The 104,744-nt window shown below is 45.5% G+C and overlaps 2 protein-coding genes across 4 annotated transcripts; both read left to right on the top strand.

The window, feature by feature from the left end:
- Nucleotides 1-31,488: 31,488 nt before the first annotated feature.
- Nucleotides 31,489-50,507, top strand: GOSR2 (golgi SNAP receptor complex member 2). Of its 3 annotated transcripts, XR_005069972.1 has the most exons (7): nt 31,489-31,593; nt 39,584-39,648; nt 41,089-41,197; nt 42,025-42,157; nt 44,474-44,614; nt 47,745-49,144; nt 49,184-50,504. XR_005069972.1 is itself a non-coding variant. In XM_037069846.1 (6 exons), exons 1-6 carry the CDS (start codon nt 31,565-31,567, stop codon nt 47,904-47,906), a joined length of 639 nt encoding a protein of 212 aa, XP_036925741.1. In that variant the 5' UTR covers nt 31,489-31,564; the 3' UTR covers nt 47,907-50,507. The 3 variants fall into 3 exon arrangements, 1 of the variants encoding a protein (XP_036925741.1); XR_005069973.1 differs by lacking the exon at nt 44,474-44,614; XM_037069846.1 differs by having other exon boundaries at nt 47,745-50,507.
- A 12,888-nt stretch (nt 50,508-63,395) lies between these two features.
- On the top strand, nt 63,396-103,918 carry GDPD1 (glycerophosphodiester phosphodiesterase domain containing 1). The gene is made up of 10 exons (XM_037070169.1): nt 63,396-63,664; nt 76,870-76,912; nt 86,815-86,950; nt 88,999-89,044; nt 94,541-94,659; nt 95,161-95,250; nt 97,536-97,669; nt 100,314-100,373; nt 102,222-102,273; nt 102,626-103,918. Exons 1-10 carry the CDS (start codon nt 63,523-63,525, stop codon nt 102,782-102,784), a joined length of 981 nt encoding a protein of 326 aa, XP_036926064.1. The 5' UTR covers nt 63,396-63,522; the 3' UTR covers nt 102,785-103,918.
- Nucleotides 103,919-104,744: the final 826 nt, after the last annotated feature.

Genomic DNA, 104,744 nt, shown 5'->3' with positions numbered 1-104,744 from the left:
AGCAAACCCTGACGATTATTTCTTGCTTTCCAGAGTTTTCTTTCTCAACAACCATGAACTTCAAATGCTTTTTGTCTTAGCACATTTGAGAATCACAATGGGAGCTGTCATATATTGAGTACCCGTTCTGTCCATCCATGCCATCGACAATTGTTTAGGGAGCTCCAACTGAGCGCCAGGCACCACCGTGGGGCTGGGGTGCAGCAGTGAGCAGAGACCATGTCCCTGCCTCTTGGGGCTGATGCTCTAGTGGGGGAGAGAGACAATAAACCAATAAACGACGTCTCAGCTGTCTGTGCCCTTTTTGTTTCAATTGGTCGTGACCACCTGGCTCATTGGACACAACAGCCCCAACTGGAACGTTAGGGAGGTGGCGTCGTGAGATGGGAAGGCTCGTGAACACCAGCCGCCAGCACTGGTGTCAGGATTGGAGCACAGAGCTGCCGGCCTCCAGAGCATGTGTTCCTTCCTCTCTCACCGCGGCCCCCACTCAGATGTGGATATGTCAGGGATGGGTCACCCCCTTTTATGAATTCTGGGTAAACTGAGGCCTGGGGGAAGCAAGGAACCCCTCCGAAGTTACATGCCAAGTCAGATCACGCTGGAGCCTGGGTCTCTTCCCAGAGAGGGTCAGTATTCCCAGAGTCCTTGTTTCACGGCCAGCAATGCAGATTAGGGTGGGGGCAAGATAAAGCAAAGCCAGTACCTCTGGGACTTACAATGTGGTAGGAGAAATGAGAGGCATGGGTGTACAGTGTTTTGGGTCATTTATGTGTCCGCCCAAGAGTCCCTCCTCTGGCCACACTGCCTTCCCGGATGCTTTGGAAAATGCATGTCCTCAACCAGCCACACTCCTGCCTGATGGGGCAGGAGGCCCCTTTTTGAGCAAAGGGAAGCAGAGGGGGCTTGTCCTTGCCCCACCCCCACCCCCAGCCCTGCTGGGATCCACAAGGGTCCCAGGGAGGGAGGCAGAGGGAGGTCCACAGTCCAACCCTGAGGGCGCCGACAGCTCCACCTGCATTCCTGTCCTAACGAGTTCTTCCTGCCAGTGTCCCAGCCTGGGGCTGGGACAGAATGCCCACACGCACCTCGGGCTCCACTGTGCCAAGGGCTTTCTCACCTGTCTGCTCACTTGAGCCTCACAGGGAGGGCATCCTTCCTCCCTCTTTACAGATAGGGAAACTGAGGCACACAAAGGTCAAGTGATTCACTGAAGGCCGCATAGCTAGGAGATCAACCCAGGTCTTTGCCTCCAAATCCATGTTCTTTGTATCCCATGTTACCTTCAGCCTGCCCCACCCCCAGCTGAGCCTCTCCCTGCTCCTCTGCGTAAACCGGCTCCGAACAAACCCTCTGGCCTCTTCACCCCCATCGGCTCAGAGCTCCACTCTTCCTGGAAACCAGGGCTTTCCGAGACGATTGCCAGGCGGGTACTTTACCCGTGGTGCACCCCCCTTAAAAATGTTGAGCCACATTTGCTCACTCTGTGTGTGTGTATTTATTTTAATGAGCCATTTGTGAGAACATTGCAGACTCTGAGACACTTAAATATTTTCTCATATATCTCCCGAGAATGAGAACATTCTCCAGCCCTGGCTGGTGCAGCTCAGCAGATGGAGCGCCAGCGTCAAACCGAAGGGTTGGTGGTTTGATTCCCAGTCACGGCACCTGGGCAGTGTCCCCAGATGGGGGTGTGTGAGAGGCAGCTGACCGATACTCCTCTCACACACTGATGTTTCTCTCTGTCCCTTCCTCTTTCTATAAAATAAATAAGTAAATAAATAAATAAAACATTTAAAAAAACATTCTCCAAAAGAGCCACAAGGCCATCAGCACATCCAAGAAATTTGACACTGACACGGTACTAACCACTGCACAGTCCACGCTAAGACTTCCCCAATTGTCCCTCAAAATGTCCTTTGTATGTTTTTCCTGATTCAGGATCCACCCAAGAATCGGGCAGTGACTGCATTGTGTTGTCACGTCTCTCTAGCCCCCTGTAGTCTCAAAGAGTCCCCCTGCCTGCTTTGTTCTCATGACATTGACTTTTGAATCATTCAGACCAGATGTCTTGCAAAATGGTTCTCAGTGGAGATTTGTCTGATTGGTGCTTTATGAGTGGAGTCAGGTTCCGGTTAGATTAGATTTGGGCAGGCGGTCTACGTGGGTTCCGTGTGTCCTCCGTGTGTGCTGTCAGGAGCCATGGGGTGTCAGTTCGTCAGCCTTACCAGGGGATTCGGGGTTTCATCACCTGGTTAATGTGGTTTCCGACAGACTTCTCCGAAGCAAAGTTGCCTTTCTTCCTTTGTGATTCATGTGATTGATGACTCACCCATGGGGCGATGCTCTGAGACTGTGGGAATATCCTGTGGCCCAACATTTCACCCAATAGTTTCAGCCTCCATTGGGAATCCTTGCCCAAATCGACTGCAAGTGGTGATTCCCTGATTCTGTCATTCCTATTTTTATTTGGCCATAAAGAAGGGATTTCCCTTCTCCCTTACCCCCAGGGCATTCCTTTCCATCTTCACAATCCCACTGCAGGATAAGAGTTCTTAGTCCACTTCACAGATGAGGAAACAGGCTTGGGGAGCTTGAACCATTTGCCAAGTGAGTGGCAGAGCTGACGTCCCAGCTAGGGCCTTACTCATGCCTGAGCTCACATGCCCTGCCCTCTGGAATCTTCTCAAGCCCCGGGTTTCTTCTCTGGTGACTCAGCTCTGAGCAGGGAGTTTGAAGCAGAGCCATCTTCCAGCAGATTGCTGCAGCGGTGGTGGGAGACGTTTAGACCAGGGGAGCGGGTGAGGGGAAGGAGATGCCTCTCTCGAAAGCCTGAGGCAGCTTGCTGCTGTCTCCCTGGACCACCTCCGTCCCACCCTAGAGGCTCAGCAGTGCCGCAGCCTCCCTCTTTGCTACCCCTGATGACCCCCTGTCCCCACCAGCCCTGCTCTGGCCCTTGCCGGCTTCCCAGCTCTGCAGAGCGTGACTGAGGTGGCCCCAAGCCTCGGAGCTCCTGAGATGGGCCCAAGGTCAATTATTCTGTCTCTGCCAATGCCTAGAGATACATGGAATGATCCCATATGTCCAGTTTCCCGCAGGGAAAATATGGTCACTGCCTGGGTATCCAGCACAGCCTGCCAAGCCCTACTCCAGAAGGAAGTCTGTCAAAGACGAGAGGAATGATCTGTGATTGGTGTGGGGACATTCTGGAGAGAGAGCCATGGGGCAGGATCCTCTGCTAACCCTCCAACCCTTTTCTATCACTTCTCACATCTCTCACCTGGTGTGCCTTCTTGTAACCAATCACTCAGCAAACTAAGTGCCCACCTAGAGTGTGCCAGGTATGTGCCAGAGTGCCATGGTGACAAGACTTAGGCTTGGCCTTCAGGGAAGTCACAGACAAGGAAAAGGGATTACTGGGTGATGAGCCCTGTGAGGGGCACCTCACTGCACAGGAACCCTAGTCTTGTTTCCCCGGATCATCCCGGTTAACCACTACGACCACCCTAGGATTACATAAAACCATGAACCCATATTTTAGGCAAGAAAACTGAAGCTCAGAGAGGTCCCCTTGGCGTGCCCAAGGTCCCACAATAAGCAATAGGGCCGGCTGGAAATGAAACAGCCCCTTCGCGCCTCTGGTCCCACCGTGTAGCGTGTAGCGCATGACTTGTGCAAAGGCCTGGGGACCAGGGAGGAGGCGGCATCAGGGAATTGCAAGGATTTGTTGTGGCTGGTGGTATCTTCCTCCTTTTTACTCCGTCCTCCTCCTTCTTGCTTTCCTCTCCGCCCCCCCTCCTTTTCTCTCCTCCCTGCATACCTGCAGTGTCGAAGCTGACAGCCCCTTGGGTTCTTATCCCCTTGACTCCCATCTTTCCTTGAGTCCCCAGGGCCTGTGGGGCCCACATTCCTCCCTGGCTCTCTCGAGCCCATTAGAGTGTTTACGCGCTGGAGCCCTGGAGGAGTCCCTGACTCTCCCCGCCCCGCCTCCACCACAGACAGTGGACAGTCGGGAGGTGGAAACTGGTCGGAGTCATAGGAGAACCTGACCCAGCATCCGAATTCCTGCCCCCCTGTCCAAACAAGTCCAGGGCGGCCACCAGTAGCCCCCCGGGTGCCCGCACCCCTTCCCACGCAGCCCCTCCTGTGGCTGACAGGCCCTAATCTCAGCTGTCTTCATGCAGCCAGCCCTCCGAGCCTGGGGTCACCTGATGCCGACACATTTTAATTCAGAAGCTGATTTCTGCTTGTTGGCAACATGTCATTTCTGAAATTGCTTTCTCTGCCCAGAGGCAGGAGATGTCAGAGCCGTGCAGGTGTTACAGCAGGGCTGCCCCCCCTCCAAGTTCGGGAAGGATTAAGGGGCTTGGGGGGGCACACATTAGATCCTCAAGCTCAGCTTCTCATGTTTCCGCAAGGGCTGGGGGCCAGGGATGGGGGACGCTGGGAAGAGCCTCAGCTTTCCTCCCCTGACCAAAGACAGAGGCCCAGAGTAGGGTAAATGAAGTTGCTGCTGCCCCCAGTACTGACAATCTCAACCGTAGGTTGTTTGGAGAGCGTCCTGTACAGGTGCCAGGCGCCCCTCAAAGTACCTCTGTATTTGAATCTCCTGACACCCCTCGCAGTTGGCATTATCCCTGTTTTATGGCTGAAAATAGAGGCTCAGAGAGGTTAGAACACTTACCTGAGGTCACACAGCAAGGATGTGGCAGAACTGGGACTCAACGCCATGAGAACAACAGCCAGACTGGGATTTAAAGGTTCCGGGAGAGATGGGCCACGGAGCTGGGGAGGACTTGGGGGCTGGCTTCGCCTCTGCTTGCTTCATGGCTCGGCCTAAACATCTTCAGCGAAATTGGCCCACTCCCCTAACTTTCCCACTCCTGCAACCCGTCAAATTTTTATTTGCTCCTTTTACATTTTTTTAGCATTTTGCATGTACCTTGATTAGCAATTATCTCAATGTTGGCATCTTTATTGAATAGATGAGTGGAAAGACGAATGAATGAATGAATTTCTGAATCTTTCTCTCCATCCTGTTTCCCCTTCCGCGCTGCCTGCCCTCCCCAGCCGTGTCCTACCCTAGCACGCTTCCTGTGTCAGCAGGCACCGCGTCCCTCCCCGACGTGTTGGCTCCTCGCTGGCCGAGCTCCCTGCCCTTTTCTCTCCTCCCTCTCCTTCCCCTCACTCCCTCTTGCCTCATCTTCCCAATTCCCAGAGTTCCCGGCTACCACCAAGAAGAAAGTAATGCAGAAGGTTGAACTTGAAGCTTCCTTGAGCTGAGGACTGTTTTCTACAGCCCCAGGCAGGAATGAGCTACGGCAGCTGGAAAGCAGCCTCCTGGTCCCTAGTTAAGATGGTGAAGAGCTTGTAGCTCTTCAAAGGACCTACAGCAGGTCCTGTGTGTACTTGACCCTTGGCCAGAGCTAGGGAAATGGCTGGATTGGCCAGTGTGGGGAGAACTGTCTGGACCCAACTCATGCCTCTGCCGCATTGGTAGTGAGCAGTCACTTTAATCAAATGTCTTCCTCGTCTATCGTTTCCTCTTAGTGCTGGCATAAAACAATACCGGCTGGAAGGGGTAAAACTAGGGAAGACGTCAACAGTCCATTGAACTGCAGACCTGACAGGCCCCTTCCCATTCTACAGATGAGGAAATGGAGGCCCTGCGTGAGTGGCAGCAGCAGCAGCGGTGGTGACGTCCTGCCCACAACACGGGGTCAGGAGTGGGCGGGCACCAGGGGCTTCAGTGTGGCGATGCTCTGTTCCCCGACACTCGGCTCTTTGCTTTGTGATCATTTATTGGGGGCAACTATTTCTGTCCCAGTTAAAAAAATTAAATTAAAAAATATTAAATCAGGATCCATTTCACAGAGGATGGCCAAAGGTCCAAGAAGGAGGGACAGGTGGTCCTTAAAAGTCATATAAACTGAGTCCCCAGGCAAGCCCTGTCTTGGGAGCTGGAGCCAAGTGGGCAAGTTACCTGTCTTCTCTGAGCCTCATGCACAAAAGCAAGGAAGGAAACGAACTACCACAACCAACAAAATCCTCTCCACAGATGTCCCTTGATTGGTAGCTAGCTGGATAGACAGACAGATTACATACGTCCTACTGTGTGCCAGGCTCTGTGCCAGGCCCTGGGGATGAAGCAGTTAACAAGGCAGGCACAAGCTCCTAAAGGACAGAGGACAGATAAACAAGTCATCACAACTGGGGGTGATGAAACCGACATCCCTGGTCGCCCCAGGCAGCTGAACCCAGTGGCCGGGAAACAGGTGGGAGGGCAGGGAGACTTCTAGCTGTATGCCTGGTCGCTGCTGTTGGATCGGAACCATGTGAATGCCTTACTCACCCCTCAAAATAAATGAAATAAAAAGTAGAATCGGTATAAAGTGTGATGAGCGTTCACAAAGGGTACGACGTACAGAGGGCTTATTGAATGCTGCAGGGGTGTGGGGGCAGAGCTGGCCTAGAGGAAGTGAGAGAGCCCTCCCCGCCCCCCAGGAGTGACAGCCCAGCTTCAGCCCGAACCGAAATGAGGCCTTGGGCAGGGGAGGAGTCAGAAGGGGAGGGGTGCAGGTGTCAGGGGGAGGTTAGAGCGTGAGGCGATAAAACCAGCCTTGCAGCGTCTTTGGGAGGGTTAGAGGCACCCTCTAAGAAAGTGCCTGGCACCCAGGATGTGCTCAATGTACGGTCATCACGGCTGCCATTACCCTCCCATTGCTGCCATGGACAGGGGCTGCCACTGACTCTATAACACATTCCCAGGCCTCTGGAAGTCCCTCGGTGTCAGGAGCTCCCTGCACGACTGCAACATCTTATCGTTTACACGGATCCAGCGCAAGGTACAGGAAGGCGGAGAGAAGGCCTAAGCTGAGCGGGCCCTTTTTCGGGGGCAAATGTTGATTCTTCTAGAATCAGCACGCCCCCCCACCCCAACTCCAAGACATAGGACTAAAACAACCCTGGACTTCTGATGTAGGGGACAACTTCCCCGGGTGTTTTCATCACATGTCACAGACCAAGAATCTTTCCCTACGCCGGGAAGGGACAGAACCCCCTCCAGTGTATGACATGGCACCGGAAACCAGCATTGTGACCACTGGTGATGCCCTGATGCATCCTCCTCGCAGTCACCCCACCAGGAACGAGGAACTGGATGCGCTCAGTACCACCGTCTTACCGATGAGGCATGCAAAGGTCAAGTGATCTTCATGAGATCATTTTGTGAGGTCACATGGTCAGGCTTTGATCCCAGGTGGCCTCCCAGCCACTACTGGGCCCAAAGCAGAGCTCCCATGCCTCAGATTTTCTCTGCTCGCCTGCTCAGCCCTCCCCTGCAACAGGAAGCAAACCATTTCCTTCAACTCAGCAGCCGACTAAGCACGACTAAAACCTTATTTGTGTCCTAGACTTAGGATGCACGGTGACATCAATACAATTTTGGAAATCTGATTTCCAGGGAGGCCAGATGGTCAGGGGTTGACTGTATCTAGATGCAGGATGGGGTGGGGTGCACAGCTCACTTAGAGGTGTTGCACTTGGAATCGGGCCCTCTGGGATGTGACATGTCGCCTTAGCCCAATAGGAAGTGCTTCCCTCCGGAGGGGACTCAGCAGGTCTCCCACGTGGTTGACCAGGGCCAGAGAGGAAGAGCCCCGATCCCAGGATGGCTGTGGGCTGGCCAGCTGGTGACCGTGCTCCCTCACTCCTTCTTGGAAGAAATCAGAAGTCACACCTTAACCTATAGCTTCACCATTACCTCGGCAGGGCCCAAGCCAACCGTCGGTGGTCATAGCCTCCAGCCACTGGTTGGTTGGTTAAATGGACCTCTGACCAGTGACTCCTAAAGGCTAATCAAGTCCTCTGACCTCTGTGTTTCTGGACCCCTTGCTCCCCGGCACTCATCTGGCCCTCATCGTCCATGCCTGAGAGGTGGTTTTGAGCTCATGGTCTTTCCTCCCTTCCAAATCCCGCAGGCGGGGGCTCCAGGCAGCCCCAACATGAGAGTTGCCTCTCACTGACCCCCCGAGTGAGGTCTTTAACTCTTGACCTTTGGAGAGCAGAGGAAGGCCTCTGCGGGCAGCAGACCCTGAGCTTTGCAGCCGGGATGAGCATTCTTTGTTGCTGAGCCCTTCTGTGCTGTACTTTGTATACCATCTGTAAAATGAGGGTAGTAATACTCACACCCACATCATGAGGATTACATTTGTTAATACAAGAGCTTGGATCAGTGCCTGGCACTTTGCAGCTCTACACAAGCATTAGCTGCTCTTAGTGTTATTTTCATCGCCGTTACTGGGACACTCTGCCCCGGGCTCCTGGGCAGCCCCTTTCACACCACCCCAAGCCCTGCCTCCTTCCGGGGTCTGCTCTGTCTCTTTGTCCCCCATTCCTCCTCCTCTCTCCCTTTCCCTCCCTGCTGTTCTGTGGCTTCTGCAGCTCTCTGCTGGCTGATAATGCTGCTGTCACTTCAGATTTGAGGCCATTATGTTCCTTCAGCTCAGCTTCAAATTTCTGTGGTTCCCTAGGTCAGCCTAAAGTGCCCCATGAGGGGCAAGGGCTGCCCTGCTGAAGGCAGCTTTGGGAGGGGGAAGGCGGGCCTGTGAGCTCCCCAGGTGGGTTCTCCTGGACTCCTGCCCATCGGAGGGGCTTGGAGGAGCAGTCCCACCATGGGCTGCTCAGGAGACCAGGGAGCTGGAGGTCTCGGAATCTTGGACTCATTGCCCCACAGTAGACTTCCATCCCAGTGTCCTATGACTGAGGGAGTCACACTGGGGATCGTGTCTCGGGCACTCACCACTCTGAGAGGAGTCCGTGTCATGGAATTCTGCAACAGAAAAGCTCTTGGTAAAACCACTGGGCCCAGTCCTTGGGTGGAGGTCCAGAGCCTTTGGCCACAGATGTGGCCTCCTCGGCATGGCCTCGGCCTGGCCTCGGCCTTAGAAGCCCTTCTCAGACCTCGCTACCGGCCCGCCTTCCTCTGGCTCAAGCTCCAAGGACCTCACCAGATGCAGGAGTCCCCCTCAGGAACCTTGGGCAAGGCTCGCAGGAAGAGACAAAAGCAGGAGCAGGGGAGTGGGAGGAGGTCAAGTGCTAGGAGGGAAGGAAGACAAACCAACAACCACTTCCACGAGCATTTTCAGCGGCCCAGCCACGTGCCAGGACTTGGCAGGTCTCGTCTTTACTCCCACAACAGCCCCCCAGTGGGCTCTCCAATCACCGCTTAGAGGTGAGGAGGCTGAGGCCCGGAGAATGAAGTGCCTTGCCCAAGGTCATACAGCAAAGAAGGGCAAAAGTGGGGTTTGAAGTCAGGTTGTTCTGTTTCCTTGCACAGCATCTGACGGGAAGAGAGGCCCCCAGCAAAGTCTCAGGGGCTCTCCCTGGCTCGCCCCAGCCCCTAACAGACCTGGGCACAGGCCCCTGACCTTTTGTGTCTGGGTCTTCTCTGCCCTGTGACACAGCTGTTGTGTGTTAATAATCACATCTAACCCTTGTATAAGGCATTTCTGTGCACGAGGTATCTTCCGAGGCTTTTATGCTTTTGTCGAGGCGTGCAGTAGCCAACAAGGTAAGCCGGGTGTGACTCTGCTTCCCCTTTTGCAGGTAAGGGAGCCGAGGCCCAGGAACTCAAGGTGAGGTCTTCAGGGCCCAGAGGTGCAGAGTGGGGACACTGGGCTCTGATTCCTCTAATGGACGAGAATCATCACGCGCCCCTGCCCTCCGCAACACTCCCAGCAGCGTCACCCCAGGAGCTGAGAGGCTTCCACTGGGTGCCCAAGAGGCTCCATCTGAGCCCCTGTGACCTTCTGCTGTCCCAGTCCATCCGTTCAGTGAGCAGGATGTCACTTTGCTTGTAGAGAACACCAGGGGGAGGATTACCATGAAATACTTCCCGTCCTACCTGGCCCAATGGCCTTCCAGACAGAAATGTCCTCACACACGGCCCAGCCGAGCCCTGCCACTGGGTCACTTCCGTCTCAGTGCTCAACTCACAGGGCCAGAGGCCCACCCTCTGCAGGGGCTCCAGGGACCCCAGAGCTTTCTCAGGTCCAAAAGAAGTGGTCCCTGTTTCTAGTAAAAGTTAACGCTGGCCCCAGAGTTTCCAACTCCTTCCCTTTCCACTTCTCGGTGGCTGGGCATGTCACACACTCCTGCTGGTAAACCTTGGCTGGCGACCCACAGGTGAGCTCCTCAGCCGTTCCCACCGTCCGGCTCACATCTCCAGGCCCTGGTGGGACTCTAGGCGCCCCACGCCCCAGGCAGCTGACCCACTTCACCTCTCCCCGCATGAGGTCACGTCTTCCTGCCTCTCTGCCTTTCCTCCTGCCCGTCCTGCTGAGAATCACTCACCTCCCTTTGTTCGCCTCATTCACTGCTACCCCACCCTTAAAAACTCAGCTATAGAAACTTTCCAACACTTCCCAGAGTGAATCTCTTCCTCTGAGCTCCCACCATCAGATGTTTTTTTTCCTCGACATTGGCACTGACCACCATGCATTGTGGGCGACTGTGCACCCATCTCTCTCTCTCTCTCTCTCTCTCTCTCTCTCCTACTGGGCTGCAAGCTCCTTCTGAGCGAGGTCTTGTTCTAATCCACCCCAGTTCCTGAAAAGTTTCTTCCTCTTCTTCCTTCCTTCTTTTCTGCTTCCCTTCATCCCTCCTCCCCTCTCTCCCTCAGTGAAGAACTACCTGAATTTTCATAAGAAATACTTGACAGTGAGGAGCAGGTTGCTGCGTTCCGATCTGTCATCGCAATCCAGCATCGTGTCATCTTGATTCTCAGAATTTCCATGTGGCCGGTGCAGTTTCAGCTTTTGGTCCTTCCTGAACCCCAGATCCGTTTGAGCTATCCTTGTTCAGACACATTCATTCCCCCTCCCACCAGACAATTACCGGGGCTCTGCTAGCCTGGTCTAGTCCAGACCATTGGGTTGAAGGGTGTCTGCTCATGGGACTGTGTATGGGAAGTGCTGGGGAGGCCAGGGTCCCCTTGACTGGGGCACACCATTATCTCCATGTCATTTCGGGATGTTCTCAGCATGAGGAGAGGTGAAAACAGCATCAGATTCTGAGTTGAGGTTGGAAGCCTGAAGAAACCAAACCAGAGAGGCCCTGGCTTCTCGGGCAGAGAGGAAAAAAAGAAGCAAGGAGCCGAACTAATTCTCCTGGGCAAGGGCTGACCCTTAGGAGAGCTGAGCTGGCCACACAGTGTTGCGGGTCCCCAGTGGGGCCAGCGAGTGGACGTCATGTTTCCAGGGTCTCTGCGGGGTAGAGGGGTCTTGATGGCAAGACACACACAATGAAGACTGGCGCAGCCGACTGGCACAGCTAGCTCCTTGCCACCACCTGCTTGTTGTACTCAGTACCCGAGTCCCCACCTGGGCCCTGGTTTGTCCTGGTGACTCAAGACTGTGATACTCACCTACATCATGGCCAATGCAATAGCTCCCAAGATTTGGAAAGTGATTCAAATGGCCACCATGCCCTCTTAGGTGCCACCCTTATATCATCTCTACTACCAATTAACAAAACACTCTCTGAACACCCAGCAAGTCCCAGACGCTACTGAGTTACAATGATGAAGTTATTGACCTTGATTGCTAAGCCCCCTAGCTTATTTAACCTCAATACTTCAGGTATAAAGACAAGAATAGGAGATGCAGCCCTCATCCTCAAGGGGCTTACAACCTCACGGGCCAAGCCACACAGCGACGTGATTGACTGAGTTCCTTTCCTTCCAAGAGCGGACTCCCTGACCTTGAGTGCTTGCCAGGCCTCCTATAATTCCAGCGTAGGTTCTACACATAGGGTCACCGGGTGATGTGCAGGAGTCACTTCAGTCCCCTCGAGACAGGTGCCAGGAAACCTACCAATTGGATAATTAGGCTTGCCCCGACCCCTCACCCCTTCAGGGGGCAGATGCGGACCTGGGCTTCCCTCTCCACTGTGGCAGGCGGAAGTGTCGGGGCGCCGTCGGGGTCCCCTGGTGGAATGTGGCCGTGGTGGGCGCTGAAACGGAGGGCTCGCCTGATAGATCTGAGGCTGCCGCCTGCCACCGGGTCCCCACAGGGCAGCCCACTGGCCTCCCTCCTGTGGAATGACAGCCCCCCCCCCCCCGCCTGGTGTTTAATCTTTAATGCAGCCCCAGCTGCCCTCAGGCAGGACCCATCAACCCACCCGCTCTGATAAAAGCGATAATTAGCTCTTTTTCAACTTTTCACTTCTCCCCCCTCCACTCTGATGTGTGAGCGTTGGGAGAATTCCAGCTAATGGGGCTGCCCCCTCAGCCAATTCCCGGCTGATGCAGGCCGGAATGCACACAGGGTCATTAGCTGGGCCTCCGGGCAGGGGCCAGCGCTTGAGCCGTGCTCTCCTGCCTGCTCTGGGTGCCCCAGCCACCCAGGAGAGGGCCTGGCCTCAGCAGAGCAGACCTGCCCAGACCTGCTGGATCCCACCTTCCTCAGTGGCAGCCCCTTCCTGCACCTCAGCAGAGCGCACTAGAAGGTGGCCTTAGGCTCCCATGGGGCCAGGCTAAGAGGACACAGGGCCATCCGTCCCCAGGCATCCCCCTGCTTCCAGGGCAGGGAGCCCAGCTGGGTTCAGCCATGGGTCAGTGCTGAGACTGCTGGCTGGGATCCCCTCAACCCCGCCCCCCAGTGACTTATAATAACTAACTTGTGCATGGTGACTGTCCCTTCCAGATAGTTCAGCTCAGAGGTTGCTGCAGCCCAGGGCTTAACCACGCAGGCTTGGGAACTGCACTCAGAAGCATGGGGCAATTCTGGCTTAGCTCCTCTTCCCTTCTCCTCTGACCAGCTCCAGCCAACACCCACAAACTGGTCAGTCACCTAGTGCCAAAGACCACTAGCACCTAGAATTATGGGGCCTCCAGCACTAGTACAGCAGGGTCCCCAGCAGCCAGACTGCCCGGGACTACCAAGTCAAGAGCCACTGCCTCCAAGAGGCATAAACAGGGCCACCTTCTCCTGGTGCTGTTTTTGCTTGGAACCATCTAGCCCCACAGGACACAGGCTCTGAGGACCCCAGAAGATCCCTTCCAGGACTACCATGGACTGGAACTTTGAAGTCATCATGAGCCAGTAAGTTGAGCCACAGAGTCACTGATGGCTAGTTCATCCTTGGACTCGTATTGGATGACGGGCTTTCCTTGTATAGGCTCTCGTGTATTTTCCTTTACTGATTCTACTCGGCCATGAAATGTCATAGAGACTCTTGGGCCACTTCTTCCACGGCCTGAACCAAAGTGTTCCTCACTACCTGGGTCCTGGATTTGCACTGGAAACTTTCCGAAGAGAAAAGCAAAAAGGGATGTGTGTCATACGAATGGGTATCAAACGCCCAGTGTCTGTCCCTTGGTGGGGCCTCTTCAGCCAGGGAGGCAGTGCCTGGCCTCCTAATGCGGTCTCCTCTTTTTCTAGAAAGCACTTTGGGTAGTAGGATCAAGGACTCCCTGGAGGAAGCAGCACTAATACCCAAGAGATAGAGCAGAGCATTATCAAGAATGGGCCACTGGGGCCAGGGCCTTCCCGAGTCACACCCTCCCCATTCCACCCACCCAAGGGCCCACATTTCCGTGTGCACTTCAGCCTTGGCCACCACTGCGATCTGGCTGAGATGCCCCAGGAAAAACGTCGGGAAAGGCTTTTCTCTCCCCCCTCCCCCACCTTCCCCTCTCCAACAAACGCACGGCTCAGAATATCCCGAATGCCCACAGAAAAAGTTCCGAGCTCTTAACAACTGAAATCTTAGTAATATTGATTTTTAAAAGGTATACATTTTAAATAATTTCCATGGAGCATCTTGGCCTGCCACCCCAAGGGTTTCCACTGCTAAGTTCAAGAGTCCCCTAGGTAGTGGGCTACTTCCCCGTGGTCTGTGTCCATGGCTGTTCTCCTAAGACTGGCCTCTTCTGTGGCCCCCCAGGGTCTCCGGCCACCCGACTGTGTGTGGGGAGGGCACAGTGAGACCTGTGGGGGAGACAGGGCTAGAGGAGAGTTAGAGACTAGAGCCAGAAGAAAGTAGGCCACAGGGAGAGATGAGCAAACAAAATAAAGTCACGGGGGCTCTTGCCGTGTGGAACCTCAAAATTCAGAGCGGACCCTTGTCTACCGGAGCCAGCCTCCGCTGAGTCAGACAGGTGTGTGACCGACTGACAGGTGTGTGTTCCGACCGCAGTAGCAGCAGCACCTGGCACGCCTCAGACATTGCAACCTTCGTGCTGGTGAGAACAAAAATGCAGCAGCGGCTTTGGGAACCTCTTTGGCCATCCCTCAAAGTGTTAAGTGTGGAGTTACCGTATGACTCAGCAATTACATATTTGTCCAAGAGAATTGAAACACGTTCATATAAAGACGGGTACAGGAACATTCATAGTGGCAGTATTCCTGATAGTGGAAGGGTGGGAATAAACCAAAGCCCACCGAGTGGTGAATGGACGAGCAGATGTGCTCCATGCCCACGGTGGAATATTACTTGGCCGTCAAAAGGAATGGAGCACTGATGCAGGCTACCACTCGGAGGAGCACTGAAAACATCGCGCGGAGCAGACGAAGCCAGCCTCCAGGTACCACATATATGATTCCGTTTATAGGAAATGCCTAGAGTAGAAAAGTTCACAGTGACAAGAAATTGAGCAGTGGTGGCCCAGGACTAGGGGGAGAAGGGAGGGAGCGATTGCTAATGGCCGTGGGTATTTGCAGGGAGGTGGCAAGAATGCTCTGGGATTAGAGAGTGACGATGTTTCACAATTCCGTGAATACACCGAAAACCGCTGAGCTGTACGCTTCTGAAGAATGAACTTTGTTGCGTGTGAATTCTGTCCCAATAGAGCTGTTGTTTAAAAAAATCCTAGCAAACTCTTAGGGAAGTTGATCATCTCAGTCAATTCTCCCACACCGGACGGAGGCAGGAAGGTGGTCTAGCAGAGCAGTTAAGGGCACGGGCTTTTCCGCCTGACTATGAGAGAGTGAGTCTAGCTCTACCCTCTACTAGTTCAGAGAGACCTTGAACAAGTCCCTCAACCTTCATGAGACTCAGAGCGCTCATCTGTAAAATGGACGCAACGGTCCGCACGTTGCACACGTGGCTCAGGGCCTGGATGGGCGGGCATTGTGCTGTTAGAGATGCTTCCTCCGCAGCCTCCTCTATCCTTTTCCACGCCCTAAGTCCCCTGAAGAGCAGTCAGCCTTAGAGGGTTAAAATGGTGAAGGAGAAGGAGAAGCACTCACGGGAGAGTCTGGCATCTGCTTCTCTCTCAGCTCGCTCCTGGGTGTTCAGCCTCGTAGGAGGCAACCAGGTGGGGAGATTAGCAACTCGCTGATCTCTGTCAGCACTTTTGCAGCAGGTTTTTGTTTGTTTGCTTTTTCATTTTGACCCAGGAAAGTGGTCCAGCCTGGAGATTTTATTAGTTCACTCATTATTGAACACCATCTACTGGCCAAGCTCTGTACTCCAGGATAGAGTGGGAACCAAGACTGTCCAGTGCCTGGCCCTCAGGGGCTTCTATTCTAGTAGGGGGAGGTAGGTACAAAAAAGTCACCATGTAAGTAGTGTATTTTCAATCAGCTGTAATACAATGAAAATAAGTCAAATAAAGATGTGAGGGATACACACACACACACACACACACCTCCCTTATATCTACATATAGCTGTTCAAGAAAGGGTTCTCTGAAAAACTGGCTTCTGAGCTAAGATAGGAGGAGGGCATTTGAGGGAGAGGAAACTAAAGTGGGAACAAGTGTGACACGTTTAAAGAACAGCAAGAAGGTCAGGGCGGCTGGAGCTGGGACAGCAGGGGGGATGACCAAGGGGAGACCCCAAGGTAGGCGGGAGCCCTATTACACAGAGAAAGTCGTCTGCATTAGAGACCCAAAATTTTTGTACCTAGTGCAGCCAGCTGCTTCGGGAAGGGTCTCTGGACTTCCTGTGAGGGAGGGCCGTAGGGGAACGCAGGATTCCACGGGAAACATCTAGCATGCTAACGCATACGGAGTGAGGGTTGAGTCACTTGCAACAAGGCTCTTGGTTCCCTCCACAATGCCCGGCTGTCGTGCTCTGTCCCTGGGCCGGATGCAGCAGGATTTTTACCGCTGAGATTCCTCCTGGTGTCTGCAATGGACGCAGCTGGACGGGCGGCCATCCTCCCCAAACGCTGCCTCCATAAGCATCTTCCTTGTCGTCAGGCCGTGTGCAGCACACGAGGTTAGGTGCATCCACTGAGATGACAATCAGACCCTTTGCTTTAGATCAAGCTCAGTCTCAGCTCTGTGAAGTGTTTGTGCAGAGACGAAGGCTCAGAGAGGCCTACTTGCACAAACCCCATCAGGAATGGGTGAGGGGAAGGTGTCTGTGCTGGGGAAGGGCCATGTGCTAGCACAGACATTTTCTTCATAGTTCAGAGTAACTCAGTGGACACCTAGATAGCATGGGCATAAGAGTGAGAGGCAGAGAAAACTCTGTGGCAGGAAGTTTTCACTTGGCCAAGTTTTAACAACAAACAAGGAGCCATTTGTGGCCAGGCAGTAGGTCTAGAGGGAAAAACAAACAGACAGAGCAGGGAGCTGAGAAAGCCAGGGTGAGTGTCCCACCCTGGGATGGGGGAAGAAACACAAAACCCTGGGATCTGGTTGCCAACAGACACTGTGAGTAGCCTGGTCCCACTCCTTCGAGGTAAAAGAACCCCAGTTCTAATGAGATACCCATTCTCCTCAGGGAAGGGGTCTTTGTCTCCAGGTGAGGGGCAAATCCTGGTGTGATCAACCCTTTTCCCCTTTCAGAGATTAATTTGAACATGGGCAGATGATGCAGTGCTAGTCGGTGAGAGCTGAAGCCAAGTTCTTTTGGGGCTTCCGGAAAAGTTCTCTCTGTCTTTAAGAGTTGCAAGAGGAAACTATTCCTCTTACGCTTCAGTTATTACACTGTAAACAACTGAATACTAAACTTGACGGTACTGGCCTTCAGTGCCCAGCTCTGTGGCTGACCCTTCAACACCATGAGGTGAGCTGGCAGGCAGAAAGAAAAAACCTGAGTTCTCAGCAATGCATTGAGTCCCTGAATTGACCAATACTGGAGCCCCCTGCTCCCTGTGGCCTTCTGCTATGTGAGCTAAGTTTTTCTTCCTTTTTAACCCCTTTTAGGCAGGGCACTTCCATCCTAACTGATTCTGTCTCCCTTACTGGGAAACAAGTTGAAGGTAGGAATCATGGCTTCCTCGCCTCTAGGTCTCCAGCACCCAACACTAAGCTTAGCTTATTGTGGGTGCTCAACAGATGGATGGCTGGATGGATGGAGCTCACCATCTCTCACAGCAACTTTGCCCCAGTATCTGCTCTTATATTCTTATTTTTATCTTCAGTCAAAGTCAGAATGGACTAAAGAGGCATAAAAGTCCCAGACTCAGAAGACTCGCATGAAACTTTCACATGAATATGGGCCTGAGCTCTGCCTGGGGCTGCAGGAAAACGGGGACCCGCCCAGCAAAGACCCCAGAAAGGCCCCGCTTTCCCCGGGGTTTCCTGCAGAGCTCTGCTGCTCCCTTAGTCAGGAGGTGCTCCTGTCTCCTGGGGCTCCCCTACCTGGGCCTCCGTCTTTCAAAACAGAGAGCAGGAGCGGCCCACCCCCATCACACAAGAACCAGCTCTGGGATCTTGGAGCAGCTCTCCACGTGTCCCAAAGCCTCCATTTCTACACTGGATAAAGGGGAACCACAGCGGCCCTAGTTGAGGTGACCTTCTTAGGCAGCTTGCATCACAGAGTCTAAAGGTCCCACATGAAGGTGATGCTTAGAATAACCCACCCCCAGCCCAAGTGGGCAGCAGCAGGAAGACAGAATCTTGTTCTTCTGCTGAGTCACAAACTGGTCCCTTGTGTACACGTTGCACACAGAGAATAAGCTCTGGTACAGGGGACATCCGTGGCAGTGGAAAAGGAGGAAATCTATGGTGTGAAGTATTAACCCATGACCTTGACCTCTTGGGCAATGAACACTGACACTGGGAATAAACATTACTCCCCATGTCCCACTGTGCCTTGTAGCCCAGGACAGCCCCGTGGGATGTCAAGCAGACAGACAAGTCCATAACTGGTTACTTCTCCCCAAGGCCCCTGGACTATGTGCGCATGGGGGAGGGGAGGAGGGTTGTGTGCCTGTGAGCGTGTGCCCAGCCCTGCAGACTTCGGTCCTCCAAGGGATCTGCCCCAGCATGAAGGAAAGACCCCGCCCAGCAATGACGAAGTGACTAGGACATCTTTCCACAGCATCTGGGAGGAACAGGCAGGTCCGGATGTGGGCCGTTGACCTTCTCCCTTCCTCCGAGAGAGGAAGCTCCTCCTGCGGCCACCTTTGTGCTGACCGTGGGTGGTTACGAATGTGTTCCCTGACTGTCATCTCTTCCTGAGCAGTGAGGAGCGGCTGGCCCGGCTGGCCCAGCCCCCGCCCCCGGGAAAGGGCTGCACACCCTGCTTTCTGAGCAGCACTGACGGGCGGGCGGGGTGCAGGCCAGGAGCAGAGGCCAAGGCCTTCCCCGGGCTCCTCTGCAGCTTGGCTCCCTCCCCTCTCCCGTGAGAAAATAGACACTGGGTCAGAAAGGACTTCCCTGAAGTAACGGGACAGGGTCTGCCAAAGGCCTGAACTGGGACCAGCAGATGGACGGTGAGCATCTCTGGGCAGGCAAGCTGGTCAGTAAATTTCTTTTAACAAAAACAACCTGTAGCATGTAGCATGTGCCCTTCGTAATGATTACCTTATTCAAATCCCACAACAACCCTCTGCGGAAGGTGCTCTCATTGTGTCCATTTTACAGATGAGGAGGCTGAGGCACAGAGAAGTGAAGCTACTGGCCTGAGGTTGCCCGTCTAGGAAGTGGCAGAGCCCAGATTTGAACTCAAGCTGCAGAGCTGATGCTCCTAATACAAAACCCTAACTACCAAAATGAAAGTATTGCATGAGTGTGCACTAGGAGTCATCGTAGGGTCCTGTCACTTGAGAGACCAGCCGATAACTGTGCTGTAGCTACACTGCCATAAGAGCTCTTAGGGTGATCAAGGCTACATTGAGGGAGGGCAGGAGACAGAAGCAGGAATTCCATCAGAGAGCATCATCCACTATGTGTTGTGCCAAATACCTTCCAGTGTATGATTTTATTTAATCCTTGCAAAAATCTTATAAGGGAAATGTAGGTCAGAGAAGTCAAGTCATTTACCCAAAAATGCACAGCCAGCCACTGGCCCAACCGAGGTCTTTCTGAGAGCAAGGCCAGATAGCTTTCCACTACAGCAGGGGCATATGAGGGGCACTTGCCAGTTAAAGACACAAAGCTAAGAGAATTCAAGTAACCCGCCAAGGTCAACAGGAGGCGGAGGGCTGAGGCGGGATTTGAACACAGGTCTTTCTGATGTCCAGATGAGCAAGGCTTCCCGGTCATTTTTGCCTCGTTCTCAGGACTTCAGCCCCAGGTGGGCAGCCCTGGGAGGGAAGTAGAAGAGGGAAGTCCGTGCTCTTGTCCACCTGGCAGCAAGAGCCTGACCGTGGCTGGCTATGAGCACTTAGGGCACTTGAGGTCAGCTGACCCTTGCTGCTTCGGAAGGGCGAGCCAGGTGCAGGTGTTCGATTCGGTGGGGAGGACAGCTGGTTCTCCACTCTTATCTGAGGGACCCTTCCACTCTGCAGCCCCAGCTCTTGGCACAAACAAGGCTTTGGAGACTCCTATTGTAACCCAGATCTCCTGATTTTAAAAAAGAAAAGGTAGTGAAGATAGCGTCTCAAATTGTATGCTATTTTCTTAAAAGCAGGCCCCACCAATTTCTCTCTTGCCCTGGGCCCCTTAACCACAGCCCCAGTGGGGAGAGGGGGGTGTAGAGGAGTGCAGTCCCAGCACTGTGGGTGAGCAGGCTTGTGGGGGCATCCCAGCCTGGCTTGCAGACCCCCTAATCCCCCACCAATGGAATGTGCTTGATTCTAGGAGGCTAAGGTTTTGCAGAAGTCCCCTGTAAAAAGCCCAATGTTCAGACAGGCCTGTGGCCCTGCTGTTTGATGGTTCTTGATGGATGAGCCTCCGACCCTCCTGCCGAGCCTCCTTGTCCCCCCTGCTTGTGCACCCCCCTCACTCTGTGAGGTCTGGCTTGTGCAAGGAAGCCTGTCAGTGTTGGGACACGTTAGCCCATGGCCTGCAGCAGCATGGAGGCCTCTGAGGGGTGCCTGCCGTCTGGCCCTCTCCTCACAGGGCTCCTCTAGCCCCATGCCTCAGGCTCTTGAGCGCTTCCCTTTCAAAGCTGCAAAATTATCACCATTAATGCAGCTTGTCTCCTGAAGGCCCGAAAGTGGGGCAAGGAGGCCCTGGCAGTGGATCTGGGTATTGGGGGCTGGCTCAGTGGGTGTTGAGTGGGACTCTTGCCTGTGGGAGGCAGGGGCTCTTAGGACCACCCTGGGACTGTGGTAGGGTGTTGAGTGGGACTCTTGCCTGTGGGAGGCAGGGGCTCTTAGGACCACCCTGGGACTGTGGTACGTTCCTCTGTGAACCTCTGTGGAGATGTGGCCCCTGCCCAGTCCCGCTGAAGGAACCATATTGGAGCTGGGAGCAGGGGGAGTAGCAGGTGAAGTTCCCAGGGTCAGCCCTCACCTTCTGAGAACGCGTGCCTCCTTATATTCTCTGCCCTCGGCACCTGGCTTGCCCCACTCTTGTCCTGGTCTCATTTTCCTTCGAGAGAAAGCCTGCCTCCATCGCCCACATACCCCACTCTGAGAGTCGGGATCCGGGGGACCTAGAGGAGTCCACAGGGGAGGTCAGTTCAGTCTGGAGACTTGGGGACCCACTTTGCACATCAGCACGTGCCAGTAGGGGATCTCAGGCTGGGAGGGGTGAGTGGATAGAGGAAGTACTATCTGAGTCAGCTCTCCACCTTCAGGACCCTGCGGTCTCACAGGGGAGCCGCACGGTATAGTCTGGACCGGCCTTGTCCCATGGAAACAGAGCACACCTGCAAATGCGAGGCCCGTGTTTAATGTTAAAGTTCTAAAAGTCAGCTTAAAAACGGGAAAGAAATAGGTGCAACTCATTTTAATAACATTATCATTTCAACGTTGAGTCAATGTAAAAAAGTGTTGAGATATTTTATGTATTTTTAATCACGTTTCTGGAAGCCAGTGTATATCTTATACTTACAGCCCAGGCCGATTTGCACTGGTCACACTTCGAGCACTCACCAGCTAACAGGGCCCGTGGTGAGCCTGTAGGACAGCAGAGCCTGAGACCATGCAGCTTGGGTCAAGGGGACAGCACCTTCATTTCAAAGAGATTTAAAAAAAAAACAGACAGGATATGCCAAGGCACAGCAGGTTTGGGATCCTTGGAGAGGCTCAGGGACTCCTCCTTGGAGACTTTTCAGTCTGGAGGGGCTTCTTCACCCCCTCGCAGGCTGAAGGCAATCAGAATGCAGGGATGGCACTTGAAGTCTTGCTTCTGGTCTGTGCTTCCAGAATCCCTGTACGCAGGGCATTGCTGTGTGTGGCACCCAAGAGGCAGGGTGAGGCAGGGAGCTGAGCACTGGGCTNCAGGCTTGCGGGGGCATCCCAGCCTGGCTTGCAGACCCCCTAATCCCCCACCAATGGAATGTGCTTGATTCTAGGAGGCTAAGGTTTTGCAGAAGTCCCCTGTAAAAAGCCCAATGTTCAGACAGGCCTGTGGCCCTGCTGTTTGATGGTTCTTGATGGATGAGCCTCCGACCCTCCTGCCGAGCCTCCTTGTCCCCCCTGCTTGTGCACCCCCCTCACTCTGTGAGGTCTGGCTTGTGCAAGGAAGCCTGTCAGTGTTGGGACACGTTAGCCCATGGCCTGCAGCAGCATGGAGGCCTCTGAGGGGTGCCTGCCGTCTGGCCCTCTCCTCACAGGGCTCCTCTAGCCCCATGCCTCAGGCTCTTGAGCGCTTCCCTTTCAAAGCTGCAAAATTATCACCATTAATGCAGCTTGTCTCCTGAAGGCCCGAAAGTGGGGCAAGGAGGCCCTGGCAGTGGATCTGGGTATTGGGGGCTGGCTCAGTGGGTGTTGAGTGGGACTCTTGCCTGTGGGAGGCAGGGGCTCTTAGGACCACCCTGGGACTGTGGTACGTTCCTCTGTGAACCTCTGTGGAGATGTGGCCCCTTCCCAGTCCTGCTGAAGGAACCATATTGGAGCTGGGAGCAGGGGGAGCAGCAGGTGAAGTTCCCAGGGTCAGCCCTCACCTTCTGAGAACGCGTGCCTCCTTGTATTCTGTGCCCTCGGCACCTGGCTTGCCGAACTCTTGTCCTGGTCCCATTTTCCTTCCAGAGAAAGCCTGCCTCCATTGCCCACATACCCCACTCTGAGAGTCGGGGTCCGGGGGACCTCAGAGGAGTCCACAGGGGAGGTTGGTTCAGTCTGGAGACTTGGGGACCCACTTTGCACATCAGCACGTGCCAGTAGGGGATCTCAGTCAGGCTGGGAGGGGTGAGTGGGTGGAGGAAGTACTATCCGAGTCAGCTCTCCACCTTCAGGACCCTGCGGTCTCACAGGGGAGCCGCAGGGTATAGTCTGGACCAGCCTTGTCCCATGGAAACAGAGCACACCTGCAAATGCGAGGCCCGTGTTTAATGTTAAAGTTCTAAAAGTCAGCTTAAAAACGGCCCTAGCTGGTGTAGCTCAGTGGATTGAGCGCGGGCCTGCAAATCACACGATCGCAGTTCGATTCCCAGTCGGGGCACATGCCTGGGTTGCAGGCCAGTTCCCAGTTCCCAGCAGGGGACAAATGAGAGGCAACCATACATTGATATTTCTGTCTCTCTCTCATCTTCTCTACCCTCTAAGATAAATAAATAAAATCTTTAAAAAAAAAGTCAGCTTAAAAACGGGAAAGAAATAGGTGCAATTCACTTTAATGACATTATCATTTCAACATGAGTCAATGTAAAAAAGTGTTGAGATATTTTATGTATTTTTAATCATGTTTCTGGAAGCCAGTGTATATCTTATACTTACAGCCCAGGCCGATTTGCACTGGTCAGTCACACTTCGAGCACTCACCAGCTAACAGGGCCCGTGGTGAGCCTGTTGGACAGCAGAGCCTGAGACCATGCAGCTTGGGTCAAGGGGACAGCACCTTCATTTCAAAGAGATTAAAAAAAAAAACAGACAGGATATGCCAAGGCACAGCAGGTTTGGGAGACCTGGAGAGGCTCAGGGACTCCTCCTTGGAGACTTTTCAGTCTGGAGGGGCTTCTGCACCCCCTCGCAGGTTGAAGGCAATCAGAATGCAGGAATGGCACTTGAAGTCTTGCCTCTGGTCTGTGCTTCCAGAATCCCTGTACGCAGGGCATTGCTGTGTGTGGCACCCAAGAGGCAGGGTGAGGCAGGGAGCTGAGCACTGGGCTGGGAGTCAGGCATGTTGTTCCAACCCCAGCTGGGCTTCGAACTCTGTGTGATGTGGGCAGGTCACATCCCCTCCTTGCACCTCAGTTTCTTCCTGGGGAAATGAGCAGGCTGGTTGGTTCTCAGTTCCTTGGTAATCAAGGGCGTGGAGAGAACTTACTCAGCATCCCTGCCTCCCACTGCACACCTGAAGCTTTGAGGACTCATTGAATGGTGGAGGTGAGGGGGATGATACAGGGACTCCTGTGGGCTTGGTGAAAGCTCTATGGGGCACTAGAATAGAGGGAAGGGCTTCTACGTTGGCACTCTTTGCCAGGCCCCATAATGTTGCCACTTGCCAAAAACACCTCCCCCCCCCATACACACTGGCCTTCCACTCCTCCAGTCAATTTATGGATGTCAATTTATATATGGAGTTCTCCAGTAAGGCAGATCCACAGAGTACCACTACTTCAGGGCCTCACGTGCCAGGGCAAGATACCTCTTTCTGACCTGTAGAGGGATTGGCTCCTGAGGACATCCCCGTAGGCCCACTGCCTCTCCAGACTAGGTCAGGTGAACAGATTCACTGGAAGACACAGGTCTTTGCCTTCAGGAAGCTTGTGATCTAAGCTGGATGAGATGGATTGCACATGCAAAGTCAACATGCACAGGAGGTGAACGCTGAGGCACAGGGAATGGCGAAGACAAGAGAGTAGAGAGGATTCCACAGGATGGGTGGTCAGGAGTCCAGCCAGAGGAGGGGTTGGGATCTGAGCCAACTTGGAAGAGGGGACAGATCACTTCAAGGAGCCAGCACAAGCCCACAGGTATGAGAATACACAGTATGTTTGGACTACCAGAGTAGGATTGTAACTTGAGCCCATGGTTGGCCAAGCAAGAAGAGGCTGTAGGTTTGGGGGCGGGAGGTGGGCCTGTCCAAGAAAGCTGAGTTCCATGCTGCGGAGGCAATAGCAAATATTATGGTTCCTGAGTGGGAGACATGCATAAAGTGGTCTGTTAAGCAGGTGAATTTGGAGGCAATATGCCTGGAGAGGCAAGGGGACCAGGAAGCCAAAACTGAAGGCATGAAACTTACACAGGAGGTCTCCGGACAATCACTGTGACAATAACTGACACTGAAATCCTGGGCAAAGCCCTTCATTCCCCTTCTTATTCAATCCTCCTTCAACATGGTGAAGTACATAGAGTGGGTATTATTGTCCCCATCTAAGAGATAAAGAAACTGAGGCTCAGGAATTAATTGATTTGGCCAAAAGGACCAAACTGGAAAATCAAACTCAGTCTTTATGTATGAAATCCTGAACTCTGTCTACTAATCCATGCCTCAGTGGTCCAGGTTAATGGGGGCCCAAAAGAAGAAGGTGCAGACAACCAACGGAGGCTCCCTGGAGGCGGGGTGAAATATATTTAGAGTAAAGTAGAACTCACTTGACCAAACATCCCTCAGAAGTTTTCACACTTTAATCCTGATCTGGTGCATCTGATCCAACGGATGCTGAAATGCCAGGCTGGGAGTTAGCACGCCCTGAGTTCAGGTCTCAGCCACTTACCCACTGTGTAACTTGGGCACTTTTACTTAACTTCTCTGAGCCTCAGTTTTCTCATCTATAAATGAAGATACCTGCATACAAGGGGCTTGTAAGGAATGAATAAGATCATTGGAATTAAGAGCCGAAAGAGACCAATTCTCAATCAGTCCCTCAAGAGTAAATTAAGCCAACCCATTGCTGCATGTGCTAACCTGCAAGCCCCCAGAAGGACTAACCAGACCACCTCTACCCCTTGCAACTGCCCCAGCCTCCTGTTAACTCTGTCTTCCTCAGACCTCCTCTCCTCCAAGTATGCCCACACACCCACTCTGATCCACGCGGCATGCGGCCCCAAGGTGCAGGGGCTCAGAGACATTTCTGCAGCCTGGCAAAGGACTTCCTAGAATCTGTGCCGCGCCCTCTGAGTGCCTAATGACCCTGGGAATCACTTAGCAAGAGGGAGAACCAGACCTCTGCCCTGGCGCTGCTCACAGCTGATGGGGTTAGATGGGGTTAATTGGGAATTCTCCTTCCCTGCTCAGCTGCTGGTGGGGGTCCAACTCCCCGATGACCTGGGGACACATTAGTCAGTGATAAGTGGGGCTTTCCAGCCCCTTTTATCATGTTTACAATACACTGGCTCTTTTTGGACGAAACCCTGCTCCCCCACCTTGCTCCTGGCTGTTATAGCTACATGAGACAATTTGCTGATGGACTCTCCGTGGAGGACAGCTTCCTGGGAGACTCCTCCCCACCTCCTGCAGCACCCGGGGCAACATCCCCTCCACCTGGTGGGTCCCGGCAGGGGCCACAGATGCTTGTTTTTCTCAGCTCATTGCAGCCCCTGAGTTCAGAAATGTCATCCTTTCTGTCTGCTCAGCTTTAATCGAAGGGGTTGGGGAGCAAACCCAGAGGCAGTTGGATTATGTTTCTTTGGCTTTGGTGGGATGACTAGGGTTTTGTTGCTGTTCAAAGTGGAAGCCGTCAGAGGTATCTTACTGATCTGTGGCAAGGCCTGTTTGGGTCTACAGGAAGGAGGATACAGAAGCTGCCTGCAGGGCGCCATGTGACTGCAGCTTGGACCTACGTCCCCTCTTCCATGGTCAGCTCCAGAAAGCAAGTTTGTCTCTCTGAAGCTTGGTGTGTCTGTCTGGGAAGCCAGGATGGGGAAGCCTGCCCTGCCTCCCACCAGGTGGTTATGAGCCCAGAATGAGAAACGGTTATGAAAGTGTTTTTAAAAAAAGGCATTTTGTTTCAGCACTCTGCACTGATTTCAAGTGACGACTCTTTCTGCAAGAACAGCTCCGCTGATCAGGCAGTCTGTAATTGCCTGAAAACGAACTTTCAAATAATTCTGGGCTTCTGGAATGGCAGGGAGGTAGGGGACCTAGGAGAGTGAGTTCTTTAAGTGGAGTCCATTTCAAGTCAACAGATACTCAACAAGCACCTAGAGTCACTGAGTTGGATGCCAGGGAAATGCAAAAATGAAAGATATACCTCCTGCCCTCAGCTTAGTGGACGGAGAATTGAGATACCTGTGGCAAATGCTGAGAGGGAGCACCAGGTGCCAGAGGAGCATGGGGGAGGAATTCTAACCCAGGCTGGGTATCAGGGGTGCACCCCAAAGGAGGTAAAACCAGACATCCAAAGCCTGAGAGTTAATCAGGCTTGAGCAGAGGGGAGGTGCTTGAGGGGGCACAGTGAACAGTGCATGCAAAGGCCTTGTGATAAGAGCCGCAATGACTCTAGTTAGGATGGGGGAAATGACCAGGGATTCGGCCAGTAAGGAAGCTTTGACTGCCAAGTGTGTGTCTGAGGCACCAGGGAGCTATCAAAAGGCTTATGACATCAAATCTCTTTGTGAGAAAGATCTTCTGGGCAATTTCAAAGAGGATTATTGGAATGGGAAGGGAGTGGTTGAGGAGTGACAAGCACCTTTCAACAGGCTCTCACAGTTTCGTAGAGGCAGTGAGACAAACTCGTAGCTGGCACCAATTATTCCAAGTGGCGCTTGAGCATTGGCTCGGGTGGGACACACAACAGGTGCAAGGGGATTGGTCAGGAGGGAAGAGGAACAGAAGGTATGTGGGAGGGGGTGGAGCCCAGGGCTGGGGGAGTAAAGGGGCCACTCACAGTTTGGTAGAAAGGGTAATAGAATTGTCTATTCAATTTGATCGAGATGGCCAGAGAGACACAACAGATTAATGTAGTTTCAGAGATACGAATGGTTTCATCAAATTGGACAGACCAAAAACATTCTTCAAACAGATATGTTCCAAGTTTATCAGACTATAAAGGGAACAAACAGGCTAACAATGGATTGATTTGTCAAATTCTGGAGCAGTAGAACTGTGGGACGACTCTTGAAGTTCAAATACAAGGACAGAGCATGAAGTCATCATAGTGATTTCCCAGAGATGGTCTTGATTCCATTATTATAGGCTCAAAACCTTCCAGACAGTCCCCAACGCCACAAGATGGAGACAAAGTATTTTTCCTGTCTGCAGTGTGACTTTGCTTCGTGATTCCAGCTTGTCTTTCTCTACAGCAGGACCCCTCTGCTCCAGACAAGAGGAACCCCACGGACTGCCTCTTGGGCTACCTACACCTTCCCAACTTAACTTCTCTGCTTGCCAGGAATGCCCTGTGTCTGCCTCTCCATATGTCTTAACGCTTCTTGTATTTTAAGGTCCAGCTGAAATCCCATCTCTTCTGGAAAGTCTTCCCTTATTATCCAAATTCAAAGGGATCTCTTCCTTTTCTGCATTCCAACAGAAATTAATTGTCTTTAATACTCATTACACATTCACACCTTCTCTTGCATTGTTACCCCTTCATAAGCCCTGAACCCCCCTCTCCTCAATTAGATGATAAACATTTTGAGGTTGGGAATCTATTGCTGCATAACAAACCACCCCCAAATTCAGTGGCTTAAAATATTTACTAAATCTCTTGATTTTGCGACGTAGCAATTCAGGCAGAAGTTTAGCTGAGCAACACTTCTGTTTCATATAGAGTCTGCAGAGGTCAGCTGGTGGGATTTAGCAGGTGGATAGACTAGTACAGAGGGTATAAGGTGTCTTCACTTACATTTCTGGAGTCTTGGCTGGAAGACTGGGCTCTCAGCTGAGCATATTGACTGTAGCACCTGCAGACATGGCCTGTCTGGTATGAGGGCCTCAGAGTAGTTGGACTTCTTCCAGGATGACTCAGGGCTACCAGAAGTACTCCAAGAGGCTGGGTAGAAGCTGCAAAACTTCCTGTGACCTTGGAAATCCCACAGTTTCACTTTTGCCACATTCTATTGGTCAGGCAAGTCACTAAGACTAGCTCAGATTCAACAGGAGTGGAATTAGATTACCTCTTAATGGGAGCAGTAGCAAAGAATCTGAGACCATCTTTATTCTATCATCCAATACTGTCCTGAGACCTAGGCAAGCAGAGTCCCTGGCCCAGGTCCTGGGCCTCAGGGGAGCCCACACTGTGAAATGTTACCTTTGAATTTTTCTAAGTTCCCTTTCAGTGGTTGGGATTGTCCTGGTCTGTTTCTCCTCTTCAGGATACTCTCCAACCCTGCACCTCATGCGTACATTGACCAGGTGCTCTGAAAAGCATTCATGGCTCATGCCTGTGGGTTGTCTAGGATAAGCTGGCAAGCAACTTGTTTCTATTGGCCAGCATAGTATTTCTTTTATGGCACTGCACAAGACCAGGCCACTGGAATGGTGCTTGCTGATCTGGAGGTGATTCCCATTCGCACTGGATACAGGATGAATTCAGAGCCCTGGGCTACTGACAATCCACTCCTGACCTCTGGGGTTGAGCCACCTGTGTGGGTCTAAGCCATGGCTCTTGCCAGCCTGTGTCTGACCACAGGGCTGCCTCCAGCCTGCAGTGTACCAGAACAGTGGGATGGCAGTATCCTTTGCCCTGTGTGGGACTCCCCATTACCAACTGGTCAGGGTGGTTAGTCCACCCCCTCCACAGGCTTTGCGCTACATGCCAGGAAGTCCTCCAGAGGGGAGCGTGCCTATCTCATCTCCACTCAAGACCCTTGCTTTTCAGTGCCAACTTGTTTTTACAATCAATGTCCTTTCTTTCTTTTGATCAATGTAGTGACCTGAGGAGCTACTAGGTCAGTCTTAAGCCGGTTCAGGTGAGGGCCAGATATTTCTTGCATGTAATATTTTGCTCCACCCATTGGACCTTAGCCTATGGTTTCACTCCTTCCCCTCTGCCAGCTGGTTTCAGTGCATGGAAGGCAAGAATGGAGTCAACACCGAAAGAGATCATGTTCTAGGAATGCAGTGATTAACACCCAAGAATTCAAGAGAAGACATGGTCAAAAGATGTATTATTATACATTTGCACTACAGAAATGTTTTTAATTTTAATTTTATGTATTGATTTATTTTAGAGAAAGAGAAATATAAATTTGTTGTTCCACTCGTTTATGCATATATTGGTTGATTGTTATATGTGCCCTGACTAGGGATCAAACCTGCAACCTTGGTGTATCAGGATGATGCTCTCACCAACTGAGCTACCTGGGCAGGGCCTGTACTACAAAATTCTCAACAGTGAGTTATTATTCATATTTCACTGCATACTCTAGGCAAAACTTGCCATTACCTCTGTCCTGCTCTCATCACATAATATTCTAATTATCTGTGTAGATGTTTCCCTCCCAGTATATTAAAGAACTTCTATGGCAGGTAGGTGTCTTACTCATCTCTGTAACACAACCCTTGCATTGCATTGTATGAGCTCAGGGAGTATATGCAGGATGATTCATGAGAAGAGACCACTGAGGAGCCTAGAGAACAGTTCTGGTAGAAGAAAGGAGAGGCTGGAGGGCAAGTCACTCATAGAAAATGCCAGCAAGGTAAATCAGTTGGTTGATCCAGTGGTTTAGCCTTAAAAGAAGAATTGGGATAGAAGTTAGAAGTGCAGCAAGATGGAGGGATGGAGTTCTCCTCTCTTCAGAGGAAGGACTAAACACATACAAAGTCCTAACAGGCCAAGTGGCGGCGGGGAGGTCCTCTGGACTCCAGTTCTTCATCTGCCTTTCCCACGTCACAGGGATGTTGTGAGGGCCAAGGAAGAATGAGATATGGGCATAAACATTCTTCAAAGAAATTTAAAATTTTTATTTTAAATTTAGCTTCCAACTACCCATAGAGTAAAAAAAATCTACAAATAAGAATCTAAGCATAACATTTATGATTCCCCCAATCTGGCCCCAGTAATTCTAATTACTGCCCCAAACACCCAAAACACAGCCACAGGAGATTCATATTCTTTTCCCCATTTGCTTTTGTTCAAGTTATTTCCTCAGCTTCAAATGCCTCCCCTTCATCTCCACCAAGCCAGTACAATAAACATTTACTGAGTATTAGTGTGTGCAAGACACTATTAAAATTCTACTGATCTTTGAAGGCCTATTCATGTTATTTAAAAGTCCCTGAACACCTGCTCTTCTCCAGGGAAATGGTTCTTTGTATCAATTGTAGCACTTACTGTACCTGATAATATAGCTCAAGGGTGTGACTAGTCCTCTCAACAGAAAATGAAAGATGAGAGATTTGAAGGCTGGGTCTCACTAGTATTCCTACACCTAATATCCAGGCCTTGTAATAGTATGTGCTCATTAATAAATAAATATTAGAATAAATGGAAAAATAATGTTAGGGAAAGAATGTACATGGATAGACAGTCTCTCGAGACACAAAAGTGGGTGGGATCCAGGATACAGGAAAATAGTAGCACCGACTTGTCAAAGGAAGAGGAACGTCCCCTCCCTTGGGAGGAACCACCGATAAGCCTAGTGGGATGGAAACGGGTTAGGCCTACGTGGCGAGGCCAAAGTGTCCAAACCCTTCAAGTTCTATTTCCAATGCCACCTCCTACATTAATTCTTCCTTGAATTTACTGCCAGAGCCAATCCCAGCTCAGTTCAATGTATTTGGACTTTCCGCCTTGTAGACATCTATTTGTGTACATAATTTATATCCTTTCCTAGACTTCGACTTCTTTGAGGGCAGGAAAAACCTGATTTTCTCCTACAGCGTACAAGACACAGTAACCATTCATTCAATATGGGTTCACTGGATGGATAAATAGTGTGGAAGTGGGGTAAATGGGCGGTCAAGTGAGCAGACAAATTTGAGATAGCAGAAGCTTGTGCCAGAAACTCCGGTGAAGAGCTAACTCTCCAGATCCACAATTAAATGGTTTCATTCGAAACCTAGCAGAACCTCTCCCTACCCTTCAGAAGGGAAGAGCAGATACCCACCCATTCGCTTTCAACCTTGGTCTGAGGACCTCACGTCAGTACCCTGAGACTGCCCCTGTCAGTGCCTGACTCGGTGCTGAACACAGTCTCCCGCGAAATCCATACCTCCTCGTCCCCTATTTAAGGCCGAGCCTCTGACTACATTTAACCTTTTCTCCTGGCCTCTTTTCTCGTTCCCCTTCCTTTTCTTGTAACCACCACCACCAGTAAGGCATGCGGGGGACAGCTCTGGCCGGTTAAGTAGAGAGGGTCCTAAAACCGGAAGCCGAAAGCCGGAAGGAGCGCTGTGAGGACGTGTTCGGAGGAAGCTGGGGCCGGACCCTGCAGGGCCCGCGACATGGAACAGCTGTACCAGCAAACTCACAAGTGAGGGCCGCGTCGGGGCACGGGTGGTGGGGCGAAGCTAGGCTGGGAGAGGCCGGCCTCTCAGGCTGGGGCCTGGGGCTTCAACCTTGGTGGAGGCCGAGTTCTTCCGCCGGAACTCCGCTGGGAGCAGTTCAGAAGTACTCTGTTGTAGGCGGGATGCCCAGCTCGGTGGCGAACGCAAAGTCTGGCCTGGGACCTGAGACATTATGTTAGATGGCTCCTGGGATCTCCGAGGCCGTGGCTACCTGCTGGGTAGACTAGGTGAAGTCGCACCTACAGGTTATACTTTGTCTCGCACCTGCCAACTTAGACCTCGGGGTTGGTAGAGCTCATGGAGAGACACTGGGCCCACAGAGGAGTTTGCCGTTTAGTTGGAGAGTTAGGCAAAGTACGAAAAAAGAGCTAAAGTGTAGAAGGGTAGCGTTGAGGGTAAAATAAGTAGTACAAACTGGATCAGTTTAAGCAATTTAGAAGGATCCATCACTGGGCTGATGTCAGAATAAGTTTCATTATAGCTCGCAGTTCCTGAACGATGTCGGTCTCCAGTCTTGATTGACACTAATCTTGATGCTACATTGTAATGTCTGTCTTATTCTGATTTACTTTATGCTAAAGACCATATTTTTATGGTACAAAGAATTTGCTGTATAAGCACTACTTGTTATTCCTATCTAGTTACAGATTACCATTAAGATCAAATTTTGATTTAGCTTCCCAATTTAAGTTCCTTGGTAGTATCCTTTATTAATATTGTCCTGCATTTTTGGAATTTGCTGAGATATGTAGTTGATTATGTTAATAGGGACCATTCCTATCTTGTTATTTTAGAAAGAAGTTATGTGATTTATTTCGTTTTTATTGTGGTAAAATATACATAACATAAAACTACAATAATCATTTCTATGTGTACGAATCAGTGACATTAAGTACATTCACAGTGTTGTGTAACCAGCTATTCATTTCCAGAACTTTTTCATCAGCTCAAACAAACCCGGTGTTCCCCTTAGACAGCACTCTCCCATTCCTCCTTCCCCAAGCTCCTGGTTACCTCTGTTCTAATTTCTGTCTCTGAATCTACCTGTTCTAGGTATCTCATATAAGTGGAATCATACAGTATATGTCCTTTTGTGTTTGGCTTATTTCACTTAACATATTTTCTTTCTGTCTGCCCTTCCTCACCTGAGGACTATTTTTTTCCCCCATTGCTTTTAGAGAGAAAGGGAGGGAGAGAAACACTGACCAGTTGCCTCCTGTATGTGCTCAGACCAGGGATCATGTGCATTTGGACTGGAGATCACACCCACATCCTAGGCATGTGCCTTGACCAGAAATCGAACCCACAACCCTTGTGTAATGGGATAATGCTCCAACCAACTGAGCCACACCAGACAAGGCTCACTTAACATGTTTTCAAAGTTCAGTTCATCTTTGTTGTAGCCTATATCATAATATCACCCCTTTTTATGGTTGAATAATATTCCTGCGTTTGTACACAACCCATACTTTGTTATCTGTTCATCTGCCGATGGATGCTTGGGTTGTTTCTTCCTCTTGGCTATTATGAATAATGCTAATATGAACATTGGTGTAAACTTGTTTGAGTCCCTGTTTTCATTTTATTTGGAGTATGTATCTATAGCAGTCCTATTTTAACAACTTTCATATTTATGCTATAGTTCTGTTGTGATGAAAATAAAACCACATACCTTGGGTCTGCAAATGAAATAAAATAGGGACTTGCCTCCTTAATGAATTCACAACAAAAGAAATGCTTTAGAGCATTAGGAGTAAGGATGGTGATCCTCTTACTCTTTCATTTCCCGAGAGTTTTGGTTTCTTTTTACTTTAGTGATTGTTTGGTTTGAGTGGGTAAAAATACATAGCCTACTTTGTAATGGTATTAAAATGACAGAATTTGCTCTTATACTGGAGAACCTTATTTTATATAAAAATTATAAGGGACTTAAACAGTTAGACCCATGAGTAACGAGATTGTGGAGTGTGGATGAAGTACTTACCTCTGCAGGTCTTCCAACAATCTACCATTATACTTTATGACAGAGCCCACCAATTTCTCAGAGATAGTAAATACTTACTATCAACGGCGAGATAGTAAATATTTCACACTTTGCAAGCCATAGAGTCTCTGAGGCAGCTACTCAACCCTGCTGTTACAGCATGAAAGCAGACATAAACAATATATAAACAAATGGATGTGGCGGTATTCCAATGAAATTTTATTTACAAAATCACGCAGTGGGCCAGATTTGGCAAATCACCGATAAGTCCCCTACAGTGCAGTCACTCATCCATTCAGTACTGCTGTGTGTTCAGCACCATTCTCAGTTCTGGCAGTGCAGCCCTGCCTCGAGGGGTTTCCCGTTTTTCATGCTGCGGTATATTCTAATCTGCCTTTCTCCTCAAGTACTAAACCGGTGGTAGTTCTGGCTCTAGGTCTCTGCCTTATTTTTCCTCATCTATAAAATGATAAGTTTTGGGCTGGTTAAACTGTAAGGCTCCTTTCAGCTCCATAACACTGGTGATTGAGTGTCTTTAAAAGGAAACATGCAGAGTCCTGCAAGCATCAGAAATTAACTTCTGCAGTTGCAGAAATTTATGATCGTAGCTGAACTGACGCAACAGTAACAACATATTGATTGTACTGGAACTTTGAACCCAAATTGTGGTTATCTCTTGCCATGTTCTTGAAAGTACACTGGAATTAGATAAACATTTTTGAGTTATGTATCTTAAAAACTCCTGAACTGCCTGAACAATGAATGGAAAAGAAAACGAAAAGCAAAATATACATTTTATACTTAATGTGTTAGGATGAACTTTAAAGAGGAGCCAATGGCCAGGCTTCTGTTTTTTGATATCCCAGTGTTGGAAGGGTGCCCCATTTGTCCCTCTGTAGCCCTAGAAATTCTGATTCAGAAATGTTCTTATATGACAGGTTTGGAATACAAGAAGCTCTATTTTTTTCTCTATCTATGAGTCTGCCTCTGTTTTGTTTGCTGCCTTATTTTGTTCATTATATTCCACATATGGGTGAAATCACATGGTACATGCTGCTGTAAAGGCTGAGGCTTCCCTTTTTTACAGCCAGGTAGTGTTGCATTGTGTAAATGTACCACACGTTGGTTGGTTGGTTTTCATCCACTCATCTTTTGATGGGCAGTTGGGCTGCTTTCATATCTTGGTGATTGTAAATAATGCCGCAGTGAACCCTGGGGTGCGCACATTCTTTCGAATTAGTATTTCAGGTATCTTTGGGTGTGTTCCCAGAAGTGGAGTCAGTGGGTCCTAAGGCAGTTCCAGTTCTGATGTTTTGAGGTAACTCCATACTGCTCTCCACAGTGGTTACACCAGTCTGCATTCCTACAGACAGTGCACAAGGGTTCCTTTTCTCTACATCCTCAGCCAACACTTACTGTTTGTTGGTTTATTGGTGATAGCCATTCTGACAGGTATGAAGTGACATCTCATTGTGGTTTTAGTCTGCATTTCTCTCATGATTAGTGACGTTGAGCATCTTTTCGTATGTTTATTGGCCATTTGTATGTCCTGAGAAGTGTCTATTTGGTCCTTTGCCCATTTTTAAATTGGATTTTGTGTGTGTGTGTGTGTGTGAGTTTAGGAAGCTCTATTTTTTTAGCAAGTTCTTCCAGTGATTTTGATGAGCAGCTGGGTTTAAGAACTTTTCCTTATGTCAAGACCAGTTTTTCTTTTTTTTACTTTTTATTTTGCCCTCTGATGAGAGGCTAAATACTGTATAGTAGAAGTAAAGTGGGTGAAGTAAAAATGACCAGATGGTTTTACTACTTTTAAGTAAAGTTAGTACAACAGACTCTTACGATGCTGCATAGGTTACATAGCATTTTCATGTTGCATTGGGATCTACCACCCTGAAAGGAATTGTGGTTATTAGTATCCCTATTTTACAGTTGAGGGAACTGAAGCATAAAAGAGTTAATATGACTTGTTCAGTGTCCTTCAGCCAGTGCATAGTGGAACTAGAACTTCAACCAGATCTTTTCTCCCCATTTATTTATTTATTTATTTATTTTTAGAGAGGAAGGAAAGGAGAGAGGGAGAGAAATATCAATGTATGGTTACCTCTTGTGAGTCCCCTGCTGGGAACAGGCCTGCAACCCAGGCATGTGCCCTGACTGGGAATCGAACCTCGATCCTCTGCTTCGCAGGCCTGTGCTCAATCCACTGAGCTACACCAGCCAGGGCCAGGTCTTTTAACTCTAAAACCTTGTTTCTTTCTTGTGGTAGTCAGAGATAGCATGGATAGACTTTACAAAGAAATTCTGTTTAAAATGCTTCCGGTATTTTTCACTGACCCTTTTTTAAAAATCAGCAATAGTGACCCTTGCTTACCTGCTCCTGTGTCTCTGCTTAGTTATGTTATCACCCAAGCCCACCACAGACCCTGTGCTAGACAGGGTGAGGGCTCTGGTTCCTGGTGTCCACAGTTCTGGTGTCCATCAGTGTAGCATCTGTTCCTTACTGGCTTCGAGTGTGTTGTCTGAACCCCCAGTTCAGTTTAAAACAGATTTTCCACTTGGCACATAGTAGTTCCCACCATGCCATGCATACTTGCTTTGTTGTTTTGCTCTCAGGCGTGAAATGCAGAGATTGGAATCGATTTATTGGCTTTTTTTTTTTTTAGTTCGTTAGAAGCAAAAAGATTGGATGAGAAAAAAATCAGTTGTGTTTCCCCACTACTTTAAAAAAAATTTATTTACTTTTAGAAAGAGGGAGAGAAACATCAATGTGTAGTTGCCTCTCACATGCCCCCAACTGGGGACCTGGCCCACAACCCAGGCATATGCCCTGCCTGGGAATCCAACCGGCAACTTTTTGATTCGCAGGCTGGCATTCAATCTACTCAGCTACACCAGCCAGGGCTCCCTGCAGCCTCTTCAAGGTTATCCTTTTTAGCTTAGGAAATGGTAAAAGTCAGCTGAAGAGTGTTACAGGGTTTTGTGGGTGTTGGCCTCATCTCTGCCACTGTCCCATAGAATTTAAGAATTGAAAGGGACTGGGGAGATCTCTCATTCCACCTCACTCTGGTCACCCTTTGTGTTTAAACCTGCAGGGGCTCTTTCTTTCCTTTTCTTGACGATGTAGTTCATAATTCTTTTCGGGTTTTTTTTCTTGTGTTACCCTGAAATCTGTCATCTTGAAATGTGTCCCTTTAGTCCCAGTCCTCCCTTACCTCGAAGCAACAGAGAGCAAGCCTATTCCGCTTCCTGTAGGTCAGCTCTAGATGGTCTGAACAGCAGCAGCTGCTCCATCTTTCTTTTATTTTCTCTTTTCCAAGAAGCTTATCGTCACTAGCTATTTTGACCATTTCCCTTCATGACTTGATTTCTAAAGGCTTCCCCACTCATGCCTTTCAGCTGCCATTGGGGGAAACGGTTAATTGATAGGATGTCTTTATCAGATGGCTCCCAGAATTGAATGTCATTCTATAGTGTCTGTTTGACTTAAAAAAAAAACAAAAACAACTTAAAGTCAGAATACTTTTTAATCCCTATTTTAGTCTAAATGGAAAACGTTAATGTTTGTTTTGTTGTACATTATGCTAACCCCTTATCCTGGCACAAAGTCATGTGCAAATTTCATAAACATAAGTTGACTCCTTTTCAATGTTGAATGAAACAGAACCAAAGGCAGTGCTGTGGTAGAACACTGGAAATCAGTCCCTCGGTCTGATTGTCACCTGATGTCACCAAACCATGTTCACCATAAGATATCGTGAGAAATGATCAAATGCCTCTTGAAATCGACATAAACTTACTGTGGTGTCCTCAGTGTATTGCTCCTTTCCCGCTGTAGGCACACCTGTGGTTTTATTTCCCACTCGTGACTGTATATACCACTGACTTGTTGAGTGAGTGAGTGAGTGAATGAATGAATGAATGAATGGCTGAGCGAGAAAATAAATGATCCTTGTTAAACCATTGACTCTTAACATCTGGGAAAAGACTCTTAGAGTTATTTTATCTATGAAATATTTCAGACATAAAAATAGAGGCTAATGTGACATGTTAGGACTCATTTAATACATGTGCTCCAGGTCAGAGATTTAAAGACAAAAGAGCTGAATCCCACACCCATTCTCTCCCCTTTCGAGGCCACATTCCTAGAAGTAGAATGCTGGGCTAGAGGATATACACGTATTTGACTCTATCAGGTATTGTCAAAAGGCTGTTAAAAGTGTTTCTTCCAGTTTATAGTCCTACCAGCCATGTATGAGAGTTCTAGTTTCCCCATGTCCTTATCAGCAGTGTTCAGACTTTAAAATATTTGCTAATCTAATGGGTGACATATGATATCACATTGTTCCTGTTCCTGTCAGTGATGCACCAATTTTCAGATTTGCTCTATTAGGCTACCATTGGAAATTTCCCTCACTGCCCACATCCAGGCCTTCCATAAAGCCCCAATTCTCTCTCCAACTGGCATGACCATCCAGTCCCCTGTAGGTATTTCCACTGTTAACCCTGATCCAGCTGTTCATCACTTCAACCTGAATTCCTGCATTTGCCTCCATGTCTCCACGTGCCCCATTCAAAAATGTCCGGGCTTACTTTACTGAAGTATCAGTCTGGTCTCTCAGACTCTTGTAGTAGATTTCTAGTTGCCTCTAGTAGTGATTCCCAGGGCATGTGGGTCTTGCCCCCGAGCACTCTGGGGGTAATTAGAAGGCTGGCCTGGCTTCTGGTGCCATGGGTCCTGTTCAGAGGTTACAGGGAAGCCCTGGAAAAGACCAAAGAAAACCAGATTTGGGTTCCTGGCTTGTGTTGGTACACTTGGGGTCACAGTTTGTGGTACTCGTGGTGAAAGATGATTGCTGACCTTTCCCCCAAGATTTGGGGATGGTACAAGAGCTCAGCAGGCCCTTCAATAGACTGTAAGCACCAGGGGATGGTTGTTGGGGGTGGCGTAAGTGATTCCAAGGACTGATCCCAGGGACACTGGGAAGGGTTCTTGAGGGTGACCTTGGCCAAGCCTTGGGAAGCCCCCAGAGAGTGCTCTGGAGCCTGATGTCGGGGACCATGCCAGATGCCCAAGGCACAGTGTTCTTTCCAAACGAGATGGCAGTTGCTTTGTATTGGCAGGGAAAGATGAAAGAAAAGATCCCTTTCTTTGAGTACCTTCTTCTGATGGTCCACTAATCACCTCACCCCTCTCTCCCTTCTGACCCCGACTCTTCCAAGCAGACAAGCCTGCTTGTGCTTCACATGTCTTGCCTTGCCTGCCTCTTTGCATATCATTTTCTTCATATCTTCCTTCACCAAATCATACCTCCCTTCAAAATGATGTTCAGAACTCCCATCACCTGCAAAACCTCTCCGATTTAACTCTTTCTTGGCCCCAGTCCTTTCGTTCACTTGTCTTTGCTTGGCACTGCTGTGCTTGGCTCCTGAGCTCTTTACTTGTTTGCATATGCCTGTGTTAGTTTCCTCTTAAGTCTTTTTGGGACTTTTCTTGTCCATTTGGCCTGTCGTTCCTAATTATATTGTTTCTCAAGGACAAGGATTCCATCTCTCTCGCCCTTTGACTCTCCCTAGTACAGACCAGTGCTCAGCACATTGGGTCAAACAGCAGAGAGTGGGATTGGCTGGGTCCACATCCAGGTTTATCACTTGCTATGTGACCTTGAAAAAGTCACATAACCTTTCTGGACTTATTTATAAAATGAGAATGATAATACTTTACTCATAGGGTTATTGACTTTGCAGAATGTCTCACATGTGGTAAGCACTCAGTAAATGCTGCCTATCAATATTATTGTTAATATTAATGTTAAGATATTATAAACCATGCCAAAATATTTGGCATAAAATGCCACATACAAATTTTACAGTCTGGTGGTGCTGTCAGTTTAAATCTGTTACATTGTCTTTTCCCGACTGAAACACTGTTGATTGCTCCTGTCTCACTCATTTCCTCCCTCTTCCTTTGATAGGCAGGTCCACCAGATCCAGTCTCACATGGGACGCCTGGAGTCCGCAGACAAGCAGTCTGTGCACTGTGAGTAATTAACTACGGAGACCAGAGTCCTTTCTCTGATGACACGGTGCTAATGGGCTGGGTTTCCTGAGTGCATTTCTGCCTCAGGGGCTTAATGATTCAGCGAGGAGTGAGTTCTGTTGTTAGGGCGCAGAAAACCCTGTCGCACACTCGCTGATTTCCCTGATTGTGCCCTTTGGAATCCGGGAGTCTCGTCCTCCATTACCCCTCCACTCAACCTGACATGGCCCTGTGGGAGTGGAAGTCTTTTCCTCCATCTGTCTTAATCTAATTACCCAGTCCTTAGAGGAATGTGCTCCGTAAAAAGTCAGACATGCTAAACTGGAGTCGGCCGTTTCTTCTGAGCTGAGTACTGCAGCTTTTTAGGAGGATTAGTTAGAAATGAGTAGCAATATTAATTAGTTTAGTTCCCACACCCCGTTTTCTTTCTAGAAGAGAGCTGCTTTGTGTTTTTTAGGTTTTTTCCTATCATAAGAAAAGGTCCTTTTTCTGAGCTGGTCATGCAGACACTGCTGGCTCCCCGCACGGTGCAGGAGTTCGCTGCTTGGCTCTTGCCATGCCCATTCCTCCTCTCTCCTTTCTGCAGCTTCAAAAAGCATCTCTTCTCTTGGGTCTGTGCCCTGCTTTGTTCTAATCTGGATTTGTTAGCTCACCTACAAAGATGACATTACTGTCATGTCTTTCGGGGGCAAGAAGCAGTCTGGATGCCTTTGTGCACAGTTTGGTTTCTGTCCGTTGACTTTGTTCGCCTTCCCAGCAGTCTCATTGTTACGTGATTAGAAATGGAAAAGAGGTCATTTGGACAGCTTATCACAAGGGATAAGGAAGATGACTGTGTTTATCATATCTTTACCTCTGCGGAGTCTTTCCTGGGCCTTTCCTACTGATACTTGGTCTATTTTGGGGACTCCAGCATCAGCCCTCCCATTCTAGTGGAAAGCCTTAAGGGAACTCTTCTCTACGTTTCAATTACTAATCTTCCCCCACGCACTTTTTTTAAACCTCATTACTGTAGGGAATTCAGTTGGCTGTCTTTTTACTAGATATTCATAATCTACATCTGAGAATAATCTCAAAGGAAAAGAGACCTCATTCTGTATCAGAAAATAATGCTTTTTGCTTAAAATTTTATTTGGACAACCTTTAAATGCTCATTTTATTTTCTAAAGGCAGGAAATTTATTTCTACAGATGTGCCCTCAGCTTTTTAAAAAATTGGCATTGTTATGGCATTAACAGATATTTATACATATTTGAAACATTTACAGACTCAGTATAACTTCAACTTTTTCCATTACTCAATAGTACATGCATTTTTCTCCCTTTGAAATACATATTTTTTAATCTGTTGGATATGGAAAAAAGATATGTTTGATTTACCATTCTAATTTAAGTTCACCGTTTCTTTTCCAGCAATTATTGTTTTTTCTCTTTTGTGCAGTAGTAGAAAATGAAATCCAAGCGAGCATAGACCGGATATTCAGCCAGCTAGAACGCCTGGAGATTCTGTCCAGCAAGGAGCCCCCCAACAAAAGACCAAACGCCAAGCTGTGAGTGCTCTAGCACCTCAGGCCTTTCTCCCAGGAGAGGCTGTTGGATAGCCTGAAAATCAATGACACATTGAAAATGGGGATTATGCAAAGATAAAGTCCCCGCAGAGGGTACAATTCTATTTGCGTGATACTCTCTCAAAATAAACATTCTGTGACCTTAGTGGCTTGGAAGCTTTGTGTCCCCTTACCTTGTGGGTGTCATTTTGAAATTTTGCCTCCAGTACTGTTTTTCTGTCCAGACCCATGGCCACTTAAAGCCTAATGCCGCCAGGAGTTTACCCTGTGGCTCCCACTACATTCTTGGGTGGAAATGAATCTTGCTCTTAATCACTTCAATCAGTCTAATTATCATGAAATACCGATCTAATGTTTGATAGTCCCCCCGTGAAGTTAAAATGAAACTGCTCTCACCACCTCCTTGCTAGGCCCTGCTCCCAAAAGTTTCATGAAACGATGTTGATGCTTTACTCCAAAGATGCCCTTGGGCTTCTTCCAGGAGAGTGATATAATCCACAGAGGGTCAGGAAAAGGTCATCAAGCCAGTTTCCTGTCACCTGTTCCCTGTCATGCATCCAGAATCAGACCAGCAGGTATTTAAGTAAAGCTGCTGGAATCTTGTGTGCTACAACCCTACTTTAACCACAAGCTACTTCTTTATTTTCAACATCATTGATCAAAATCAGATCATTGGAGTTGGGGGGATAGCATGGAGTGGTATAGAAAGAAGTAAGGAAATGTCTTCCCTCCTCACTACAAAGCCTGGTGACCTTGAATTGTGCCACCCTGGGTTCCTGGAATATACTTTCTCTCTCTATTAATTCCAGTCGTGTTGAGCAGTTAAAATATGATGTCCAGCATCTGCAGACTGCTCTCAGAAACTTCCAGCATCGGCGACATGCCAGGGAGGAGCAGGAGAAGCAGCGAGAGGAGCTTCTGTCTCGCACCTTCACCGCCAACGTAAGCCAGGCGCCGGGGTGGGGTCTGCAGGTACTTGACAGCGTGTTGCAGCTGGAGCTCAGGTCTCCGGGCTTCGCCCTTTTAGGTGGTGTCTGAAGCAGACTGATGAGGAGACCAACTGGAAGTGACAGTTGACTTTGTGCATTGCCACAGACTCTACCTAGACAGGGAATCTCTTTCTAACACGGAAACCTAAAGAGGAAGCAGTTAATGTGAGGGACTGGACAGAGGTGAAAATTACCTGGTTCGACTGGTCTGATGCAGAGAGGTCATGGCTGATGAGGTGGAAGCGTTTTTCTGATCAAATAGGGACAGATGATTAGGACTCAGACCATGTTCAGTGGGGCCACATTTCAAAGCTGCCTTCCGGCAGTTGCCGGTGTGCTGCGAGTGTGTGGTTCCAGTGTCAGGTGCATTAAAATGTTTTTGTTCCTAGTCTGGGTGGGCAGCAATCTGGGAGGAATTTGTTAACAGATACTTTGTTTTAAATGGATGGTTGGACCTGGGCCTGTTTGAAGTGGCCTGTTTTGGTTCATATGTTTGCTTTTATAGAACACCATTGGCCCTGCCCTTCGGTCTCAGTAGGATCCTTTTCAGCACATGGCTATAGAGCATACTGGCCTTTTTCGTGTTCTGCAGCATATATTGGGTGTGGTTTTTTTTAATGGAGAAGTTTATTTTCTAAAGAAGTCATAGCTTTCCTAGCTTGCCATCAGAATTCAAGTCAGTTCCCACTTTGCAGGTGTTTAACTCTCTTTGCTGTGTCCATACTTGCAGTAAATGTCACCGAGTGTTTCAGAACCTGCCTCTGTAGTGTCAGTTTCTCTAGAGTGAGTAGTCAGGTAACAACTCAAAACCGTGGTGCAGACGGGTTGGTGGTACAGTTGTACACGTAGCAAACTTTCAAAAGTAATGGACTGGACAACACCCTGTAAGAGGTTGTGTGGGCTTTTGATTTCTAGGCGTTTGGGTTGGGGATGATAGCTCAGAATTACTTTGTGTCTTACCGGCCTGGTGTGATGTGCATTCATTGGGCCCTTAATAAAAACCCCCTTGCTGAATGAACTACTTCCTGGTTATTCTGTCATGTGCATTATCAAACATTTTTCTGAGAGACAGTGGCTCATCAGCTGTACCCTTTCAAGTGGGAAAGGAAGGAAGATTTGTATGGGAAAAGGCATTCAATAAATGCTTGCCTAACAATTCACATACTATAGTCTTTTGACCCACTGAGCATTAGCTGTATGTAGAACACTTTTTAAGGTGCTGAGAACAAAGTGTGTGAGAAACTCCTGTGTTGTTAGCAAGGGGGATTGGAAATGTGTGCATGAAAAATGATTTTTAACTTAAGCATCCAAAAATATGGTTTAACCTCTTTCTGATGATTAAAAGGGGTGAAGACAGCCGTGGTGGGCAGAAGAGTATGGGATTATCATCAGGAGGCAGAGAGAGAACAGGATTAGGGCTGGTCAGGACTGGCTTCTCGGTACAGTTCACTTTCAGCACGAAGTTAGCGCTTAGGCTCGGTCCTGATGCTCCTCCCTTCGGGTGATGGAGAGCAGCCTCCGCACTCAGTGCTGGGATCCGTGCCCTGCGGGACTCCTTCCCGGCTCTCTGAGACCTGGAACAAGTTATTCCACCTGTCTGGGCTGCAGTTTCCTGCTCTCTAAAATAGGGATAATGCGTTAACTACCTCAGGAGGTTAGATGAGGATTAAGTGAGCTTAGGGTAATGAGAATGCGAAGCACAAAGTGCTTGATCGCTACTAGCTTTTGTCTCTCTCCCTTTTTGTGCTGGTCTTTCCTGCCTGCTCAGGAGAATAGTCCCGTCTGAACACCATTCGACCGTCGGTAGAATGCACAGTCTCTTCTGTCCGTCGTCAGTCTCAGTCTAATCAGAGGGATAAGCTATAGATAAAATAGCTAAAGAATAAAAGCAAACATTCAATCCTGTATTAAGGGGAAGCCAAGTCAAGAAACATTTGGAATAAGCTAGGGCAGTGAATAGTTGGAGAGAGCCTTCGAGAGAAGCCCATGGAGGTCTTGAAGGAATAGAGCTTTTCCTAACTGGGGGTACTGATAAGAGGCAGGCGTCAGCAAGACTGGTGTAGTGGAAGTCTGAGGAAAGTGGACGGAGGCCACCCTAGATCTTTGGTTTGCCTTTTCTTCTCCGTTAGGTTCCTCTGATTCTTGCACTGTTCCCTCTGGCTGTTCCTCTGACTTGGCCTTGGCCAAACGGCAGAGCAGTCAGACGTGGTGGGACTGTCGGAGCTGGTCACCCAGCAAAGTTAATCAAGTGCCTGCGTTTCTTTCACAGGACTCTGACACTGCCATACCAATGGACGAATCACTGCAGTTTAACTCCTCCCTCCAGAAAATTCACCACGGCATGGATGACCTCATTGGAGGCGGGCACAGTATTCTGGAGGGACTGAGGGCCCAGAGAATGACCTTGAAGGTGGGGGCCATTATGGGGGACAGGGAGAAGGACTCCTGTTTTGGCCTCATCCAACAGTTTGGTGTCTGCATTTACATTTTGATTACATGTCCGCAAATTGCGATGCTGTGGTGATGAGTCAGAGCCCTTTCCTTTGGGATCCTTCGGCATTGAATTATAATGAGTCCAAAAGGAACCAAATTCCCTTTGCTATAATGTATTCCTGTTGCTTGCAACGAATGGTAGTGTGGCATCCTTTGGTATCCAGGTCTTTCCCAGTTTACTGAATTGACTAGGAAAGTGACTGCTTTAGCTGTGAGAGGAAGCAGTAGACTAAGGAATTCTAGTCTAGAACCCACTCTCAGGTGTTTTCTGGTGGGGCTTCCTTGCGTGTTCGGCAGCAGCTAGCTTCTGGAGCAGGTGCAGGTGATCCCCAGCAGCTCCTCCCTCTCTCTTCAGCCCCAGGGATTGCTAGAAACCCTGCCCATTGGTCGAGACACTAACCCCGAGGGAGTAGTTTGCAGAAACATTACACAGACTCTGATGTCAGTCGTGATGTTTCAGCCTCAGCCCTTTTCCTGTATCAACCCTGATGGATAACGGGGTGTGGACTGCGCCTTTTATCAGGGTGTGGTTCCCTGTGAACGAAGCACTGCCAGCCACTGAGCTGTGAGAAACAGTCACTGGGAAGCGTGAGCTTTATCTTAGTTTTTGTTGGATCATGTTGAAGCCAGTCAGCTCCGCAGGACTTTGGTACATTTCTGCCACCTTTGTCAGGGAGAAGGTCAGGCGAGCCGCGAGTGACACTTAACCTCCCGCCGACGGCTGTGGTGCTCCGGATGGTCTCCAGTGTGGTCTCCAACAGCCTCACGGCCACCTGCCGTAATCTGAACTGATACGTGTTGGTTAACCCGCCCTCTGTGTAGAAGACAGCTGGCCCTGTTTTCATATCTCAGAAAAACAGTCAAACCCTCTTAGGATGGGACTCGCCGAGTCTCACTAACATCGACCCCTGGGGGTTATTGCTTATTGTGAAAGCAAACACTGGCTTTCTCCTGCAGTCTGCAGTCACTGAGGAGTGGAAGCAGCTCTCACCCTTCACTGTCCCCAGAAGCAAGAGCCAGGGCGCTGGGTTGGCCATCGGAGGCTGCGCTGTGAGCTTTCCAATCCCATTTCCTCTGCGTGCCCACCACTTCCTGTCCCCTGCCGCTCGATTCCCTCCACCTGCCTCCCCTCCCCCCCCTGGCAGAGAACCTCCGCTTTAACCATTTGAAATTAACGTGGGAGAGAACACAAAGGAGCTGGGCCGTGGTTTGGGGAGATTTGTGGTTCAAAATGTATATGTATTTTTAAAGTTTATGGTAATCTTTAGGTGATTTTAGAAGCTTGAGTCTTGAGCTTCAAATGATGAGGAAATAACCTATACTTTCAGAGCTGAGCAGAATCTTTAGCAAGAGTCTAATATTTACTATCGCCGTTGTGGCAAAACCATGTCTCTGTTCTCTGGCGATAATGAAGTTTGACGTGTGAGATCTCTCTTTGGCGAGGCTGTTGGGTCATTGTCTGGGCAGAACGTAGGTTTAAGTTCCTGTCCATGGTGCCTCGTGAAATCCCCGCTCCTCTGGCCTCATCTCTCAGTTGCTTGTTAATGTGTGGTTCATTTGAAAAATGGGTATGGGGCAGTGGGTTGGATGCCATCCATACAGACACAGTTGGTGATGTCGGGAGAAGCAGCTCGGGGTCTGCCCAGCACTCATTTGTATTTGTTACTTCGTAAGAATTTGAATGTGCTTCCAAATGAAAGAGAAAGTGGAGAGGAAGATCGGGCTGAGTGGTTTGGGTGGTTGGTTTAGGAGTAAAACACCCTTTTGTGTGGTGGGCGGTGGCATTTATATAAAGGGTTTTGGGTGATTGTGTTGGTGTCTGTCCGTTGTGTTTCTGTCGATCCATCTTGCCTGTGTCGAGCCTTCTCGAGAACCTGGGTACTGCCCGCCCATTGTGCTCAGCGGAGTCCCCCGATTTCTGCTCGGCAAAAAGTCTGACAGCAGCAAGGATTTTGGAGCTGTGGAGCAGAGGCTAATTCTTAGTGCAAAATACTCTCAGAATTTATATTGAGGTGTTGTGCACATACGAGGAAGTATACAGATCTTACTTGTACAAGTTATTGAATTTTGACAAATCCCGCACCTTTGTAACTCACACCACTATCAAGACATGGCCTAGCCCTGGCTGATGTAGCTCAGTGGATTGAGCACAGGCCTGTGAAGCAAAGGGTAGCTGGTTCGATTCCCAGTCAGGGCACATGCCTGGGGTGCAGGCCAGGTCCCAGTGGGGGACACATGAGAGGCAACCACACATTGATGTTTCTATCCCACTCTTTCTCCTTCCCATCCCCTCTCTCTAAAAATAAATAAAATATTTTTTAAAAAGACGTGGCCTTTTTATCACCCTTAAAAGTCTCCGGTGCCCTGTCCAAGGCAGGCTGCCCCTCCCCCAGGCAGCCACTGTTCTGATTTATTTCACCGTGAATTAATTTTGCTTGTTACTGGACTTCATATAAATGTGTTCACGTTACTGTCTTGTGTGTGACTTCTTTCTCTCAGGAGTGTTTTTCTCACTTGCTCACAGTGTTACATGTTAGCAGTTAGGTCCTTTGTGTTGCTGAGTGGTGTCCCATCATCAGATGCATCGTAGTTGTCCATCCGTCCTCTGCTGATGGACACCAGCGTTCTTTCTGCTTCTAAGGTAGTCTGCGTTTGCTTCTAGAAGGCTTATTATAGTTTTAGTCTTCATGTTTAATTCTGTAATCCAAATTAATTTTGTATGTATGAATCAAGGATCAGTTTTTACACACATAAATATATATATGATTTATACAAGAAATACGTGCATATGTGATACATAGTATATAACCAGGTGTTCCAGCACATTTGTGGGAGAGACTTTCCTTTCCCCGTGGTGTTGCTCTGGTATCTTGACCAAAAGTCATCCGGCCACACGAGAGTGGCCTGTTTCTTGTCGATGCTGCGCTGCGGACGCTGCAGGCATGGCCAGGAGACCGTTGTTGGTCACGCCCCGTCTCATTATGATGTCCACCCGCCTTGGGCAGAGAGAGCTGATCTCTGTTGTTTTCTCTCCTTGTCTGCCCCAGGGGACTCAGAAGAGGATCCTAGACATTGCCAACATGCTGGGCTTGTCCAACACAGTGATGCGACTCATCGAGAAGCGGGCTTTCCAGGACAAGTACTTAATGATCGGTGGGATGCTGCTCACCTGTGTGGTCATGTTCCTCGTGGTGCAGTACTTGACATGAGTCAGCTAAGCCTGGCAGCTGCACAGCGTTCCCACTTCGCGCGCGCGCGCGTGTGTGTGTGTGTGTGTGTGTGTGTGTGTGTGAGAGAGAGAGAGAGAGAGAGAGAGTACGGGAGGGCAGTTGGGGGGCCCAGAGGCCACGTTTCAAAATGTGTGTTCATCTTAACTGTGAAAACCACTGAGAAGTCATTGTGAACTTTAACCCAGGGGGAGTTTCCAGCCTGCTCTGTTTTCTGAGGCATCTTGGAGGGGAAGCTAGTGCTGCCAAGCTCGTGATGCGTAGGCAGAGGAAGAAGTACCTGTTCTCTCTCACACTCACTCTCCCGGGGAGAGGAAGTGAAGGAAGGGTAAGGGATGAAGCGGGAAGGGAAAAGAATGGTTTCGGTGGTTTTGTCCACATGGCTGGTGCACACCCTTGGGCGGCTTTCATGGTGACCCTTGTGGACAGGACTGTCCACACTGTGTTATCATCCAGCCTTTCTGGCTCCTCATGAATAGGCTAGAGCAGAAACGAAAAGGAGGGGAAAGGCGTCTTCTTTCCCTGTGTCCATTATAGTGAATGGACTCACATGCTCTTGCTCCTAGCCACCCACCCCCAACCCTCAAATGACAAGCAGATGACTGATGGCCCATACTCGTCACCCTTCCCCAGAAGCAGCTCCTGAGAGGAAACAGGCATTGCTGCTGCTGCTGCTGCTGCTGCGGCTGCTGGCGAGCGAGTTTCCACGTTGCAGCTGTTGGGTGTCCCTTCTTTCCAGAGCGAGGCCACCGTCATTTTCTGGGTGCGTTCAGTCTTGAGACTAAAGACCTTAGTTACCAATTTTTTGGTTTTTTGGTAGTTAATAGAATGGTTGGCTTTTAAAGTTTCAAGACTGGACCCTGGCACCCATGCCCAGGCTTTGTTGGGCGTTTGCCCCTTAGTACTGTGAGCAAAGGAAAGTGATCTGTCAGTTTAGTCTCATTTCCAGTTTTAGCATCTCTGATGCTTTGGCTTTCTTCCCTTCCCTTGAAATACATTAGCAGCTGCCAGCCAAACCCTGATTGTGCCCAGCCAGTGTGGGCAGATGCCACGCTAAAACCGTCTCTGATGTCCTTGTGAGACTGTCTTTCCAGGGCCCAGGGCCCTCTTCCTTCTCTGACCAACCCTGGATTAAGACTGTACACCATCTGGTGTATTGTGCAATTCCTGTAAAGCTAGTCTCTATTTTGGTTAATTGCTGAAAGTACCAGAAAGACCTGGTTAGTGTATTTTATCAATCACAGGCCTTTCTAGCTCAGTGCTCAGTAAGTAGCCTTATGGCAAGACATAAAGTAGCACTCAGAATGTCCCAGGAAAACTGGAAACCTGGTCAGTATTACCCCACCTTTGTCTTGCTCCACTGACAGTCTTTATTTCTTGTCAATGGAACTATCTTTTGTCGTCTTTCCCTTTTCTGTGTGTTCCATTCCACCTCCCTCACTCACCTCCCATCTGTTTCTGTAGCAGTGTGGGTCTCCTCAGCCACATCTGTGACATAGATCCCCTTTTGGTAAATGTTTCTTAATAGTCCCGGATTTCACACTTTTGGTGGAATCTCTCTTGCTCTGGGCCCTGGGTTTCCAAGGAAAGGGGAATGTGTGACCCCTTCCTAAAAGGTCTGAGGACCCTGACAGAATGAAAATGGTGGCCTGAGGGTGGAGAGGGGGGGTTGAGCCATCTTCAGACCCAGATCTAACTTTAGGGAGGTGCAGTTTGAAATTTCCCTCACACCCTCCACCTCTGCCATCCTGGGGACCTGGCACAGGGCTTTTAGCAGTCCATAAGATGGGGTTTTAAACTGCACAGACCTGGCTGTCCTGTCCCCTTGAAGATCTTGCCAGACCATGTGTGCTTTGGAGGAAGGTGTACAAGGAGCAGCTAAGCCAGTTGGACTTGAACTCTGGGAAACCAAAACTCTCCCCACTCCCTTCCATTCTGATGTGACATCCATCCATTTGTGGTCACACCACTGTATTTCCTCATTTTATAGTCATTGTTGGCCTTGATGAACCAGGAGTAAGGCCTTCCTCCTCCTTCAGAGCCACTCTCCCTCCTTTGTAATAAAAATTATGGAGGCATTTTGTGGCTCTTTACCGTCCTGGGCTAAGAAACAGCAGCCATGGTGTGTCTGTAAGAAACCCACTTTGGCCTCACGGGGTGCTCTGTCTCCACAGTTCCCTGAGTGGAGGGAACAGTCCTGGGCCAGGGAAGGAGCGCCTCCTAGTGGAGCTGGGGTGAATTATCACATTGAGCTGGTACAAGGATCTCTAGTTGACAGCCTCTGTGACCTTGTGCAGGCTGTTGGTACAGGTTTGCCTTTTGCGGCTTGAGATGGCTGGGTTGTCAAGGAACTTGTTAATATCTTCTTGCTGTGGCATGTATTTGTGTGACCACCTGAAGAAACGCCAATCTTGAAGACTGAGTGAGTAGGAGGGTCTTGATTTGTATAGGCTTCATTTCCGGGTTTTTCCCCAAGTCCTTTGCCCTGGTGACTAAAATGGGTTTGATTTGCAAATCTGGACTTGAACCCATTGTTTTGGAAACACACCAGTTGAATAAAGTTGAGATTTATTTTATTTAGAATATTATGTTTTGTAAGGATATTTGGCATTCATTGTTAAAACTAACAACCCTCTTTTTCATGTTTTCTAAGTCAGACATTCTCCAGTACTGTTCCGTGGGTAGGGGCTCGTCTGGCTGCCTCACAAGCAGCTGGGAAACTTGTCATAGATTCTTGGGGCCTACCCCAAACTTTCTGAATCAGTATATTTGTCTTAATCAAAGGTGATAGCATGTGAAAATGTGTGCTGAACTAGCTTAGCATATGAGGTCTGTCCGGAAAGTATCCAGCCATGCGCTATGAAAACAAGGCCTTTACTGAAGAAGATACAAGAAAAATTGTACATAGGACAATGTCATCTTTGCCCCCTTTAAAGGAGACATGTTGGGACCTCACACAGTCCTTCCTATTGCCATTAGCTGCCCTGTTGCATTTTCCTGACCATTTTCAGACCATAATCTCATCAGTGGTCTGAAATCTCCCCTTTCAAAGATGATTTTAGTTTTGGAGAAAGCCAGAAGTCACAAGGCACCGAATCTGGTCTGTAGCGGGGCTGAGTCACTTGGGTGATTCGATATTTCACCAGAAAACTCTGCACGAGGCAATGCATGAGCAGGTACGTTGTCGTGGTGAAGCTGCCAATCAGCTACAGCCTTCTGAATCATCTGAATAGTTTCTGGAAGAATGGTCAGGCTTAATGCAAAATGTGATGCAGATTCATTGCTCTACTCGCTCAGTCATTTTCAATGCAACAGCCACACAGTACACATGCTCACTCAGTGGTATCTACGGCCCCTACTGACTAGTGCAATGTAGTCATCATTCTTCACACATGCACATTCCAGTTCACTGGCCTTGGCTGCCTGGTTATATCTATGTCCGTCAAACTGTTCTCGTTATACTAACAATGGCTGGACTTTTTATGGACAGACCTTCAATACGTGTGAACAAAACTTAAAAAGTCCCCAGTAAAGTCTTATTTGTTTATATCCTATCTTATTCCAGAAAAGATTTGAGGAGACTTACAGGAAATAACTAAAACAGTGAAATATAAAGAAGTGAGGACCAAGTACAGATCAGAGTAGAATGTCAGCGCCAACTCTAATATGTCAGGAAACCCTTCTGAAGTGCTCTGGGGGATGCCTAATTTGGCTTCCAGCCCCAGCAGCCAAAGCAAAGAGAGAAGCATAACTTAACAGGGACGGGAGGCAGGGAGGGGGGCGATGCCGTATTTGCTCAAGGGAAAACTTGACCGTTAGTGCCACTAGCTTCCCTGGGGTCCTTACCGGTAACCAGGCATGGTTATTTTCCTGGCTATGCCCTGAAAGTGGCACAAGCCCTCTGAGTTTGGTGCTGTGCTGTCCCTGTGGTGCATCTGAGGAGGCTGCCCTTTTAGTGACTTTCCCATGGCCCCATGAGGAGTCCCAGAGGAGCTGGCCTTCTGTGTGATTTCATCGCCCAAGTTCGTACTGCACTGACCTGGCCCCTGTGCTTGGTATGAGACTCAGGAGACCAAGGCACCCTTCCAGGATTGGGTATAAGGCTAAAAGGCATTTATTGCACCTTACATAGGAGGTTCTTTGTCTGAAAATAAGACATTCCCAGGTTGAAAATTTTTATTTTTAGAGGGGAAAGAAGGGAAAAGAGAATCATCAGTGTCTGGGCGCCCCCCACAGGGGACATAGCCTGCAACCCAGGCATGTGCCCTGACTGGGAATCGAACCAGTAACCCTTTGGTTTGTAGGCTGGCACTCAATTCGATAAGCCACACCACCCAGGGCTGTTTTCCTACATTGAAAGGGGAGAGGCAATTTGGCTGGGAACTTCTCAAAGTGGCAAATGGGAGCTGTACCCAGGCCTGGCCACCAGAGGGCAACATAACCCTATCTGGCTGGTTGGCCCACACCAAAGCGTCTTGGGCCTGCTGTTGAAAGAGGAGGAAACAAGTGCAGATTTGTTTGGTCCGTTTTAGATCCAAAGTTGCAGGCTCAGTAGCAGCTCTGAGCTGTTCTTGGACTAGTCAGGGTATGGCCAAAAGACCTCTCAAATTACCGTTCTAACTTCTAGAACTCCCCTTTCAGTCCCCACAGCACAGGCACAGATGAGCACCTTGCAGACAAGCATGGGAAACATTTTTTAAAGTATGTTCATTCCTTCTCCCCTTTTTGTGCCCTTTCATTTTATATGTTACACAGGACAAAAGGGAACTGGGGTGGGGGAGTCTGGCAGGTCCTTGGTCCCGCCAAGTGCAGTTGGTACATCCCTTGTCATAGGGCCTCTGAGCAGGTCCCTGTGGCACAGGTTCTCAACTTTGGCTCTGCACAGGGCCCAGCAGGGAAGCCCTCCCACCTCCTCAGCCCTCGGTACCCAACTGCCAGAGCCCTGGCATAAGTCCAGCATCACGTTGGCCGTTTCAGGGCAGACAGAGGGGTTGGACGCAGCCTCTGCCTCCTGCTCCTGGCAGTAATTAAAGAGGCAGCAGTGAATGCTCTGGACCCAGAATGCACACAGTTGGCTTCCGGTCCCAGCCAGCCCTGCTGGTGGCAGCCACATGACAGGCACCTCCTGAGCCGCCTCTTCCTCCTTGTAGTGTGACACCTGTCCTGCATCCCCTCCCGGGATGGGCAGGGGCCTGAAAGACAAGTGTTTGTGGCAGACTCCAGCGGTCTGCGGCAAGCAGTCTCGACTCTGAATTGCAACCACTTGGAGAGTTTGATCAGTCCCCATTCTGGGGCTTGTCCCCAGAGGTTTTGAGCTACTTGATCTGGAATATAACCTAGGCTTCAGGGGAAAGTTTTTTTTAGCTTTCCAAGAGATTCTCATGTGTTGTCAAGGTTGAGAACCACTGCCCTAAGTACCTCCAGGTGTGGTGGGTTATTCCGGTTTTAACTGGAAAGGCAAGAGCCCTTTTTTAAAATAAAATATTTTACTTATTTTTAGAGAGAGGGGAAGGGAGGGAGAAAGAGGAGAACATCGATGTGAGAGATGGGTTGCCTCTCGTTCATGCCCCGGCCAGGAACCAAACCCCTGTATCCCAGGCATGTGCCCTGATTGGGAATCAAATCAGCAACCTTTCACTTTGTAGTATGATGCCCAACCAACTGAGCCACACTGGCCAGGGTGTGACAAGGACTATTCACATGGAATAACCAGAGGACAAAGGAACGGAATCTCCAAGGCTGAGGGACAAGAGTTGAGAGTGGCAGTGGGGGCATTAACTGGGAGAGACTTTCGGGGGGAGAACAAGGTGGTCAGGATGGCTGAAGGAGAGAAGGAACTGGAGAGGGCCAGGGGAGGGAGGCAGCATGGGGAGTTAGTAGCACCAAACTGCCGTTAACTGCCAAGGACTAGGAAGGGGAGCTGCGGGGAGGGCCAACGGCCACTGCCGCTTGGCTTATAGCCTCCTCACATCCGCACGTCGGAGAAATGATTGCTGCTCAGAGGCCAGAGAAGCCTGAGGAGGAGCTGAATCCCTAGTGGGCTGTAACTCAGAGAGATGGGTGGGCTGTGCAGAAGGGTAGCTGTTTCACTCCCTTTTTCCCTTTTCGGCCCAGCCAGTGGGCCCCACAGCCTTTCACCCAAGACAGTTTGGGCAGAGCCACCCTCTGGCCCCGCTCACCTCCTGGCACCTTTTGGCATACTCTGTACCCAGGGCATGTGCAGGGACGGGGGCAAGACATCAAGTAGTTATGGTGAGCTCCAGGTCCAAAGATTGAGTTGTCATTTCAGTCGAAGTCGGCTGCTGAGCCTGAACAGGATCCGGATGCGGGAGTGTAGCCTCGGGGTGCTTTGGCTTAGCAGCAGTTGGCTGCAGGGCTGCAGGGTGTTCATCCTTTAGAGTAGGTTCTGGAGTTTCAGGGAGCCCCCGGGCCAAAGGTCGATTTTGTTCTGGAGCTAAAACTGTCATGTCATTATGGACTGGATGTTGTGCTACTACCTTTTTAGGTGGCGGTGGAGGCTGAGCTGGGGTTTCCTGCTGGGATGGAGACAGTTCTGTCTTCAGAGGGCTATGGAGGACCTCCCACCGGGTTTAGGTTTGACCTCTTCTGTGTACTTTGGAGGATTGGCTGAGACCTCTTGTTCAGCTTCAGATGGTTCAGTCTCCTTGGAAGGATCTGAAGGTATCAAAACACCCCAGACCCACAATTTGAGCGTTGGTATTAGGCAGCACTGAATGCTGAGCCTCACTTGAGCCTAGAGGTGAGACTGGCTTCATGATGCACTGAAGATTGTGCACCACATTCTTAGGGAGTTTTGGAGGCTGAGCCGGACCCTTCTACTCAATTGGAGGAGGCTCTACACCAGGGAGAGGCACTTAAAGCTGAGCTGAGCTCTCCTGCTGGATTGAAGAAGAATCAACCATTTTGGGAGGGGTTTGGGTGGATGCTGATCTGGAACCCTTTGGTGGACTGACAAAGGTTTCAGTGGCCCAGGAGATACTGCACACTGAGCTGAGACCTCTTGTTGGGATGGAGAGGAGAAAAATTTTTCAGGAGCGGGCCTGCGAACTAAGGGATCGTGGTTCCATTCCCAGTCAGGGCACATGCCCAGGTTACAGGCCAGTTCCCAGTGGGGGACCCATGAGAGGCAACCATACAGTGATATTTCTCTCCCTCTCTCCTTCCCTCCCCCTCTAAAGATAAATGAATAAAATCTTTAAATAAATAAATAGATAATTTTTTCAGGAGTCTGCACTGAAGCCTTCTCCTGGGTTGAGGGTGGTTCTTCCTCAGGGGCATCTGATTGCTGAGCTGGAGCCTCCTGCTGGGCTGTAGAAGGTTTAGTTCACTTCTGGTGGTTGTGGAGCTAGGGTGACCTGCTGGGTTAAAGAAGATCCTGCCTCATTAAGGGGCTCTGGAGGCTGAGCTGAGGCTTCCCGTTGGAGTGAGAGAGGTCAGCCTTTTCACGGGTATTCGAAGGTTCGGGTTTGGGGTTTTGCTGATCCAAAGGCCAAGGCTTGGTCACCCTGGGAGGACAGAAGTCAGCAGGATAGGGTCCAGGGCCAACTCCAGGAGCTGAGCAGCCGAGACCAGCAGCTACCACATCTGCCAGGTGAAGAGGAGCCTGGGGCCTTGGAGTGCAGCCCCATGTGACAGGCAGAGGTCTGGGGCACAGTGAGCGACCCAGGCAAGTGGGGTGCTGGCACCATGTGCTGAGCAGGAGCCGAACGATGGACAGCTATGTCACAACTGGCAGCTGTGTCACGAGTGCACCCCTCAGCAACCAAGCAGCACCCTCCCCCACGCCTCAGGTCCCAGCCTTTAGTTATGTCAAGTTTATGAGTCTGGAGAGTGACTGCAGGAGAGCAAGCCCTTTTCCCAGAATCACTAGGGGCCAAGATGTCCTTCTTGCCTGCAGAGAAGACAACTGCCCCCCACTAGGGCCTCCCTCCCCAGAGCACCACAGGACTGGGCTGCACACCTTGGGGGCCCAGACTCCAGCAGCCCAGGGGTGGTGGGCTAGGGGGCTATTAAAGGAGGGCCCCTGATGGGTGGTGCAGAGCTTCCCGGGGAAGCCACGGCGCCTGGAGTCCCAGGAAGTTCGGAAGGGCTAGTCCAGCTCCTGCTATCTGAACCCTTCAGAGCTGAAGTCCCAGCAACATTCTTCTCCCCTTGGCCATCCTGCTTCCAAGAAAAGTGACCTACAGAATGGACACCAGGGTGGGCAGCAGGAAGGGGGACACACTTTACAGTTGAAAATGTTGCCATTTCCTCAAATCCTCAGCATCCACATCTGATCCTTCACTCACTACTTAACTAGGTGGGGGCTACCACTGAGTCCATGAGGACTCAACATTTCTGTGGGAGGGGTTTGGGAGGGTGAGTGATTCAGCCTGGGGGAGAGGGTCCGAGACCAAGTGAACAACACTTCACAATGGTCAGGAAAACGTCCCCCTGTCTCCTGGCTTGACACAGCCATTAACCTAGAAAAGTGACGATGGCCTTTTCCGAGGTCCACCTTGTGCGCACTCGGGGAGAAGACACTCCGGGTGTTAAGGCCGGCGTGTGGAATCATTTTCTCCAGACACTGCACCCAGTTGGCTCCCCTCACAGCCCTTTTTGTGTTCTGTCTTATTTCGCTCCTCGTTTGCCGTCTGGCACAACCTCCAGCACATAAACTCCAAGAGAGAAGGGGCTGCATCTTACTCCCAGTGTCGAGCGCAGTCATGGTTTTTACATGGGACTGATTCCAGGGTTGGCCCCACAGTGGGGATGGCTCTCTATGTTGTATTCAGGTTTCTGGAATCTTCAGCATCAATACTAAATCCCTTTAACTTTTTTTTTCTTTTTACAGAGGGGAAGGGAGGGAGAAGGGGAGAGAAATATGGATGTGAGAGAGAAACCGACCAGTTGCCCCTCGTACGCCTGAACCCATAAGCCTAAACCCGCAACCCAGGCGTGTGCCCTGACCGGGAGTCAAGCTGGTGACCTTCCCTTTCACTTTGTGGGAAGACGTCCAGCCATCTGAGCCACACTGGTCAGGGCTCCCCTCATCGTTAATTATTGAGTTAATTGTTCACTGTTAATTATCCTGTACCCACTTGTATAAAAGTATGTGTCTGTCATTTCACTTGTTTATCCCAGGGTCCTCCGTGTTTATCACCAGTGGATTTCATGTGCCCCCACTTCTGCCTTCTCTTCTGATTGTAACATGTAAATAAGGTGCAAACCCGACATTTTCCCGAGCATTTTCTCAAGCTGTTGAGGTTTTGCTTCCTGGCAACTGTCATCAGTTTGGCTCAGATAAACTCACAAAAATTCCCTACAGGTTTGGACGTTTCTTACACTGATGTATGTCATACAGCCTACAGGCTGAAATAACTTTTAATTTTAACAATAAAAATAAAGCCTTATGCAGCCAAATACCTCTAGCTAAAGCAAAACTAGTTGGTTTTGATTTTGTATTAACACATCGTCAACCCTACAGTAGCACGTCATGGAGCACCTTACGTGGCCATTTACATTTTTCTCCTTAAAGGAAAGACACTTAATCTCCAGTGAATAAGCCTTTTGAAATCTGTAATTGTAGAAAATGAAGCTAGTAACATCAACCAATGTCTGCACCATCAACAGCTATATTACAGACTACTCAATAGAAGAATAGAAGATTGGGTTTTTTTTAAAGACTTTATTTATTTATCTTTAGAGGGGAAGGGAAGGAGAGAGGGAGAGAAGTATCAATGTATGGTTGCCTCTCCTGAGTCCCCTGCCGGGAACTGGCCTGCAACCCAGGCATGTGCCCTGACTGGAAATCGAACCGCGATACTCTGGTTCGCAGGCCCGCGCTCAATCCACTGAGCTACATCAGTCAGGGCTTGCTTCTGGAATATTTTAAACCAGCCCTAGAATGTTTTAACTTCCAAAGCACACAAACACACATACACATCTTCCCAGCCTTTCTTGTCTAGAAGTACAGGGGGAAAAAATGAGGCTAGTGTTTAGCCCAAACAACTCACTGCCAATGCACTACTAATCATTCTAGGCAAGTGGACATATTCTAAAAGTGTGTTATCCCTTTTACCGTAACCTTGGGAAATAATGTGTTTCAAAAGTAAAACATCCAACAAGATAACACCACATCCAGTGAAGAAAGGAAAATGCCTGGCAATAACAGTATGAAATATCAACTGCTCAAAACACACCAACTCTGCTACCAAACACATTCACTGGTCAAATTGCCTATCAAATCTAATTAGACCAATTTTTAGATTCCCAAATCAAAAACTAGGAGTTTGGGCGCCCACTGAAGAATGATCAAAACTTCATCTGTTACAAGTTCTCTCCTGCTAACATTTATCCAACCAGTTTTTGATGGGCACGAACAAGTAGCAGGACAAATGTACACAAAGGAGACTGTCATCAAGAAAAAATGTCATGTAAGGACATAAATATACAAGTATTTTTAAAAAGATTTTATTTATTTGTTTTTAGAGAGGAGAAGGGAGAAAAAGGGAGAGAAATATCAATGTGTGGTTGCCTCTCATGCGCTCCCTACTGGGGACCTGGCCCACAACCCAGACATGTGCTCTGAGTGGGAATCGAGCTCGTGACCCCTTTGGTTCCCAGGCTGGTGCTCAATCCACTCAAACGCTCAACCTTTTGGTGTATGGAACAACGCTCTAACCAACTGAGCCACACTGGCCAGGGCCATATGTGATTTATTCCTTCCTTTCTTATTCTTTAGATTTTATTTATTTATTTTTAAAGAGAGGAAAAGGGAGGGAGAAAGAATGAGAGAAACGTCACTGTGAGAGAGAAACACCGATCAGTTGCCTCTTGCACATGCCCCGAACATGGGCTGGGCCCACGACCCCCAGCCATGTGCCCTGACTGGGAATCAAACTGGCAACCTTTCACTGTACAGGATGATGCCCAGCTAACTGAGCCACACCAGTTATTTCTTAAAGGGACCACACGTGATTTCTTAAAGTGAAAACTGTAACTATAAAAGACGTGCTAAAATTAAGTTGGCAAGAAATGTAAAGTGGCATAGGCCCCCCCCTACATACAAGGCACAAATACTCGACACAGCCCATCCCCTTCATTCTCCAGCCGGCTCTCCCCGCTCCCCCAACACAGCAGATGTTCCAGCTGTCAGCCAAAAGAAGTTACCTTTTCATTTGCTGTCAGGACAACCTAAATGGGATTACCCCTGGTTTGATACTCATACTCCTCCAGTACGTAGTTAAGCATTTTTTTTTAAAGAAATTTAAATTTAACCACTTCTACTCCCTTAGTCTCTTGAAAAAGTGACACACCTTACTTTTTAAAGATCCTATTTCCTCATAAACTTTACTTTCTAAATGCTCTTAAAACTGGAGTCTAATTTAGTTAATCCAGATTAACAAACATATAAAGAAATCTTGTAGGTTATTGCTACAATTTATGCTCTTTTCACAGTTTGGTAAGATGAGAGTATGTATTTAATACAAAGCAGCAATTGCATAGTTGAAAACAAAATGCATCTCAGCACGAGACTAGAGAAACTTGCTGTGAGAAAATTGGAGAGCAGTCCATTTTTTTCTCCATAGTATGGAGAAATTCATTACAGATCCAGAAAGGACTTTGAGGAAATGAGGTAAAAAATCATTTTCTAATAAATCTTCCTATTTGTTTGCTGTGTGACTCAGAAGTGGCTCCAGAAGTTCATCTCCAGCGATTACAGTTGCAGGATCAACGGTGCATCCTGCTGCAGGAGACGGGGAACTGCGCTTCTCAGGCAAAGCGAAGGGATCAAATGAGGAAGACACATTTCTATGATTTCTTACTTTTATTTATTTAAAGAAAGGTATTTTAAAATTCCTCATCCAAGGATATGTTTTTATTGATTTGAGACAGAGAGAGAGAAACATAGATTGGTTGCCTCCACCCCCACTGGAGATAGAACCCAAACCCAGGTTATTTGCCCTGACAGGGGATTGAACCTGCAACCTTTTGGTGTATGGGAGGATGCTCCAACCAACTGAGCCACCTGGCCAGGATGGCTTTTATTTTGGATTTTACCAAAATGACTTCAAATGGGATGGATTACCATATCTGCTTTGGTTTTATAGAATCAGCCATTCACCAGCAACTGTGGCACGAGCTCATAAGCACTGGAGAATAAAAACAAACACAAGACCAGATAAGGTTCCCCCGCTAACCCAAACTGGTCCATTTCCTTAACACAACTCTGAAACCTGAAACCACAGGGCTCAGAGCGCCTAGAGAAGCCTGGTGTGTGTGCACCTGTGTGCCACGTGGAAGAAAAGGGGCCACAGGCGAAACCCGACATACTCAGGGAGGCCTGCATGGCAGCCTTACGAATTCTGGGACCTAAAGTAATCACAGAGGATGGGCGGGAATCAAAACTTTCTAACAAAAACCCTTTGATGGTGGGTAGTCCTCTCCTAGGCTGGTATTTTTCTGTAACACAGGTCAGTCTTCACCTTAACTGAGCCTGTCTGCTGTCTTTTTGCATCCATGATAACATACCTTTGGAATGTCAAATTTCCTTTTTCCAGAGCCCTCAAAGCACAGACACTGCCCCAGGAGAGACCAAAATCCCCTCATTGTTACTATTATCCTGGTAACACTGTTAACAATCCTGTACCCGCCTCTGAAAAAGGTGGCTACCTTTTACTTTTTATGCAATCCCAGAGGTTTCCCAGCTTTGCTTCCTCTCACCTCCACAATCTATCACCAGTGGGTTTCAGGTAGCCCACTTACACCTCCTCTTTTGGTTGTGATATATAAAATAAGGTGCAAAACTGCGATTGTTCAGAGCATTTTCTCAACTCATTGAGGTTTTGTTTCCTGGCATTGTCTGTTTGGCTCAAATAAACTCACAAAAATTCTCTACAGGTTTTGAATGTTTCTTAGGTTGACAGCCACAACCTGTCTAAATCTTTCATTCTTTTTTAAGGGGCGCTGGTGCTGGGAGGGGCAGCAGCTACTGCTGTCGTCCCTACGCGAGCTCAGCGGTGTCTTGGGCGCCCCCTCGGCCTGGGCAGCGGCCCACCTGCCCAGCTGCTGCCCGTGTGTCAGAGCAGAGGCCCCCTCGGTGGGTCCGGTCGTGGGCTGTGGCGGCGGGGCCGGGACAGGGAGAACCCAGGGCTGCTAGGCACCTGCCCTTCTGGGAGCGGAAGGTGAAGTTGGTGGTGGGCGCGGGGGCGGGGGAGGCCTGGGGGCCCTGCCGGCAGAAGGAGGCGGAGGGAGACGGCCCATCTGCATTGTTAGGGCCTCACTCCCGATCGCCTTCAGTCACCATCTCGTTTTTTTCCTCTCCCTTGGTGGCTGCGGATACTGACAGCTGTTCCTCCAACGTGGTCACGTGAGTCGCATCGCCCACGTGCCAGGAATCGAATAAGGCCGCTGACGGCCGCTAGGGGGAGCAGGGCCTCCTTCCCGGGTCTCCTTTTCTCGGTCCAACCTTCGAGGAACTGATGCTGAGAGAGACGAAGGGTATCAAGGAGTGGGGCTGGGCCACCTTTTCTTTGGGGGAAGAAAAGGGAAAGGTTTTCATCATACAGATTACCACGTGTTTCAGTGGTGGCCCGTGTAACAGGTACTTTACTGGTGCTTGACCAGAAAATTACATACTAGATGATTAAGATTATGGTTTTGGTAGAGGGTGAAACTGCAGTTTGATGAGGCACTAAATCTAGGTTTGTTGTCATGGGCTTTTAGCGTGAATGATGCCATTTGGGGCCTGTGTTGTTTTTCCGTTGTTGTTTTGAAAAATATTTTACTTATTTATTTTTAGAGAGGGGGGAAAGGAGGGATAAAGAGAGGGAGAGAAACATTGATCAGCTGCCTCCCACACGCCCCCTACTGGGGACCTGACTGCAACCCAGGCATGTGCCCTGCTCAGGAATCGAACCAGCAACCTTTTGGTCTACAGATCAACACTCAATCCACTGAACCACACAGAACAGGGTGGGCCTATGGATTTAACACTCTCTGTCTAGCGCATCTAGTTTGGATTAAACTACAGTAATCTAAAGTGATATCTCCCTGCAGACCCTCTGTAGGTTCTTTATTGTTTTCATATTCAAATAATCTGCATGCCAGAGTAGCACATCTTGGGATGACTTGTTCTGCACCCCTACAGTTGTATTTACAATTTTTATACTTATTTTTTATTCTACAAAGGCTACTACTGATAATAAACCGATGCCAAGATCTTTTTCAGCTTTTTAAAAAAATCTAATGAATGCCCCTGTTTTCAAGAATCTTCCTTTATTTACTCTTAAAGAAAGCAAGAATTTGGGGGAACTAAGATCATTAATAGAATGTAAGAGGGGTTTTTTAAGCTTTTATTTATTTATTTTTAGAGAGAGAGGAAGTCAGGGAGAAAGAGAGGGAGAGAAACATCACTGCGTGGTTGCCTCTCAAGAGTCCCCCCTACTGGGGACCTAACCTGCAACCCCAGCATGTGCCCCAACTGGGAATCTAACTGTGACCCTTTGGTTCACAGCGCCCCCCACGCTCCCTGCCCAATCCACTGAGCGACATCAGCCTGGGTGAGGTTCTTATTTAGTAAAAAAATTCCTCATTTTACAGATAAAGAAACAAGAGAGTAATTTGCTTCAGGTCAGAGACAAGAACCACAGTATTTTAAATATCATTCTTCATTTTACTTCTGTGGGAGACTTGTTCTTGCCAAATATTCTCCCTGGGTTCAGGGTTCTTTTGCATTTAAACTATGGCTCTTAGAGTAGTTAGGAATGTGTGGGGTGAGAGGGGAACAAACTGGGCCGTCTTGAATTTAGTTTCTGGTCTTCTTAAGACTTTTAAGTGATAACCTACAGTGTTTTCAATGTCCCCTTATTTTAAATAGACTTGTAAGTCAACAAATAGTTCTTGACTACCTATCGTGTACCAAGCACAGGGATTGCATTTTCACAATGAAATGAGAGAGAAGCCGGTCCCTCAAATATTTGACCGATAGGTCAAATATTTGACCAAAAGTTAGTACCTCTTATGGTTATGTGTTATGATAGGGAAAATTCTCTCTTGGCTAGACAAATGGATGGGTTTATTATCCCATACATTTTAGCAAGCTTGTTTTAGCAAGCTTTAACTCCTCCATCAGTAACAGTTCTTTGCATTTCCCAGAGCAAGGGCTAAGATGCACTGTGGCATCTTTCATTTTTGATGTGGATTTTCTAATTATGCCAGGCCTTCCTGAAAGCAGTTCTTGAACATTCTATTTTGCCCGAGTGGAAGGCACTGGCAGGTGTCCAAGCTTCGCCTCCGGTCGGGACGTCTTCGAAGCGCAGCAGATCTGACCGCGAAAATAGGTGACAAAGGTTCATTACGGGTCCTCTGCAGGATCCTCTGCCGGAGCGCGCCTGCGTGCGGAAGCCCCTTTGTTGCTCGGCCGCTAGAGTCTAGCTGCGCCTGCGCAGTAGGCCGGCGCGGACAAGTGCGCCGCGCCGCGCCGCTGGCACCGGCTGGGGGCGAGCTGACTCGGAGCGGCCAGCGCCGTCGTTGCGACCGCAGCAGTGGAGATCAGAGGCCCCAGAGGGGGAAGATTTTCTACACCGTGACTGAGATGTCGTCCACTGCGGCTTTTTACCTTCTCTCCACCCTGGGAGGGTACTTGGTGACCTCATTCTTGTTGCTCAAATACCCGACCTTGCTGCACCAGAGAAAGAAGCAGCGATTCCTCAGTAAACACATCTCTCACCGCGGAGGTGAGAGGGGTCCTAAGAACCCGATGGCGGAGTTGCGGGAGGATCCCCCCCGCCCCCCCCCCCGGAGCTCCGCAAAAGGCTGGCGGGCGGAAATAACGTGAGAATTTGAGGGAGAATGGGCATGTGTGAATAGGGGGCTTCTCCGGAGGTGAAGGTGATGTGAAGGGGAGGTCTCCTGTGGGGAGGAAAGGGGTCCTGAGACAAAGCCAAGGTGAGGGTCTCTTGAGTGCAGCGGTGTCTGGGATTCTCAGGAGGTGGAAGGACCGGGGTGAGAGTGAAGGGAAGATGGACAGTTTCTCGGAAGAATGATTGGGCAGCGAGGCGCAAGGTGAGGAACGCGGAGGGAGACGTGGGGCGGGGGTCGCATATCCGGTCGGAGGAACCGGGATCGGACTGCGCCGCATGAGCCCGTGTTTGAGCCGGTGTTTGAGCCGGTGTTTGAGCCCGGTTGGGGGCAGATCCTGGGCCACAGCGGTTCAGGACCCAGGAACTGCGTGAATCTGGAGCGCGCTGTAGCCCGGGTGTCTGCAGTCCCTGGTGGCCAGTACCCCCCCTCCCCCACGCCACATTCGGAGCAAGATAATTAATAGGGGAGGAAAACCGAGTCCCTGGGATGGACACACTTTCTAAGGTTACAATTAGAGCTTGGCCTGGATGGGACAGAAACTGGAACGTCCAGGTTCCCAAGTCTGCAAACGTCGTACCTGTTTTGTCGTGTGTTTTTTTTTAAAGCCCCACCCTAGCAATGGGGTGTGGATTCCCAAAAGACAAGAAGATGATTGCGTTTGTGAGAGGACAGTATTGTGTGAGGGAAACAAAGAAGTTTCTTTGGGAGAGCTGTCTTGCCGAAAGGAGACGAGATAGTGCACCCTCTGATTTCCCAGATAGCAAGCCAAATCTTTGCGTCTTCATTATTGTCTGTTTCATTCCAACGTGAAAATTTCATGGGTTATTTATTTCAATCAGTGTTAACTTTTCTTTAAGAGGTGCATGTTAAACTGGGTTAAAATTGCTTGGACTTTGCAGCCTCCTGTTGTACTTGAAATGGTAAATTTCTAAATTTATGGTCTAAAACTTGATTTAGTACCATAACTTCTTTTTAAATGTTACAGAAATATGTTAGCATCTTTCTGTATAATTTTATCAGTTACACATAGTACTAAAAAGTGACTTAAGTGGTTTTCCTTGTCTCCCACTCATGAAAAGCATCAAAGGTTTTAAGGGGTCACTTGCTAGATGCCATGTTATTTCTGATTTGGTTTATCTGTATTTCAGATACTGTTAAACTATAAGGTGAACATAGGACTGCTAATGTGCCTTCAAGCATTAAAGCCCCAAACCAACTTTTAGTGTTGAAGCTGTTGCTGCAGAAGCAGTTTTCAATGGCGATAGTCCTGTCCTGGAGACAAGCAGTACACACCGCAGTTGTGTTTGCTGACTTGAGAAAAGCAAAGTGCTTACTAAGAGCCCAAACCAAAACAAAACTAGATCCTCTAAGAAGCTGTCTAACCTGTCATTGTGGATGATCCAACTTTTGTTTTGAAGAAATAACCTTGTTAAATATCTGCAGACTCTAAATCTGTTTTACTCCACTTGTGTGATGGTCCGTAAAGCACTGTAATAAGTTTCAGTGTGTTAATGCTTAATATGCTTTTGTGGAGTTTGTACATCCACTAATACAGTTGAGTCCAGGGTAATAGAGGAGATATTTATTTTTTAAAAAGCAGCTCAAGATACTAAGTTTCTGGAAAATAATAAACTAGGAAGGCGTTACCTCCTTGCTTGCTTTTTTTTAAAATTTTTTTTCTTGGACACTGGTAACGGCAGTCACTAGTCTGTGAGTATCACTAACATCTGGGCTAATACTCTAATGTCCCTAACCACAAATATGTAGTTTTCACATGAACCGGCTGTATGACTACTCTGAGGTTGAAACATTGGTGGCTTTATATGTTTAAAGTATATACACACCTGTGTTGCTGTAACCTAAAACTATTAATGTGTAGTGTTTTCCATTATGTCTGTCCGATACTGGGCCTACCACTAGTTAGCCTTGGGAATCAGCTTGAGTTTTCCTAATCTAGATGGAGAGCGTCTGCCTTGCTTCTCTCTGGGTTGTTAGGAGGATTGGGTGTGGAAAGCACTTCAAAAATTGAAAATATAAGCATGGATACAGGGCACCCACATTTGCATTTTGCAATAGAAAGTTGAGTTGATTGAGAAGCTTGAGATCACCCTATACTTACGTTTTCGTGGTTTGGGCAAACTCTTTTGCCTTTTTCAACATTGATTGTCCTTGAACGTGGAAAATACTTATTTTGCATTAGGGTATATTAATACATCTGCTTCTATACTACTAGACTGTGAATTCCTCAAGGCCAGGTTTTATTTTATTTTATTTATTTTATTATTTTTTAAATATATTTTATTGATTATACCATTACAGTTGTTCTATTCCCCCCCTTCATTCCCCTCCACCCTCACACTCCCTCCCCCACCATTCTCCCCCCCTTAGTTTATAACCACGTGTCTCAACTTCTTTAGATTCTCATGTGAACGCACTTAAGATCGGAAGAGCGTCGTGCGTTCACATGGCTTCCCCTCATGCTTGGGAGAAAAACCTGGCCTATCTGCGCAGGAGCACAGCAAATAGCCAATGGTGCCCCAGCATATTGGAAAATAGGAGTCCAGAAATTGTAGCGGACACTGAAAGACCAGAAAGTGAGGAGACAGACAGCTGCAGGCCAATAAGGTCCAAGGGACCAGCGCTAAGGCCGCATGCCACAGCTGCCACCTCTGCCAGGCGGGACGCCAGGGGCCCGGGCCTGGTCTGCCACTGACTCTGGAAGCTGAGGGCTGGCAGCAAGATCCTTGTGAGAGAGCAGTCATCAGCTCACTCCCTACCCCGCCCGGTGCAATTTGAAAAATACCGGGAGAGACCTATTTGCTTGAAGTGTCAGAGAGAGGAATGGGCATGAGGAGGCAAACGCGGGGGCCTTGATCACCGGTGGAGTCTGTGGTCACTGGCTTGGGAGAATTGAGAGTCACCCTTGCCTTCCCCTGTAGCACTGGGAAAGGTTCCCACCCAAGCATACGGGACCAGGGAAGCCTGGCAGGGTGCACGCGCCTGCACCCCAGCCCCCTGCGGTGACTCCTGGGGAAAAAGAGCTCTAAAAAAGGACCTGAATTCCCTTGGTGGAGTGCTGGGGAGAGGCTCTGGTCTGGATCTTGGAAGAGTGCTTGTGAGACAGGCTGAGTACACTAAGAAGGGAGAAAGCCAAACAAATCACCCCTCNTGTTCGTGCCTGTTCCGTAGCAGGATCAGAGCCCTAAAGTGTTCACTAGAACAGGGCAACTAAGTTGCTGGGTTGTGACGTTGTATGTGGGGGCGGGGTCAAAGAGGAGCAATGGCTTCCCGTCTGGCGCCTGCCTCTGCGGCCCCGGCGCCGCAGCCACCACCGTCACCAGGCCCACGCGTTTCGTTCCACTGCACGCGAGTGTGCCACCGTCGTCAGCCCTCCACCACTGGGTTCGCCCCCTGGGGCCTGCGTGGTCCGTCTCACTGTGCATAAATGTGCGACCGCAGTCAGTCTGCCCCGCACCCCGACTAGTTCCGGGCTGCCTGTGCTCCTAGGTCTGTCCTGCCCCACCCAGATCTGCTGCTGGCTCTGCCTCTCTTACCGTCCCCATTGAATGGTTCGTAGTTGTCGGACTTCCGTATAATTCCGTTTTCTGGTCTTTGGGTGTGTCCTAGTTCTCCAAACCTTTGTTGTGTTCAAACTTGGTTGTGGGAGAAGGCACAGTGTTTCCACCTATGCCTCCATCTTGGCGGAAGTCCCAAGGCCAGGTTTTAGATTGCATTAATTCTTTTGTCTCTAGCTTCTAGTTCAGATACTAACATATAATGAAAAAAATAGTTTATTATCTGCTAAGTATCTACTGGATGGTAGATGTCTTCCATGTGTTTCTTAAATTTATTTGACCAAGCACACATTTTATAACTACAGTGTATTGATGAAACACCAATAGGACCAGAGATACACCCTTCAGATTAGACAGGGAACAAGCAGTACTCTCAAAGGCCATTTTCTTAATTTCTCTATGAAATTATGAATTTTATTAATATTTCCCCAATTGCATAAGTAACTCATGTCCATTGTAGAAAATATAGAAAACATGGGAATGAGAAAATAAAAAATAGTTCCTAAACTTCATTGGATATAATCTCTGTTAACAATTTGAAGTCTATCCTTTAAATACTTATTGTCTAGCATTTGGAGTTACACTGTGTGTACATTTATTACAGGTAGAGATAGGATAGCAAAGAAAAAACTTAGTTTAATACTCTCTAACCTGTCTCTATGGGCCAAATTAAGCAAAAGGCTTTTAATTTTTATATTTTTAAAAGATTTTGTTTATTCTTAGAGAGAGGAGGGGAGGGAGAGTGGGGGAGAGAAACATGGGTCATTTGCCTCTTGAGTGCCCCCAACCCTGGGACCACACCTGAGACCCAGGGATGTGCCCTCACTGGTAGTCAAGCCGGTGACCCTTTGCTTTGCCACATGACCCCCAACCAAGTGAGCCACACCAGTCAGGGCCAAGCAACAGGCTTTTTAAAAAGAGGTCTATTTTTTAGGGTTTTGTGGTCAAAGAATTGAAAATCACTAAGTGATCAAATCTTAACCTTCTCTCCTTATCTCTCCTTGCACCCTCGCAATCAAGCCAGAGTCCGGTCACAGTCTGGGCATTCTACCACAGATTAATTTGGCAGGTGATAAGTTTTTTTTCTTTTTAAAATACTCTCCCTAAGATATATTTATTGATTTGAGAGAGGGAGGGAGAGAGAGAGAAACGTGGATAGGTTGCCTTCTGTGTGTGCCTGACCAGGGCTGGAACCCACAGCCTAGGTATGGGCCCTGACTGGGAATGGAATCCACAGCTTTTTGGTGTGTGGGATGATGCTCCAACCAACGTAACCCACACCAGCCAGGGCAGCAGGTGATAAGTTTGAGGGTAAAGATTGCACTTGGATACTGGCTGCCTTGAGTCCTAAACTTTACTTGGTTGTTCAAGGAGAAAATTGATGCATCAATCTGAGTCTCAAAGTGCCACTGAAAATAGCATTCTGCAGTTGCAGCTCGAAACTTGTTCTGCGTCAGGATATCGATGCTTTCTCTTCAGCTTTTGTTCCCTCATTGCTACTTTTGGGGAACTCTTCCTCACTTGTCACTGCAAACTTTTCCAGCTGGCTCACTCATTCCTACTGATAAGTTAGCACTGGAGTCATTTATCACATATTTAATAGTACTTTACTACTTAATAAAACGAACTCAAATGTACTTATTTTCAGCAATGGAGATACATATGTATATGTATATATACATAGACCCATGTATCTCTTAAACTGTATACAAATTTAGAAAAATTTAATATCATTATTGAAATCAATACAAAATACTATCAAAAATAATTTATCATTGAAAAGAGCATGCATGTGGTGGCTGGTTGGTGAATGCTGCGTGTGTATCCGTGTACGGTTTGAAGATCACCTTGTACTTCTATGCTATTGATGTGTTTAATCTTCTTATATATGCAAATACAAATTTCACAAGTTCTTTTCTCCTTGAAAGATGGTACCCTTATTAAGAAATGCTCTTTTGTGTGTACTAACTGTAGTCCTTACAAACTCTTTATGCCCTTACATAAATTATATGTACTGTTGCCAAGGCACACTGTAAATGTTGAGTGAACGAATGAATTTAGAAATGAAGAAGGGACCTACTTCATTGTGTGATTTACTAAATAACTCCATTTTGAGTTGAGATAGGATCATATATTCAAACCTTTTTAAAAAGGATTTTATTTATTTATTTTTAGAGAGGGGAAGGAAGGGGAAAGAGAAGGAGAGAAACATCAATGTGTAGTTGCCTCTTGTGTGCCCTCTACTGGGGACCTGGCCCACAACCCAGGCATGTGTCCTGACTGGGAATCAAACCTGCTACACCTTTGGTTCACAGGCCAGTGCTCAATCCACAGAGCTACACCAGCCAGGGCTATTCAAACATTAAGATATGTGTTATTTCACTAAACTGTCTTTGCCAATATCAGAAATTATTTAATTTTGAAGGTTCTTTTGTGGCCAATGCACATTTGTCATATTTGTCATTGGTTTATAAACATCACACACACACACGCATATATAATATACACAAAGATGTAAATGATAGTGGTACTTGGAGCTTAACTAAAACAAGTCTGCAATGTTTACTGAATGTGTATTGGTATATAAAACATTTGGGAGCTCAAAAGGAAACTGAACAGATGTTTCCTGCCTTTTAATCTAATTAAAGCTACAAAAGAGAACGGTCCCTTTATTTTTCCTATCCTATAAGAAATTAACTAATCACAAAACAGTTATGAAGCACTGTATTAGGCAGGAAAAGTTAATATAGAATGAAAGCTTAGGAAGTAAATAGTGAAGCTGTAAATAAAGTGAGTTGGGAATCTTCATAGGTTTTCTCAAAGAGGGGAAATGTGAACTGGTGAGGAGGGAGCAGGAGGAGACAGCTGAGGAATTACAAACAAAGTGCATTAGGGCAGCGTGCAAAATGTGTGATACTCATTCTCTTCCACATTTAATAATTAACTTCATAACTAAACTTTTATTTCTACGTAGAGTGGTTATTTGTAAGGCCAGGTATTGTTTAAGCTGCTTACTGAGAGAAAAGAAATGAATGGCGAGCATGCTTCTATGAATGATGCGATCATAATTGAAAAGGAAAGGAATTTAAACCAGTTCACGAGAGAGGCACTAACACCAAATAACTCCTTGGAGAGGAGTGGCATACTCTTAATTAATCCCTTAGTTACTCCTCTCCAGGCTCTCACCATACGCATCAAACAAGTGCTTTGTGGGTATTATCATTGTGAAATTTATCGCCGAGCTTTACAGACAAAGAGAAGAATATGGGACTGAGGGCCGAGATGGATAACTCACCTGGAACACTGAACGCTGAGACCCAGCTGCTAGATGAGCCATGAGCGGCAGCGCCGTCGCTGCAGCCGTCAGTGGGGCAGCAAGTGCCGTCTGAACCCTCACTGCTGATGCTCAAGTCCCTGTTCCCCTTCTTGGCCAGGCAGCCTTACCCTTTTTGGGGGGGCGGGGATAGTAATACTTACCATGGTTGTGGGGGTTTTAAATGAGGTATAAAGTTCTCTGCACAGTGTTTAGCTTCTGTTAATTATTAATGTCTTGACCACCTTTTCAATATTTTATTTAGTATTGGCTATAAAATACATACTTATAAAATAGATAAAAGATGGTCAGCAGGAATGTTTGCATGCTTGACTTGTTAGGTTTAAATGAATTACAGTTAATAGGGGAAACAGGCAGACTTTGAATTTAAATATTAGTAGAAATATTTATTTATTTATTAACTGTGGGGAAATTTATTTCAGGGTACCAAGTCTCAATCCTATATTTTCCTTAACTCTTTCTCCCCACATTGAAAGATCACAGCCCTGGCTGGCGTGCCTCAGTGGTTTGAGTGCTGGCCTGCAAATCGAAAGGTCACTGGTTCAATTCTCAGTCAGGGTACGTCCCTGGGTTGCAGGCCAGGTCCCCAGTTGAGGGTGTGTGAGAGGCAACCAATCGATGTATCTCTCATGTTTTTTTCCCTCTTTTTCACTGCCTTCCCCTCTCTCTAAAAGTAAATAAATAAAATCTTTTGAAAAAAGATGTATATTACAAAGCCCTTGCTACTGGAATTTGAGGAGGCTAATAAAGAATATTGCTTACTTTCCCTTGGCAAGTTTGGAACCAATTAAAAAATAAAATACCATCATCAGAAAGATGGACGTGAGTCCTGGCTGGTGTAGCTCAGTGGATTGAGTACGGGCCTGTGAACCAAACAACCGTGGTTCGATTCTCAGTCAGGGCACATGCCTGGGTTGCAGGCCAGTTCCCAGCAGGAGAGGCAACCACATGTTTATATTTCTCTGCCTCTCTCCTTTCCTTCCCCTCTAAAGATAAATAAATAAAATCTTTAAAAAAAAGAAAGAAAGATGATATGAGAGTACTGATAGAGCTGATATTGGACTCTATAGTCCTCTCTCTAAATTGAACTTAATACTAAAACTGGTGGCCTTTTTCTTACATGGGTAGAGCTTGCCTTGGCAAACTTTCTGTATAGCTGAGCAGAAATTTTGTTTTTTCTCAGGGTGGACCACTGCAGATTTAAGGGGACTGTAGACAGACAGCTCTGTCTCTTTAGTCACTTCTGCTGCCATGGGGAGAAGTGTGAGTGGAAGTAAAGAAGAATTAAAAGTGTCCCCTCCATTCTTTTCCCTTCTTGGGGGCTGCAGTGGAATTCGCCTTCATTAGGTGGAAACAGGTAGTAGGAGGCACATGTTCCCCTCAGTTCTTGCCTTCAAAAAGCATTCTTAGGCCCAGTGGATTGAGCACCAGCTTGTGAACCCAAAGGTCACCAGTTCAGTTCTAGTCAGGGTGCATGCCTGGGTTGCAGTCCAGGCCCCCAATACACCCCAGAGGATCAGGTGTACAGGGACAATGCGGTGGTGCACTGTCCTAGTCTGTAGCAGTCCACTGGGTGTACTGAGTGGTGCAGGCCAAGGTCAGCCCCTACTGCCTGGGTGAAACACATTTCACCCAAGACATCCTGCCTGAGCTGTAAAGCAATCTGAGATGGCTGCTACTTGTGCGGGGTTTGGAGATTCCCAGGTGAAGCCAAGCTGTGACTTTAATCTGGCTGCCGCCAGTGCCAGCCTGGAGCTCACTGAGGCAAGCTGTTGCTGGTTTGAGAGGATTTAGGAGTCAAGACCAGCCATTCTGGAAAAGCAGCCTTGGTGGGCCCATAAGTTGGGTGGGGTAGAGCCTCTGTGGATCTCCAAGGTGGAGATCTCTTAGCCAGGTTGATGGAGTCTCAGATATGGCACCTGCCTACTGGCTCTTTTGGGGGAGGGCTCATCAAAGGGACAGTGGCCTCTGCTTGCCCCAATGCCAGACACTTCAGTCTCTCCCTGCATACCTCTGGTGCCCTTCAAGCTGCCACCCTGGTGCTGGAGCTCAGAGGGAGTGAGTCGGCGTAGGTGAGTCTGTGTGTGGTTCCCCAAGAGGAACTGCTTAGGACTCCAGCAGCCTCCACTGACTCAATCCCCACTGGTTTTTGCAGCCAGAAGTGGGGACTTATCTTCCTGGCACTGGAACCCTGGGCTGGGAGGCCTGGATGGATCTGGGACTCCTTGCTCCCAAGACTTCCCTTCCGATTTTTCATCCATGTGGGTGTGGGGCCAGCACGTTCTGCGTCCATGCCCTTCCTACCAGTCTAGATGGATGTGGTTTCTTCAATTCCATAGTTGTCCGACTTCCATTCAACTCGATTTCTGAGGTCCCTGAATGATAGTGGTTCTATATTTTAGTTGTAATTTTGATGTGGTTGTGTGAAGAGGCGAGTTATGTCTGCCTACATTGCCCTCTTGACCTGAAGCCACAACTTTTTTAAAAAAAGATTTTATTTATTTTCAGAGAGAGGGGAAGGTAGGGTGAAAGAGAGGGAGAGAACACACATCACTTGCCTCTTGTACACACCCTGTCCTGAGATGAACCTGCAACCCAGTCATATGCTCTGACTGGGAATCAAAATGGCAACCTTTCACTTTTCGGGGTGATGCCCAGCCAACTGAGCCACACTGGTCAGGGCACAACTTTCAATATTCAGTGTGACCTGGTGGGAAGCACACACAGAAGACTTCTCGTGTGGGGTGCGGGGTGCTTGTCTGAGGAGGAGCGCTTGTGCAGTCATTGGAGTTGTCAGCGGAATTACCCTTTTCCCCCGCAGAGCACCATTTTTACTTTAAAAAAAACAGACTGGTTTTTCATACTTGAATATTCAGTAGGTATGTTCTAGAAAATTAGTAAGGTGTATCTCTCCGAAGAAAAATAACTTAGCTGCTTTCTGTGAAAGCAATGCCAATGATTAAATTTGAGCTTTTAAGCAAAAATTAGAGTTTTGAGAACTTGTGTCCTCCACTGTGAGCTTGATAGCTTTCCAATTCTCAAATTTATCTTGATGAGATCAGATATTAATGAATGAGATTTAAAAAAATACTATATAATGAAATGTGTCAGGATCGAAAAGATTAGCATAATTCAGTGAATCAATATTTTGCAAAAGACTAGTTCGTGATATTACAAAATTATGCATGGGTGAAGGATCCATTCGAAGTTCACAGTGGACCAGTGGATTGTTTTTTCAAACTATAGGTGATAGTTTATTTAGAAAATTACAGAGGTATTAGAAGTGAGCCAGCTGGACTGTGTGGGCTCAGGATGAGTAACAGAGGCAACTGAAAGGCCCTTGAAGTTTAGGAGAGACGAAGGCAAAGGTAACAAGCCTGGGGCGAAGAGAAGGGGAAAGGGAATTGTGTGGGCGTAGCCGCAAGAGGGAGAGCTCACCTGAACTGTTAGGTGTTCATGTAATAGAATATGAAAAGGTCATTGACATGGTCAGATTCCACATTGCAACTAACTTTACAAAAACTACCCCTTGTAGATTTTTGGTGCAGTATCAAAGAGGAATCTTTTCTAATGACATATCTGGGTCAAGGTTGATATCTATGTATGAAGCAGATATGAGAATCTAGCTGCCTTCTATTAAGCCAGACATTAAAGAGATTTACAAAAATGTGAACAGTGCTGTTCTCAGTAAATTTTTTGGAAGATAGTTATTTTTCATAAGATGTATGTTAACGTGAAATGGGTGTGCTATTTTCAAATAAATGTAAAACATTTTAGAAGTCAATTTCTCTTTGAGGTAGTTAGTAAAAGAGTCCTAAGACCAAAATGGCTGGGAGATGCCAGTTTCATTAATTCTTGTCTGTAGTAAGAACCATTGTAATCTGAAGTGATTTAAAAAAGTACTTTCATGAAGGACTTGAGAAGTGAATTCATTCTGGAATTAATGTAAAGAAGCATGGGGCAGGGGCGGGCAGTGGAGAAGAGAATGTCTCAAGCGTATATAGCATGGGCTCAAGACTTTGAGTCTCCCCTGTTTTTTAAAAGTAGCGCCTGTTCATTGTAGAAGGTTTGTACAGTATAGAAGAAAGCATATTAAAAAAGAAGTCATCTGTATTCTGACCATCTGAAGATAACTTACCAATGTGATTTGTTACGTTAAACCACTCACTGCTTCTTGTGCCAAAAAGCAAAGGAATGAAAAGGACACAGCCAAAGGTTCTAATGAGGTTGGCTTTGGTCACTTGGTTGAAGTGTTTTCTGAGACACTTGTCCATTGTGAAGTTACTCCTATACTCCTTATAATTAATAAGTGTTTTTGTGGGGAGATACATTGAAACCACATTCCTCATTGAACTCTCCATTTATTAAAATGGACTGGGAATTTCCTATTCTACTCAACGGTTTAAGAATCTCTTACTGTCATTGGTCGGATGCTGACATTGTTCAGCTGTGGCTGGTGGCAGCCCCTTCAAATGGACCGCTGTGTCCTCTTCCCTGTTTCTTGCACAATAAGCAGTAAGTAGTGTAACTTAACCTTTTGATACCATTTTAGTCCGTTTTGGGGTAGCATTCTAGAGTGCTTTGTTCTTGAAATATTGGTTATCTGAACATAACATATTTCCATAGTCTTTGACTAAAATAGGCACCAACTGGATTTTTAAAAGTCATTTAAGCTCGAAACAGCGCTTACCTTTGAAAAACCCCTGCAGTATCCATATGTACTTCACCCCTTTTCTGTGTTGCACCAACTCTATATTAACTAAAGTGAACGTAAAAATCAAAGGAGCCTTTTTCACACGGGTGTGTATCCCTTTCTACTAGACTGATGTTAGAATATGAGGTTAATGTATGTGTTTCTTCATACCTTGAGATTCTGTTGATTATTAATTAGATTGTAAAAATACAATGTAATAATATAAAAGAATAAGAACATTTTAATACTCTTGCATCTATGTTCAGATGGTATTGTACATAAAACATTTTAATGCTAATACTTACACAACACCCTAAACTTGAAGTGCCTCTTTTTGCTTAGAAGAGAGTGGCTATTTTTCAAAGTATTTGGAAACATGTTTCCAAAATATTTTCCCTGTGCTTTTCATTCATTATTTAGTAATACCGAGGTCTTTTAGTTTAAAAATGTTTTAAAACCTACGGCCAGCATGTTACACTAGTAGATTCTGTGTGGTGTATAATACTGGATAATGTTAATTAGTTACTTTTTATCTGTGTCTTTTTTGTCATTACAGTATTATTCATGACTTTAGCAACAGACGTTCACCAAACACCAGTTACTATAATAATGGTATTAATAATAATAATCCTTTGCTTTTATTGAATATTCACTATTAAATTGAATATCTAATGCCATTAGCTGTAAGATACACAAATTTTTATGTAATGCTAAAAGTTGCCAATTAAACTGTTACCATCCATTGCGAAATGCACCCTAACTTCACACATGCTGAAAAGTAAAAAGCTATTACTTTTTGAATGGACGGCATGGCACTTAACATGTTAATTCATTTAATGATGCCAGTCCAGGCAGATGGGCACCATCATTATCCTCGTTTTTATATATAGGTAAGGAGGCTCAGCCTAACGGAGAGATTAGGTAACCCTTCCAGGCAACACAAAAACATCGAATAGATATTAGAGCAGAGATCCTAACTGCAGAGCCCCACTCTCGACCCTATACCATCCTGCCTTCAGCCAAGGTAGTTAAAACACAATCTCTTAGACGTTTTAAGTAATTCATGGCAAAAGAAGGAGAGAGGAAGTAAATAATTTATGCTATAAGATGATAAGTACCTTGGTAGAGAGATACATAAGAGACTAAGGGGGCACAGAGGAGAGATGTTAACTCTGTCTGAGGAGGTACCAAGTCCTCTTCTTCTGTCCTTCCTGTGATGACCAGGTATTATAGTTTAAAAATTAGGTTTAGGTTCTTCTGATCCTCCTGTGATGTTGTGGCTGTGTTTTGATCTTTGATTCTTCCTGGTGTAGCTCAAAAAAATCAAAGTACCACTATGCTCTTTAAAACACTTGTAATGTCTAAATAATAATATCTAAACATCAAGATTCACAAGATACATCTTAAAATGAATTTATGAAAAAATTAAAACCTAAGCATCTAAGTAAATGAAGTTTCAATTTAATATTTTTACAGGAGCTGGAGAGAATTTGGAGAATACAATGGCAGCCTTTCAGCAGTAAGTGTATAAGACCATTCTTTTCTTTTACAATTGATCTTTAAAGTGATGATGGCTCACAAAGTGAAGATAGAATACATGTGGCATCCTCCTGTGATGGTTGTTTCTATTTTATTAAAATTGTGTGTTTATGTAGTTAGTCTGAAATGTTACAAATAGTGTTTGGCTTCCCCATGATGGGAAAAAAATAGACCAGAGTTTCGGATAATCAAAAAATGCTATAGTTCCAAAGTCAAAAGAACACATTCGTAACAAGGAACATACTGTGTGTAATGCTAATTAGTCTTGGAGAGAAAAAGAAAAAGAGAAAATGAAACAACTGTTATACCAGCTGCTATTTACGAATAGGATTATGTGTCTATTTAGTAATTCTTGTACAGACCTGAGCCTGTAATCTGGCCTAAAACAGGGAATGTGAAAAGTTAACCCCTATGAAAGACATTACCTATCCATATTGATTTTCTTACACAATTCTTTTTTTTAAAAGATTTTATTTATTTATCTTTAGAGGGGAAGGGAAGGAGAGAAGGAGAGAAATATCAATGTATGGTTGCCTCTTGTGAGTCCCCTGCTGGGAACTGGCTGCAACCCAGGCATGTGGCCTGACTGGGAATCGAACTGCGATCATGTGGTTCGAAGGCCCGCACTCAATCCACTGAGCTACACCAGCCAGGGCTGATTTTCTTATATAATTCTTAAGCCATTTTTATGTATATAAAGACAGCTAAGGCATCAGGAGAATTTGATTTATGTTTTTGTTCTGCTTCTCATCATTCAAAGACAATTTAAAGATTATTTTTTTATGTTATGAGGTTGAAAAGTGCTGCTTCTCCATATTTTAGTTTCATCTAAGTCCTGCCCCCCTAGATTTGTCATGGCTTGCTTTTTCTTCTTGTATAATATGATGCCTTTTTACTATAATCTCAAAAGTCTCTTAGAGCTTTAAAATGCAGTCTCTTTTTTCCTTTCACAGACAGTGAAACAGAATAATCTAAATTACTTTCTCTACTGCGCTTATGTATCTAGCTAGCTAACTATAGCTGAACGTGTGTATAATTTCACATGTATGATTTCCACATGCATATTTAGATGAACAGTTGGCAAAGCACATGTGTTATGACATGGAAAGGAAGATGAGAAGATACAGGAGAAAGTATAAGCAGTCGGTGTGGGAAACCTGGTTAAAAGTAACCATAAAATTGAAAAGATACCAGGAGTAGATGAGCTATAATGTGGTAAAGAGGAAAAATGTGAAATGTTTGAGATTAAGATGTGAGGATATGTGGACCAGGTATGTCTGGGAAATTGAAAGAACTTTAAGAATATATGGAAAATTAATTCATTATATTTTACTGGAGCTAAAGAAGTAACTAGGACTAAAATAATTGTATCTCGTAATTTATAGGAAACTCTGTATATGGCTCTTCAGTACGTTTTTGGAAACAAGAATCTTTCCTTATTGATCTCTCAATCTCTGACATCTAGCTCTGATGCTAACAGGCTCTTACTAGTTGCTCACTAATGAGATACACAGAACAGGGCACTCAGAACGAAGCAGAATATTGGCAGAAGACTGATGAAGGAGATAGAACCCCATCCATAATAAACAGAGCCAAGATCGAAGGAATTATACTACCCACACACACACACACAGTCACTAAGCCCCTGAGTATGTAAAATCTGGTTCTTAAGAGCTAATAAAACTGGGTTATCAAACCAGGCTGCCTTTGTAAATACCCGTAGGACAATTCAATCCCTGTGGTATTAATTTGAATGGTAAGAGGGAAAAAATAAATTGTATTAGCAGTAGCTAGAAGTGAAAGTTGGCAGACAGTCAAAGTAATTAATCAGCAACCTGATTCTCATGATAAAGTTTTTAGACTGTCTAATTAATATAGTAGTCATGATCTTACCAATGAAATGGGAATGATAATACAACCTCAATGTTGTGAGCAGGAAATGAAATTCAAATAAATTCCTTGCTGTGAATTTCTGTTGTAAATTGTATGCATTCATGGAGTTTCAGATAATTTCAAGTCTTCTTTTAAAGCTAGAGTTTTAATTTCTTTATCTGGAAATGTTGAGTTCTGGCTCCCTAACTTTTTTTCGGGGTTTGTTATCAGCTTGTCAGAAATGTAGCTACAAGATATCTGGTGTTTCAATTGAAATAGTGCCTATTGTTATTTATGGAAAAATTTGAAGGCAAAAGTGATCAGTTCTTTTCTTGCTATTTTCTAGCTATTTATGTATCAGGTTAGGCATAATTTTGTTAGGATAATTTATAAATTGTCCTAGATGCACTTACTATTGTTCTAAATTTTTATTTATTAGCTTGTTCATAAGAGGTAAGCATGCAATAAATAATGTTTTGCATGTAACTCTCAAACATTTAAAAAATAGAATTTCAGCTAAAGGCAAGCTTTATACTTAGAAAAATTTCCTAGGTAATAGGTAAGTATAATTTTTAAAATTATTTCTTCATATAGTTTCTATTTTTATTTTTTAAATATATAATCTTTATTATATTTTCCCGTTACTATTCAGTCCCCTTAAATCCCCTCCCCCCAGCAAACACCACACTGTTGTCAGTGTCCGTGAGTCCTTTTTCTTTTTTGCTTAATCCCCTCACCCTCTAACCTCCCTGCCTAATTTTTTTTAAATACAGATAACCCTGCTCTTCTCCTCCCTTCACACACTCATCCAAAAACGAAAGAAAAGAAAAGAAAAAGAAAGTAAGATGTGTTCATGGCCAAAAATCAGTAGTACCATTTTTTACCTTTTATAAAGGACAGAATTTATTTCAAAACTGTTCATTAGCTATATATGTTACTTATGGTTTCCACAGATTTTATCCTTTTTAAAAAAGATAAACAGTATAACAGTAATATTCAAGGAAATTAAAAAATACAGAAAAAGAATTTACCAACATGAAAATGGTTTTTGTTTGCTTATTCCTCTTTGGATTTCATTTCTACACATTTCTGGCTCCGACAAAGACACATTAGCAAACATTTTCTTTTAAAGGTGCATATCCTTTAGAAGAGGTTGCTTAAGTTAACAGCTTCATTATTTACATCTTAGTAAGAATTACATTAAGGAACCAGGCTGATTGGTTTGTTTCCTTTAAAAACTGGTGATCGGAGCCCTGGCTGGTGTAGCTCAGTGGATTGAGCGTGGGCCTGTGAACCAGATGATCGCAGTTCGATTCCCAGTCAGGGCACATTCCTGGGTTGCAGGCCAGTTTCCGGCAGGGGCCAGTTCCCTGCAGGGGATGCACAAGAAGCAACCATACATTGATGTTTCCTTCCTCTCTCCTTCCCTTCCCCTCTAAAGATAAATAAATAAAATATTAAAAAAAAAACTGGTGATCGGGACACAGATGGGGAGGGTTACTTAAAGAGGAATAAAGGAGCAGTTTGAGACTTTGACACAAGATAGCAAGTAGCCATTGGGTCTTTTGAAATGAGATGCTGGTACGGGGTGGATCATTAGAAGCAGATGAAGTAAGAAAAATGGGGAAGATTTTAAAATCTTTAGATCTGGGATGGCCAAGGATCTTAAAAGTCATCCCATCTAACTCGTGATTGGATGCTTGTATTTCTCACAATTTCATTCTTTTTTTTTAAGATTTTATTTATTTATCTTTAGAGGGGAAGGGAAGGAGAGAGGGAGAGAAATATCAATGTATGGTTGCCTCTTGTGAGTCCCTCCTGGGAACTGGCCTGCAACCCAGGCATGTGCCCTGACTGGGAATCGAACCGCGATCCTTTGGTTCAGAGGCCCGTGCTCAATCCATTGAGCTACACCAGGCAGGGCTCATTCTTTCTTTTTTAACCAGTGAATTACTTTTTTGAGAAACATGAAGAAACTTACTTACTTGTTAGAACTTGATTCTTTAATTGTTATATAATATTTCAATATTATGTGTTTTAGGTTTAAGTACTATATACCATTCACCCCATTTGGGAGATTCACAGTCAAAATTGGAATCATGAGTGCTTATGTATTTAAAAGATATTAAGTTTTTCTTAGGTTGTATTCCTGCTGTATTTCATTCTGTAATTCATTTTTTGACAAAATACATTCATAATATAAGTGTTCTTATTTTTCCATTATAAAAGTTCATGTAGGCATACCGCATTGTGCTTTGCTTTCTTGTGCTTCACAGATACCGTATCTTGTTTTGTTTTGTTTTTTACAAATTGAAGCTTTGTGGTAACCTTGCATTGAGCAGGCCAGTTGGCTCCATTTTTTCAACCTTTTGTGTTTCTGTATCACATTTTTAATAATTCTGGCACTATTTCAAACTTTTTTATTACTGTTACAGTTCTTAAGATGACCTCTGATCAGTGATCTTTGGTTTTAACTTATTGCAGTTGTTACAGGGTGCCATGAACCACACCCAAGTGAGATAGTGCACTTAATCAATAAAGGCTCTGTGTGTTCCGGCTGCTCCATGGGTGTTCCCATCTCGCTCCCTTTTCAGGCCTCCTTATTCCCAGAGACACAACAATATTGAAATTGGGCCAATCAATAACCTTACAGTAGCCTCTGCATGTTCAAGTAGAGGGAAGAGTTGCATACCTCTCGCTTTAAATCAAAAGCTAAGAGAATTAAGCTTCGTGAGGAAGGTACATTGAAGTGGAGACAGGCCGAAAGCTAGTCCTCTTGTTCTAAACAGTTAGCCAAGTTGTAAAAGCAAAGGAAATATTCTTGAAGGAAATTAAAAGTGCTGCTACTCCAAAGAACACATGAATGCTAAGAAAGCAAAACAACCTGATTGGTGATATGGAGAACGTTTTAGTGGTGTAGATAGACAATCAAACCAACCACAACATTCCCTTGAGCCAAAGCCTAACCCAGAGCAAGGCCCCAACTCTGTATTTAAGGCTAAGAGAAGTGAAGAAGCTGCAGAAGAAAAGTTTGAAGCTAGCAGAGGCTGGTTTCTGAAGTTTGAGAAAATAAGCTGTTTCTGTAACATAAAAGTGCAAGGCGAAGCAACAGTGCTGATGTAGAAGCTGCAGCAAGTTATCCACATCTAGGTAAGATCATTAATGAAGGTGGCTACACTAAGCAGATTAGTGATGTAGGTAAAACAGCCCTCTATTGGAAGAAGATGCAACCTAGGACTTTCACAGAGAGGAGAAGTCAGTGCCTGGTTTCAAAGCGTCAAAGGACAGGCTGCCTCTCTTTTTAGGGGCTAATGCAGCTGGTGACTTCAAGTAGAGGCCAGTGCTCATTTACCATTTTGAAAATCCTAAGTCCCTAAAGAATTATGCTAAATCGACTCTGCTTGTGCTCCAACAATGGAACTATAAATCCTGGATGACAGTATGTCTGCTTATGGCATGATTTGCTGAATATTTTATATCTACTGTTGAGACTTACTGCTCAGAAAAAGATTCCTTTCAAAATTTATTGCTCATCCTGACAATGTACCTGGTCACCCAAGAGCTCTGATAGAGATGTACAATGAGACTAATGTTTTCATGCCAGCTAGCATGACATCCATTCTGCAGCTCATGGATTAAGGAGTAATTTCAACCATCAAGTCCTGTTATTTAACAAATATTTTGTAAGGTTATAGCTGCCTTAGGTAATGATTCTGCTGATGGATCTGGGCAAATTGAAAACCTTCTAGAAAAGATTCACCATTATAGATGTTAAGAACATTTGTGACACATGGAAAGAGGCCAAAATATCAACATTAATAAGAGTTTGGAGGAGTTGGTTTATTTCATTGCGGATGCCTTTGAGGGGTTCAAGACTTCAGTGGGGGAAGTAACTCCAGATGTGGCAGAAATAGCAAAGGAACTGGAATTGGATATGCAGCCTGAAAAAAATGGCTGCACCGTTGCAATCTCATGATAAAACATTAATGTATGACAAGTTACTTCTAATGAATGAGCAAAGAAGGTGGTTTCTCGAGATGGAATCTAATAAACTCTAAAGTAAAAAAAATGGAAAATAATTAAAATAGTGTTGTCATTGTGAGATTATGGTTGAGTATTTTCATCTGAATGTTTTTAAGTATTCCTTACAATAGTGCTCTGATATGCATGCAATCTAATGTAAGAAGAACCTACTCCTGGTGAAGATGCTGTCAAGGTAGTTGAAAGGACAACAGAGGATTTAGAATATTACATAAACTTAGTAGTAGCAGGGTTTGAGAGGACTGATTCCAGTTTTGAAAGGCTTTCTGCAGTGGATCAAATGCTATCAAACAGCATCATATGCTACAGAGAAATCATTTGTGAGAGGGAGAGCCAACCAATGTGGCGCACTTCACTGATGTCTAATTTTGGAAATTGCCGCACTCACCCTAACCTTCAGCAGCCACCGCCTGGCCAGTCGGCAGCCATCAACGTTGGAGAAGACCCTCCACACCAAAAAGATTGTGATTCACTGAAGATTCCGATGATGGTTAGCATTTTAAAAAGACTTTTTAAAATTAAGTCATGTGCATTGGGTTTTTTTGACATAATGCTTTTGCATTATGTTTTTGCAAGAACATGTTTTTGAAATGGATGCCTTGGCAATCAAAGCTTAAGTCAGTCACTTGAATTACACGAAAAACAGTCAGGACTTACACTACACTGTAGCTTTGTAGTAAGTTTTGAAATCACAAAGTGTGAGTCTTCTACCTTTGTTCTTTTTTTATTTTTTTTCAAGATTGTTTTGACTGTTTGGGGTTTCTTGAGTTGCCATATAACTTTTAGGTTGGATTTTTCTATTTTTTCAAAAACATCGTTGGGATTTTGAGAGGAATTGCACTGAACTGTAGATCGGTGTAACATTTACATGTAACAGTGTTAAGTACTCCGATTTGTGACGTGGGATGCTTTTCCATCATGTATCTCCTTTTTTAACTTTTTTCAGCAATGTTCTGTAGTTTACATTGTACAGTCTTTTACCTCCTTGTTAATTTCTACATTTTTTTATTCTTTCGATGCTGTCATAAATGGAATTGTCTTATGATACCCTTTCTAATAGGGATTCCCCCCTTTTTTTCCCTCCTTAATTGCTCTGGCTAGAATTTTTTATTTTATTTTATTTATGTATTTTTAGAGAGAAAGGAAGGGAGGAAGAAAGAGAGAAATATCAATCTGATGCCTCTCACATGCCCCCAACTGGGGGCCTGGCCCACAACCCAGGCATGTGCCCTGACTGGGAACCGAGCCAGCAACCTTTCCGTTTGCAGGCTGGCACTCAGTCCACTGAGCCACACCAGCCAGAGCTAGCTAGAATTTCTCTTTTTTTCTTTTCTTTTCCTTTCCTTTTTTTTTTTTTTGTTCTCTGAGGCATTTTATTTGCACATATGTATTGTATGTCTAGAAAAAGAATCCCAGGATTTTCCCTCCTGTGTGTTCTCGTCTTGCTTCTTCATGGTCGTTGGTGCCCGCTGAGGTGGTCAGCACAGTGAAACCAAACTGACAGAACAAAAGCACATTGTTCTGCCATTTTCCTAGATTTTGGAGCTGCACATCAAATCTGGGGCTGATTACACTTGTTCAATCTGCCTGTAAAGTTCACAGCAATTTTTCCAGCCCTGTGGTCAGTAGTTTCAAATTCACCAATGGAACCGTGCTTCATTACTATAGAAACCAGATGATGACTTTGGTGCATGGCCTGATAAGAACCTGACATTTGCCTCTCTTTTCGACATTGTTGGTACTCTTGAGAGCATCTGTCAGGATATTTATGCACACCATTATAGTGGCACAGAGAGGTGTCAGAAAGAGCTACAATTCCCAATACTATACTGAGCTAAAGTGGCAAAAGCTGGCATCCTTTTCTTGTTTTTCACTCCTTTCATTTAATAGAAATGTAGGCCCAGTGGGGCATTGACTTGCCCAATGTTACACAACAAGTTAGTAGCAAAGCAGGAACTGACCCCCAGATCTCTTAACTTCTTTTTTTATAATATATTTTATTGATTATACCATTACAGTTGTTCTATTCCCCCCCTTCATTCCCCTCCACCCGCACACTCCCTCCCCCACCATTCTCCCCCCCTTAGTTTATAACCACGTGTCTCAACTTCTTTAGATTCTATATTTCCCCCACTATTCTCGCCCTCCCCCTATCTATTTTCTGCCTACCATCTATGCTATTTTCTGTGCCTTCTCCCCCCTTCTCCCCACCCACCCCCCTGTTTCTAACCCTCCATGTGTTCTTCATTTCTATGGTTCCACTCCTGATCTAGCTGTCCTCTTGGTTTGCTTTTGTTTTAGGTGTGGTTGTTAATAACTGTGTGTTTGCTGTCCTTTCACTGTTCATATTTTTCATCTTCTTTTTCTTATATAAGTCCCTTTAGCATTTCATATAATAAGGGCTTGGTGATGATGAACTCCTTGAACTTGACCTTATCTGAGAAGCACTTTATCTGTCCTTCCATTCTAAATGAAAGTTTTGCTGGATAAAGCAATCTTGGCTGTAGGTCTTTGGATTTCATGACTTGGAATACTTCTTTCCAGCCCCTTCTTGCCTGGAAGGTCTCTTTTGAGAAATCCGCTGACAGTCTGATGGGCACTCCTTTGTAGGTGACTGTCCCCTTATGTCTTGATGCTTCTAGGATTCTCTCCTTCATTTTGGTCTTGGCTAATGTAATTACGATGTGCCTTGGTGTGTTCCTTCTTGGGTCCAACTTCTTTGGCACTCTCTGAGTTTCCTGGATTTCCTGGAAGTCTATTTCCTTTGCCAGACTGGGGAAGTTCTCCTTTATTATTTGTTCAGATACCTTTTCCATTCGTGGCTGTTTCTTTCCCCCTTCTGGTACCCCTATAATTCGGATGTTGAAACGTTGAAAGATGTCCTGGAGGTTCCTAAGCCTCTCCTCATTTTTTTTGAATTCTCATTTCTTCATTCCTTTCTGGTGGGATGTTTTGTTCTTCCTTCTGGTCCATTCCATTGATTTGAGTCCCCGTTTCCTTTCCATCACTATTGTTTTCCTGTGCATCTCCCTTCATTTCAATTAGTTTAGCCTTCATGTGTTCCTCTAATTTGTGACTATAATCTACCAGTTCTGTGAGCATCCTGATAAGTAGTGTCTTGAATTGTGCTTCTGAGAGGCTGGCAATTTCTCCGTCGCTTAAGAGTTATTGGCTCTGGGACTTTGAGTTCTTCTTGCGCCATCTTTCGGGTTGTTCGTGCCTGTTCTGTAGCAGGATCAGAGCCCTAAAGTGTTCACTAGAACAGGGCAACTAAGTCGCTGGGTTGTGACGTTGTATGTGGGGGCAGGGTCAAAGAGGGACAATGGCTCTCACTGGTATTGCAGGGCAACTAAGTCGCTGGGTTGTGATGCTGTATGTGGGGGCGGGGTCAAAGAGGGACTATGGCGTCCTGTCCGCCGCCTGCCACCACGGCCCTCACCGGTGCCGCGGTTGCTGCCGTCACCGGGCCCATGCGTTTCTGCGTGCCTGGGTCTGGAGCCCTGTCCTGCCTGACCCTGCTCGCTGCTGGCTCCGCCCCTCTTACCGTCCCCGTTGAACGGTTAGATGTAGTCGGACTTCCTTCCGTATAATTCAATTTTCTGTCCTTTGGTGTGTCTTTGTTTCTCCAAACCTTTGTTGTATTCAAACTTGGTTGTGGGAGAAGGCACAGTGTTTCCACCTATGCCTCCATCTTGGCGGAAGTCCAGATCTCTTAACTTCTGATCCAGTGTTCTTTCCATTGTATGGCTAACAGAAATAGGGTAGCTGGTTGTAGAAAGGAGGCCACATGAGTCCTTATTCTAAGTTCACTTAAAATATTTTCACAGTAGTAAATCGTAATAGATGACAGTCTTTAGAAATTTTAGCATTATGGGATTTTTTTGATGTGTGATTTATAATTCTGAGTTTTACATCTGATACATAGAACCTCAATGTTTACGAACATCATTATTCTTTGTATTTCTTCAGTGCGGTTACAATTGGAACTGATATGCTGGAACTGGACTGCCACATCACGAAAGATGAACAGGTTGTTGTGTCTCACGATGAGAATCTGAGGAGATCAACTGGGGTCAATGTGAACATCTCAGATCTCAAGTACTGTGTAAGTATAAAACTCATGATAAACTAATACCTCATAGAGATGAAGGCCTGTAAGATTTTTTAAAACAGTGAATATCAGAGAGTGCTTCAATAAATAATTTTTAAAAAATGATAGTGATTAAATAATGAATGTCAAAGGAAACTTTAGGGTACTATTCTGAGTTTCAGTGAAGATGTGCTCACTATGTATATATGTGGAAACTTAGTTTTATAAATATTTTCTTTTTTTTTTAAGTTTTATTTTTAGAGAGAGGGGAAGGGAGGGAGAAAGAGAGGGAGAGAAACATCAGTGTGCAAGAGATACACAGATCAATCAGTTGCCTCTTGCACACCCCCAAGTGGGGACCTGGCCTTTAATTTAACCCAGGCATGTGTCCTGATTGGGAATTGAACAAGTGACCTTTTGGTTCATAGGCTGGTGCACAATCCACTTAGCCACACCAGCCTGGGCTAATTTTATAAGTATTTTAACAAAATTACCAAAGTCCTATAATTACCAAAGTCTAGTAAAACTAGTAGAGTTCAACTTGTCTGAAGTATTCTGTAATTTATTTGATTCAGATTAAATATGAAAATTAGTTTTAGTCTTAAAGTCTTAAGAACCCCTTAAAGGGTTCTTCAAGGGAAAGAACCCTTTAACAATCTTACTTTAGTGCTTTACGTACTCATTATAGTAAATACTGATAAACCAAAGGAAAAATGCTCAATTTTGCCACTTAAAACTTATGATAACATGTATGTATACCTTGTGTGTTGTTTATATAGTTGTCATCCTGCTGTGTATTATATACATATAGTATTTTTAAACATTTTGGCATGGTACAGCTGTTTCTTTTGAATAGATTTGAGTTTTTAGAGTAGTTAGAGGCTTACAGCAAAATTGAGCGAGAAAGTACAGAGAAGTCTCACGTAACGTCTGACCTGATACAGGCACAGCCTGCCTCCACCCTCACTGTCAACATCCTGCACCAGAGGTACATCTGCTACAGCTGATTAACCTACGTTGGCACGTCAGCATCACCCAAAGTCCATAGTTTACGTCAGGGTCCACTCTTGGGGTTGTACATTTCATAGGTTTTGACAATAGCGTCACATAGAATATCATTGCCCTGACCTTCCTGCACCCCCCACGGTCCCCGACAACCACTGATCTTTTTACTGTCTCTGGAGTTTGCCTTTTCCAGAATGTCATAGAGTTAGCATTGTACAGTCCTGAGGCTCTTCAGATTCCATGCTTATTTTTCATAAACATTTCAAATGACTGCAGTTAATCCATTGAGTGAATATGTATTTATTTTTAACCATTCCTCTGTTGCTGAACCATTATAGTTAACACTGCACTGAGCAACTTTATGCATAAAGATAAAGTTTTCTCTATGCTTATATGCTTCTATAACTTTATTTAAGAGATATAAATATATGTTTATAAACATATATATTTATATTTATTAAATATTTATATAAAGATAATCTCTGTATTTAAAATTATTTCCCTAAATAAACTTCCAGCAAAGAAATTGTTGGGTAAAAGATTAGGAATATTATCTTGAAAAGACTAAGAATAATACATATTGAAAGTTGCTACTGACAGCTTTCTTTTAAAAAGTATTTAAAGAGTTCTAGAATCTGATACTAGAACTGTCGTTTTGCTGTACTCTAACCATTATTTGGGCATTATAATTATACCAAACATTTCCTAATTTGCTAGATAAATTTTAGTTGACATTTATTTATATGCATTTACAGATACTTCTGTATGATCTTAAGTCATTTTTTTCCTTTGAACTATCTATTCTTAACATATATCTACTGAGACCTTGGTATATTTATTTTTATAAAAGGTCCATGTTAAATAACAAAGATTTCTAGTAGGCTGTGAAACTAAGTAATTACATGATTAATTTACTGTTGGGAATGTTCTGCTAAAGGGTGCCCTATATACACCTATGTAGTGTTTGTCTTTTTGAAGAAGCAAATCTTTATTTCTTAAGATATTCAAATACTTTTGATTTTTTGAGAGCTAACTTTTTTCAATCATATTTTTTAAAGGAACTCCCAACTTACCTTGGCAAACTGGATGTCACATTTCAAAGAGGTAATATTTCCCATTTACAGCTTAACCATTTGTATTAAACTATATTCACTTATGCAGAGAATCAGATATATAGGTGTGTTGTCTCACATAGTGAGTTCCAGCTGAAAGTACTGCCCTCCAGGGTCATTCTCCCAGGCCAGCAGTCTGAAATCTTGACCCTGAAATGATGAAATCCAGAGATTTAATTGGTCCATTCTGTTAAGTTTATGAACAGTTAATTTAAACGTAAATACTAATGACAAGAATCCCAGATATTATTAGGGATGCGTTGTACCCCTAAAGCTTCTAATTCTGGAATGTTACTATAACTTACAGTAATCATAAATTAAATAAATGAATAAATGAAAAGAAATTGAAGGGACCCCTTTCAGATCCTTCCTGATTGATAGTCTCACATTTGAGTCTATGTCACTTAGGTATTCCATATTTTAAATTTTAAAAAGCATTCTGTTACTCAAATAAACCATCCATTTCCTAGTCATCTTCACTTTTTAATTACCAGCACAGCATTTTCCTTTCTTTTGAGGGAAAATGTCTTACAAAGAAACGTATCCCTTGGCCCCAGTTTGCCGGTCTCGTTGGAATGGAATGTGTTGGAGTGGAAGGTCCACCTCCTGAGACACAGGAGACGGCACGTAGACGTCTGAGCAGGCGCAGGCTCCCTCACTGTCACGGTTCAGCCTCGTGTTCTGAATGATTCAAACGTGGTAACCTAGTAAAGCGATAAGATGTTTCATGGTATGGTCCATGGTGTGGCTCGCATATAGTTAAAACTTGGATTAAATGTCAAGGATCTAATGCTATTAATTTTCAGAAATACCTGTAACTGCTCTGTGCATTAGATTTAAAATTGGCCAGTAAAATTTCTCTTTGGAAAATGTTAGAAAGGCAAATAAAAATTAGAAAATTGTTTAAATTCACTACCTCTAAGTGATACTTGGATCTGATGTTTGTTGATTTCTGCCTTCCAAGTGTAAGCATCATGAAGGTGTGTTGGTTCAAGGAAACACTGTTCCCATTCTTATAATTAATAGTAGTATACTCGCCAAGCTTTTCTCATCTTTGTGTCAACTGCCAACTTGTGAAGGTTAAGAAAATTGCATAAGTGAAGGTTTTTTTTGTTTTTCCCTTTGTAGAGCAAAGCCCCACAAAGATTAAAAGATCTTTCCAGAAAAAAAGTTTCATTTTTTCCTGGTTTTTCTTCCTCCCTCATGAAGTTGTAATGCTTTTGAATGTGAAGAGACCTTTGAGACCATCTGATTCAGTCTCTTCCTGTTATGGATAAGGATACAGGCCTAAAGGTGCAAAGTAAGGTCATGCAGCCAGTAAATAACAGAGGCAGGCCTTGAGCCTAGATCTCCTCCTTACCAGCCCAGTATTCAGCCTCACCTTATTGCCTCTCCACCTGGAGCCTCTTCAAATGCCTTATTAATAGCAATGCCATGTACTCTCAAATTTCAGACAACTGTAAAAAATAATTAAGTTTAGTTCATATTGCATCCAACTCATTAATTTACAAAGTTTACAGTATTTGAAACAGACTAATACATAGTACTGCATAAACTTGACTCAGATCAGGCAAAAAGCTGTTCGGTTTTTATTCTTTTTTTAAAAAAATATTTTTTTGTTTTTAGAAAGAGGGGGAGGGAAGGAGAAAGAGTGGGAGAGAAACATCAGTGTGTGGTTGCCTCTCATGAGCCCCCTTCTGGGGACCTGGCCTGCAACCCAGGCATGTGCCCTGACTGGGAATCGAACAGCAACCCTTTGCTTCATAGGCCTGTGCTCAGTCCACTGAGCTACACCAGCCAGGGCTGTTCAGTTTTTTTCTATCCCATTTCTCTGCTCAGAACTCTTGTTTATTTTAAATACTGACGAGAGCGAAACTACCAACTCTCAGAGGAACAAACACATTGGGCCTTTTTGTGTTTCACATCTTCACTGGAGAAGGATCATGTTTTTGTTTACAGGTGCTTTCGTGTACTGCAGGTTACAGGAAAAAGAAGGAACATCAAAATGTGTTAACCAGAGTTTCTTATTTATCCTGCTTACTTGAAAGTAGTCCTTCTTCATGGAAAAGAATACTCTGGATAATCTAAAGTCTACTCTCATGACCAGTTGTAAACCGTTGGCATGCTATACAGGCTACTTCACTCGACACAGCCTATGGCAGACTTGCTTAGCGTTCTTTTTTTAATATTTAAATTTTTTTCAATTATATTTGACACTCAGTATATTAGTTTCTAGCATTCTTGTTTTTTATTTTTCCTTTTATTTTCCACCTGGTTGTCCTCTGCCCAGAACAATACTGGGGACAAACTTCTTTCTCAAGTGCTTTTTTTTTTTAAACATTCTCTGCAGACTGAGACATCTAATTTAATTATCTTCATTTTAGCACACTTTTTTTTTCTTACCACACTTTAATTTTCTTGTTTCCCCATGATTTGATGCTATATCATTTTGGTGTAATGGGCCACTTTGTTGTTCCATAGTTTTTGTCTGTTGGCCTTTTTCTGGGTTGATTCTTACATATATCTTACTTGTGTGTGAATACCTATTGCCCATGGCAATTCTTTTGATTGCTGAATTAATTTGTCCACACTTAACAAGCTAACAAAATTATTTTTGACTAGAACAGCACTGTTTAAAGAGAGTTTTCCTTAGTAATATCAATGTTTTTTGCACTGTCCAGCACAACAGCCAGTAGCCAGTAGCCACAGGTGACTAATGAGCACTTGAAATGCGCCTAGTGCATCTGAGCACCTGAATGAATTGTTAATGTTATTTAAATATAATTTAAATAACCCTATGCAGCTACTGACTGCCATACTGGATGTACAGAACCGAACATCATGTTCAGACTTTTTAGGTAGTAAGTGACAGAAACCAGTTTATACCAGCTTGAGGGGAAAACACGACATTTATTTTATTACCAACTGTCTAGGATGGTGGTGGCTCTGACATTAAACGTTACTGGATCCAGGGGTGCCAAAAGGACTCTTTTTGCTTCATTTCATGGTTCTGCTTCTCTGGGGTCTTACCCTTTTCTGCTGTGGATGGATTTTGTCCGTGTGGCAGGGAACATGATACAACTGTAAATTCACATCCTGCCTGCACTGTGACCCCAGGGGGGAAAGGAGATCTCCCCTCTGAGCTTCAAGGGGAGAGTTCTAGGGAAAGAAACCAATTGGCCCAGACTAGGCCATGTGTCCACCTGGAAACCTTCACTGTGGGTAAAGAGCTAAGCGATTATGATTGGCCATGTGCCTGCCTCTGAAATGAATGGTCCTGTTTTTGTCCGCCCGGTGTATTAATGTAATTAATTTTGTAGTCCATGATAAGTTTAAACTCTTTAGTTAATTAGTGCTAGAAATCCATTTCCAGATAGTTCAAGAAAAAAATGTTTAAGAATTTATTGGTTTTCATAACTGAGAAGTCTAGAGGTTATATGGCTTCAGACATGACTGATTCCAGTTGCTCAAACAATAATAGGTCTCTATCTTCATTTCTTTCTGCTTTCATTTGCTAGCTTTGTTTTTAGGCACACCTTCTCCATGTAAAGATGGACTTCTGACAACGTCAAAAGTACATGACCCATTCAGCTGAGGATTTCAGGAGACCTCTCCTAGTGTCCATGTTGTTACGGTACAGGGTATTGTACTCTCTGTGGCATGGATACAGAGCCAAATGATTGACAGCCCCCTCAGAATGACCCAGAGCCCCATCTGACTTGCAAGAAATAAGAAAAAGGCAATAGGAATAGGATACAGAACAGACAAAATAGGAACAGATTTTTCCTTTTTTTGGTCTTATTCATATAAGCCTTTATTATAATTAATGTCCACATTGATTTAATTTACCTTTTTTGATATGCTCCTTCGTTTTGATTTGCTGTTCAATAAGGATGAAATAAAGGATCTTTCACTGTTATTCACAGATGAGTAGAACTGCAGTTTCAGATGGAAGGGGAAATTTTTATAGTAGTTACATGGTGTGGAGAGTATATTATGTAAATGATTAGAGGCAAAGGGACTAGGGAAATAATAAAGAAAATAACCCTCAGAGTACATAAAGAGTGTTTAAAACCCTCTTCTAATCTTTTCCTGACTCAGTTTTCTTTGAGTTGAGCCACGTTGGTGTCATCCTTCAACATGTTACTGAACTACCGTGTTTTTCTCTTGCCTGAACACGCTATTCTCAATCTCTGAAAAATTCAATGGTGATAGCAGAGCAGAACTTTGGAAACAATCTCCATATCCACTGGTAGGGTATAGAGAAGGAAAAAAAATATTTTTCTTTCTACCCTTATAGACTCTCAGCTGGGACTCTAACAAAAGAGAGATTAATAAGAGAAAGAGAAGCAGAATTTATTACTATGTATGTCTCAGGGGAGAAACTCAGAGATGGCTGCAACCTGAGTTTAGATAGCATCTTAAAAAAAAATAAAACCCAGTACATTTTCAGAGAAGTAACAAGACAAAGGAAAGACTTTGAGTTTCTAGGGGGCAAATTGTGGGCAGGTAAATACACGGGGGAATAACAGAGGGTAAAGGCCAGTCAGTGGGTTGTTTTGTAGAGTCCTGTGGTGCTGATACGTCTCTGGGGTTGTTGGTGAGTGGTGTTTGTACAAATTTAAGTCTTGTTTTGAGGCAAACGGGGGAAGGACAGAGAGCCTGTTTTATCCCTATCTGATTTTCTCAATTGCCTTCAGTTCAGAGTAATCCTTATACCAAAGCAGCGTATTTCGGAGTGGCAAACACTGACACATTTTAAGGGGAGTGGTTACACAGAAATAATTAAATTGAGGCATGGCTACTCGGTGGAGGGTTTTATTTACTTATTTATTTAGATTGATTCTAGAGAGAGAAAGGAATGAAGAGTCAGAGAGAGAAACATCGATTCGTTGTTCCACCTATTCATGTGTTCACTGGTTGATTCTAGCATGTGCCCTTTTCGAAGATCAAACCCACAACCTTGGAGTATGGGGATGATGCTCTGAGCAACTGAGCTACCCGGCCAGGGCTCAGTGGAATATTTTTAAAACCTTTAAAATAATAGTTAGAATAACATTGGTGGATTCTGTCAATGTCGGTATCATGGTCATGATATTATATCATTGGGGAGTCTGAATAAAGGGTGCACAGACTCTGTATTATCTCTTATGGCTGCATGTGAATCCACAGTTATCTCCAAGAGTTGAATGAAAAACTTTTAAATTGTAATTATAAATACAGTATATTAACATGCAGTATTTATTTTTTCCTGACGTAAAAGGTCAGGTTAAAAGCTGTAGGCACGCTGTAACTATTAAATTATGCCCAGGAAAAAAAGAGGTACACCAGTGGTCACAGTGGCTATATCTAAATTGCGTTTCAGATTCTTTTTTATACCTTTCATCATTTTGTAAATGTCCTATTGTGACTACTCCTTTATCTCTTCTAATCATCAGAAAAAGTAAGTTATCTTTTAAAAGTACGTTTAAAAACCTTGCCTCCTCAGCGTGCCAGAGCGAAGGGAAAGACAACCGCATCCCGTTGCTGAAGGAAGTGTTCGAGGCCTTCCCCGACACTCCCATCAACATCGACATCAAAGTCAACAACAACGTGCTGATTAAGAAGGTACCGCGGGCGTTGCCTCCTCTGAGTGTGCTGCATCCGATTCCATGAACTAATAAAGTGCCGCGTAGATCGACCGCGTTCACGGAGATGTGGCGATGCCACATCCAGGGGCCAGTGCTGCTCTGAGCAGCGCCCCGTGGGCCAGACCCCGCGCTGCAGGGCAGCCTGTTCTCGGAGTTGCCGTGTCTCGGTCGTGGGTAAAGGTGACCTCCAAGAACCAGCAGCACCGCATTTACGTAATTAACTTCTACTTTAGCTGGTTTCGTGTGGAGTCAGTACGTGTCAAATTACCAAGTAGTTATATTCTGTTAGATACATCATACAATGGCTAAGTGTAAGTAATTCCTTACATTTTGTTAAATAATCTGATTTTATACACTGCTTCTTCCAAAAGTTTGTGCTGTTCACTGGCAGATAGTTACAACCTAGTTTTTAAAAATGAGTAATGTAAGTGGACTTACAGGTAGGCATATGCATAAAAGTGTGAATTTTCATTTGCAGGTTTCTGAGCTGGTGAAGCAGTATGGACGAGAACACATAACAGTGTGGGGGAATGCCAGTTACGAGATTGTAGAGAAGTGCTACAGAGAGGTAATTCTTCAAAATGTGGTACAGAGTGATCTCGGTTGTTATTGTGTGTCTGTAAGTGGTAAGTTATTACAGTAATAGTTATTTAAAATTATCTTAGTTCACAGCCTTGATAAGAAAGCCAATCGTTCTGGGTGAAAGCAGCTAACCAGAAGTTTGCTAATGGAGATAATGGATTCATAGATAACTGATTTAATAGAGAAAATGGACCTTGCAATTAAAGTTCCCTATAGTTGGACTGGTTTACAGGATTATTGTTTTCACATGCTGATGTTAGTTGTTTACCAGTAGTTTATTATGTACATCATAAAACAAAATATTTCTGTCTTTTAATGTCTGTTGAGGTAATTTGTAAGGCAGTTGAGTTTTTGGTGTAATTTTTTAAAAAAGATTTTATTTACTTATTTTTAGAGAGAGGAAAGAAGGGAGAAAGAGGAAGAGAAACACCAATGTGTGGTTGCATCTCACAGACCCCCATCTGGGCACCTGGCCCACAACCCAGGCATGTGCCCTGAGAATGGAACCGGTCGCGCCTCTGGTTTGCAGGCTGGCGCTCAATTCATTGAGCCACACCAGCCAGGGGGAATTGTTTGTGTAATTTTTAATTAAGGAAAAGTATTTAGTCCTTCAGCTGTAGCTCAAGCTTTTCTTCACCTAGAATCAATCAAATTAAGCCAGGATCATGATTATCAGGTAGTATAAAAAGTACGGTTATCCAGTGCTGTTTATTTTCCAATTGAAGAAACGGTATCTACGAGAATTCGTTTGCTAAGATTCTATAAGCAAGTTTAGCTATGTAGTCAGCTAAGAGAATGTGAAATTCGGGATGTTAAAAAGCCTTAAGGATCGAAGACCCTTTTGGAGTTCAAGTGAGAGTGCAGAGGAAGTACGACAGAAGTAGCAATTCCGAAACATGAAGAGTTCTTCTGGGAAGGCCTCCTTACTAGCAAACGAGGCAAACATAGGCCGCAGAGCAGCAGCATGCCATTAAAGTACAGAGGAGGCCCTTGTTAGGGCGGGCAGGCTTTAGTTACGTGCCGCAGCCTCTCCACCCTCTCCCGCCAGCCCCCGCGTGACTCTTCACAAGCACCAGTTACTGCTTTTAGGTCTCTGGCTCCAAAGTTGCGTGAGTTTGGAGGGCCAGCCCCCAACCCCCTTTTTCCTATAAGCCCTGTTATTCTTAAGCTATGAATTTGCAGAAATCGGAGACTTGTGTATTGTGTTGCAGCTGACACACCTGTATATAAATAAGCTGAAAATACTACAAAGCAGACAGACACAGGGGAAAAAGAAATCTTCAAACTTATTTACTCTATTTTTTTTTAAATAAAGAGGTGGGTAATTTAGAGCTAATATTTAAAATAAATTAATTTTATATTATTTTTCAATATACTTTTATACAGAAAATTCAAATTTATCATAATTTTTATTTGTTTTAGAGACAAATATAGGAGGAGCCAGGGAGAAGGGTGTTTGGGGAGTTGTTCATAGGGGTTAGAGCTTGAATTTGTAAGAAGAAAAGGGTCCATACATACAGGAAGCTGGCATTCTAAGGGCTTGGAGATCTTAAACACATTTTCCAACAGAAACTTAAAATGGTGGTTAGATTCTTGGGCTAGTTTACAAAATCCTATTTATATTTGATTTGTAATATAGTTAAGGGATGATATATTTGCAACAGTATACTATATATCTCTATATGGATACAGTTATGTATTTTTCCACAGAAGTAAGGTTACTTCTTTGCATCATCACTTCTTTGTCTTGTTCCATTAGATTTGGTGTATTTAATCCCCAGTGGTTAAGCACTGTTACCAACAGACAGAAGCAGGACTATAAAACCACAGAGTAGGGAATACAGAAACTTGAATATCATCAGTTAACACTGTGGGGCTCCAAGACAGACACTGACCCATTCCTCACCAATGAGCCATTTCTAAGTGTGGTGCATTTGGATATTGATAATTCAGGGACTGCTTTTTTTTTTAAAGATTTTATTTATTTATATTTAGAAGGAAAGAGAGGGAGAGAAATATCAATGTATGGTTGCCTCTCGTGTGTCCCCTGCTGGGAACTGGCCTTCAGCCCAGGCATGTGCCCTGACTGGGAATCGAACCGCGATCCTTTGCTTCACAGGCCCACGCTCAATCCACTGAGCTACACTAGCCAGGGCTCAGGGACTGCTTTTAATAGATGTCAAGATACAGTCTGGAAATTTTGAAGGTTGTGAAATAATCCCCTTTATTTGAGCAGTTATAAAGTAACCTAATATTGTCTGTGTCTTTTAGAATTCAGACATTCCCATACTCTTCAGTCTACAGCGTGTTCTGCTCATTCTCGGCCTGTTCTTCACTGGTCTCTTGCCCTTTGTGCCCATTCGAGAACAGTTTTTTGAAATCCCAATGCCGTCTATCATGTTGAAGTAAGTGGTTACCTGTTTTCATCAATTGTCAATTGCAGGAGGACTAAGACAAAGTTTCTTAATATCAATATTAATGATAAAGAATAGATTGCTGTAGTTACTTCCATGTTTGATTAACTGACCTATATTGACAATACTATTTTTTAAAAATCCTCACCTGAGAATATTTATTTATTGATTTTAGAGAGAGAAAAAGGGAGAGAGAGAGAGAAACAGAAACCTCAGTGTGAGGGAGAAGCACGGATCTGCCGCCTCCCGTGGGCGCCCCTACTGGGAGTTGAACCCGCGACCCTCTGGTGTAGGGACAGTGCTCCTGCCCACTGAGCCGCTTGGCTGGGGCAGCAGTGTTTTCTGACATAATCAAGACACATTCTTTAAAATGAATGATAAAGGATTATAAGCATTTAATCTGGACCCATCTCCTGTAACAGTGACTTTCTTTAATACTTCTTAAAATTAGGTAAAAAGAATTGAGCTTAATTGTTGAAGTTTAATAAGTCCCTTACTCTAACATCCAATAACAATTGCCCTCCAACTTCCTTTCTTCCTCATTCATGGACAGATGTACAAAGCTGAACTTCCATTAAACTTCAAATTCACCACTGGTGTTAATACATTTAGGAAGAAAAATAGCCACTACTACAACAACCCCAAAAAGCCCTCTGGAGATGGAGACAGAAAATGATAGAATCTGTTTATCTATGATACTTCCATGTATGCGTAACTATAGGGTACGAAGCCTTGCTTTTCACACACTAATTTCCTGCAAAGAAAAAAACACGGAACACTTAACATTGCCTGGCAAATAATAAGCACTCAGTAAATGATAGGTTTTTCCTCATTAAATTATCTTTATCACTATTATTAAAAACAGATAGCTTTATCTCATGATCCTGCACCCTCAGAATGTTGTTTCTAACTATAAATTTATAATAATAACCACCAAGCCATGACAAAGGAACTCAAGAGTTCCCGGGGAGACCACTTAAATGTGATTTCACCTGTATGAAAACTCTTTTCATCCCCAAACAGAACTTTAGAAAAATCAGGCTGGAATATTAGTCATTAATCATTAGAAAATATTGGTGAGCAAAGCAGTTTGGTCAGTACCCTTGTATTCAGCATCTATGTTTCTGGCCAGTTTGAGTTTTGTTTTTTGTGTTTCTTTAAGATTCTGTTCATTTATTTTTAGACAGAGGAGAAAGAGAGGGAGAGAAACATCAATGTGTGGTTGCTTCTCACGTGCCCCCCATCAGGGGCCTGGCCAGCAACCCAGGCATGTGCCCTGACTGGGAATTGAACCAGTGACCCTTTACTTTGCAGTCCGGCACTTAATCCACTGAGCCACACCAGCCAGGGCAGTCTGAGTTTCTTAGTGATAAACATTTTTATCTGTTCCCAGGTATATTTGTTAGCAGTCTTTGTAGCTATTTCTCAGACAAAACAACAGAAATCACTTTTTGTTTAAAGAAATAATTTTCCTTTGCTAGAGTAAAATGATTTCTAACCATTTATTCCTAAAGTACTTAGCTTTCCCTTGGCCTGGAATGGACTATTGTGCTTTTTACATGACCTCTGTGTGTTCATTTTAGGAGCGCATATTATTCAAATACAGATATAAGAACAAATTTCATAGAATTAATCTTGTTTCTGAAAAATGATTATGGATTAAGACACAGGTAGAATTTCATGTGTATATGTTTTAATGTTTGGGGTTTTGTTTGTTTTATAGAAGACAATGGGTACTTCCTAAGACAACATAATAATTTGTGTGTAATGAGGCAATTAGGGTTTGAGATACTAAATCCCTGAGATTCCTGAAATAGCAACCAGGACTTTCCACCTTGGCTAGACTTAGAGAAAAAAGAATTTTATTCAGAGAGCTTCCAATAAAAACGGAATTCAGAGCAAGGAAAAAAGTGGACTTAAGTGTGGCTAATCAGGATTATATACTAAGAGTATATTGATAGGTGGCTTTAGAAAGAGAACAAGAAATGAAGACCTGGGGAGACTGAGAGTCACTTTGCCCTGTTCAGCCTCGAAGCTGAGACGTCTTCACGGAGGAGAGGCTGCTCGGAGATTCCCTCTGGGCACGGCCGCGAGGTGGTAGCACAGGTGGAGGTCGCTCAAGGCGCCCGAGAGAGTGGAGAGGAAACCCAGCAGAGCTCTGAAAGCCGTGTGCTCTCTCAGTAGCAGAGTAATCAGACAGCACGGGGCCTCTGTCTTCAAATGTTGAAAGGGAAAATAAAAAACCACGCTGTTCGAGGGTTTTTTGTCTCATTTGGCCGTGTGTGTAAATCTGCTGCACACTGTACTAGAGTGTGGCAGACAAAGCAAGAGAACAAGGCTTCACCGAAAAACGAAGAGAAGAGGTGTGAGCCCTGGGCACTCAGGGTCCCTGGAAAGGGGACTTTTTTCTCTAACCTTTGAATAGTGGCGCAAAAAGCCTGAAATCAGTAGAAGTAGAGACCCCAACTGGGCTTTAATTTATGTTTGTCCTTCTACAAATATTTTTAAGTACAAACTAAGTGCAAGGCACTTAGTTTGTTTTAGCATTTGTTTTTTTAGTTTTAACTTTTTTTGAACTTGTTTTATTTTATCATACTGTTCCTAATTTATGATTCAGATTTTTATTTTGTCACAGGTTAAAAGAACCAGCCACAATGTCCAGAGGTCAGAAGTTTCTCATCTGGCTTTCTGATATGTAAGAATTTTAGTTTCCTGGTATACACACGAGTCATTGTTTTAGCTGTATCTGTTAAACACTATGCTTCAATTTAATGTGGGCCTTCTACATGCAATTTGTAACAAGGATGTGTTGAATACCCACTATACAAATGGATGTGTATGAATCATTTAGAACTAACTTAATTACTGAGGAATCGGGGGGGGTGGGGGGATAATCTCATTGAACTTCAGGAGAAAACTGAGCACCAACCCACCCAAAGTTAGATGATTTCCTTGGGGTTATCTGCCTGGTTAATGGCAGGTCTAGGATATGGTTTAACCATTCAGTCCCTTCTAACTTGTTTCCTCTAGCCTCTAATCAAAAATGTAATAAAAACCCTGGGTGGTGTAGCTCAGTGGATTGAATGCAGGCCTGTGAATCAGAGGATCACAGTTCGATTCCCAGTCAGGGCACATGCCTGGGTTGCAGGCCAGTTCCCAGCAGGGAACTCACGAGAGGCAACCATACATTGATATTTCTCTCCTTCTCTCCTTCCCTTCTGCTCTAAAGATAAATAAATCTTTTTTGAAATTACACCTATTAAAAAAAAACATAATAAAAGAAGTGTGTATAGTGATACAGTATATGTAAAATGTATATTGACTAATGGCACATTCTCAGAAAAATCTGTACCAAGATTTAACAGAAAGGAAGCCCTACCTATAATGAGGGTGGGTATCTTCCTCCCTCCCTCCCTCCCTCCTTTCAAAGATTTTATTTATTTTTAGAGAGAGGGGACAGGAAGGAGAAAGGAAAGGAGAGAAACATCAATGTGTGGTTGTCTCTCACATGCCCTGTGCTGGGAACTTTGGCCCGCAACCCAGGCATGTGCCCCGACTGGGAGTCAAATCAGTGACCCTTTGGTTCATAGGCTGTCACTCAACCTACTGAGCCACACCAGCCAGGGCTGGGAATCTACTTTAAAGAAAATGCCTTAATTTCTAAGACGTGTTGAGTTTATTTTTAGGTAAAAAACACACCATGTGTTATGCGATATTTTGTTGTAAAATGGAACCTTGAATGTTTAAATAATAGTCCTTAGTGACAGCCTTTTTAATTTAGCTCCTCCTTCAAAGAGATGAAAAACTAATTTCATCTTTTCTTTGTGCCACAGGGCTTACTGTTTTTGTTTTATTCCTGATTTAATGTTAGTTTTCAAGGACACATTTTTAATTCACATGATTAAATGCACATGATTTTTAGTTTTTGTTCTTTAATCATTCTTGTAAACATTAACAGACTAGAAATGAGATGTGTAACTTTTCAGTAGAATTAGTTCCCAGCTTGCTCAAGAGATTTATATTCTAAAAGTTCACTTTTAAGTTGGTTTTTTTTGGAGCTAAAAAAGAAATGCTTTTTTGCTATATATAGCACAGTATAGTGAATAGACATTAGGTTTCTAAGAGAGCTCACATAAGACTAATCATTCTATAAATGAATTATGATGTTATAGAACTTGACCCAAGTTTACCATCTACTTTAACTTGCAAATTTAGGAATGCAGACTGCATTGAGCTGCTCCAATAAGAATGAGTCTCTCGAGGATCTAATGGCCGCAAGGAGCAGAAAGAAGGTCCTGGTTATTCACCAGCAGGCAACCAGCAGCAGTGAAAAGAGATCCAGCACTTAAATATAAATGCATCCACAGCATCAGTTCTTATTCGAGGCCATTGTTTATATTGCATTGTTTATATTGCAGAAGCATTGGGATCAAATTTAACTAGGAATTACAAACTCTAAATTGACTAAATTAGAACTAAGGACTAATTTTAGTCCTTCGTGGGGCTAAGAAGCACCTAAACCTGTTCTCCTTTTGTTTTCTAGTTTACTAATGAGAAAGGCTTTGTTTGACCACCTCACAGCCCGGGGCATTCAGGTAAATTTCTGGGGTGATGCATCTTGGCGCCAGCATAGTTTACCGGTTTAACTCAAGTGTAAGGGGAAGGGACTGTTAACTGACCTAATTTGGTCCCCACTCTGCTGACACGGGTTTGCTGGTCGACGTACAGGAGACCTTAAGCTCCGCCTGACAGTGAACAGGAGAAAGTCCATTCATGGGCAGGCAACAGGGCTGGGGCAGTGCCGGTTCACAGTGATGGTTTCGTAAAACTGCGTGTTTAAAAGATTATTTCTTAAGTGTGATGAGGTCGTAGTGGATAAATGTTACTGTAAAAGTAATTTTCTGTCTTAACATTTCTTCTCATCCTTCTCACGCTTCTAATTTCCAGGTGTATGTTTGGGTATTAAATGAAGAACAAGAATACAAACGGGCTTTTGACCTGGGAGCGACCGGGGTGATGACAGATTACCCGACAAAGCTTAAGGAGTTTTTACACGGTTTTCAGCACAGAAAAGGTAGTCCTCAGAAGCATTCAAAGAAAACGTGAGAAGACCTAAGGAAAAAAAAATTTCACCATCATGTTCCTAAGCCATTTCCAGAATGGTAAAAGGTTTAATCAGTTAAGTTTTATTACCTCATTTTTAAGCCTGTCTGAGAATGTACACACAATATATTGTGTATTTATTTTAAATAATATTGCATATTTTGCATTTGTAAATTGTTTAGAAATAACTGATTGTAAGATGTAAGTAGAGGATTATTGATCAAGATTTCTGTATCTGATTTTATTATTATAAGTAATTCTGGAATTGAAGACTCTTGGATAACTTCATACTTTCACTGGAATAAAGTTAGCTAGTTAGTAAAACAAAGCCATTGAAGTTCACTCCAGCTATTTTGAATTGTCGTGTTATTTCTAGACTAGTTACTGGGGGAAAGTTCAGTGGAAGGTGAGCTTGGGAATCAGTGATGTGGTTACCTGACAAGGTGTGCGTGTCAAAAGAAAGCAGACTCACAGAGAAACCGAACGTTTGTTACTTGATCACAAATAAAATCCATAGACTGAATTAGATTTCTGGGTTGCTGTTGTTAATGGGCATTCTATTTAGGATCTTCTCCAGGTGTGTAACAGTGTCTTTTTTTTTTTTGTAAACATTAAACTTGGACTTACCGATTGTAAATTAACACAAGATTCAAATAGTCATATTTTTATGTTTCCTGTAAAGAAATGTAAATTTTCCGTTTTGGGCAATGACTGAGTGTTTGGGCCTACATCTAGATTTTAAATAATATCTTGAGTCCTAATAATAAGAAATGGATGGAAGTATATACATTGTTTTTAACACTTACAGTATAAACTACCTGTTCTGATCTTTAAGAATTTATTCTTCTGAGTATTAACATGGAAACAGAATTTCCCAAAGCATTAGCTATCACTTTCTCAGGTTTTCTGATGTGACCTCATGTAAATCTGTTTCCAGTCTTTTCCACTAATTTTCATGATCTCTTTGGGAGGCAAATATGCTCTGGATCAGTTAGGGTCTTTTAATGAGATCTCGGCTCTCATTTGGAGTTCGCCGGTTTACCGCTGTGAAGGATGGTCTTACTCTCCCTTATCCCTGGGTGACACAGTAACATTTGCTGTTTTGTTTAAACTGAAATAAAGTTTACCAAGAACAAAGTAAGTGTTCTTCATTGTTGTTTGCAATTGTGAATTTACACATCCCTCGTAGATCCTCTTTTACAGAATTTGATGAGGTGATGAATTGATGAATGAATGTACCTGTGATTTCTCCCTAGAGTAAAGAGAACTTGGAAACATTTTATGGCAAAGAACTTGATTCTTGGCGCTTGGACAGGTAATCTATTAAATCTATTAAATGGCTATGAAAACTCTAATTTCCAGCGAGGGCTGGTTCTAGAGATTGGGGTGAGCATCTGGTAGCCACACGGTGGAGAAAGAACAGCTGCAGAGCTGGGATGGGCGAACCGGAGACGTGCATCTTCGCATGTTCCAATACGGAAAACCACTACAGTTGTGCGATACGGCGGCCCTGGAAAGGCGCACTAAGAAGCAAATAGTGAAGAGAGAGTCTGCAGCGGAGAAGAGGGCCAGTTGCGGGGCGGTGCCAAGTTGAAGAGTTTGTTCTGACTCAAGTCTTAATGTCTTGAGTAGGTGGCTGAACTCTAGACACTAAAAACAAGAACCAAAACTGCTTAGGCAATAATATGAGAAAAGCATTTCAGTGCCTAAAGGAAAATGGAAATAGCAGTCTGAGAGTAGGCACCAAAACCAGAGGAGAACTGAAGTGGTCAGGTCTGAGTTGGAAAGGAGGTCAGCGTGCGGAGAGTGGTGGTGTTGGCTGGGGTCTGGGCGCATCGGGGGGCCTCTGTGTGAACTGTGTGATTGTCTAACCCCTGTGCTGTCAGGTACCACCTGAACTAGTACCAAATGCTATCGAATGTGCACTGTGATTTTTAAAAAATATAAAAGTTAAATAAAAAAG

The sequence above is a fragment of the Sturnira hondurensis genome, unplaced genomic scaffold (genome assembly GCF_014824575.4).
Source record: "Sturnira hondurensis isolate 20B ecotype Veracruz unplaced genomic scaffold, ASM1482457v3 Scaffold0018728, whole genome shotgun sequence".
Taxonomy (NCBI): domain Eukaryota; kingdom Metazoa; phylum Chordata; class Mammalia; order Chiroptera; family Phyllostomidae; genus Sturnira; species Sturnira hondurensis.
This window is presented reverse-complemented; position numbering and strand designations above follow the sequence as displayed.

Excerpts from the sequence above, each read along its gene's own strand:
- GOSR2 (XM_037069846.1), top strand. The coding sequence starts at position 31,565 with ATGGAACAGCTGTACCAGCAAACTCACAA. Across the intron at positions 31,594-39,583 it reads CTGTACCAGCAAACTCACAA|GCAGGTCCACCAGATCCAGT; the intron begins GTGAGGGCCGCG and ends TTCCTTTGATAG. Across the intron at positions 42,158-44,473 it reads CTCGCACCTTCACCGCCAAC|GACTCTGACACTGCCATACC; the intron begins GTAAGCCAGGCG and ends TTTCTTTCACAG.
- GDPD1 (XM_037070169.1), top strand. The coding sequence starts at position 63,523 with ATGTCGTCCACTGCGGCTTTTTACCTTCTCTCCACCCTGGGAGGGTAC. Across the intron at positions 63,665-76,869 it reads ACACATCTCTCACCGCGGAG|GAGCTGGAGAGAATTTGGAG; the intron begins GTGAGAGGGGTC and ends ATATTTTTACAG. Across the intron at positions 94,660-95,160 it reads ACAACGTGCTGATTAAGAAG|GTTTCTGAGCTGGTGAAGCA; the intron begins GTACCGCGGGCG and ends TTTCATTTGCAG.